The 144179-nt window shown below is 37.8% G+C and overlaps 2 protein-coding genes across 2 annotated transcripts; one reads left to right on the top strand and one right to left on the bottom strand.

Moving 5' to 3' along the window:
* Nucleotides 1–24548: 24548 nt before the first annotated feature.
* APIP (APAF1 interacting protein) lies at nt 24549–44222 on the bottom strand. The gene is made up of 7 exons (XM_033121822.1): nt 44028–44222; nt 35591–35691; nt 31365–31413; nt 30037–30154; nt 28499–28634; nt 25625–25792; nt 24549–25014 (listed from the first exon to the last, which is right to left on the bottom strand). Exons 1-7 carry the CDS (start codon nt 44082–44084, stop codon nt 24915–24917), a joined length of 729 nt encoding a protein of 242 aa, XP_032977713.1. The 5' UTR covers nt 44085–44222; the 3' UTR covers nt 24549–24914.
* A 193-nt stretch (nt 44223–44415) lies between these two features.
* On the top strand, nt 44416–106584 carry PDHX (pyruvate dehydrogenase complex component X). Its single transcript, XM_033121546.1, has 11 exons — nt 44416–44604; nt 60015–60095; nt 70418–70518; nt 78431–78630; nt 82321–82419; nt 84235–84409; nt 86636–86783; nt 93198–93256; nt 96201–96359; nt 101338–101402; nt 105108–106584. The coding sequence occupies exons 1-11, from the start codon at nt 44454–44456 to the stop codon at nt 105364–105366; spliced, it is 1497 nt and encodes a 498-aa protein (XP_032977437.1). The 5' UTR covers nt 44416–44453; the 3' UTR covers nt 105367–106584.
* The last annotated feature ends 37595 nt before the right edge of the window (nt 106585–144179 follow it).

Below are 144179 nucleotides of genomic sequence, written 5' to 3'. Positions count from 1 at the left end.
TAAAGAACCTACCACATATCCAGGCACACAGTCTGTGAGCATCTTAAACATGAGAAACTGGAAAATAATATTATTAATGGTCTCATTTATTGACCACTGCAGGCCTGAACTATGTTGTATGTTTTACGCTCAGATCTTTGCCCACATGCCACCTCCTCCAAGAGGCCTTTCCCGACTATCGTCTCTCAAATAGCCTCCCCGTCACTCTCCATACCCTCATCAAGCTTTATGCTTTATAGAATTTATCCCTGCCCAACATTATATTATTTTTCTTCTTATTGTTTCTCCAACTAGGATTTGAACTCCATGGGGACAGAGGTTTTGTGTATTTTAGTCCATGCTGTATCCCTAACATCGAGAACAGTGCTTGGAACAATAGAGACCCTCAATAAAGTATTCATACAGGGAAGGCAGAAATAAATGATCTCGTGGGATTCTAACCACAACCCTGTGAGCTGAGTACTATTATTACCTCCATTTGGTCATTGAGGAGACTGGGCCACAGAGAGGTCAAGCCACTTGCTTAAAGACATAGTAAGTGGCAGAGCCTGTATTCAGATCTAGGTGTGACTTAGAGCACGCACGGTGTCCCCTCTCAGAGGGTGGTAACTGGCCTCTGTGGGGACTCATTAAAATGTAGATTATGGGGATTTACTCTGATATATTGAAACGGAATGGGTGGAGAGAAGGCTGGGGAACAAGGGATAGAGAAAGGGATGAGGTGGAGAGAAAAGAATCTTATCTATCATAGACATCAGTTCCCAAACGGACCAGTTTGACCCCTTGGGACTCTTGTCTGAACCTTCCCAGGGAGAGGCAAGAAGGAGCTGTTTTCAGAAGCGCCTCTGTTTGAGACCTGGGACACTTTGATGCCCGGGTAAACAGATAGTACCAATGTGGTCCCTCTCAGGTTAGCAGCTCTGGCAGCACCATGGCCCAGATACCAGGATTGTCATGGAGACCACGGAGGGAACCTTGGGAACCACACATCATCAATACGGAACTAGAATAGAAAACAACAGGGCTGTATGCAAATGCTTATGGAAAATCACCTGGGGGCACCCAGAAAACCTTGGGAGGCGGGCAGAATTTTCTAGGGTCTGAGGTCCCTTGTTCAAGGAGGTGTGGGCAAGGGCTAGCTCCTGACATTTGAATTGCTATTGTAATAACAATTCCATTAGTACGTGCAAATATTATTTTTTCTCTTTCAAGATCTCTGTTTCCCTTGGTCTGATTGAGCCTGGGTGGTTCTTCTCCCTCAGGTCATGCTGGACTATTGGGCTTTTACCCTGATGTGAGCCAGAAGTCATGACAAAAGTGCAGCATTGATTTTTTTCCTCTCTGGGGCAATCTATAATTCTTGGTGGTTTTTCAAATAGGAAAAAATAATAATAAAGTTCAGAATAGAAACTACATGGAAGGATTCAGAATCAGCTCTGGAGTCCCACCTCCGGGCGTCCCACCTCTGTGGACATGGGTGAGCTCCTAAGAGAGAAAGGAGCCTTTTGTCCTCCCCTTGGTCCAGGACCAACTACCTTGTTCTGCCTAAATTCCACAGTGTCACAGGATTTGAGTGAAGTTGCCCTTGATTTCTAGTAGCTGAGCTTTCTTGAGAGGCCCCTCCAGTACTGAGCTGTTCACTCACCAGTCCTTTATTTATGTATTAGTTAGATGAAGTACACCCACTCAGATTGTGAAACACCATTCATTGTTTTTGGCGAGTTGCTCTTTAGCTGTAGTCAAGAAGTCTTATTCTTAGGGGTTCAAAAGTGTTTCATAGCAGTGTCAACTCTGTAGTTATGGCCCTGAGTTAAGTCCTTGACCCAAGAAATGAGAAAAACTCCCAATAGGTGAGGTAAGTAATTAAGCAATGGACCGCATTTTATTGTGTAAATTACACTACATTTACTGTAAAGCTAAACTTCCAATAACCCTTATAAAGTCCTCACAGGTAATGACTTCACCATGAAGAGCGAGTTCCAGGGCTGCAGAACAGAACACGTTTGTACTTTAAATGCTGTTGGGAAAGAAAAACTAGATTAAAATTGAAAAAAAGCAGTTTTCCCAGTCTCCAGTCATTGGCTGGGGTTCAGGGGTGGAATCATGGTTTTCCCCTCAAACCTCCCCAGCACTAGGTTATGCAAATCTTAGGTGTAGCATGAAGTGAGCATGGAATCGATTGCAGTTTGGAATGTTTGTAGCATACGTGCAACTTGGCAGAATGTTCTCTCTCTTCTCCTGGGCAATTTCGCTCTTCATTTCCCTAGAAATGAGAGGCATGTGACCATGGCTCTCAGGCCCACAAGGTTACATACAACTCCAGGAAGTAGGGTGACCGTATGTGAATGCTGCCCCCTAGAGCTGAGCAAAACACTGACCCCGATTCCTTTATAATGGGGTCATTCATAAACCCGCCTGCAAAAGCGATGCTCTGTCCAGCTGGATATTCCATTCCAGTATCCTTTCCCGACCACCTGGTTCAGGTTAAATGATATTTGATGTTTTTAGCCTCCATCGACTTTTACCTTTTCCTGTTCATCATGCAAAGATGGGACCTTTCATCCATGACGAAGGGTTGTGATATGTAACATCTGGCACAAGAGAAGCTGGGGAGTAAAAAGGAGAAAAGGTTCCAGGTGGCTCCAAGAAGCTGAAAAATGGGTGAGAATTTGTTCTGGAAAAGGTGTGAGAATTGGCTTTGTGATAGAAAATAGTATTTTAGGTCCCAGATCTTATGTCTGGTGTTGAGTGGTAATAGACTTGGAGATGAAATGAGGGCAGGCCAACTAATCCTCCACATAAATACTTGTCTTCAACAGAGAAAATAAGTTTGCCGTATTCAGCATAAAACTTGATTGCACTTGCCTCCTGGCCTTGAACACGCAAGGCTACTTTGTCCATTAGGCATTACAGGGATAGTGCCTAGGCAGGGGCCCAAGAACATTTCAAGAGCCGATTAAAATACCTGAGACCTGGGGAAGAAAAGAAAGGCAGGGCGGCAGGGAGGGAGAGAGGGAGAGAGGGGGAGACGGAGCGAAGAAGGGAGGAAAAAGAAGAAGAAAAGGAAGGAAGGAAGGAAGGAAGGAAGAAAGGAAGGAAGGAAGGAAAGAAGGAAGGAAAGAAGGGAGAAAGGGAGAGAAGAAATGTTTGGCTTCCAAATATGGAAATTGTGAAATCAGAATTTTAAAATGTTTAGTGACATAGCTGCAAATTATAGCATACGACAATTTCATCAATTATTAAATTCAGTATTTATAAGCATCTCATTATAATGAAAAATAATTTCTGGATTAGATTTTAATGTATCCAATGATTGCTGAGAAATCATAACCAAGTGTGAATCAAAGGAATTATTTGTAGAAAATAATTTTGGAAGCCAAATTAGAAAACACCTTTGAAATTTTTTTGCCCCTAAATTATGGTGGATGTGGGTATATTTAAATTTGATAAGATATAGGTGGACTTAAAAGGATCTTCAAGTGGCCCCGTGTGTAGATTATTTCCCCTCCCTGGGTTTAATTTCTCTACAATCCATGTTCTTTCTCTGATTTAAACCTTTAAAGGAAACTCTCCCCAAAACATTTCTTTGTTCTGCTCCACTGGTATCCTGGACTATTTCTTTAGCAATCACACATAGAAGGATTTTGTATTGGCTTGTGTTACAAACCACTTACATTCCTTTATTTATATTTTAACTGAAGTAAGAGCCTTGGAAGGGAAAGCATTGATTCATTCATTCATTTGTTTCACTTGACGATGCGATTAATACCATGTGTTGCGTGTTTGGGATACAAAGTTGAATGACACACTTGAAAGAAGATAGATAGGAAAGCAGATAAATTATTGCATGGCTGCCTCCTGGAGGTTTATTCTCTGTTGCTTCAACTGAACCTGGGTCCAGTAGGTTTTTATTTATTTCGTAAGTATTTTCTACGTATCAGGTACTATTCTCAACACAGGTGCTGTTTAAGACTTTTGCAAATATTAACCCATTTAATTCTCAAGACAGTCATGTGTACCATTGTTACTATCCCCATTTTACAGATGAGGACATTGAAGCACAAAGAAGTGAAGTGATTTGCTCATGGTCAGTTACACACCAGGCTACAATAAGTAGCAGAGCTAGGCTTTGAATCCAGACAGCCTGGCTCCAGTGTGCACGCCGCTGGTATCTAGGGTATGACCAGTACCAGAAGGGCGTGTAGAAAATGCTACATAACTAATTATGCACAGGTAAGATGAAACAGGCAGGGAAGGCTTCACACAGACGGTATTTGAATTGCTTTGTATGAAACACGATTTTGACCCACAGATAAATTTGGAGTACAGGATTGAAAATTGCATTTCAAGTAGAAAGAATAGTTTGTGCTATAGAGTATGTGTATGAACAAATAGATACGATGATTTGTTTTAGCAGATACAAATAGTCTATATGGCTTGGAGAGGATGTGTAAAGATAGGATCTCAAAGGGAAGCAAGAGAAACAAACCCTTGGTCATTTTGAGGAGTTTGACTTTTGGTCAGTTTTGACTCTGGTGGGTTAAATGTCTGTTGTTTCCCTTCAATTCCACTCCTTCAAACCCATGAAGGGAAACCTTAATAAATTCAATTAAGCAAAAGAAAAATTTTCATATGTGGAAGAAAATAGCACAAAGTCAAGAGTCAAACAATATCTTCGGATAAAATATTTGCACCACACAGCACAGTCAATTTTTCTTAATGTACTAAGGGTGTTTACAAATCAATAAGGGAACGGTGTGTGGTGATGGATGCTAACTAGACTTATTGTGGTGATCATTTCATGATATATACAAATATCGAATCATTACATCGTACACCTGAAACTAACACAATGTTACATGTCAATATATGTCAATAAAAAAAGTAAGGGGAAAAATGTCCAACACATCAAGAAACAAAGGACGTGAACAGACAGTTTAAAGAAAAGGCGTCTAAGCATTTGTAAAGGTGTTCTGCCTTCTTATAAGAAGAGAAATGCAAATGAAAACAACCATAAGGTATAATTGTCACTGTTGGTTTGGCAAAGATCAAAAGGTTTAATGATACACTGGCCCGGCCAAGGTTTGGAGAAACAGCCACTCTCGTACATTCCTGGTAGGAGTATAAACTGGCACAACCTCTATGAGGGCAACTGGACAGTATCTATCAAAATTATGCCTATGCATTGGTTAACCTGATAATTCCACTCCTAGGAATTTATTTTGCAGATATATGAACACATGGATATGATGTTGTAAATACAAGGATATGTAGGAAACAACATTTTTTGTAATAGCAAAGGATTGGGAGAAAAAAACCTAAATGTCCTTTGGTAAGGAACTGGTTAAGTCCATACCATGGAATTCTTTGATGTCTTTAAAAGAGCAAGTCTGTCCTATACATACCGAAGTGGCAGAATCTCCAATACGTAGTGAAAAAAGCAAGGCACACAATAGTGGGTTAAGTTTGTTACCATTTATGTGTGCATGTGTGATTAAGGAAATATATACACATGGGCTTGCATATGCATTAAACACTTCTAGAAAAAAATCAAAAGAAATTGAGAACACCAGTTGCTTCTAGGGAAGGAAACTAGGTAGCCGGGGAGAGAAAAATTATGAATGTCTACTTTTTATGGTATAATTTTGGTGTCTTTTGAGTTTCTTTCTTTTTTTTTTTTTTACCAAGTGTTTCTGTCTTTGATTTTTTTTGCCATGTGTTATCTTATTTTTGTTAACTTTTGAAACGTTGGTTGATATCCCCGCCCCTTATACCATTGCATTGTCATGCATTTGGTAGGAGGATCGATTGATATGTTTCATAGATTTAAGTTTTTATAAAACTCCAAACTCAGTTATCTTCTTGTGGGAAGGAGAGGAGGGAAAAGGTTGGCCAACCATAATCTGGAACTCCACATGGAATTCTGCCTGGGGAGGTGGCTGCTTCTGTCTGCCTCCTGGTGTGAGGTCCGACCCTCGGCCTCCCTGCGGGACTGGCAGGTGGGAGAGATCTGTGTCTAGGCGAAGTGTGCTGCAGAGCCCATTGGAGGACCTTTGTCTAAACACCTTCCCGAATGCTGGCTTTCTGGTTACTTAAGCCCAGAGATAAAGGTTGTGAAATCCTGTCTGGTCTCAGTTTTGGTTACAACGCCAGGTATGTGCTCACTGACGCATTCCAGCGTGCACATAATCTTCACTGCCCCTAACTAGAGCAAAGCTCAGTTCTGTTGAAAGGGAAACATTTATACATCTATTTTTAGTGATGTATCTGGGATCAGTCAGTTTTGTTTTAATGTGCTTATGTAACCTTTCGAAGGACTGATTTCCTCAGTTAAAAAGGGTGAGGGCAGAAGACCCAAGTGCCCATCTAAACAAGCTTGCGTTTAGACCTCCTGAGGATAATTAATAAAGAGAATAAAGGATCAACGATGATTTCAACTGACAAGGCCAGGCCCTTCTAATTAATGAAAAGTGCCCAGTTGCCCTGCAATATTTGTTTTGCCAGGAGACAACTCCTATACTAAATGTTTAAGCGACTTCTTGTTGAGCTGGTTTCGGAGGATTAAGCTCAGTGTAACTTCATCTTTCCCAGGTGTGAGACACTTGTGTGTGCAGTAATATGATTCTGTACTGTCAGGGAAAACAGTGTGTCTTTGTCAGCACTGTTTGACAGTGTCAAACCCCTGAAGCATGACCTCACTCCCAGCAGGCCTAAATCCTATGTGGTTACCACTTGCCCTTCTGCTGAGAGACGCAAAGGTTCAGCTGCTGGCATCCGGTCGCGCTGGTCAGCAGAGTGGAGATGATGTGTGCCAGCAACAAAGCTGGACCTCAGAAAGCATCTCCTGTCCCATTCCTATGGATTTGGCTTTTAAGTGCTGGGCAATATTACCTCTGTTTTCATCAAGGGTAAAACCAAAACGCTCAGTAATGAATCTGTGTTTGTTTTAGCTAGTCCTTAGGTCAATTCTTTCTCAGATTTTTTGGGTTGTGTCCTCCATAATGGTTTCCTGCCGAATGTTTGCTTTTTTTATATGTAATATGTACTCTAATATGTTAAGTATTAGCTACCATTTATTAATCATAATAGCTGATTTGTACTGAGTCCTAAGTAAATTTCATGTACTGCTCTATTACTTACATGGATTATTGCATTTGATGCTCACCTCTATGTCATGTGCATTTTACAGACTGGAATCTGAAATGCAGGGGTCATTGAGTAACCTGACCAAGGGCACATGGCTGGTCGATGGTAGATGTAGGATTTGAACCCAGAAGTCTGACGCTGGCACTTTTGCAAATAGCCGCAAAGTTGTCTACTTTCATTTGTTATACGACAAACATATGACCACCCTGAGAGGTAGTGATGGTCATCCCCATTTTATAGATGGGCAAGTAGAGTCTCAGAGAATTGAAATAAATTACCCAGATCACACAGGTAGTAAATGATCAATGCTAACTAGCTCAGATCCAAACGAGAGCTCTTAACTCACAAATAATCCAACTGAAGAAGGTGAATCAATCTCTATCTTGGTCCACATGGCACCTAGCACATGTGATGGGCAGACAGATACAGGCCATATTGCCACTTGTCTGCACATGTCCACATGAAGAAGCATCAGAAATGAGCTGGGGATTATAGAAACTTGTTACTCTAAGTCTTGCTGCAAGGAGTGAGAAAAGAGTCCTGAAGGGATGGAACCTTAAATATCACAGGTCAAACCCCCAAATTTCACAAATGAGGAACTATTGCTTCAGAGACAGAAAGCAACGTCCACAAAGTCCAGAGGAGATGTTAGTGACCTTGCTGGGGATAGAGCCAGAGTTTCCTGACACACAGTCTAGTGGCCTTTCTTTACACCATTTTGTGACTACAGAGTTTTTCTGACCCTCGTATTGCAAAAATGCCACTTGGGCGTTGTTCCTCAATGTATGGTTTTGATCAGTTCTCTTCTTCAATATGGCACTTTAAAGTTCTTTGTCTGAAGTCTTGAGGCAGTTAACCCAAAGCTTGTGAATTTGCTGATTTTATGGAACAAAAACATTGAATGTAATGAATGTCTTATATTTCTACCTGATAGTTTTGCATTTAGGAAGTAGCAACTACGTACCATAGCCTGCCTTGAATTTAGTAAATTAAGACATCAGAAATCATATTCTCTCATTGGATTACTTGTTCATCCAAATGTACTCCCTAAACCTATATGGATACTTTCTAGTCTTCCCTTCCCATTCAGACGGAAACATGGAACAACTCAAGAAGAGCAAACGAGGGACATCATAGCTAAGACTAAACCATAAGTTTTCCACATATGATGGGCTGTGACTATCCTCCGTGTTCTTAGCAATTAAACTTTGATATTCCTTAACTCCACCATCATGACCACCAAAACCAAGTCAAACTTCTTTATCACACGTTCTCATAGCACTCCATAGCTCTCTTGTGTAGCACTTACACTTTTCCAATTACTTATAAGATGATGGGACTAATTTCTTCTGGCTCCATTAGGGCAGGAACCTGACTGGTTTTCCTCGTACTGCTCCTCAGCACTTAGCACAGTGTCTAGCACATAGTAGGTGCTCAACAAATACATGCTGAATAAATGAATGAACAAAAATAAAAACATAATGCTTTGTTTTATTCCTGTCTTCACAATCCAGCAACCTAATGTCAGAATGTTTTATTCAAATTTAAATTGAGTAAGAGAAATCTATAGAAAGATTTCATGTTATCATTTTGAGAGATTCACCTGTCCCATGCTAGCCAATGACCTATATGAGGTATCAATGTACTTAGAAAGCAGCTCTAGCAAGGACTCCCCTTGAAATTTCTTTGTGTGGCCATGAGGCTGGTATACAGTTTAACTTAAAATTTGCATCTCAAGCTTTAGGAGGCTTTAAAACCCATCAGCCAGACATCAGCAACAGTTGGTCATTGTACTTTCTGACCATCGGGGTGAACATTCTCATAATTTCCATAACTACCCTGGCTAGCACATATGCACACATAGCAGTCCAAAGGCAGGCTCTGTGGTAAATCCAGCCCATGTCCACATGGAGCCACTTCAGCAAACAATGGCAGGCATGAGAAGGGAGAGGAGCATAAATGAAAGGTTCAGTCTCCTCCAGTTCACTCGGGTTAGAGATAGGACCAATTGGGGCAAAGCAGAAGAGGCTTTGGAATAGATTTGGGATGAGAAGGAGGTCTTAAGGATTTTGAACCAAATCATAGTCTTCATCCACCATCCCTGAGATAATGACCTGACCCTAAAGTTAATCCATAGTCCGTCAGTGATTTGGAAAGCCAAATCCACACAGATGACCTAGCTGTTGCCCTACCTGCAACCAGGAGTAGGACCTGACATGAAACCTGGTGTCACTACAGAGAATGGGATTTTAGTGTCTGCTTTGTTTGTTTCAGCTAAGGCAGTAGAAAGAATGATCTCTCCCCAGTTGCAATAAAGACAGTGTAACCTGGCACCTTAACTGCTATTAACTGCTTTGCAATCTTCCAGTCAAGATCATTATCTGTAGGCTGGGTGTACTAGAAAGTAGAGTCTTCTCTACTGACATCTCGGCGGGGATTATGATCCTTTCTCCTTACGGAACATGAGAAAGCCAGCCCTGGCAAATAGCTGAGACAGATTGCTTGCTTGAGAAACCAACTCATCAGACAGGCCTTCGTTTAAGTAATTGGTCTAACCTTGGGTCGACAGCAGCACAGCCAGAATTCCCTGCGTCTCTGTCTTTTCATACCAGACTTCTCCAGTCAGTGGTCTATGCCTGCTTCTCAAGGTCTTCCCCTTGATACTCTGATATCTGGCTTCCATTTTTCAGTCTTCCCCAAGATCAGCCATCTCCCTGTTTGGATCTGGTTTTGTCAGCATTGTCTACAGTTGACCCTGCTGTTTCTCTTAATGGTTCCCTACTGCCATACTTGCCTCCAAGGTCCAAACAGGGGCAAGAGGAAAATACTTTGTAGGCTTCTAACTTGAGGTGAGTCTGATGATTGATTTATTTATATGCTGCACTGCCTTTGGGAGACAGAGTCCAATTCAGCCCCAAGTTCTTCATTGTGAGATCCTGGGCATATGCTTTGCTTACATTTCCAGCTCTGTGACTGACCACATTCTTCAAGCCAAAAGGTTGAGGCATCTGGACACCAAATGGCAGCCCTAAATGATTATCAAAAATGTCCCATTTATTACCCTTCTCCTTACATCTTATCAGAGGGGTGCATAGCGGAAGACTGTTGGTCTGAGATGCATAGACCCTGTAAGGTTTTATGAAGAAGAACATGTTGAATTTTATTAAAGTTTAAAGACTTTAGGCAAATTTCCTAGAATTCACCAATTCTCCTTTTTGCAAATTCAAAGGTGCCAACAAAATTAAAAGCATAAAGAAACCAAACCTCTCTATATTAAGAAGTATACTTGACACTTTGCATACATGATCTCATTTACACAAACCCTTAGAGGAAGCATTTTCATCCCCACCAAAGTCACATCACCAATAAATGGTGGAGGCAGGACTCCACATGATGTTTTTCTGAAGCTGGAGTCCATATTGTTAACAAGACTATGCTACGCATATGTTTTCCTCAGTCTTACTCTTGATTTTTTAGCAGCAGGTATATGTTATCTTCTCTCTCCTTTTGAAACTCTCATATCTTAAACTAAACCTTACACTCTTCTGATTTTCCACCTATTTCTTCTTTCTCTATTTCCTTTGTTGGTTTCTCTTCTTTTATGCTCTAGAACATGCCCCAACACGTCGTGTTTCTTCACGCCATTGGAAAGATCATCTATCCTCATGGCTTTCATGAACACTTTTCCACAAGCCCACCAGATTCTAAATACCAGGACAAGGGAGACCAGATCTGTCTTATTCACTGGATGATCACGAACAGCTTGCAGGATGCCTGACATAGGGGCGGTCGATAAATATTGTCGAATAAATGAATGGATGAATGAATCACTGATTTGCTGAGATTTCTCAGATGCTGTTTTCCCGAAAGTCTAGACCTATAGTTTCCACGACCTGCAGGATGTTACCATCTTAGTCTCCTGCCATTGCTGTGAAATGAGTGGAATTGCTATGAAAAGAGTTTGGTGGAATCGGTGAGGGTTGCACCAATTTGCTTGGGCAGCCACACCTGTTGGACTCTCTCATGTTTTCCTTTGGGAGGCAGGTATACAACCAAAGTGGGATGTACACCTTCTACAGGGGAGAATAGGAGCCTGGTTCCATCCAGTGACATGGGTTTGAGCTCCTTTGGGAGGGTCCCAGTGCAGCTACTCCCTGGCATCCTTGCTAAGGAAACAGATGGAGAAGTATGGCTCCATCTGAAACAACTGGTAGCTCCTTTGAGGGTGACAGTATCACCACACTCATTGTGTAAATGCATTCTAGTGTTGAATACCCAGAGAGACTTAATTCCAAGTCAAGTCTGGGCATGGAAGAATAATGAGCTCATAGCTCTGAAGAGTCAGGATCCTATCAGGGCCTCCCAATCTGTCTCTTAGTTGTCTCCTCCTACTGTCAGTCCTCAAATGTGCCCATAAACTTGGCTCTGAATGCCATGTTGGTGGTGGTTCTTAGTTACTAGGGGTGTGGCCTATTGAGGATTTATTCAGTCTGAAATAATTAACCAACTGGCTTGTGGGAGGGATTACTTATCAGAGAGAGATTGAGAGACTGGATGTCATCTATTGGCTGAGTCATCCGGTCCATTTGTTTCATACCTATTGTATAGTATGTGCTCTCCGGTGGGCATTCACATGGGATTCAAGCATCTTCACACTTCGTGCCCACTGTCATATGGCTACCTTCGTGCTTCTATCCTAGGCCAATTCCATCCCAATTTGCCAGTCTTTGTCCTTCCAGGTACCTGATCAGACATTTAGACCGTTTGACCCTGCCGATGAGTCTGTGTGTATTTTAACACTGGGCCACTTCTTCTGTCCCTATGAAGTGTGTGACCAGATTCTCACAAGATACTCTGGCCACTGGGAGTATTTTCATGTCACCACTATCTTTCAAGGCCACCCTTGGGTGGAGATGTAGTACAGCTGCTGGCCATTTTGGGCTTGCACCCAGACTTCTCCCTTCTCTGTCAGCGGCCTGGAAGGCATCCACCACATGAATGCAGGTGTGAGCTAATGGAGAAGTGCTGGTGCAACAATTATAAGTGGCATGGAAGCCTGCGCTCTCTGCTATTGCAACTTGCTTGTGACCTCTGGCTCAGCTCATGCTTGATCCCAGGTGTACCACTGCCATCTCATGAATTATGGCTGGGCCTGTCTGAACTATGATTGGGGAGTGACAAAAACCCCAGCTCATTATGATGGGGGGGCCGGGGGCGGGGGACGGCGGGGAGAGGAGAAGGCGGCAGAGAAAGAGAACCAAGAAGAGAGAGAGAGAGAGCAGAGAGAGAGGAGAGAGGACAATAGACGAGAGGAAGGAGAGGGACAGCGAGAGAGAAGAGAAGAGGGAGAGGGAAGAGAGAGGAGAGAGAAGAGAAGAGAGAAGAGAGAAGAGACAAGAGAGAAGAGGAGAGAAGAGAGGAGAGAGACCATATATAAGATATATAATATAGTACATAGATATCATATATATAATTTTATATATATACAATTATATATAATATATATGTAACATATAGATAAATTATATATTGATATATTATATATAATAATTTATATACATATATATATTATATATATTATATATGTACATATATTAATTATAAATATAAATAATAAATAATATAAACAATATATTATATTATAATATATTATATATAATATATTATTATAATATATTATTATTTTTATATTATATAATATATATGATTTATATATTATATAATATATTATATATATATATATATATATGTATAGAGAGAGAGAGAGAGAGAGAGAGAGAGAGAGAGAGAGAGTTTATTTTAAAGAATTGGCTCACATGATTGTGGTGATGGCAAGTCCAAAATCTGCAGAGCAGGCCAGCAGGCTGGAGGCACAAGGAAAAGTTGCCATTGCCATCTTGAAACTGAAGGCAGCCTAGAGGAAGAATTTCTTCCTCCTCAGAACACCTCAATCTTTTCCCTTAAGGCCTTTAACTGATGAGAGAAGGCCCCCCCCCCATTATGGGGTGTAATCTGCTTTACTCAAAGTCTACTGATTTAAATGTTAATCCCATCTGAAAAATACCTTCAGAGAAACATCTAGGCTAATGTTTGACCAGACATCCAGACACCATAGCCTAACCAAGTTGACATGCAAAATTAACCACACCCTTGGTATCTCCTTGGCAAGTTCTGTCTCTAGCAGGGCCCAGGAGCACACCAGCATTTTTCAAAAGGCAAATTTTCTTCCATTGCAGAAGCCCAGGACCTGCACAGTGCTTGTCCCAATGGGACTGGCCATAAACTACACATTGACATCTTTCCCCACTATAAACTCTCAAATACTTGGTTAGTCTATGATGTCTAGATGTCTGGTCAAACATTAGCCTAGATGTTTCTCTGAAGGTATTTTTCAGATGGGATTAACATTTTAATCTGGGTCTTCTGGGTCACATGGCCCAAGCAGCTGGGGCTGCTTGCCCCACAGTCTGGAGCTGCTGCAGAATTCTTTTCTGCTTTGGGTCCCACTCAAAGCTGACAGCCCTTTAAGACACTCAGAATACACACTGGGAAATGCTGCCTCAAGCACATGAAGAGATCTACAAGGCATTGCGCCTCCTTTCTAGTGGGAAGTACAAAATGTAACAATTTGTCTTTCACTTTTGAACGGGATAACCTAACATGCCCCTAACCATTGGACCTTCAAATGTTCTCCTCATGTGTCAAACCCCAGAATCTTCAGAGGGTTTATCTCTCAACCACTGAGACAGTCCTAGCAACTTTCTGCTCTCAGCTCATTTAGCACGTCATCAATGTGGTGGATAAATACATGTTCCGTGAGATATACAGAAAGTTCAAATTTCTTTGGACTATATTATGAGAGTGTGAACTAACACAGCTCTGGGGAGAAACTGTAACTATTGCCTATTTCACATAAAGGCAAACTGTTTCTGATCCTCTGATATAGAAATTGATGTTCCATGTTATGTGTCTGAGGTCATGTTAACCTTCTCTAGCAAAGATACTGTACCTGGCATGGCAGCTGCTGTTAGGTTTGTGATAGTCTATTGTCGTCCTCCAGGACGTCTGTCTGATTCCTGCAGGCATCCATACTGGTGAGTTAAGTGGAGATAAACTGGGAATCACTACCCCTTCCTCTTTCAAATCATCAAGAGTAGCAATAATTTCTATCACCCCTTCAAGGAAGTAAATTTCTCTTTATTTAGTATCTTGGCTGGAAGCAGGATGAGAATAGGTGGCAATCAAAAGCCTTCTACTTTGCATTCTCTGCTCTGATAACTAGCCTTTACTTCACAGGCCAAGGATCCAATGTGGGGGTTCCACCATCTGCCAACTATATCTATTGTAATTATACATTTGGAAATGACCAATAGGTGGGTCCATGGACCTAGTGGGCCCACTGTGAGCCAGAACTTGGGCAATAATTCACTTATAACCTGGCCCTATCTGACCCCAGATGGGGTCATGGGCCATGATGACACGTTGGGTCTCCAACTGTCAATGTCACCTCCAACCCTTTGTCCTTGGGTATCCATCCCCCTTCTCCCTAAGGAAAAGAAATCAACTCTCCCATAATCAACCTACACCCCAGCTTTCTTGATTAAGCATCCTTGATTTGTTCCGCTAGAATTCCCCTGGCTCCTGCCGGTAGCTGTAGCTGGGTGCTGCAGCTACTCGGGTGTCCCTTTCCTCTCTTATCAAACCTAGCACAACACTTGCTGGGTTATTCTGTGACTGAACCCTAGTTATGGACCCAGTGGGCATGAAGGGTGTTGGGAACAGATCCTGGGCAATGCTGTCTTAAGGGAAAAGACACGGGAGGACTACTAGCTCCTAATAGGGTGGGGAGTTCACTTCTGCAGGCTCAGACAGTTCAGGGAATTTGGGAATGAAAGATTTTCAGGGACATCAATACTGATTTCTCCATCCAGTGTGTTAACATCCCATTGTTTCCCAACAAAAGCCTTGGCCTTGTTATGCAGACTGGCTTTAGTTGGGAGTTGAACATTCTTTGAATCTCAGATACTCTGGTAATGTAAACCCACCTTGTTCTTCAGCTTTCTTTGCTGTCCTACTGCAGGAGATGAGAGTCTCTTGGCTACCAAGGAAGCTCTCTGGCTTTCACTGTTGGCTTTCAATTACCTATTCCTCATTCTCAGCCTTTTGTTATCTTTTTCTAGAGGAACAATCACAGTAGCCATCCAATCTCACTGTCATTATAGTGACTATTTTCAAATAGTCCATAATTTTCAAATGCCTGATATACTGGGTACACTAGTGTATGCCCTTCCTTGGTATACTATCCCACTTCACCATGAGTGAAAGTTTTAACAATTGGACCACCACCTTGAGGCAGGGACTATCTGCTCCACTACCGCTAGATGGGATCCTCAATGCCAAGTTGGTGGTAAGAGATTCAGCTCCCAAACTCTATCTTATTCCTACTTGTTCTGACCACTCTTGCTACTGTCACAGGCTGAGTATCCCAGGAAGTAGACTCTGAGACCAAGCTTAGTGTACAGTATGTTTATTACATCACGGTGTCTTTGGGATCCACACACATGGATAGGGTGACCAATTCATCCTGGTTTTCCGGGGACACTTTTGGTTTTAGCACTGAAAATCCAGCATTCTGGGAACTCTCTCAGTCCTTGGAAAACCACGACAGTTAGTAACCCTACTTGTGGAAGGGAGAGGCAGAAGCAGGATTGAGCAGAGAGAGAAATCAAGCTGTATTACAGGCCTAATGGCCTCAGCTGACCCCATGGAGAAAGAATTCTAGAATTAAATTGGTCCATCAGACATGTCCAGCATCAGGCTGAAATGGCCTGGCCTTTATCCTCCTGCTTCCTCAGTCACTGGACACGGGCTGCCCCAGGGAGAGCATGGCCTTGGGTGAGAACAATCTCTGTTCTCTGCAGCTGAGACAATCTCTGAATGGGATTGACAGCTAAAGGCTGTTGACAGCACTCCAAGTCTTTCCATGAAAAGGGATCTGGCTGGTGCATTCCTCTGTCCACTGCAAATGTATATAGACATATTCTTATATGTGCACAGATTACCTGTGGAGGGAGGCACGAGACATTGGTAACAGTGGTTGCCTCCAAAGAGAGGAAGTAGGTGGCCAGGAGAATGGAGTGGGGAGAAGAATTATTCTAAGAATATGCTGCTTTGTACATTTTGAATTTTTCTATCATGTTAAATGTATATGTACATTACAAACATGAATTTGAGGTGAAAAATGTACTCAATACATAAATAAACATGGAAATAATTAAGAAATAATTCAGAAACTAAGGATATAAACTCTTTTTTTAAATACATTTTTTTGGCCAGATATTTATTGAGCACCTATTATGTGCCAGGATCCAGAAGATCTCAAAATGAAAAATATAAAAAACCCTTGTTCTTATGGATCTAAAAGTTTATCACATCCCTCATTAACCAAATAGGGTAAAAAACTTATATTCTACCACGTTTATGCTCTTATTTTTCAATTTAAACTAACACAGCCAGCTAGGTAGAATAAGATGAATAGTGATATTAATTAATGAGTTTGTTATAGGATTGCCTCCTGGTTTTAAACAAAATCTGTATAATATACCCTCCAACACAGGGCTAAAGAACATTCATATTGTTTTAGCTTTAACTTTACCCTTCAACATTAATGCCTATATTTCTTTTTCTTCCTTTCCCTCCTTGTTCCCCCCAACTCATCTTTTTATGTAAATTTTTATATGGTCCTTAATCCTTTACAGAATGAGTGTGGGTATATATAAATAAAATATAAATGCTATAACACCATATATATGTTCCTGAAGAATCCATGCTGTGCTAAAAATAATAAGGCACACGGGATCAACAAGGCCGAGGCAGACCAAAAAATTAATAGGACTATGTAACCAGGACACCAATAAAAACAACAATGTTACTAATAAAAATGTGAGTGCAGTTAGTTATCTTCCAGTGTTTGCATCTAGCATCATTGTTAATCATTGGCTTCTTTATAATTCCGAGGGTTGTGGTTCCTCCTTTAAGATGTAGGTCTTCGAGGGCATTTGTTTCTTAAAGACTCTATTTTCATCCAATTTAGAAATCTGATTCTGTCTGAAACCGTCTTCATTAATCCATTATTTGACATAGGGGGAAGTGTCTTCTTAGTGTCTTTATCCAGACCTGCCCCAGACAGGTTAACAAGAGTGAAAACACTGACGGCTTGTGAAGCTACTAAACCAGCTTTTGTTTTTTTCAATAAAGAATATATTTCTGGTACATGTTGAGTGCCAGATGGGCACTGGACTTATTAGGGAGATCACTTCATAGACTGTGTGGATGCCTGACCTCTGCGCTATACACCTGAAGCTGAAGTTGAATAATATTGAATGTCAACTATAATTAAATATATATGTATGTATTTCAATAAGTTAATTAAATAAACATATATAAATACATATTTATATAAAAATATATTTATATATTTAATTATACATATATGTATATGGTTATGGGATGTAAAGTACAGCATAGAGAAGATGGTCAATGGTATTATAACAACTATATACGATGTCAGAAGGGTAGTAGACTGGGGAGGTTATCACTTTGTGAGGGGTGTAAGTGTCTAACTATTACATTGCTTTGTACACCTGAAACTAAAAAAAAAAAAAAAAAAAAGAAACTTTTGCAGATTTTCAGCTTGCCACCCAAAGTTTTCATATTTTTTCAAGTTTTCTCAATTGTGAGAGCATGCCCTGATTGCTCTAACATAATGCGCTGAGAAAAATTGTGTATGAACCAACACAACTTCCAGTTATACCAATATACCAACATCATTTATCTATTCATCAATTCTGTATGAAGTAATGTGCCTAAAAGGCTGTGGTCTCACCAATCTTAATGTGAGTCAGCCTTTTATTTCATACAGTTGCATAGCTTCTACTTCAGGTATTGTTATCAGTTAAGACTGTTACTATGAAAGGACCCATCTCAAAATAATTTAAGTCAAAAAAGGAAAGTGTGTTCGTTCATCCCTTCCGACTCCGAAGGCTGAAGCTGAATCCAACAGCACTGCTGGATCCATGTACTGAAACTCCCTTTTTTCAGTAGACAATTATCTATTAGAATTCTCTATTTCTATAGCTGTTTTTTTCTGCTTCTTTTTGTACGTTGGTTTCATTCTCTTCAACCAGAGACAGGTTTTCTCTGTGTGGCCCAGAGTGGAAGAAGGGCCTTGACACTTCTGAGTCAGGAACCTCATACTTGTAAGCACCCCTGTGGGCAGGGGACTGGTATGCCATGATTGGCCAGCCTGGGTCATATGCTTATGATTGGAGCCAGAGGACAGGCAGCACACTGTGATTGACAGCATTCCAGAACTTCATGGAATGGGGGGCGTTGGGTGAAAGTGGGTCCAATGAATGAGGGGAGCTGGGCAGACTCCAACAATAGTTGATTACTACATGTCTACCAATACCCAAGTACTAAAGAAGTACTGAGTATAAAAGTAGCTGAAATCAGGAATTACAAGATCCTTAGGAAACAGCCAAAAAATGGAAGGAAGTTTAAGTGATTCTGTTCAAGGTCAGTGTCAAAATATTAAAAATGCTCACATGCTGAGAATATAGGCGTCAGGAGAGAAAGTATAAGTTGGGACAAAAGAGTAAAAGTATAAAACAAAAGACGTATGTTTAAAGAATAAAAAGGAAAACAAGGAAAAGAGAAAAGGGGAAAAAAAGTAATAGAGCAACTAAAATCTCCCTAATTAAGAATGGATGGACAGAAAGAATTGAAGTAAAAGGAAAACTAGTAGGAAAGCCTCAGTCCCCGAGTGTAAAAGCATTAAGAAAGATTATGAGTGATAATAGAAGCTTTAATATAATGGGAATTTGGTTTACGGTAAAATTTTCATTTCATATTGGAACTATAGGTGGTGATTTACTTCTTAAGTAAATAAGAAACATGCCTGAAGAATATGTGAATGGCATTGAATGATTGAAGATTAACAGCTAGAAGTAGTTAAGGCCTGGGTTAAAATCACTTTTTTGTAAGCTTCATGAGTCACAATCACTGTAAATGCTAAATGGTAATTCTTATGAAGTTACCTGGGGCAAAAATAATATCCTTCACAACGCCAGCTTTCACAACACAGCATGGTTTTAACAATGTCATTCTAGGCTCCGAAGGGAAATCAGCAACTTGAAGTGAGAGTTCAATTTTGCTTTCTGGATAAAAAGGGGCAAAAGAGAAAATTACAATAGGTTCTGAAACTCAGGAAAATGAGAGAAGGCGCCTTTTTCAGAAAATTTCTATAAAAAGGACTCACGGATTGCTGATAGAACATTGATAAATGTAGATCAAAATGAGTTAATTCATTCCATTGTGTGATAAAATCACTAGAGATGCCATGCAATTAAATTAACTGCAATAATTGCTAAAAACAAGGGAATTTAAAAGGCAGCATTATACCTGACATCCTGTAAAATGGCTTTAAAAGTGCTGTTGGAAAGTGTCACTTAGGTACAAAGCCCTTAGAGATATGAATTTAAAACAGAATCAACACATTTCTAAGTTACATGACACAGGTTATCAAGATCCCATATCCGTGAAAAACTACTTGAACAAAGTGGAAAGGCAGAAATATGCAGGTTTCTCAGTGTGTATAAGTTCATCTCAAGAATTGGAGAAGGAGATAGGGAAATAATTGCTTCTTTAATAATATCTTAATATTCTAACATTTTGATGTTAATCATCTCTATAAATAGTTACAATGTTTTATTAAACAGAGTTTTAGTAGTAAAATGTCAGAGAACATACTTGAAATTGACATAAGGAATGAAAACAGATAAATCAAGCTGAAAATGTCGCTATGTACATTATCATGAACAATGTAAAAACTTACCAATCCAATGCACAGACCTGCCTTTGCGGAGAGATATTTGCTCATCCAAGCTGGGCAAATGCCGCAGAATTTAGACCAAAGGCCTAAGACAAATTCCACCCTCTACCACTCAACGGCATTGTGCAGGGTAATCTTTCTGAACCTAGTATTTTCATTTGTAACATGGGTGCTTATTCAAAAAACAAACATTTCTGATAATCTAGTACTAAATGTGGGCTTGGGGCGATGGACATTGATAGGACATGGCCGTGGTTCTCTAGAAGCTTGTATTGTTTGGAAGATGATGATAACACTGCAATCACAGGATTGTTGAGAAGTTGACTAGAAGAGTGAAAGTGTTTGCTAAACTACAGATTTTATGCAATTATTATTAAATATAGTTAGTGAATAAAATGATTAAGCATGTTAATAGGAAGACTCATAAAAAAAAATTAAAGACATTCAACAGATACCAGATAAGCTTGCTCTTTCTTTCTCCTTTCTTCCTTCTTTCCTTCCTTCCTTCCTTCTTTCCTTCCTTCCTTCCTTCTTTCCTTTAATTTTATTTTTCCCAATCCCTTCGTGATGTAATATATTACTGATTTGTTTATTTGTAACTTCCCCTCCCACTTCGGTTCCAAAAAGGGATTTAAGACTTTTCCAGTCCTATTTCATTAACTACATAACCAATTATACCCATAATATAAAAGCTAACATGACATGCATTCTTCCCAGGTGCAATTCTCTCCCAGTGAAATTGGAGAAGAAAGTGAGGCTGACATTTCATTTTATTCCCAATACCTATGTGCTTTAACATTGCCGGGATGCCAAGAGTCATTCATTCAACATCTGTTGACATCTACTTGCTATCCTAGGTTTGCAGCAATATCATTTGAAGGGTAAAGATTGCTCACTGGGTGTTGGGCAGGAACAGTCAGTGCCCTGGGGATGCCGACTCCATTCTCTCACTGGTATCCTTCTTGTGGTGTCTTTCAGATCATTTATATCAAACGGATAAGCTTACAGGTGGTCATCACTGCTTCAACTAGGGAGCGTTACATTTGACACCAACACAATAAGTGCCAACAACACAAATAAGTGCCTGCTTCAAGAGTCTGTCACACTAACATATTGTATTTCTTTGGGATAGGGTATTTTGCTTTTCACCCAGTTTTTATAAAATAATACAAGCCTAAATGAACATAAGATTTTCACACAAACACACACACACACACACACACACACACACACACACACAACTTTTTATATTTAGAGTATGGGAAAGAAAAGTCTATTAATTGGAAGTTCAACCACACATGAGGAAAGAGAACAAATCTTAGCTAGCTAGTGAGTTCCAATCAGTGGTATTGAATGTTAAAGGTAATTAAAAGGGTGTACACCAGGTCAATATCCCTTTTCCTTATTTATATTAAAAGTGATAGATAAAATTAAACCTGAAATCAACACTGAATATTTGAGAGACCAATGTAAAAATCTGTGGGTGATTTTAAAACACATTGTTCTAGTAGTAAATAGATGATGGCTTGATGGATAGCCTCAAGAAAGGGAAAAAGTATGACTGAGAGCCATAGGTAAACACAATTGAAAGAATAAAGGAAACTAGGTTAAAGTCACAAATCACATGTGTAATACTGTACTTTATTTGTAATTTAAAGGGTTTTTTAAGGCCATTTTTGAGTTGGAGATTTCCACTTTACTCACTAGCTTTCAAATCTAAGATACAGCTGTACTATAAATTTAAAAAAAAAAAAGACTCCTTGGTTTCACTTGCAAAGATGTGGCCCTTATTGCAATAAAAAGTATCAGGTAGGAAAATAAAAGGTACTTAGAAAAATGGAGTGCAGAGGGTTTGCTGAGTGATCTGGGTACATTTTTTTCCTTGGGAAATTTTAACGTCTGAATTTCATTTTCGTCATTTGTAAAATGGGGATAATAATACCTTCAAGGGTTATTATAAGAACTGGATGTAATGTACTGTATTGACAGGTCCTTCTCATAGTGCATGGGTTCCTAAAAGTAGAGACTGCTATGATTACTACAATTACACCTGGCCTGCGATGGCGGCCATTCTAACGACATGAATACATTCCTTTTATCCTCATAACCTTTAATTACTTCTAAATCAGAAGTTTCAAGATCACAGAGGAGATTAATATAGCATTGATGATAAGAATTGGCTTGCTTATTCTCCAGCTTCTCAAGGCCAACAATGAAAAACTTGCAGAAGCTTATACAAGGAGGTAGTAAATGGAGGAAAACTGTATTTTTTCTTGTCAGGTTTAATTTAATTTTTGGGAAATATACTTTCAAACAATAAAGTAACACAATTAGAGATCTGTGAAAGATGAACACTGCTTATAACCGTAAAAGAATACCTATTTCAGTGATTATCCTCTAAAACGTGATGATTCGGCCTTTTTGACCTTTTGCTTGGGAGCCCGCTCTAAACCCTTTGGAATGTACTTTTTTCTCCTAATAATGCCACCTTTGGGCCTTTGTCCCCCTTTTGCCTTGCCTTTCCTTGGGGCTCACTACAAGCTCTTTGGAGTGTATTGTACCATTAATAATGGCCCTTGAGCCACTGCTTTCTGCCGGGACCTGCTTCTATTTCTTTGAAGTGTACTTTTTTCTTCTAATAATCTGCTCTTTCACTACTTAAAAAAAAAAAGTGATGATTCACTGATTATAGATTACAGATCGATGGAATGAAAACCAAATTCTTTCTCTTGTAGTCCTGCTTTAAAGCATCATGGTGGAAGCATTTGAATTGCTTCTTGAAAAGTGCTATCTTTGTTACCAGCCCCATATCTGACCACCTTGACTAGAATTGCTGATGAGACATGGTGGTTTTCTTTATCAAAAGCACTTAAGCAAATTGAAATATAAGATGAAACTTTCCTTCAGGTCATGACTGCCTTTCTGAATTGGGACACTCTGGGGAACTAGATTATTTTGAGGTACCTCTCAAAAAAGAGAGCTGGGTGGGACCAAATGGCTCTAATATCATTTGCGAAACAAATGACAGACTCTTGACTAAAATATGTTAATCCCTTATTTAATCTGAGAGTGAGTGGAATGTCCTGTACTTAATGAAATAAAAGTGTTTGATCTAGATCTCTTACCAGTTTAATTCTTCATTCATAACCAACCCTTCCCCTCTTATTTAAAGAAGGAATAATTGAGAGAACAACAGTCACGAGGGTGTGTGAAGAATGCCCACTGCCCCTTTCTACAAATATGCACTGAACAGCCATGAGCCAGACATGGAGAATAAGCCAGCCTTCCCAGAGCTGGATCTGCATTCACCTTTAGACCCCAGCTCCTAGCGATCACAGGGTAGGGATCATATTCTCCTTTACATAAAAAAAAAAAAAAAAAAATTAAGTAGTAGATAGACTTCCACCAGCTATTCCCCCACCTTGATTTCAGGCTTTGCAAATCTTTTCTGCATTTCCAGTGGTGAAGAAACATACAATCGGAGAAGTGCTGTAGTAGTTTATATGACTGACTTGTACGACAATTACCTTGCAGATAACGAAGTGAGGGGTGTTTAGGAAAGGAAGTTCAGAGTTGGACCTCATTCTTAGTATATGACACACTGTGGTGAGACCTTTACGTACTTTCTCTTAAATTCTACGTAGTACTTCTATCTGAGCCTTCAATTTCCTCATCGAAAAAAGTGAACTTATCTCATCTAAAATAGTACCTACCTCAAAACACTGTTAGGAGGATTAAATGAGACTTATAGAAAGGAGGGTAATTAATATTTATCAAAGATCTACTACAGGTCAAGTACTGTGGTTTATTCTTTCACATACTTTATCTCATTCATTATCTCCATTTTAAAAATGAGGTGAAGCAGAAATGACCCAAACTATTTTCCCTCTGTGGAAGAACCTCCACCAAGAACCCAGAAAACAGGTATTTATTGAGTGTTTACAATGTGTCAGGCATTTTTCTTGGTTGTAGTGAGAGATGTCTGTCTCAGGGAGGTTTTTGGCAGAAGCATCTAGAAAAGGTTTGGGAGTTGGGGGAGGGTAATGACTTATAGGGAAGAAAAATCAATAGCATTGTTTTGGGCATTAGTAGGTTTAAGATAGCAATTAGACATCCAAATGGTGATAGGAGGTGGGCGGATAAGCGTGGAATGTAGAAGAGGTCTGGGCTAGAGATAAAACACTGTGAGTCATCAGTATATAGATAATATTTAAACTATGGCACTGCATGAAAGTTCCTAGGAAAAAAGATGAAGAGCCTGGGTACCGACGGAGAGCCCTGAGGCCCTCCAACGTTTAGAAGTCTGATAGAGAAATATTCAAGAAAAGAACCATAAAAGTGAGCGATGAGGTAAGCAGAGAAGCACGAATCTGGTGTCACAGAAGCCTAGAGGAACATGTTTCAAGGAGTGAGTAATCACTACTAAGGCTCCTGTAAAGTCACATAAAATAGAGAGAATGGATCACTAGTTTTGGCAAGAACAAGGAAGTGCTCATTCCATAATTAAGCGGAAGTTTTTCAATGAATTCTCCTATCACCAGCAACTCTGAAGAGTGAGAGGAATTCCTCTGGGAGTGTGTGCTAGAAAGGGAATTCATTTAAAGGGAAATATGTTGCTGTTATGAATTTTTAAATACACATAAAAATATTCATTATAAAATTTTATTCCACTGCAGTGTCGTTTAAAATTATGAGAATTGAAGCAAATGTCAGGCAGCATCAGATGAGATGCACGGTGATCATCTGTAGAGCATTTAGTGGCAACTTAACTGGCATCACGGAAATTTTCAATTCATTTAAAAATACAGTCAAGTTTCATTTAAGTATAATAATAATTAAGATAAGCTTTGTCTCTGTATGTAAACTCCCATTTGGCTTATGCAATTCCATTTTCTCCAACTGGAAGCTGTGTAGGATCCAGTCCTACTTTCTTCATTGATACAGCAATATCAAACAAATAGTCGTAACACTCACACCTAAGAAGGAAAAAGCAAAAAGAACCAAAGGTGTTTAGTGAAACAGAGTTCTCCAATAATTACATTTCTCCTCCCCATTAAGTTACCCCTGTTCCTAGCACATTCTTTTTCTCAATTGTAGGCCAAAATTTCTTACTTCCCCCCCAACATTATTAAAACATGGAATGGAATCCTACTGAATCATGCAACCGTATTGTATATTTCTCAGGATATATATAGAGGGAGTTTAAAATATACTACTAACATAAATTTAAATTTTTACTACGTGTCACTTTTTGAAATAAATGTAACAAATCATTACATAACTTGGGTTAGCTTTATATTCCCTTCGGCCTTAACCTCCCAGAACTAGACCTGTATCTTTTTCTTTGTATCAAAGTACATAGAACCTTGCCAAATAATAGCTTATCCAATAAACGTTTCTTAATTACTGAATACCCAATACAAGTCAAATATCTAGCAATATTAATGACAAACCATTTAAATTTAAACCAATCTGACCAATAACACAAAAAAATCACACTTCATTAACAATCATAAGACATATTTCAATCATTTTTACATTTAGAGTGTGGTGACTTGTCCCAAATGTTCTCTGATTTAAACTTACATGGTTTTAGCCTTCTCCCATGTTTCTCCCCAGACATAGACTCCATGACGTCTGACCAGTACTGCACAGGAGTCTGGGTATTCATTCATTGCACGAGCCATTCGTTCTTTGAGGTCTTTCTCCTCTGGTGTATTCTCAATAATGGGTACCACCAACACGTCATCATACCTACAAGATAAACAAGCATTTTTTCCCCCCATGAAAACAAATAAAAGTATACATTTGTAAAATTTATAATTTTTTCAAGCAACCAGACATTTTCTTTATATCTGGAAAGCTACTCCAAATTGTGAACAAGATGTTGCATGTTATTCTGTGTATCTTGAATAAATATCTGTATCAAAAGACGCCTTGGGAATTTGGCAGGCATTATTCTAATCCTAAGTATAAGAGACAGAAATCTCTATAGGATACCAAAACTTAACAAAGAAATTATCAAGATCATACAAGTATTTCCTTGAAGCAGAGACAATCGTATTTTTAGCAGGAGATGGGAAATGATGTATCTCAGAATCACAACTGTAGGAAGGATTAACAATTGAACTACTAATTAAGAAGGAATTTTCCAATGATACAAAATCATTTTACTTTATCTCTGCAGGACCCCAAAGGTCAAGCAAATAAATACAGGGGTGATTTGTGGCACTGGGATAGCAAGAAACCTCTGGAGAAACTATTAAAGGTAAGATAATATTTTCAGAACATTCTTAAATCTGTGTCTTTAGAACTTCTTTAATTTCCAAACGTTTTAGTAAATATATGTGATAAAATCAGAATATGTGTGTTCCTTTTTGTTCATGTAATAACATTCAAGCAAAACACTTAATTACTGGTAAAGATTAAGTCTATCCCTGAGGTTATTTATAACCCGTCAAAATTCAGACATGTTTTCCTTTATACAGGACAATCTCTTGCCTCGGTAATATAATATCTGCTTTTTCACTCCCTCTGTAATAGCTAAACCAACACCCCAAAAATTCTAGCTGAAGTATTATCAGAAATTACTACTTTAGGGCAGGTACAGGCTAAGTAGCTGTCATGTGTAACTTGGCCAACCATTACCATTAACGTATGGAGCTGCTCATTATTTCACTTAAGTAAACTAGAGATAATTATAAAATAGTCTTAAATATGGAAGGAATGAATGGCTAATCCCAAATCTGTCCTAATATTGGCCAGGAGAACCACAAACTTATATTTTCCTTTAGCATATAATGACTAGTCAGACTTTTCACATGGCAAAATAATTTCACAGAAAAATAAGACCTGAAAGCTAATTCAATTCAAGCTACCCATTTCACAGATAGGACACTAATAAGTTAAATGAGGAACAGAGCCAGGATAGTCCTTTGGCCATCGAACAGCGTTCTTTTCACTCTACCATATGCATGTTGCTTCCAAAAGGGAGGACAATTATATTTAAACATGGTAACTTCCTCTGATAAGAATTAGCATTTGAAAGGTGTTTTTTTTCTGAAGATGGACTTAAAAAAATAAAAGAGAGACTATCAAAACACTCCTTTCTTACTTCATCCAGCCTTTACTATCCCTTCTTTTGAAAACTGGACTCAAGATTCTCCCCAAACTCTGATAAAACATCACTGCCCCTGAGCTATAATAATGACTCTATTACTGATTTCCCAGCCAGGCTCAAACAGAATCTCAAAGGACATCTCAAAATAGATTGTATTTTTCAAATTCTGAAACATTCAAAATAATACACCAAATGTGTAAGTTACAATGCATAAGACATGACATCTTTTCATTCATGTCCTTTTTATCTCACAAAATTCCAAAGCTCTCTACTGTGCTGTTTCTCTACCCGTCCTTTTACGTGTTCTTCTGAGCTATTTTTATTTTTTCACCAAAGCAATCAAATGCTGATGAAATTGGTATCATACATAATGCCTTTCCTTCAAGGCCCAGATGTGGAAAAGGCAATATGGGACTATACTTTCTTTACGATGTCCTCTTTCATAATATAAATATTTAACTTTTGTAAGTAGGTATTTCACAGGACTGAGGAATGCTTTAGGCACACAATAAATATTAACTATAATCAAATCAAATTAATTCTCAGCACGCTCGTTTAAACATGTCCATTCTATTACATGCAGTAAGACATTGCTGTAAGAACACTTTACAAAAACCGGCACCCTTTTCCTCTAAACAAGGCCCTTTAGGAAATCAGGAAGGGAGAAGACTCAGGAGTAAGAATGCCAATACATTCAAATGAAACGCTTCGCTTGCACCTGAGCACCGCGAACATGTTTCTTCACATCATTATTGTCTAGATTGATGAATAATTACCGCTTCTTTGTGGGCTGGTGGATTTATTTGATTTTATCCAGACCTTTGTTGTATATTATCTATGCCACTTGCCACAAAGAAAAAATTATAAAAATATAGATATCTACTTACATTGAAATAATGATAAAACTTTTACAAATATGAGAATATTCTAGAAATACTAACAAATCAAAATGAAGTAAAAAACTTTAGTCAGGTCTGAAACTTCCTTCAGACAAAGTAAAGGTGGGGAGCTCTTGTTCTTTGGGTGCTTTAATACAGGGACATAATCTTTCCATTGCTATAGATGTCTCAGCCAAGGTTTCTTCATTTTGCTCTGACAAACATTTCATTATTTATGTTGCTAATGATTTACCAAGGCTAGGGTGAAAGTCGGGGAGGAAGAGGGGAGGCATCTGAGTTGTGTCACTGAGAATAGATCGAAATATAAAATTAGGTGGGGTATTACTTAGCTTAGATCCCACAACAGTCCATTAAATTCATTTAAAAAACCAGTAGTCTGTTTATCAGAAGAAGGAAAAATACTTTTCAAATTATTTAAGCAAAAACAGAAAAAAACAATACCTATAATACCCTCCCGAGGTACATTTCCTTATTCCTTTTATCATCTCTTGATGTGTAATTTTAAACTCCCGTCCTGGAAAGAGAAGGGTGGCCATGACAGCAGCTTTGGAGTGAGTATGAATCACTGCGCCTGCTCCTGGAGGAGGAAGAAAAAAGCCACATGCTCAGTGAAAACTAAATAATACCTTTTAAAGGAAAAAAAAAATACACACACACACACACACACACATATTTATATATGGTTATGGACTTGTTTTTCTTGGCATGGAATAAGCAATTGGCAGTTGGTAGGAGGGAGGTATGAAGAGAGAAATACTAATAGAGTTGGAAAGCTAAAAAATGAAAACTTTATCCAGCATCAGGACACTTCACAATACTTTACATGTGCCCATGAAATATCTTTTAGATGGTCTGAAGTACAGCGATAATAATCATGGAGACCATAATCAAACTACTACGACCACTCACTTAGGGATTCCTATGTGCCAGCACTGGGCTAACCCCCTTTATGTATGTTATCTCTTTGCATCAGATCAGCAATCTTAGAGGTAATTCTACCTCCCCCATTTAATGGTCAATAGAAACTCAGAGATGTTAAATAACTTGTCCATGGTCCACAGACAGTAGAGGCAGAACCTGAATTTGAACCCAGGTCAGTCTGACCCTTAATTACCAAGTCAGGCTTCAGAGCGCAGACCATATCTTGGTAGCATGAGGGATGGTAGGGATTTTAAGGTATAGATGTAATGAGTTTACCTAAAAAGGATTTGTATGCTATAAAATTCAGTAATGGCTCTTTTTGCAATTGGAAGTTTATTTAGCTTTATGCTGGGAAAGGTCCTTCGTGCTATTAGAATCTGTTCCTGAAGTTTTATCATTTTCAGCAGTCACTGATAATTTCCTGGAACAGAACATAGCATGATTACTTACTCAATATTGATTTCATTTAGTGGCTATAATAAAGCATGCTGCTAATGACTTTATTGCTATGGCTGAGCCAGTACTTCAGTTATACTTTCTATTTTCACATTGCCTCCTAGGTTCAACCTTTCCAGGCTGGTTTTCTCCCACAATTTCTGGGAATTAAGACTCCTACTTTTTATCACACTGTCAATTTTTTAAAAAGAGAGGATCCCTCCCACTGAAGTGAAGAAAAGGCCATAATTCTCCCTCATCTGTAAACTGATTTACTTCTACTACAAGTGTCCAGAGGTATAACTCTACACTAAGAGCAGGAATCTGATTGTAAACATTTAGTCAGTCACTTTGGCAATCTTAATGGAGTCAGACTGACCTAGGTTGGAATTCTGGCCCATGTACTCACCAGCTTTTTAACTTGGGAGTATCTTCCCAGAGCTCTGTCCTCTCCTATGTAAAATGGACCTTCCACACAGGATGTGAGGACTCAATAGGTTAACATATTTAAAGTTCTTGTACATAGTAGGTATCCAAGAAATGTTAACAACAACAATAATTATTATTATTTAGGAGAGCCTACTATGCAAATATTCTTTATGTTGAATATATTTTCTACCTACCTCTCATTGTGTAAGCATTCATAAAAAGAGGAGTACACTGGCTTTTTTTTAACTTCTTAGAGGGTGGAGGTCCACTTATGTCCTGTTCATTGATGTCACAAACAAACATGTCTTCTGGCTATTTATAGAAGGCAGAAAAGAAAACAAGGCTTATACAATATCAATTAGAAATGTCCCCTTTTCATATATACGTATATATATACATATATATGTATATATATGAGTGATAATGTATATATATATTATAATATGAGTGATAATATATATGAGTGATAATATCCATGTACATATGTTCAACTCATATTTTAAATATTCATATCATTATAGTTTCTAAAAATTTTTTAGCCATTTTGAGAACAATAATGTTTTCTACTAATAAAAATATTTTCAAGAGGGCTAAAGTATTTTCCTTTACAATTTGAAGAAAAAATTGATATGGAAAATTTAACATGTATATAACAACACTGCTGTCATTTCATCAATTTAGCTTCTCAACTTTGCCCTGTAATTTCGTAACGCTATTTCAGAGAGACTATAGAAAGAAATCATCATTCTAAGATGGGTGTTACATTTTTTTTCACATTTCATAATATATAAGAGGAAAAATATAGAGCAAAATTTTCTTATCCCCTGAGAAAGTTAACTTGCACTCAGAAACCCTGGCAAATGAAATGTATAAGTCAGAAATATGCATGCATTACCGGGAAAAACCTGTGGATCTGGTTTTTCCCGGTAATGCATGCATATTTCTGACTTATACATTTCATTTGCCAGGGTTTCTTACAAACTACAAACCACAGGGTCTATTACCAATGTTTTATTAATGAAGCATTTTATCAATTAGATAGAAGTTAAGTATTATGTGTTTGTTTTAACTAGATTTTTAGTATTATTGTAGCATTAATACAGAACGAGTCTTCTCAAAATTTTGAAATAAATTGAAATAGATTTGCTATTATTAAATAGGAGTCAGTTTGGTCCATTTGAGACCAGAAGTCTGATTACCCTACTAGCCTGATAAAGATGGCGTTATAACACTGCAAAGTTATAATCCCCTTTTATTATGAATCAAAATTGCACTATTCAATTTTGTCCTCTAGAGGTTAAATGAGAGTTCAAAACATGCTGGATGCACAGAGGATACTTACTACCTTAAAAAAAAAATGTTGACAGTTACTCAAAAAATGTTTGTTGATTAGTTATTTAAATGGTCACAATATAACTACCCTTCAAAACTAGTATTTTTTTTTAATTAATTCCATTTCACAAAACAATAGTCAAGTAGAGAAGAAAGACATTTGGGTTTAAGAAGGATCTCTTTACCGTACCCGAATCCGTTCCTTTTGCACTCCTGAAGGAGCAATGTAGATTTCATTGCTGGGAACACAAAATACGGAAATTGGTATTTATTTCACTCTAATGTTCTGCTTCTGCACAAAGAAAAATATATCCTTGCAGTCCAATCATTAATGTTCTTTATAAATCAAGTCATACGAGGAGCTGCTTGATTTAATTACTGGTACCGACTATAGAAAGAATACCAAATACTTGAACGCCTTTGTAATACTGATGATACAGTACAATGTTGATAGTTGCTGTTGTCTTCTATGTTTTCATATATATTTCTTTATTTCTGTTTATGGGGCAAAAGCATTGATCACCACGCTTTTATCTGGTTAGGAGAAATAAAATCTGAAAACACAAGTCTTTAGCATGAATCGTTAAGCATGAGTAAGCAGTTTATCCTAGTCTATATGGAATACAGGTATTCCAATCGGGGGAATACGCTCACTAGAAGTATGTGTAGGTATCTGTCTTGCCAGGAATCAGGCGGGTTTAATTTTACTGTTTTCAGTGCTCTTATTAGAAAACATGAAGTTTAGAGACCTCTGCTGGACAGTTTATTAAATCATTACAGCATTAGCACTAGGCTACTTTTTGGGTGGAACGGTATGCTTCCTGTTTGAAAAAACCCATCTATCTTGTGAAAATATTGGTTAATAAACCTAAAAAAATTACAAAAAGTTAAAAATATAAAAAGAATGGCTACATCTGGAGATCTCCGTGCTACAGAATGTCGTGTTATACTCCACCGCAAGGTGCTCTGAAGTTTGATTTGGAAATCAATTTCAAAATCGTCTCTAAATTCTCTCCACCCTCAACAAAAGTCCTTTGGCTCTTTGATCAGTTTCAGTTGCTGCCAGAGGGTATTAAAGAGCTGCCCCATGTAGGTAAAGGAGGAAGTGCATGTGCACGCATGCTCCAGCTTCTGCCACTGAGGCACGGCCACAGGGCCACTGAGTAAATATTAACTACTTCATACTGAAAATGACGATGACAGCCTGCAGTGAACCAAGCTATCAAACTTGGGGTCACTAATAAACCTATAGACTTGGAACTGACAAAAATGTTAGGTGAAATAAAAGTTCCTTTAAGAGTGCAGTGGTAAATTAATGTCTAGAAAATAAATGCTGGACCTGATAATGGGAGTGAAATCCAAAGCACAGTAAGTAACATTCAAGCATTTGTTTTCACAAAGTAGCTAGCGCTTTTGAGTTCTGTTGCATAAGAAAACCATAGAGTGGCATTCCTCTAGAACCAGTGGGAATGGGTAGGGAATTATACTGTTAAAAAGGGTGTTTTTACCAATACCAGGGATCCAAATCTTTTGTCCTTGTGTAATATGGAAGAAACTCTAGAATCGTGTATGGTATGTAGTCCAATAACCTCCCCTGGTAAGTGGACTTGTAAGTCTTCTTATGTGGAAGAAATTTATGCAGTCCTGGGAACAGACCCAAATAAAGTACAAAACCGTCTGCTAGTAAATAAAATCCATCTACAAAGAAGGAAAATCCAGGGTATTTATTCAGTTTACTCAAGTAATTTGGTACTCCAAATCTGCTTTATTACTGCCTTTGTAAAATGGAAATTAGTTTAGACTTTGATCAACTTTGGGTAATTAAAAGATTAGGAAAATAGGTTTTGAAAAGATATATTTACACCTACAAAGAAGAAGGTCTCTGAAAAAAAATACAAAAATGACAGAGCTTTTATTCTAGGAGGGAAACGCGCCAAAGACTAAAAGTGAAGTATTGACTTGGTGCTGTAAGCCACAAACAAAAAGCATTTTGAATTTCAAGGTATTAAGTTTTGGAACTTATTTCTCTATTCTCCCTGCTCTTTCACTATGTGGTAAGCAGGGGACAAAACCCAAGAGTTCAGAATACATCTATTTTTATTTACTGTCTAGTCATTTAAAAAAAATTCATTTAAATCTTACTATGGCTTAATTACCTTGTCTATGGTATGGGTTTATTAACTTTAATTCTAATAGCATGCATCTCTAACACGTAAGAATATTACACTGTGAAAACAGGAAATGCTAAATGTAAATGGCAGGGACCTGCTAAGTATCCTACAATTGCCTTGATTACTGTCATCTTCTTGGTCCTCCATTTCCTCCTTCTGATTTAACTCTTCTATGTGACTTACGCTCTCTTTTATATACATCTTTCGGTACCACACATCAGTAACATAAGCTGAAATGGTATCAGCCAAACCTGGGACTCAGTAAATAATTTTATATTCCCAAAGAGTTTATTGTCACTATTACTCTGGAAACATAATTAATCTATGGGGTTTCTACTTCATTCCAAATTTATTTGCTCTAAGCATCAAAGAAAACCAAACTTTCACTAATAACATGAGAACAATATTGCTGATAAAGTAGCTGATGTGGGCTTATGAACTCATTTAAATATTAGAGAAAAAATTCAACATTTTACTACAAGTTACCCATTTTACTGTGTAAAACACCAATTTAATAAGATTCCAAATACAGTGCCATAAAATTGTGGCTGTTTCCACCCGTGACCTCCAGGAGGAGCTCCTTACCCATTAAGAACCTAAGGAAAAAGCATTTTACATGCACAATGCAACTGTCCTGTGAATTGATTCTAGTGCAGTACAAGCCATTTAATTTAAAAGGTGACAAGTGAGTGTTTTAGGGTGACCACACCCATTTCAGTATATAGATTAGTAAAATTCTTTTAGAAAGAACATAGTATTTTATGTCTTTATGATTAAAAAAAATTCCCTCTTGAGATGTGCAATGGCCCCTTATCTGCGTTCTATTTTTAGCTTTGCTGCTTTTTCTTTTCTTTTTTAAAGAGCCAGTTAAAAATGGTTATTAAAACTCAGTTTGGTAGGAAGTTATATTTTGTACATGCACAAACTATTTCTGCATGTGCATAAAAGTTAACTAAAGGCAATGTTTAGAATATGACTTACTCTAAATAAAACAGCGGAGAAACCGATATTGGGACTCAACTCTTAAATGGATTCAAAACAACAACAAATATTGTTTTCATAGGAGTTTACTGGAAACAGGTCAACTTAAAAATTTTGGCAAAATAATGTGAAATCCTGCAAAATGCTGAGTTGACACATTAGTACTGGGTTGATGGTAAGACAAGAGTGCCATGGATGGATGGACAAGGTACCACATAGAATGTGACCTTTCCAGACTCAGTGCATCCCTGTACACATAATTGTGACAGGTGTTGACTAAGGCCCCTCCTGTCATTTCCCACATTTCAATTAATATTTCCTGAGTTACTTGGTAATTTGAAGCAGATGAAATTAAAATGGCATTATCCTGCTGTATGCCCTAAAATTCCTTTTGTTCCAAATGTTGGTTTTTTTTTTTTTACATTCCATTTCCTTTTACACAATACTGCGTCCTTGGGGGCATCTATGTATATATATATATATACACACTCAATATTATATGAATATTGTAGTAACCCAATTTTTGTTAAAGAAAGTGAATTAGGATAAAGAAATAAATCAAGCCTCTCAGTTTACACTCAGCCTCCAGACAATAATATTCCAAAAACATTTCAAGAGGAAAAACACTTGAGAGAATGAAATTCCACAACCTCTGCTTTCATTGTAAGCTACTTATTTCTTCATCCTTTTGGAAGAAAGACACTGAATAAATCTAATAAACCAGTAAATACTATTCATTCCTTCTGTTTCAAGCCCAGTACCTATTGCTTTATTCTCTGAGCAACATGGACCAGCAGCTGCTATGTCCATTAATAATGACACACGTGCATAGAGAGTCATATTGCTTTTCCTTTGACTCAATACAATGTAATTTTCAGGATTTCTGATGGCTAGTAATGTGTAGTTAAGTGACTTTAAAATATGTATGTGAACCTTTGAAAGAAATCCTGTCTACCTACAGGGGACCCTTTACAATTCCAGACATAGGTATGAACATATTTGGCAGCATGTTATTTAACGTTAGTACTCCAAAGGCTGAGGACCAGGTTATTCTGATCAGAAACTGTGGCTCTTAAATCCTTAAGTTTTATTATTTCTGCAACTTCTATACACTTGTTCCACTCCGTTATGCAAACCTATTTCTCCAAGTAGAAATGAAAACCTTCAGTATCACATAAAACTGTGCATCAGTTGTTCTTTGGACATAATGCATGCTAGGCCCTGTGTGGAGAATTCCTGGAAATGAAACCAGCCAGAAACTTACCCGTGCTTCAAGCTAATGCCTCCTCCAGTCCCAGTGACCCAGCCCAAATGGTAGAACAGTTTGCAAAGCTCTGGAATCAGGTATCTTGGATGTTCCTTGTCCTTAAAAAAAAGGCAAGGGTTTTAAACACACATTTCATCAAGTGATTATTCTAGCTGACCTCTCTATGAAGCCAATTTGAGGAAGCTTAAGAAAATCTACCATAGAGAGAGTACTGTGAGGGAGGAAACTATTATAAAACATACTTTGTTTTTACGTTTAGAAAGTGGATCTACTGTGTTATTTGGCAACCTGGAATTATTCAGTATAGGGCCATTCAGTCCAACACAATCAAACAGGCTACAAGAACAAAGTGGGGGAATGCCTGGTATATGTTACACAGTCTCTACTGAAATGGCTGAAATAAAATAGAATCTGGTGCTTTATGGAACATGCTTGTCATCCAGTAAATTTACTTACACAAAAACATCTCATTCAATTAAGGCATGATATATATGATATACTATGATAGCTATTTGTTCATATTCTGTGTGATTCAAATTTTTTTTTATTCTAAAAATGTCTTTTTCTCAAAATGAATGTATCGTTTTCTCTTATTACAAAAGCAATATATAGTCATTATGGAATATAAAGTCAAGAAAATAACCTAGAAAGCACTCACTCAGAAACAATCAATTAATACTTCCTGGGCCATTTCTATAAAGATGTGTGTGGACAGGAACATATATATGGTGTATTAAACCACCATATATGGCGGTATAAACCTCAAGCCTTATTTATTTATTTTTATTGAGGTAAAAATGACATAGAACACTATTTTAGTTTGAGGTGTACAACATGATTCATTATTTATATATGTATATAGTGAAATGATCAAATTTATATATGTATATAGTGAAATGATCAAATATACAATAAGTATATTTAAAATAAGAGCCTTATTTTTATATAACTCTAAGTTACTTCTTTAGGAAAAAAAAGCTTTTCCCTTCTTTTTTAAAGTTAAAATTAATGAAAACAAAAACAATAAATACCATGAATTCCACTTTTGCCAGGATGGAAACAACTAAAAATGCTGAATAAATCTGCTGAGCTGTCAAGAAAGTAACATCTCACAGTGGCCATAAAAGTAATGAGAGTAAGGTACTTGGAAAGGAAGTGTGCTCCAAAGCCATCATGTCCCCGAAGGTATTTCCAAAACTCCGATAACCTAGAGCTTCAATTCTGATAGCTATGCAAGCCACTAGAAACACGAGATAAAACTAGGGTGTACTCAAAATGAGGCATGCGATAGCAAATCCCTACATAGCTTGAGACGCCAAAGGACTATACCCTCCAGGGGAAATATACTCAGTGGGCAGAAAAGCACAGCAAGGAAGCGTGCCCATATAAATCTTGGCACTGGGTAAAGGGGGAAAAAACATCTAAGTCCAAAGACGGATTATTATTGAACAGACTGAATTTTCAGCTACTTTTCTGGATTTCTGAAATTATGGTGTTTTCCCAAATTCACTGTTAATATCTGACATACACATTTTAAGTATTACAAATGATAATTTAATGGAGTAGACTTCAAAATATCAAATTAAGAACATGGGAACATGGAAATTTTTTAAAGTTCTGATTCAACACAGGCTTAGGAGTTAATGGACATAAAGTGAAATCTATTATACCTCATTTTTTGTTTACATGACTTTGGGTCTCAGTTTACTCACCTATAAAATGTGAACATTATGAGGATTAAAATGAGATATAATGGATATAAAGCAGCCAGCACAATGTGTGACACAATGTCGGTTTTCCTTCCCATTTTAAAGAGTAAAAATTCTTGAATTAAAGTTAATGGTAAAGCTATGGTGGTTTTTCTGATACCTGTTCTTACAAAATCCACCCAAGTTATCCGTACCCTGTATAATTTGCTATTTCCTTTCCTAGGGCTATAAATGATATTTAATTATATATTAAAGTACAGCTAATGAGAAGACTCCCGCAGTTTTCCAATCCTTAAAACCATCAATTTGCACAGCAAGTTGCAAGCATTATAGAAAATGGTCTGTTATTGTGGGTCTTCCTTTGCCCTTTCTGTCTTTCCCAGTACTGAGGTATTGTAGCAATTAGTCAGCTACAAGCTACAGAAATAACAGTGCTAAGGCGGCCGTTGCTAACAAAATTTCATTCAAACCCACAAAATTACAATTTCAAGAAAAATAAGCACTTAGCAGCGGGAACCAAATACAGACATATTTGGTAAAAATCCAGCCATTTACATTATCCAGAGTAAAAATCCGAATAGATATTTTTAACAAGAAAGTAAAGGTTTAGTTAGCATTTAGTTAGGAATGATAATTCCCGTGAATGTCAATAATATTACTTGTCTATTATTGTTACATCTTGTTTTCAATTAGAATAAGAATTTTGAAAGATGTTATCTAAAGATGGGTTACAATCAACTGCTTACTTACAGTTGAGATTCTACTACAAGTTAAGGGGTGGAGAAACGGTTAACAGTATACAGTATTTTGTACACAGTATATAATAAAAACATTAAAGTTTAAAAAGTTTTTGAAATGGTACTTTATTTTTCCAATTTTTCAATCTACTTTTTAAGGAAATCAGCCTCAATTGTCAGCTACCCACTCATGACCAACCATGGCTCTTCCTCTACCTTTTCTTTCAGTATAGGCATAATAGAGGCATGTATTGCTCAGACAGAGGTTTTCCTGGATTTTAATACAAATATAAAATTAACATGTGTCAAAGATATTATTTAACCCATCAATTAATGAGGGAACCAGAAATATGTTACAACTGGTTCCAAAGAGATTTCAAAACAAACACACACCCATATAAGTAATCAGGAATCCTGGATTTACAAATAATGTAAAACTGGACAATATCCACCAGGCAGCAATAGGTGAATCTCCATAACACAACTTGCATTTTTATGAACAATATTCATCTGCATTACTGTCAGTATTCCACAATTTACAGAGTTGTGAAATAGTTCAAAGATAGTCCCCAGACACCTAGTAGTTTTTTTTGCTCATTTCAGTCTTTCACAATATTTCCTGACACTGGCCTCAGGAACGGACTGGATGCAGACATAGCAAAGTCGTCAGCATTTAATCTTTCTTTGTTTCCTGTTTCTTTCTGTACATCCGTTTCACTCTCCTCTCTATGCATATTGCTTTTTTTTTTTTTGCAACTTCACCTCTACTCAAAGGCCTAATTCTCCTTTCTCCCTTCACCACACTTCATTATTAGTCAAGCACTACCTAGAAATCGGAAGATCCTAAGGAAAGTCAGTGACCCTTTCTGGGTATCAGTTTCCTTATATTAATCATCTGGATAAGTGATTCTCAGACTTTTGAATTTGATGACCAGAAGTTTTTGTAATTTTTTTTTTTTTTAAATTTTAGAGACTTACATAAGTTTGCCAAGTTACAACATTAATTATATTTAACAACTACTATTGCCTTCTTCAAAAAATAAAGTACATTTTTAACATAAAAAGAGTAGGAAGGATAATCTCAGAATAAAAGGTAATCTTTTGAAAGCAATCAACTTTGTAAAATTAACGTTTTCACTGTCCTTATTTTGTTATCTTGCAGAAGTTGAGTAAAAACTTTCAGAGACTGACGTTTGGGGGAGGGTTAACGTTATCTATTCTATTTGGTCTCCTTGCCTACAAATCCTCCTTCTTCTTCTCCATTCACCATTCACTCTATTAATACTAAAAAGATATACTTTGATCACTGACTCCATTGCTCACAACATCATATGCCCAAATACCACCTCCTTGGTCTGTTAAGTCCTGTTTTCTTGCCATAATTTAAGTTTTCAAATAGTTTTTTTCACGTTTTTACATAAGTCTTCCAATTCTACTCAACCTAGTAGTGGATGTCAACCACCAGGATGGCTCTTAACCATCCCCTGGTATTCACACCAGGGTATACAGTCCCTTCCCACACTGTACTGGGGTTGGTCTGTATGACCAACAGACTATTGTAGAAGTGACAGTAGGTCACTTTTGAGATTGGGCTACAAGACGAAAGCTTCCACCTTGGTTGTTCTCTCTCTCAGATCACTTGGTCCAGGGAAAGCCAGCTGCTCAAGATGTTCCGATAGCCAATGCAGAAGGCCATGAGGTGAAGAACTGAGCCTGTGGCCAACCATCAGTGAGGGATGGAGGCCTGCCAACAGCTCTGTGAGTGCACTGAAAGCTCACTCCAGCTACAGTCAAGCCTTGAGGTAAGTGTAGCTCCAGCTGACAGTTTGACTGCCAGATCATGAGACCCTGAGCCAGAACCTGGAGCTTAACTCTCCGGGATTCCTAACTCTCAGAAACTGTGTGAGACAATAAATATTTGTTTTAAGCTTAAGTTTCGGGATACTTGTTATGCAGCAATAGGTGACTAAGACATATTTTCTGGCCAGCCAAGAATACATTTTGTTTCTTTGCACGGCTATTGTTCATCTGCATGTCCAATGGTCCCAACTGTAGCTGTCAAACTCCTGCTTGTCAGCCTTTACACCAGGCTCTCTGCGCACTTCACCTGTGATTCCTTTTCTCAATCACAGGAGGAAGTGATCACTCTTTCCTTGAACTCTGTGCCACGGCATTTGCTCTACGTACCTTTCTTTTGGTATTTATTATAGAGCCCTCTCATTCATTCATTCATTCAGCAACTTATATTGAAGGCCCTGAAGAAATGAATAAAATCCTTATCCTGGAGGATCTCATAATCTAGTAAAGACGTTAACAGTTACGAAACGACAAAGCAATGTGTAATACAAGACAATCCAGGGCATTACAGGGGCAGAAGCTACAGGTGGGAGGGAGCAGGAGTTAAGAAAAACTTCATAGAGGAAGGGATGGCTGAGCTGTCTTAATGGGGACAGTGGTAATATGCCAGGTAGGTTCAGAGGACAAAGGGCATTTCAGAGAGAACTCTCAGTAGTTGGAACAGGTTTTACATTAGGTTCTTGGAGATGGAGGGGAAAGGGAGGCAGAGCATAGAGGCTCTTTCATGCCAGGCACAAGAGTTTGGACTTCATAGATGACCGAAAACCATTGAGCAGTTTTAAATAGAAGATGACATGATCAGATCTTGTTTCTGGAACATTTCTACAGTGGCAGTGGGGAGAAGAGGATGAAGGGTGGTGACCATGGAAGTAAAAGACCAGGCCAGTAAGAAGGCTGTGCAAAGAGTTTCAAAAGAAAATTGCAAGGGAGTGATGGTGGCGATGGATTCGAAAGGTATTTTAGAAGTTAAAAAAAAAGGATGAACCTTGGGTGAGAAAATGACGCGGAAGGCTTCAGGGACTTCCAAGTGTTAGGTTAGCTGGGTAGCTAAGTGGATAGTGATGCCATTCACTGGCATGTGAAGTCATCACTATTTACTGAGTACTTACTGTTGGCAAAGCACTTCCTGGAAATTCAGCCGTGAACAAGACCAAGTCCTTGCTCTAAAGGAATTTACACTGTAGGGGGTAATTTTTATAAAGTGAACAGAAGAATAAATATAAAATTAATTGTAATAAGTGGGGGAAAAAAACACCCAGCGGACTTAAGAGAAAAATAGCAGAGATCGACTTTGATTACGGTGGTTAAGGAAGGCCTCTCAGAGCAGGTGACCTTTAAAGCCTAACAGACGTGAAAAAAACAGTACGTAATGAATGAGTGTGTGTGCACAAGCAGTTGTGCTGGGGAGAGGCAAGCACTCCACGCAGAGGAAAGAGCAGCTGTGAAGTCCTGGGAGTGAGAAAGCGCTTGCGGAGCTTAAGGAATAAAGACCAGTTGGCTAGAGCAGTGATGAAGGGTTGAGTGGTAGCCTATGAGTAGGGGCCAGATAGGGGCTTGAAAGTCATGCTGATGAGAACAGTCCTGCCAGAAAGGGAATTGATTCACGGTAAGAGACAGGGAGAGGGAGAGAAACAACTTCGGAAGGTGAGGGGATGGATCCGGAGCACAGGAGGAAGGATTAGCTTCTTCCATTTTGTGAAGTCAGATGGGTTCAAGTTTAGGCAGATCTGCGGGTCTTGTGGTATGAAAGTGAGGAAGTTCATATGTAACGATTCCTATTCGCTTAAGTATAAATAAAGTCATCAGATGAGTCAGAGTGTGGGGACAGAGTATGAGAGCTTCGAAAAGATAATAAAAGGTATCAACTAGTCATCTCCGGGCGCAGGACAGTGAACTACGTACTAGGGAAACACAGGAGGGTTGTTGGGCAGTGTTAAGCGCCAATTTGAGGTTGCAATTTTGAATATGAAGTGAGGCCATGGAGCCCAGTTGTATAATTTTCTCTAGCAACGTTTAGCTGCACAGGGCAATTACAGAGAGGGTGGCTACTAGGGTTCACCTTGGGTGGGGGTTTTGCTAGGCCAACTATATTTGTAAATGAGCTCAACTATAACTTTAAGTAAAGCTGTCTCAAGAGATGGGGTACGGAAGCCAGATTGAAGTGGGTTAAGAAGTGAATGAAACTTAGAGGCCGAGCATTCTAAGGACTCTTTCAGTAGTGTTGTTATGAAGAGCTGGATAGGGAAATAAAAGGGAAAACTGGTTAATAGTTTTCTTTCACATGTCAGGAGGTACAATTAGGGAATAGGGAGATTAAAAGTATAGGAGAGCAAAGGCCTAACTAATAGGTCAGTCTTTGTGGAGACAGAAGCTGGAATTAGAAAAACAGGGGAAGTATTTTATTTACCTTAGACAGGAGGAAGAGTAAAGGTACAAGTAATATGTAACACAATTGATATCAAGAATAGCCATCATCTCTTGAGCGCTTACTTTGTGCCAGGCACTATTCTAAAGGCTTTCTACGGACTTTACTTAATCCTTAGTATTAAATGTATTATACTAAGAAAGGTTCATTTGTCCAAGACCACCCAGGTAGAGAAGCAAGATTTGAACCCAGGCAGTCTGATTCGAGAGATTTCTAGTCCTTAACCTTTTCCATTATGATGTAGGTGGGAAGAAGGAGTTGACACCTACCAGCTTCCATTTTCTTTGCTATTTTGGAGGCAAGGTCATCTGTGCAACAGGGCTGGGGTAGAGAATGAGGGAAGGCGGTCAGGTTTCAGGATAGCCACTTAGGGGAATGTGAACAGACGCTCCCCAGAGCACTGCTGTGAGATGCTCAGGGCCTAGCTGCAGAGGACATCAAAATACTTGAAGGGGGTCAGAGCAGGTCCCCCCAGCCCAAGATGTGCCACTTTGGCATGTTAATTATCTTGAGCTGAAGGCAACAGAGACCCTGTGGACGCAGGAGAAACTTTTACCTCTCCCTTAAAGAATTTACATTTGGAGTCTTGTCCATAAGAGTTGAGTTATTACCAGAAATAACTTTTCATGACCTATCTATAGGGCAAGGCACACTTCTAATTACTGAACGTGTGCTTTTCCTATCATCCTAAGAACGACCTTCCTCCCCAAGGCATTTTACCTCATCCTCGGCTCAGAATCTTCTACATAGCTCATTTCACCTTTCTGTCTCTGAACCTCTCATGCATGTGGTGGGGGGGGGGTCTCCCAATCTTTCATGCATGTGTGGTTCCCATACATACTTATGTAATTAAATTTGGTTATTTTCTCTTATTAATTTCTCATTATTAGACCAGCCAGAAAAAGAACCTGAAAAAAAACAAATTTCATCCTCTCGCACAACAAGTACGTCACAGTAAGAATCTCGTGCATTTTATTAATCAATTGGGACCTTCAGCCCCAAGAAAGAACAACGGGAGAGGAATAAGGGGGCTAATTTTTATCCCGGCCTCTTGAGCTGGGTTTCTCATACTGCATTACAATTGCTTGTCCAGTTTTCCTCTAGACTCTAGCCCATCTCCCTTAATCACCACTGTATCCAGGAGCAAGTAGATGTTCCATAAAGTGTTGGTAAAAGTGTAAGCAGCCTGAGGGTGGATTTTCCTTTGACTTAAGCTTCAGGAAGAATCGTTTCTATGAGCACCTCATAATCAATCTAAACTGCTCAGAGGAAAAGTGCTGGCTACTGAGGCACAGCTCCCGTCCAGGCGAACGTTTCCCGAGCGCCAACTGCGTACCAAACGTCCAGATGGTCAGGGCGTACAAACTACGAGGTATCAGGGCTCGCAGTCTCGGCTCCAGGTCCACTCTAGGGCTTCAGGTTGTCTTGTTTCACCTGCCTTCCTGCCTTGCTTTAAAACTCACACATCAAACGCTCTCCTCCTTATTTTTTCTTTTTTCAACGTTTGGTGCCCAGCTGTCGCCGTAGGGTATCCTAGTCCCGGGGACAAACCGCCCCGGGCCTTGGCCTCACGTCGGCACGCGGAGCGGAGGTGGCGGTGCGCAGGGATCGCGGGGGCACACGTCCGGTCTGGCCCCACCACGCTGCTGCGCCCCACGGGCGTCCAGCCTCCCCAGAATAAAGGGCGCCGGCCGCCCCGCCCCTACCTGTGCGCCGCATCGCCGCGAGCAACAGTCTCCGTCTGGAGTGGGACAGCCAGACATGGCCCGGACTAGGTGGACCCCGCGGCCTTCTATATTTGTACGGCTTTGCTCCCGGTGTTCCGCCTGGGCTAACGCAGCAAGGCCGCAAGTGCAATCAGGCGGCGCTGAGGGCAGCCCAGGGGCGGGGCGGACAAGGAGAAGGGCGGGTCTGGGAGGGCCTCGCTGACCAGAGAGCCAGCAGCGCAGCCGCTAGACCGGGAGGCGGGATCAACGAGGTTGGAGGCGGAGCTAGGGGGGCTTCGAGACTCGGAGACTCAAAGGCGCGGCTGGCGCTCATGGGGCGTGGCCAACCGGATGGAAGGCGGGGCTTGGGGGGTCTTGACAGAGAGATCAGGCTGTTCTGCTACAGCCGGTAAGAAGGCTGGGAAGATGGCCGCCTCCTGGAGGCTAGGCTGTGACCTGCCGATGCTGCGTTATCTCCTAGGCTTCGGCGGCGGGAGAGGCCTGGGGCTGGTTAAGGGGGCTCCTTTTGGCCGCGGAGCTAGTTGGAGATGGTTTCACAGCACGCAGTGGATGCGGGGTGAGTGACCGGGGTTCTCTCAGCTTCTCTCTGTAGCAGTGGGCCTGGGTCAGGGTCTTTCTATTGAGGTCCTGCATTTGGGTGAGGAGGTACTCGTTGCTCCCTGTTCCCTTGGCCTTTCCTCGGGAAGAAGTCCTCTGACTTGGTCGCCTGATAAGTGCATACCACCAAGGGCTTTCTTGGAAGCTGGGAGAATCTGACTCCGTCCCTGGCCCCCTGGTTGGTATGGCTTTTTTGACCTTGCCTTGGAATTTGGGATTTTTTTGTGAGGTGCGGGGATAGGTCCTTAACGCCCTTCTCTCAGGTACCTTCTTCGTCACGTCTCAGGTCCCTTTAAGGTTGTCAAGCATCCCTGTCGGGGAAAAGCTGCCCAAGGTTGCTGAGATTCAAAAGCCACTCTTAGCTGTCATTATTCATTCTCTTGGCCTGTCTCTATTGGAAGATCTCTTCTAGACCACTCTGTTTGCCCGACAACTAATAAAGGACTTAATTCGTAAATGCCTACCTCATCACAGACAGGTCTGGCAAAACATGAGCATGAAAGAAGGAAAATTTAGGAGGGGAATCATACCATGAAGTTTACTATAGAAAATTGGCCTTTAGTAATGATATTGACACAATTAACAATTCTTCCGGTATTTTATAGTAGGTAATACAATATTTTTCTTTACATGGGGTGGGGTTATTGGGCTAATATTTTTTAAAGTGATGCATTCATTACCTGCCATACATTGTCACTCCACAGAATGAATTTTAATCTAGAAAATTATGGGTAGTAAACATTGCCTACATATTCTGGGCTACCTGAGACTCAGAAAAAAATAAGGTACACAAAGTCACATGGTAAGACGAATGCACTGAGATTTCTAAAGATTTGGTGATAGGAACAATTTATTTCAGTTTTTTCAGATTAATGTTTCATAAAATACTACTTGGAACTAACAAATACTTCTTTAACTGTCTATAGCATTCTCTTTCCTCCGTCCCCAGTTTGTTAAATATTGAACTTTCCTACAGCTCCTAAGAGATTCTGTCTGGGGTGGGGCTCAGCAATCTGCATTTTACAGACAGCCATAGATGAGTTTTGATGTTTTATGTTGTTTTTTGATGGGCTGCTCTTTGAGACTCACTGCCTTAGAAAATCATGGAATAGTAAAAGTTCGGTGTTGGAAATAATCTAAGAAGAGTGTTCTAACCTTGTTTGTACAACAGATCCTTTTGAGATAATTTGAATGCTCTAGATCCTCTACATAGAAAGGGGCCTATGTGGTTACACACAAAAATGTTCATGCAGCTTCAGGTGTTTTCCTTAGACCCAGTTTAAGGACTCCTGTCTTTAGAAACTCACTTAAGCAATCCTTATCTGATGTATCATGACATTTTACCTACCCTCCCTGCCCCTGCCACACACAAGATGAATAATTTGTCCAACTCTGCTCGAACATCATCCGCGAGGGAGAGGACACTACATCCCCACGAAGCTGTGTTAGTTTCCTAGTGCCTTCCTCTTTCACATATAAAGACTACATAGGCCCCACCTGGATAGTACAGGATGCTCTCCCCATCTCAAGGTCAACTGTTTAGCAACCTTAATTGCCTCTTGCTATGTAACATAACATTCACAGGTTCTGGGTGTTAGGACCTAGACATCTTTTGGGGGTCGGGGGGTTGTGGACATTAATTCTGCCTACCACAGAAGCTGTGTGTTGTTAGGTAGCTCTAAATTATTTGGAAGTTTTGGAATTTTTTTCCTAATACTGAGCCAAAATTTGTCTCCTGACTTTCACCCACAAGTTTTTTATTTTGCGTTGCTGAATATATGTGGCTGTTCTTGGGCTATTTGTTGTACAAAGCATGACTTTACATGCTGTTTGTTAATTTTCCCCTGAGTTTGGTGGGAATTGTTTCATAAAACTAAGCCATTATTTGGTGATCTATGCATTATGTGAATTAAGTACGATTATTGAACTATTTCCTTTTTCTCCCCCACGTATCTATCCAGAACTTAAACATCTGTCAGATGGACGTACACCTGGAGTTTCGATTTCCATAAAAGATATTTATTGGCATCATTTTTATGAGCTATAGCATATGCCATGTGCTTAACACTTCCTATAACTCCTATTCTCTTCCCACAACAACCTAGTGAAGTTGGCATTAGCTGCATTTTACTGGACATTAGTACTAAAAAGCCCAGAGAATTTAAGTGGGTCTCCCAAAGCCACACAGCTGTAATGGTAATGAACTGAAGAGGATATAGGTATACCAGGGGTGCCACAAAATGTATTCACATTTTAAGAAAGGAAAAAACTATTAAAATTACACTGATGGTAACCACTTTGAGCACCTCTTGTAATTGCAGAAGTCAAACGTGACTTGTATTCATCTTTTGTCATTGGTATATATATATAAAATTTACAATTTTAATACAGTATTTTCCTTTCTTAAAATGTGTATACATTTTTTTGGCACCTCTGTTGGGTGTGTGTGTGTTGTGTGTGTGTGTGTGTGTATGATATATATATACATGTGTATATATATGATATATATACATATATATGGTATATACATATATATGATATATATAGTTTTTATCTGGTTTAACAAATTCCTAACTTGTTTTCATTCTTTCAACTGAGATGCTTATTGAGAAGGCAGAGACTTACTGTTTAGTCATCACTCTACTGACATTGAAGGAATGAACATTAGGCTACATGGTAGCCTGTTTGGAAATTAATTGGCCTACAGAATGAAACAGATTCTCTGTATTCTGACACATGGCCCATTTAATCATACGTAGCTTCTGGAAATGCAGCCCTAAGTTCTTATAGGTCTTCTCTTGAAGGTATAGATCGTCTGCTTAGGGAGATACGCAATGAGGGCATGATTTCAGCAGTGTTTGCAATGAGCTATGAGGAGTAAGTTCAGGTAAAGGCGTACAGAAGAGGGCTTCCAAGAGGTGGCAGCCCTTCCAGGCTAAAAGAGTAGCAGATACAAAGGCCTAGAGGCCAGGTGTGGCATTTACATAAGTGACAGCACATTTGTAAACGGTGTTTCGACCTAGTCTAGGCAATTAAATTTGAAGAGTTTCCATTGCTGCTCTTTCAGACAAAATGGCATGGTTGGGAATTTAATTAATTGATAACTAATAAGATGTTAATAATATTGGTTTTAAGTTGTCTCTGAGAAAGAATATATTGAATTTAAAATAATGTGAGTAGAAAAGTAAATGAGGTTCAACTTTGCTGTGCTCTGCCTAATATATAACTACAGACCTTGCATGTTATAGACAAATCTAGGAATGCTGAAAATCTAGGAAGTTATAAAAGGGCACAGAGGTCCACAGTAGGGTTGCATATTGGCAGCCAATCAGCTGACCTACATCATTTTAGAAGAACATTAAATTTATTGACAACATTTAGAAACTAGGAACTTTACCTAAAAATCTAGATTTTTGGCGTTTCTTGAAAATTCAAAGTTAGGGCGTATCTGGTGAAGTTGGTTGAGTCTGAGAAATGGTTGTTCTCCTTAGGGAGGGAATTGCTGTCTAGTTTACCGCTATCTCCTGCACTCTATTATACCTCTCAGCCAGCACGGCTGAGTGGGCCTTGGTATATGCCATCACCTCTAGGTGTCTTTTCTTGTATCTTTATCTGTATAGAAAGCACAATACAAAAGATAGACCAGGAAAATGGCAGAGAACAGATATTGTGTGTATGTAAAGGCAGAACATTCTTACAGATTTAATTTGAAAAGAAAGCATGCCTGGATCTAACGAAATAAAATCCTTGAGACGCTCTTAGCCCACTTCTCTCTGTGGGCATCTGGGCTTTCACAGTAGTTCTGTTACAAAGAGGCAACTTCTTTGATAAGAGCTGGTAGTATGGTTTTTCTGCCAAAACATGGATACTATTTTAGGCCTGGTCCTTAGTAAGTGCTTCTGTGCTGATACTGATGAGACCGATACTGTTGTTTGAGTTCTCTTTTAACTGTGGAAACAGAAGCACATAGACTAGCTGAAGTAAAAAGAGAATTTATTAGAAGGATACGCCACCACATGTGAAGCGCAGCTGTGCCATGGGGGAACTACGCTGATGCGTTCATCCATTTCTTCTAGGACTCCCATTGTCTTCTTTCTTTTTCTCACATTTACTTTGTTTTCCTCCCCAAACTTGCCAATCTGCTTACTCATAGCTTTTCTTGCTCTCTAATGTCAGCTTGTCTTGCATTAAGGCTGATTCAAGCCCTTCTACCCCATTCAATTTCAGCTTAGTTCAAGCGGGCACTATCATTTCTGTGATCTAATTCCAGATTCCCTGGAGAGAGAAGCTGATGGCCCCAAGGTAGGTCCGTTGTGTCGGACACAGGGCTGATTCTTACAAAGGCTGCAGTTTGGACATTTCTTTAGAAAGGAGGTATGAGTTGGGAATCAGTGATTGGCATGTCTGATACCATGACAGTCTGATTAAAGTAGGGCAGTGTTTTGTTTCTAGGGTGAGTAATGACTAAGCACAATGGAGGACTGATCACCTAAGCAAAGCAGATCTAGGCTACTCAGTAGTTGAGATGTGTGGCCACGCACGGGAAATAGGAAAGGGATAAATGAGATCCTAGTAGAAGCAGCAGCATGAGCAACTAATAAAATCTGGTTTATCAGGAAGTACTTAGTACATGTGTGCACTGCTTTAAAACATTTCACGCTGTATATGAAAGTGGGACATGCCAAGTAGCCATTACATAATTGAACAGTCACTATTTGCCAGGCCTCATGTTAGATTCTTTACTTGCATGACTTCTGATCATCGTGAGAACCCTGCAAGGGTTGCTTGTGTTTTACAGGTGAAGAAAGAAAGACTGAGTGAGGTTCAGCTGTTTACCCAAGGTTCGTGAGTCAGTGAATGACTACTCCGGAACTATGCGCTTGATGATATCCAGGTATCCTTGTTGGGTATCTTGGCATGGATTAACCTGTTGCTAATCGAGGGACCGCGTACTAGACTGAATATTTGTGTCCCCCTCAAACCCAAATGTTGAAATTGATGCCCAGTGTGATGGAATTAGGAGGCGGGGGCCTCTGGGAGGTACTTAGGCCATGAGGGGAGCCCCCATGAATGGGATTAGTGCCTTTATTAAAAAGACGCCACAGAGTTCCCTAGCCAGACCTTGCTGTGAGGCGAGACGGTGCCTTCTATGAAATAGGAAGTGGGCCCCTGTCAGTCATCACACCATATCTGCCAGCGTCGTGGTCTGGGACTTGTCAGCCTCCAGAACTATGAGAAATAAATGTTTGTAAGTCACCAGTCTGCAGTAGTTTTGTTACAGCAGCCCGAGCAGACTGAGACTCTGGTCGGCGGGGTCACTAACGCAGAGCACGTGTTCACAGGGAGCTTGTGCAGCTGAACAAAATCGGGTCTCTGCTGGCAAGAAGGAAGTCGGGGGAGTGGGTTTGGGAATGATAAGCATTTACTGAGAGCGCACTGCGTGCCAGGCGCCCTTCCCAGCACTTCCCATGAATTAACTCATTTAATACATTTAATACTCCCAGCCGCTCATGCTGCGCTCTGAGGATAGAGCTCCAGTTTCAACCCAGGTCTGCGTTAACACCAAAGCCCGTTTCCTTAAGCACAGTCCTGTTTAATGTCAGGTGATACCTCAGTTGTAACGACAGCAAAACAGTGTCCGCATGCTGAGGTTTTGTTCACCATGTGTATATTCTAAGTGAACACTTACGCCTTTTTTTTTTTTTTTAATGAAATGAGACGTTTTAGTACTACATTGTGAAACAGTATTTTAGTGACAGTCGTGGTATCATCATTTTAGAACAATTTAAGATACTAAAATTGTAGACTGTAGAAAGGGTGGCAGGACCATTTAAGAGAGTGAGAGTATATTTAATGTCCTCCTATCTGTACATTTCTAACATGATGTACTCTGACATATGCCTTATTGGTATTTTGAGTTTCATTTGCCTTTGATAAAATTGTTATGTTCCCAAACGTTCGCTAGACTCTTAAGTGGAGGGGGGATTTTTTTTTTTTTTTGCCTTTGTTCCAAGATGACAAAATAAACTGGGATTCATGTAGAATTTTAATTTCATAGTTTAATAACAGGAAGACTGGTATTGCAAGCAGAATCCTCTTCTGAAGCTCACTCCCCTCTCTCTTCAGCCTCCTGTTTGTGCTGCCCATTGGCAGAGCCGGGCCTGAGGCCAAACTGCAAGGAAGCCTACTTTTTTTGTTTTTTGAAAATCAAATTATTAGTACATGCGCATGGGGAATTCACATAAGCATGAAAATTCCAAAAACAGGGAGGCTTCACTGGGTATATATACCATTTTAGACAAAAGAGAAAAGTAGAGAACTGGGTGTTAGATTTCAGAAGTGAGAATGGGTTGTTTAGAGATTGTTGGGGAAGAACAGAACACACACGGCAGGAACATTCTCGCTGGGCACCTCAGAAACAGTGGGACACGTGGGGTATCTAGCTAACAGGCCCCTGCTTTACATCCTCCCGTCTACCACACTTAATTCAGAATTGGCTAAGGTGAATATATGAAGGTTTCTTTCCTGGAGCAGGTTTCTTCCATCTGAATCTTTCAGGCAGGAAGGGGGGCAGGGGGCATCAAAGGTTCTTTCTGAGTCTTATTTTTAAATAAGCAGCTTAAAATTAATGTCCTAAAGGCAGCTTTAAGTTGACAAAACTTTGGTCCCCTTCAAGTGCGTGCTCTGGTAAATAAGCATTATGACTTTATAAATCACTTTTTAAAAAAGGTTTTCTTGGTTTTTCACCAGCACTATTTGCCAATCCACGAGGTTTAGCAGATAGTAGGATGCTGACAAAATGGATTCAGAAAAGCAATGATTTTAGTCTTGTGCATTGCTCAGTAATGTGTGTTGAACCCTGAATGATGGGAGTATAACGGGTCATCTAGTCCAGTAAACCGTCGGATACTTGTACCTCCTTTAGACCCTTCCCTGCCCACTGATGGGCAAGGAAGCCTCCTGCGGTAGCCCGTACCGGAATGTGGGGAGGGTTGAGGAGAGACCTCCCATGCCCACCGGACTAACCCCCATCAGTCATTACACCTTATTGTCTCAATTTTAGTGCGAAAACCATTAAGTACCGTCATCCAGATGTCTCATGGTAAGGGAGGTAAGGGAGCGAGTATAATGACTCTGGCAAGACTCAAGTGTGGTTTTCCTGGATTGTATCTCTAGCTCAGTGTCTTGCACAAGAGTAAACACAGGGTTTTTATAATGGACCTGATTTTTAATCGGATTTTTTCTGTCTACATTAGAGTAGCTCAATAGGAATCTATGTAGTTTATAAGGCTCTTTGGGCACTTTTTATAGGGAGAAACATTTTCCTTTTGGTACTGTGGCATCTAGTTTTGATTTTTTTTTACTTGTACTCCTTAACTAGAATCATCCTTGACTCCTGACTTTCATATGCCACATCCAATCTATCAGAAATTCCTGTTAGCTGTACCTTTTCAATGTCATCTGACCACTCCTCACTATGTCTACCACTACCAACGAAACTGGTCCAAGCTACCACCATCTCTAATCTAGATTGTTGCGGGAGTGTCCCGTTAGATATTCCTGCTACCGCCCTCAGCCCTGAGCGGACTGTTTCCCACGCAGCTTTCAGTGCTTCGTGTAATTGTAAGTCAGATCATGTCACTGCTGAAAACCCTCCAAGAGTTTATTCTCATTAAACTCAGAATAAAGTCTGAAGTCCTTCCTGTGGGTCACAAGGCGCAATGTGATACGAATGCCGTCCACCTCTCTGGCCGCAGCCATCGCCTCGCCTCTTCTCACTCACTCCACTCCAGCATGCCGGCTCTTGGGTGTGTTTTGAACGTACCAAGCACACTCTACTCTTTGTTTTACAAGGCTCTTCCACCAGGTATTTCCATGGCGTCCTCCATTCAATTCCTTTTTTTTTCAGGGAAGGCTGTCTCTGATCAACTGATAAAATAGTTCCTGCACTGTCACTTTGTCCCCTTACTACCTTGCTTTCTTTTCTTAGTTCATATCATCACTAAACATTTATTTTCTGTCTCCCCACTTGGGAAGGTAAGCTCCATGAGAAGTGGGGGTTTTGTTTGTTTTGATTTACTTTTGGTATCTCCACCCCCTAGAAGATCACCTACCTAACACTTGCTAGGTACTGAATAAATATGTTGAATAAATGAACAAATAAACAAACAGTTCTTGTCTTTCTCCTCCTTCACTCTATTCCTGTGTCATGAAATGTCCTTTCAGAAATTCCCACAGCCCAGCTTAAAACCCTTCCATTCCTCTCTCAACACTGGTGGGATGAAGGCAGATGTTTACAAGGATCTGGGCCCTAGCTGCCTTTTCGGTCTCTTTGGACAAATGGTCTAATTGAAAACAGGAAACATATTCATGGGTATCGTTACTTTGTACTTAAAATCCCATTATTTTAGCTTTTCTGTGAGGTTTATAGTTGCAACCATGTCAAAGCATGTGAATTTTTTTGGGGGGTGGTGTGCAAAATAGACTTGTGAGTATTAACCGTATATGTGGAACTGCAAACAAGTTCTATTTTCTATTGTGGTTGTTTCTCTTACTTGCTCAAAAATGTTTTCATGGTTTTCCATTGCTATTGAACGTCAAACCCATTAACTAGGTATTAAAGTGTATTATCATAATACCACAGTATTATGAGGTACTGTGAGGTACTATAAACTACTGTAAGGTAGTATTTCCAACATGCTTGTTTTACTTCCGTGGGCCACTGAAACGCCTGCCAGTGATTTTTACAAGACTTTGGTTTTCAGATGTGAAATACAGTTAAACTAGAGGTTATGCGTTAGTGTCCTTTTGCTGTGAGAACAAGGCTGAATTAGCTAACGGAGAAGAGTAGGCTAAAAAGCTAAAAGGAACCTGTGAACCCATCTCATTACTGGAAGAAGGAATGGTAAGGAAGGATATTGTGATACCCCCAGCCAACTGTCTGCACGCCGTCAGAAGCCCACCCTCTTAACCGTATCTGCGCTGCCTGTCAATCAATAGCCAACATGTTTGAGTCAGACTTCCTTTTGCCAGGCCCCATGGTGAAGACTTTGTGTGTGTTACCTAATTTAATCCTCACAAAACGGTATTTTACAGAACAGGCAACTGAGGCACAGCATGATTAAGTAACTTGTAAGTCGGGGTCTATAATTTGAACCTAACCAGTTTGGCTCCAGTGCCTGTTATCTAAATCACTGTGATATGCTGCTGCTTGTTAAATTTTCTCTTTTAATTACTCATTTTATTAAACAATAAAATATTGTAACACAGTAATACATGCATGTGGTTTATGTAGTCAAATAGTACTAAGAGGCTTAGAACAGTGGGTCTGTGCCCCGTCTCTTCCTACTTCCCCAGTCGTCGTCTTCCTTAGAAGCGACAAGTTTTGTTTTTTCTGGTGGTTGCTCCTCTCTCTATTTCTGTTTTATTCAGTGCTACTCCCCATGTTTTCCCTCCCCCATTCTTCTAAAGTAGTTCTTTTATAATTCTTAGTTAAATCCAAATTCATTGTTGACGCTAAACAAATATTACAGAACTGAGGATTGTCATACATTGTCCCATATAATGATTGTTACCTTTATTTTTGCTTTTCCTGACATTGTTGTCTTTTAAATTTTTTCTTTGGTTTTCTGTGTAACTACTGCTAGTTCATCTCACACCATTTAATCGCTTTCAGCGCAATTTTCTGTATTGTCCATCACATCAGGTCATCTCTCAGTTAACCTATTTGGCACTGTCCATATGCCCCAGGTCTGTAGGCTGAACCTCCATTCCAAAGGTTATCTCTCTTATCCTCTCCAGAAAAAAAAATCTCCAGTCTTTCAGTCTTCTGTTGAATGAGCGGGGGTTGTTACCCAGCACTGGATTTGGTTTTCTAGAATCTTATTAATCAATTATTACTCATCTATTTACTTTCCTGTGTCCAAAATTCTATGCCGTTGTCCCTTCTTTACTCTGTGTGTCTAAAAATAACAAAAACAAAAGCACATTTTTACATAGTGTTAGATAAGTTTTGGAGAGGGAGTGAAATTGGGTAAATTTATTGTAGAAAATTAACATGTAGATTATAAGAAACAAAAGTAATGAAAAGCACTTACAACATCACCAACTAGAGATAACTACTATTGTCATTTTGGAGTATATCCTTTCAGTCTTTTTGTGTGTACAAGTTAAGCAAGTAGAAATTAGATTATGCCATATATACTGTTTGCGGGGCATCTTTTTACATGTTTGTACCATGCCAAGACTTACAAATGCTATTCTCACAGCCATGTATTGTGCATACATTTTCTGTTGTCATCCATTGATATTTTCAAAGTATTTTTACACCAGTACCACACCAAAATAACTGTTTGAACAAAGAAGACTTACATGACAAGCACCCATTAACAAAATTGCTTTAGCTGCTTGATTCAAAGCTGCATTGTTAATATTCTGTACCCTGGAGTTGATTTTTAAATGACATGTACTTCATTCCGCTTTACTTATTCGGCCAGCAGGTGGCAGGATTGTTTTATTTGAACAGAGTTTTTAAAGGTCCAATTTTATTTAATGAGTTCTTGCCTTGAAAAGAGAGGTGATTAAATGAGCAGTATCCCTTCCTATTGGAAAAGAAGCAAATTAATGTTAGGGGAGCCACATTAAGAAAGTACTGGGTAATTTCCTTCTTCATTTGATCTATCTTCATGAGTTTTGTGTTTGGATTATAGTCACGTAGGTGGCTGAGACCATGACGCTCAAGCTGTACCATATGTAAAACTGCTGAATTCCCTTAATTACTGTAGTCAGCTTAATGGAGTTGAGATCTGCTTCATATTAGCCACACAGCAATTTGTTCTGCATTTGTATGTTGCTTGCTTATATTAATCTTTTTTTAAATCTGGAGAACTTTCAGAACTTATGTATAGGTCATCAATTTAAAGCTTTGATATAATTGATTTTGCTGAAGTATAGGTGTTTTGCTCTTAGGATAAAAGAAATACTTTAGGGAACAAGAAACTAGAATTGGGTTAAGGTACTATATTTGATGTTGAAAACAGAATTATGCTGTAAAAAGATTGGAAGAGTAGATTTGAAGAAATGTAGGAATTGCTTAGAGAAACTGTTATAAAATTCAGTGATTGATAGATTGCTTGTGTGCCCAATATGGCAGGTAAAGCAGCAATGTGCTAAGCAAAAATTTTAATTTATTGTGTCATTCTTTTGAGGGAAAAAAAGATTATGACAGTTCAAATGATTTGTGAGACTCTACTTTAAAAACCAGTATGTTTAAATATAAACTGGAAATGTAATTACCTTAGTCATCTTAAATATTTTTTAAACTTCTCCAGAAGGACAGACTTTATAAGCCATTAGTATAGCTTGTTAGCTTGATAGAAAGGAGTAGAACACTAAAATGACTACAAAAGGGTTACATTCTAACTAAATTTGAGGTAATTTTTACTAAATGGGGTATTTTTACTAATTGAAATAAACTATATGACCAGTGGAGATAAAAAACACATTTTCTTTTTTCTTATCCATAGTTGTGCCCAGTTATTAGTAGGAAATATGATCGGTGCACATTCCGAGGCCGCCTCGATTTGACAGGAGAAAGGTAGAATGTACTGCTCACTGGAATGAAAAGGGAAAGTGTATTTAATTTGTAATGAAATTAAATAGTATTAGGTGTAGGTTAAAATTCCAAGGAGTCTAGAAAAACCCACGCTGTCTCAATAGAATTCATGGCAGCCGAAAAGGGCGGGTATTAATTATGTGCAGCCCTGTCACTCAAAGCTGATATTATGCTTGTATAATTAATTTTCCACTGGAAAAAATGCATTTGAAAAAGATGTGTATAATGTTCCAGTTAGAAGAGGACATACTGGAATGAAATATTAATAAATTAATGCTTATGTTTGATAGTTTGATATTATTTTCTTGCATGACAGTCTGAGGATAGATTGGTTCATCAGAAATACATTTCACATTTTACTTTCAATAGTAATCCAGTATAATCAATCAAGAGATAGTACTGAATAATGGAGATGTCCAAAATGTCTTTCTTTGTTTTTTGTCACCTTTGTTTTAGAGTAAGGATAGTGATCTATTACACAATTTTTATATATTATTGTCATTATTCAGAGAAGCAATTTCAGTTCATCCATGAAGAGTAGCTGTATGAGGAATGGTTATGTTCTTTTTATTTTTAAAATATGAAAAATTTTGAGGCTTTTGAGATGGTAATTTGGAGAATAATACCTAATAAATGCGAAAGTTTTATAATGTAGCCCTTATATCAAGAATAATGGAAATGTGAAGGTTTCATTGGTGAGAGATTATAATAGCAGATAGAATCATAAAATAAATATGAATTGTATCATGGCGACTAGAACCAAGATGCAAAAATATTGAAGACAGACTTTGTTTTGAGAGAATTGATTTAATGTTTGTCATGTATTGGATCTAGACATAGAATCATTGAAGTCCATTTATTTTGCTTCTTTGAAGTGGAATGCTATTTGATATAAATTTAATATGTATGTGATTATGAACTATTCTATCTCATAATGCCAACCTTGAACTTTATGATAGAAGCAGCATATTGGGACTTGTTGTAACCAGTGTTTTTCAAGAAGAGAAGAGGCTGGCCTCTTCTTACATGGTGCTATTAGATTGTAGGTTTTTTATTTGCTTGCTTTTCTTATGTTTGTTTTTTTTTTTTTGGTCACTATGAGCTTTAAAAAATTAAATGCGGAAGCTTAAGCTGGCTCTGCATTCATTAGGCAAATGTTTTTATTTGTCTTCTTAAACAAACCATGTGAAAAATGAAAAAGGTACTAGATACTAGATACATAAATAATATAGGGGATTAGAAAGCTCATTTTATTATTTCCAAACATATTGACTGTATCAAGCTTTGAGCACTTTTTAAGAATTCTTGCAGTTAAGCTTAGGCTTGTTATGGTTTGCAAAGATTTTGACATGCATCGCTAATGTCACCATTTAAGTTTGCCTGTGTGTGTGTTTTCCCTAAGCGCATTTCCCTAATTCTAATTCACTCCAGAATTTAGTGCTCCAGTGTTTATAGACAACAGTGTGCATTGTAGTCTGCATTATTTTCTACCATTCAACGTCTTATTGTGCCTCGTTTAGTCCATGGGGACTTATTTTGCTAAGGGAAAAAAAAAAGATTTTTTAAAGCTATAAGAATTCTAGTCATAATTTGCTTTTCAACTAGAGGGCGCTTGGACATGAAATGAAACTGTTTGAATAAAGGTTACTGAGAGACATAATAATGCCCAGGTTCTTCAGTCTCTTCTGAGCTAACTGTGCTTTAATAATAAATCAGGAGTTAGGAAACTCACTGTGGCTATTTTTTTTATCTCTCTTATTTCCAAGATATAATGCACTTAAAGGTTATCTGTCCTCTGCTACATTCAGGATATTCATTGTCAGTGGTAAGAGTGGTTTCTTAGTACAGGAATTCTTTATGCCCAAGGTAGAGAAAGGGATTATTAGGATACTTGATTGGACATCAGAAGAATGCACACATGTATTTGATCTGTCTGGTTTGCTATGTTGAACTTCTGGGTGAGTATGCTAAAAGTGACCAGTGATGAGTCGATGATCCTTATTGTAATTAATGATGGGAGGTGGTGGTGGTATAATGTAACAGAGGACAGCCTCATAGCCCTTATCTGGATTACAGTTTTCTCATCCATGAAATGGGCATGTTGACTTGGAGTTCGGTTTGGGCTCTATGATTTGTGGGGAATTAGGAATGATAATTCTCCTTTTCTCTCCTTAGAGTTTGGGGCCAATTGAGAGAGGCGAAAAAAAGCTCATAGAGATCAAAAGTAACAGTTGTAATGCTGAGGGTTTTATTGGATTGGAGAATGTGACTTAGATTTGTGGCCTTCTGTTGTTGAACTTGCCAGTACAAGTCCACGTTTAGACTTTGGGCTTTTGTTTGAGAGGGAGAGTTTGTGTATACAAAGCAAATACACATACCTGAGTTGCTTCCTCACCCAGTGGGTCCTGATGGACAGAGAGGTGGGCTTGTTATCTGCCTTTGAAAGGCAGGTCTGTTTACTCCTAGTACACGGAGGAGCTGAAAGGAAACTGCAGGTTACCTACAGTTTATGCAGTTCTTAAAGAAAGTGAGGAAAAGGCTGAGGCAGGTATATGCTCTGGTCCTTTTCACAGTCCTTTACAGAGGAGAGCATGAAAAAGAGAAAAAGGACAGAAGCCTCCTTCCAAATGCTTCAGAGATGGAACGCCTTTATCATGAAGCCATAGGAACTCTCCATTTGAAATTACAATATAATTAGTTCAGTTTCCCAAAGGAAATAGTTAACCTCATTTAATATTAGTGTTCAGTACCCTTGCTTTTAACCCTAAAATGTCAATGGGGAAAAAACCAAAACCATTCTGTCTTCTTCCACATTTAAAATACGTTAGATATACAGTGATGTTTTGCTTTTGGGGGTCAGATAGTTGAATAATTAATAGGTTAGAATAGGTTCTATGGAAGATTCCATGGAATGTAATTTGTTACCATGGTTACTCATAGAGCTGGAAGGTGCTATTAACTATTTTACTAGTGTGAACTTTATATAACTTGTAATCTAACACTGTGTGCTCCTTGAATATGGTCCTAGGGACAGTAGGTGACTATTGGAAGCACATCTGGCCAAATATATAGAGGATTGTCTTTTTTGATACCTAAGGAAAACGTAACTGCTTCATTGAGAGGTCACGCTGGTTTGAGTCTACCTTTTTGGATCCCCGGTTAAATTGTGGTATGGAACACGATCTGAGATTAATTTAACCACTTTGGTTCGCTTGCCTGATCACCCTTGAAAAGACAAACCTTTCCTTTCACGTTTACCAGCAAGAACCTTTGATTATAATATTAGAGGAAAATAAAAACACAACCAATTTCTTAACGTCTTAATTGTGATTACTCTGTTGTAGGCTATCACAACCCTAGTTTTTTCCTTTTTTTTCTTATTTGTCTCTTTCTTTGATCAATTTACTTGTAAATATATTTCTGCAGTGACAGAAAGGGGAGGAGAAGATGAAACATAAATCAACTTTTTTTTTTTTAATTTTGTAAACACCTGGCTTGAAAATTTGCACAGAGGACTGGGGAACTATGAAAAAGAAGTTGAAAGAATTCCAAAAAAAGCTTATTTTTATAAAGTTGAGAATTTTATGTTCCATACTATTTACTGGGCACTTAATTTGACCAATTGGGAGTTTTTTCGACTTTGAAAATATGATCTTTCTCAAATTGAATTTGGTATTAATTTACTTGAATTTTTTTATTGATGCCTTGTGAGTTGCTTTTTTTGTGTGGCTAATTTTTCCGTTTTTCAATTTCAGCTGATCCTATTAAGATACTAATGCCATCACTGTCTCCGACAATGGAAGTGGGGAACATTGTGAAATGGCTGAAAAAGGAAGGTGAGCGAGTACATTACTAATGTCTTGCGTTATTTGATCATTTTGGGTTTTTTCTAATCAGTTATATAATACATGATAAGTGAAATAAATTGGGTTCCTCTGCTAGTTAATCTAAGTTTGTTTAAATAAAACTTTCCCATGGTAATGTAGCAAAGGTTTTCTGCGTTCAGCCTGTAACTTTTCACAAGCAGAGAGTGGTACAATATTTCAAGGGTCTTTTTTCCAAGTTCTAGTCCTTATACTTAACTTTTAGTTTCAAAATCATGTCGATCCTCTTAAGTTCATTTATAGCTTTACGATGATTTTGTGTGTGTGTGTGTGTGTGTGTGTGTGTCTGTCTGTGTGTCTGTGTGTGTGTGTGTTTCCTAGAGTTAGGCAAGTTGATTATAAATTTCATTGGAAAGAACAAATAAGTAAGAATAATAAGGAAAACTCTTGAAAAAAGAACAGTGGAAGAAGGTTGTAGCTCTACTAGATATTGAAACATGCTTTTAAGCCCCATAATTAAAACTGTGGTATTGGTACTTAAGACAGAATAATAGAACCGAATAGAAAATGAGGAAAGAAATAGTTGTAAATGGGTATTTTGTGTACAATGAAGGAAGACAATATTAGATTTATTCTTTATACTATGCCAAGGAAAAATTGCAAATGAATCAGACACTTAATATACAAAAATGAAACCATCCATACAAGTCTTAGGGGGGAAAATGGTGAATTTCTCTGAACCTGAAAGTGAAATAAACACCTGAACTACAGCTCAAAATCCAAATGCAATAAGAGAAATGTTGGTAAACTTAATGATAAAAATAATAACTTTTGTATGGCTAAAAACACAATAAGTAAAGTGAGAAAACAAGTGACAAATTGGAAAAGAGTATTTGCAATTTTTATCACAAAGGATTAATAAAATTTAGAGAATAAGAAAACTATCAACTCTATAGGAAAATGGGAAAGATACACGTAACAAATGGTTTTCATAAAAGGAATTTCAAATTGCCTTTAAACATATGAAAAGATACTTAGTATTCCCACTAATAAGACATATGCAAACGAATACTACGATGAGATAGCATTTCTTACCAATCATATTGACAGACATTAGAAAGTTTGACAAGTTATTCAATTGACGAGGCTGTGGAGGGAATGAAGGGGAAGTGAACACTCTCAGACATTGCTGGAAGAAATGCAGAGTGCTGTAAATCCTGGGGAAGAGAATGTGTCAATATCTAGACAAATTGTATTTACCCTTTGGCCAGGTAGGTCTACTTCTAAGAATTTTATTTCAATCTTGTACTGGCAAAAGTCATTAGGTATAACAAGCAGCAGAACTAGACCTCCGAGAACTTCAGTTAGAATTACTAGCTACATAAAAATGTATGTTTGAAATGATTAAACGTGTAAGAGAAGGACTTGAAAATATGGAAAAAGACAAACACTGTCTAAAAAGTCTAGGCAGATTTGAAACGGACAGATACAATTTTTAAAATGAAAAACATTGTCTCTAAAAACTCAACGTTGAATTAAAGTGTGATTAAACATGAATGACCAAAGAACTTGTGAACTGAAGACCAACCTGAAAAAATTAGCTTGTATGCAGCACAGAGCGAGGATGTGGTAGAAAAGAATGAAAGGGAAGTTGAGACATGAAGAATAAAATAGGAATCAATCAATAATCCAATAAGAGGAATTCCAGAAGGAGGAAAAAAGGGGAATGAGGAAGAGGTATAATACTCAAAGAACAAATAGCAGAGAATTTTCTAGAATTTGAGAAAGACATAGGTCGTGTAAATGAAAGGGCCAGTGCTTCATTAGGAAGCACTTTGAGTAATTGGCTCTGTGTGGCTGTTGCCGTATTTTAAAATAATTATCAGTATCTAAGAAAGTTTCACCTTTATAAATAATGTAATCAATTGAAATCTATTTTTAAGTTTCTTTTTCCTGAAAAATTACAGAACTTTGGCTGTGTCCATATTCAGTCTGATAGAGTATTGGTGTCATTAAATAATAATTCAGACACAGAACACCCTTGCAGGGTTATTATAAAAAGATTAAATTTCTCCGCACTTTGAGAACTGATAGGCAAGTAGATAAGAGGATTTTTTTGGACCACATTTATCTCTCAGAATTCGAGCATACTGGCAATCTGATAAGTTATTCACACCCCTCAGAATATGGAGAGTAGGTGTGATAAAGAGCCAGGAGACAAATGGTCTCATCATTCTGTTCATTTTTCCTTTTGATTATAATGTGCTATTTCTATATAAGACAAGCTAGGAATGTACTTTAAGCCCATGAAGCATGTTTCCCTGAAGGTTGCTTGTAAAATTCTGTGTTCTGTCAGCTAAGGGGGAATGTTTGTTTGCCAACACGCTATAAATGAGAGCAATCTTAATCCTTGGTTCTCAGTAATTCACTGGCTTCTTTCCTAAATTCATCCCCTTTGTGATTTAATTGAGCATAATTCACTTCTTTTTATTAACATTTATGTACTGTGCACATGGTTATGACTAAGTATGTTTGGTACTTGATTATTTATAATAACTTGGTTCAGTCATTCTATATTAAAATCGTTTATATTCTGGCTGAAAACTTTTTGTGTATATTTTGATCTTATTAGCTATGTTTTTAAAATGTTTTATCTTGAGATCTTTATGAATGTATGGTCATCAAAGAGTTTAGACCTTCGAACATTAAGAGGATTGATAGTTTTTTCGTGAAAAAGAATAGTGTTGTATCTAATTATGAATCTAGTTTGTTTTTAAGCAAAGGCTAATCTGATAATCTTTAATGGATAGCAGATTGGTCTTCAAGTTTTCGTGAAAGTCTGAGACTCTGTAATTCACAACTACTATTACTAAGTCGTGTGTGTGTGTGTGTTAACCCAAGGCAGTAAGGGTGCAATGAAAAGAACTCTGGCCTAGCAATCACAGTTGGTCCTTTGGGGTTTTCATTCTACTTTGAAATATCTGGGAATGAGTTGAACTAGATGCGATCTAGGGTATATATACCCTGGCTTTAGAATTCATTTTCTTTTTTAAGTCACGGAAACATGCGTAATATAGCATATAAAGTATCCCCATCTTTGTTGATCTAATGAATGTTAGAAAAGTAGTTTTGTAATGGGTATCAGAATACTTAATTTCAGTCTGAGGATTAAGTAAAGAATATGTATCATAAAATAGTAGAGAACACACTTGAAAAGTGCTAGGTGACACGTACAACATCTTTTGAAAGGTGAATTGAGCTATATATAATTCCACATCTTTATTGCAAGTTTGTTATTTGGGGGGAAAGTGTGCTTCAGATATTTTCAGTTGAATTAAAGTGGGTATAGTGTATTTTTTCATCGTTTGGAAGGTCAAATTTGTTAAAATAGCAAAAAGGAAGAAAATATTCTTGTTGCCCCTTTTGTGAGAGAAGAATGAAAAACATTGTTTTCTTTCTTGAGATACTTAAGAGCCTATCACAAAACATTGGAACCGAACGAGGCTGATATAGTCATGTGAGGTACTTAGCCACACACAGAGTGGGTTCACATCAGTGATGTTTGCTGCTGCTACCCGTGGTGTTACTGCCACTGTCATTTTATGTAGTATTCCTTCTGTCATGTGACTGGGAATTTTGAATATTTTGAATAGTTTTGTGTAAGTCTTAGACTGTAATAGAGTGTACAAAATTCTGGAGTAAAACTGTCTGAAGGAGTGTTATCACTGAGGTGTTATCACTAGGTGCACTAGAGGTACATGGGTCTGTGGCATCTACTGTAGAAGAGGCTTTGGTGTCTGCTATTTTGGGGGATTTGTATAACATGGTAATGGTGCTGAAAGGGAAAAGTTTTGAAATGGGCATTTCACAAATACCAACTTTTTTCAGTATATTATTTTGACATCTTCATTGAGGTATAATTTATATAACATTTACCTATTTTAAGTGCACAATTCAGTGACTTAGTAAGTGTATAGTATTTTGCCACCATCACCACAATCGACTTTTAGACTGTTTCTATCACCCCACCATATACCTGGGACCTGGTTGCAGTCACGTTCTTCTCTCATCACTAGCCCTAAACAGCCCTGATCTGCTTTTTGTCTCTGGATGTTTCATATAAATAGAATCATATGATCTGTAGTCTTTGTGATTGGTGGCCTCCATTGAGCATGGTTTGGAGGTCTTCCGTGCTGTAGCATGTATCAGCAGTTCATTCCTCTTACTGCTAGCTAGCATTCCATCATTACGCTTTCTTTACATTTATTGTTAGTATTTCTGTTATGTCAGAATTTTGGAATTGGTGAGTGGAATTCTAGATTTCACTGTTATTCCACAGAACTTTCCGTGGTGATAGAAATGTTCTGTGTTTGCACTGTCCAGTCCAGTCACCACTTGCCACGTGTGTCGAGTACTGGCAACGGACAACGCAATAAAATGTAAGGTCAGAAGGATGTAGGGAGCTTAGCTTTCCTAGCAGTCTCCTTCTCAAGCTATTCCTCCTGCCTTCAGCGCCCAAGGTAGATCCTCAGATGGGCTGGGAGCCAGGGGTCCTGGACCATGCAAATAATATCCTTTTTCCCATGTGTGGTAGAGTTGGCAAGTGCTGACTAGGGCCCTTCTGACTTCCCAGACTGCGGTGGGCACTGGGTGGATGGAATTGGCGGTGCTGCTTGTTTGTACTCTCCTTCAGTCAGGTTAGGGACTTCTTTTAGCAGGTCTGTCTTATTATTTTACTTATTTATTGTTTTTTGCCGTAGCGTCTCACACACTGTCATTCACATAGGGGCAGCTAATAAATATTTGTTGAATAAACAATTGAATTATTTTTATCTCTAATCATCGTTGTCATTATGGTTCGACATAGCACTAAAAGGAGATTTTTTTCTTTAATGACCATTAAAGTAGGTCTGATTCGGTTGATCTTACAGATCAAAACTAGCTCTCCCTGCCGCCACTACCACCACACACACCTTTTTGTTTTTGTTTTTTCTTCCAAAGACGGAGAATGTATTCAGATAACATTTGACACATATCTTTTAAAATAAGACTTCTATTCTTAATTTTTGGCAGAACAAAATTATTTTGTGAAAGCCACAGGATGTGTTTAGTTACTAACATAAACATCACCATTCACTGTGTTTCATCAAGACTGTACTTCATACCCAGAATTTCAAAAGACAAAGTGAAGCTTCTCTATACCCAGCCCTCAGCTCTGGCAGCTGCCAATCGGGACAAAGGAACAGGACCATGATGCTGGCTTCGGTGCTGGGGAGCGGCCCCCGGGCGGGCCTCTGCTCTGGCCCCTCCTGGGGCCCGCACTCTCGCTCCAGGCCCGCTCCACCCCGGCTGCACCACAAGGAGATGGCACAGGGACACTGCAAGGTTGCCATCTCTTTCTACAACCAGTCAGCCATCAGTGTGGCAGCTGAGGAGCCGTCTGTCACGTCATGCCGACCGTGATGCTCATTCCCAACTTCTCATTCTTCTTCTCTAGACTATGCCCTCGTTGCGGACAGAACCATATCTTGTTGTTTTTATACCCAGCCCTTAGTACAGTGCCTTTTACGCTAATATTGATTGAATGATCTGTTTGAAATAACAGAGTATGGACTAGGGAGCTAGAATGAGTGTTGGTTTTTAATCAGTAACATACTTAACATTTTATTTTTATCTAAAGATACTGTAAAGTGTTATGTGAAGATGTATGTGAAGGGTTAACCTAACTGCTCCAGTTCCTGAGTTATTTTGTTAATATCACTGAACATTCAGAACCTTCCTGAGGATCAGAGAGATTAAGTCACTTGGTCAGGATTACTAGTAAGTGTCAGAGCTTGGACTCAAACCTGTGTCTGAATTGGAAGAGTTCCTTGTAACTACTCTGCTTTGCAGCTTTTCTAAATTATAGTGCTCAGTTGTTGATCAAGGCTGAAACAGTGTATTGCAATCTTCATGGCTCATTATTTATTCTCAAAACTTTTTGGCATTCACATTATGTTTGATTAATTGACAGATAGAACCGGAGTTTTGGGATAAATAAAGGGTAATGTACCCTTATATAATAATACGGTGTTTTAAACTTGGCTGTGGTTCCTTGGGAAAGCTCACCACACAATAGATCCTACCCTGTTTTTCTTTCCATTCTCTCTCTGTCTCTGTGTTCTCATATAGGTAATATATATGTCTGTTATGTGAATAGATTATGCACATAAAATTAAAATAAAGAGGAAATAGTCTAAGTTTTTAAATGGTAGAAGCAAAAGGACAGTTTGATGTATACCTTATGAGGAGATGAGGATTATGAAATTATTGCAGTTTTTTTCTGAGGGGTTTTAATCTCAAACTCATTATGTGTGAGGTACTAGCTGGAATCCTGAGTAATGAGGTAGAGTATAAAACACTTAAGATGTCCTCTTCCTATTGTGGAGAAGCTCATATTCTTGTAAATAGAGGAAAACCCAATTTTAAAAACGTAATTAATAATGGCAACATAACATCTAATAATGCAATTCTGATTCATTGCAAATAAATTACAACTACTGTAGGAATTCAGGAATAGGAACAGAATGATCTGCATTGATCTGTGGCTGAAGTAGACTTTGTGGGTGGTTCTTACAGGATATTTGGAATTTGAAGTAGGCGAGCACAAGTGATAAAACATTTTCTGTTTTCCTATGGCCAGAATTTCTTTTCTAGATGTCTGGAAGAAGTATTTGATGGCTAGGTTGCCTAGTTCAATTGTTTTTTTTCCCATGGTTACAGCAGAAACATATAAGGGTGTGATTTTTTTTTTCCTTTTTGAAATACAATCTATTTCAACTACTAAAACATCTGTCATATAAAGAAATATGTAAGCTTATGTAACCTGGCACTGTAGCTTTCTCTGGATGACATACAACGGTCCTGTTTGGTCTGATCTCATCATCCTAATCTCTCAGCCCTTCTCTCAGCGAGACCCTCCAAAGTTTCCTGTTCTCTTTGGCCCCTAGGGCTTTGGGTATGTTGTACCTTCTGCCTGGATCACTGCCCCTTCACTTCATTGTTTCCTCCTCATCTTTTCAGGATCAGATTCTATGTCATTTGTTTTTAGGAAGCCTTCTTTCACCTTCCCAAAACTGAATTAGATGCCCCTCTGAATATTTCCATAGCGTCCTGACTTCTCCTAATCCTCCTGCAATTTCCAATTGTCACCAGAAAGTAAGCAAGCTTCCTGAGGTCAGAAATCTTAACTACCGCACCCCTCTCCCCCGCCTTCCCCCCCCACACACACACTTGTATATCATCAGTGTCCTAATTCGTTTTCAAATAAATATTTGTTGACTAGAAAAATCTCTTCGGGTTAGACTAACCACCTTTTTAGACGTTCACTAGATACCATCTAACAGGTAAGTTTGTTTATTTCATTAAAACAGTGTATATTGGTGGTTGTGAAGTGTTTTAACTAAAAATACACTACAACCATCTATGTGAAAGTCTTGGTATACAATGAAGTAGTTTCTGTTCAGTGAACTTTCGGAACATACTTGTTATCTTAGTATTATAGATTTTCCTTTACATTCTTTTGTTGAATGTGCCTATTAATATTGCTGTCCCAGCTATTTTTGGTGTGTGGGGTGGAGTGGGGAGTGTATCTGTATGTTGCATATTTTCCTAGCCCTTACTTTTAGCTCTGTTTTTGTTTTAGGTAAGCCATGTTTGCCCAGGTTTTATTTATTTTTTTAATTCATTTTGATAATCTCTGCTTTTAGTAGGTGATTTTAATTCATTTATATTTATTGAAGTTACTGATATATTTGGACTTACATCAACCATTTTTTCTGTTTTTATTTGTTATTTTTTTCTATTCATGTGTCTGCCTTCAACTGAACAATCGTTTTTGTTATTTTCTATGTTTCCTCAGCTTTTTTGATCACTGTAGATTATATTTCTATTATATTTTTTGTGTATACCATTATGTTTTTAAGACACATATTTAATTAAATTTTGCCAGTGAAGCCTAGAGTTATTCAGTATTTTTTCCTCCTATTATATCAAATTCTTAGCATTCTTTAACTATTACCTAAACATTCCCTTATTCATATTCTTTCTTACAGTTTGAGTTTCACACCTTTTTAAACACTCAGAAATGACCTTGCAAATGATTAATAGTTAACATTTTTATCAATTTCTGTGGTAACTTGTTTCCTGTAGCCCAGGGGTTGCCTCTCTGTTCACTTTTCTTCTTGATGAACTGCATTTTGTAATAATTCATCAATAGGTGGTAAATTTCTTAGCCTTTATATGTCTAAATAATACTTTTCCTTCATTCTTAACTGATGGTTTGGCTACATACAAAATTCTAACAGTTCTTTTTTTCTCAGCTTTTTGAAGATAGTACTCCATTGTCTTCTGACCTCTTTGCAGCTGCTAGGAAGTGTGCTGTCAGTCTGTCATTCCATTGAGTACTCTGTTTTTTCCCTCTGATAACTTTTATGATTGTTTTTATTGTAGATAGTATGCAGTTTCTCTGCAGTGTATCTCAAGTGGATTCATGTTTATACAGTCTAATACAATACTCTCTTTTTCTGTTTAAATTTTTTTATCAAGGTATTACTTGCACAAAGGGTAAGATCAGTTAATTTTTACATATACGTATAATCCAGGTTACCACCACTGAGATCAAGATATAGAATGATTCCAACAAGGTACCAGGGTCCCTGTGCCCCCTCCCAGTCAATACACCATAGATGGCCATTGCTCTAAACTCATTCAGAACTCTTCCATTTCGAGGGTATATAGATTTCTTTTCAGTTCTGGGAAATTCTCAGCAATTATCTTTCCATGCATTGCTTCTCTGCCATTCCCTCCAGTCTTCTTCCCTTGGAACTCCATTGGGCAAATGTTGAAGCCTCAGTCTGTGTCTGCCTCCTCTTTTCTATGTTTTATCTTTTTGTCTGCCTGTTTTAAGTTCCAGGTAGTTCCTTAATGCTATCTATAATTTACCAAGTCACTTCTTGATGTTTACCTAGAATATATCCCGTTGATTGTTTTTATTTCACTGATTTTATTTTTTATTTCCTAGAGTCTTATGTAGTTTTTTCTTTCTACATACTATTTTGTTTTATTTCTGTATATTATTTTTTTTCTATCATTTTTGTGATGAATCTTTTATTTTCATTTATATTTCTGAACATCCTTGAGATACTTATTTTAAAATCTTTGGCAGATTGCACTAAATGAATTGCATCTGAAATAACTTTCTGTTTCAGTTATTGATTTTTGCAGTTTCTTAGCATTAAATTTCTTCATGTGTTTTGAAAGTTTGCTTTGCAGTTTACTTTTTAGTGGAAGGTTTTTGTTTGCGTTTCAGTGTCTTCCCACCTGTCCCCTACTCTCCCCCTTCCTTACCCCCCAAGTCAGGGATTTTGCTATTGATGTTGGCACTCTTAGCAGATGGAGTAATGGAGTAATGGAGCCAGAGTGCCTTGGCTCTGTCTTTGGTATCGAGGACTATTTTTGTTTTCCACCTTCCTAGACCCACAGTTCTCATTAAAGCCTCAGTCTAGTCACTAGGTGTTGCTTGCCCATTTTATCAGCCTCCTGTTATGAGCAGTCCTTTTATGACCCAGTCCTGGCTTTAAGTGGAGACTCTGATTTGAGTCCTCTGACTTCATGAGGTCACTTTTAGTTCCCTTTACTTCAAAAGAAACCAGGACACTTTACCCTCACCCAACCCCACTGCCCCCCTAACCTGCTTCTAGGTCTAGAAAACAACAAGTGCGATTCTGCTCAACATTTTTGAGTTTCTATACTGTTTCTGTTGCACAAAAATGTTTCTTTGACCTCAGTTGTGTCTTTGATTATCTCTCCTCCTGCTTATTACGCTTTATTCATTTATGCTCTATGATGCTGACAAGTTTTCTGAACCCAACTTACAATGTTAACACAGAAGTGCTATTGATTGTAAAACTTTGCTCTTCATGGAATAAGTCAAAATATATTAAAATATATGGGGTCTGGAGTTGATTTGCTCATAGGAGGCTATGGATTCATTGCTGTTGTCTCTAAAATGTGATTTCGTTTTTAATATTTGTGCAATAATCTTTGTAATTTTTTTATTATCACGTATATAATTTATGTCCATTATAGAGCTTTTGGAAAATACAGCAAAGCATACATATATACACACATGCAAACACACACGCACAATGAGAATTACTGGTAATTCCACAGCCCAGAAATAGCTACTGAATATTTTGGTATCTATTATTGATGTTTTACATATACACACACACCGACCCACATACTAATATTCATACTGTAAAACACAAAACAAACTCAGTCTTGTTTTGTAGGTGAAGCTGTGAGTGCTGGAGATGCCTTATGTGAAATAGAGACCGACAAAGCTGTGGTTACCTTAGACTCCAGTGAAGATGGCATCCTGGCCAAAATAGTGGTGAGTTTTTATTTTGATTGTTTTCAACAGGATAAAGATTTCTTAAATGTAAAGTTACTTGAAATAAAGTTATCTTTTATTTTTACCTTTAATTTATACTGTTGTAATATCTGCTACATAATACATTTTGAATTCAGATCTTAAAATATTTTAGTGTTAAGGTTTAATAATAGCCAACGATGGTCAAACATGGAACTATTTCAGCCTTAACAGTCATTCTCAGTGTGTTAAGTACCAATTTCCAAGTTTCAAGTTGGTAAAAGAAAAAAGAAGGAATGTTTTACTCTTACCACATGAACATTAGAAATCCTCTCTTCACTGATCCCCAGGTTCCCCAGGACTCCCAGTTATCGTCTGCTCAGCCCCTCTGTCTGGACAAGTTGTCCTGTGCAGTCTTGTCTGTAGATTTCATAACCGCATCCAGTGGCTTGGTTGAATTCTTACTCATCCTTACAATTTGGACATTTTTATAATTTAAAGTATTTATTTATATAAAAAGTTGTGTGTATAGAATATTTCACATATTGGAATGTAGTGGACAGCCTTGTCTGTTGATAGTATATTTTCTGTTCCATGAACGTTTTTATGGAGAATAGGCTTGTGGATCTAGCAAGACCAGTCATTTCCTTTTAGATCTGAATTTAATTACATGCAATTGTTAACCAAAAGCTTTCCCAGCCTAATGCTTTTCTAAAAGAAAGGGTTAATGAGCCAGTTACGAGCCAGGAAAAGGACCAGGTCCTGGGGCACTAAGTGTGAACCACTGGGCAGCAAAAGGATAGGTGGAGAAGGCAACAGGGCAGTCAGCTGTCCTGCAGTTGAGGGGCTTTTAGGCCAACAGTTTGGGGAAGAAACATGCAAAGTTGTTTGGAAAGAATATGCATTGGCTATGTGGATGAAAGGGGTGGGCAACAGTGCAGAAAGGTCATGCACAAGCAAGAAGAGGAGGCGCCTGGTGATAGGCAACTTGGCGTTCTCTGTCGATAATTCTGGAAATAGCTGCCTGGACGGTAATTCGGTGTCAGTATGCACTCAGGAATGGAAGCAGTCTTTTGTCGGTTTTGCCCAGTAGTTTGATTAACGGCTCTCGTCTCTTCCTTCTACCCTCTCGCCGGCTGTAATTTAATTTAGGAGTTCTCAGAATTTTCTCCTGGCAGTCATTTTGAGTGCTCTTCCCTGGGCGGTCTTTACTTTATAACTCATTTAAAATATGGAGCTACAACTTGGATACTCTAGTGAGTATACTAGAAGCTGAAGTTAGTACAGCCCTTCAACCGAAATGTCCAGCAATAGAAGAGGGGTTACTTAAATGGCAGGAGTAAATATGCAGTACCGTGTAGCCATTAAATATTGTTTCTAGAAGAAAATGTGGTTTCTTTACATACGTTCTACATTAATAAAAATTCAAGATACAAACTTTTGGAAAAATACTTTTAAAATTATGTGTGGACAGACAGTGGTTACAATCTTGTAGGATTTTAAGGAAAAAACGTAAGTATAGAAAAGATTAGAATAAAATGTTATAAAAATGTTGAGTGAGTGTCTTTGCGAAGTGGAACCAAGTGATCTTTCTTCCCTATTTTTTTCTGTATTTTCTAAATTTTCTATCATAGGCGTATTGTTTTTGAAATGGAGTATTAGAGTTTATGTGAAAATTTAAAAATTTAAAGCTTGACTGTTTAGGGTTGCCTGGTATATTCACTGATGGTTCATGTTTGTTTCTTAACTTCCAGAACATTTGATAGATAGTGTGTTGGAGCAGCTAAGATTATAGGCTCTGGAGTCACACCACTGCCTGACTTACATAGCTATTAATAGTAAGTTCTGCCAGTTATTTATTACGTAATAATTGGCAAACTCTTTGGACTTCTCTCTGCCTTTTTCTTCATAGGGAAGTGGAGATAACGATAATACCTATGTAATAGGGTAGTAATGGAGAGTGAGTGAGATAATACATATCCACTCATCACAAGACCTGTCACCCACCAAGTGTCAATAAATGTTGCTATTTCCATTATTATTATAATTATTCATTCAGCTCTTGGTGACGTTTATATCCCACACCTTTCTCTGTGTTTGTTTATTCATTTGTATTGGTTGTTTGTGACTAGACAGTAAGTATCAATTCATGCATGCTTCTGTAGTTTGATTTGTACAGATAATCTGCCTATCTATTAGTAGTCCTTTGTTGATGTGTTTTTAATTCTGAAACTCCAGCTCACCTCTGCTTTGAGCATGGATATAATACCGTCCTTTGGATAGTCTACCCAAAGACCACACTTTGGAATGTTATACTCTCATTAGATGGAGATCTGTATGTCGTTTTTATTTGCATTTCTTACTAGAAAATCCCCTTTCCCTTTTTTCTAGTCTCTTATATTTTATCTTTTGCATTCCAATTTGTCAAACTTCTTTTGCTTGTCATCTACAATATTAACGGCTATGTAAAACACATTGTTGAAGATACTTCCTTGGAGGAAATGTGAATGGAGGGCTAAAATTTCTGTACTTTTATAACTAAACATAAATATATGTTTATATATTTATATATATATTTATATATATATATTTATATATAATTTATATATATTTATATTTATAAATATATATAACTAAACATAAATATGATATAGCAGCTAAAATTGTAGGCTTGGAAAATCCACATATTCATACCAAAAATAGTTTCTTTGACTAATTTATGCAACATTTCAAAAAAGAAAAAGGTTGTTCGAATTACCATATGTAATAAACCCAGCTACATTTTATTGTGTGTGCTTTTGGCAAGCTGTATTCCTGGCCCTAGATTGTCTGGGTTGTTTAGCTATGAAAATCTTCCAGAATTGATAGCATTTTCCACTTAGCTGCTTAGCAATGCATTTCAGATTGCTTACAATGTCATACGTCAGCAGTGCCTATTCATCTGGCCCCCTAAATACCCTGGAAAGGGGTGGGGGATGTGATTGATAGCACAAATAGCTATTTCCTTGCCAAAGAAAAGATTGCATGTATATTTTAGGGCTTCATGGCTTTGTTATTATTCCACATGCTTTTTGGATAATAGGAATGGGAGTATATTAATGTCACAATGTATGCAATTTTATGGGGGGAAATGGAGAAAAGGTTGAGATGGTATTACTGGTTTGTTTGGGTGTTTTGTTTTTTTTTTTTTTTTTTTTTTCTCACCCCACTCCATTCCCAATCCCCAACCCCCACTATAAGTTACACCTTTGTCTTTCATTGTGGAATAATTCTCGTATTAGCATACATAATAAAATGATTTTTTTATAGGAATCTGTGAAAGAGATTTTACTTTGAGAATCAAGGAATTGGATAAGGAGCTTATTAAAGCCAAGTGATGGTATAAAACTCTGGTTTTTAGTTTTCCCACATTTCTGAAAGGATTCGAAATTACAGCCTTTTTTGCTACTCACAGGGATTTATTTCCACAGTCTTTGACAGTTTTTGCTTTCTTTTTCTCCCTCACAATTTTATTCATTTCTTTGTATTGAGTCTTATAACTTTTGCATCTGAATTCCATTTTAAATATAAAATAATACTTATTCTATTTCAGTTAGAACCAGAAAAGAAACTTAGAAGCTCTTAATAATGTTAAAGAATATTTGCTCTCAGTGTAGATAATTTTATGGTTTATTTCCAATTTAGTTCAGTTAATGGGAAAGTTAAATTCTCATTTAATCACTAGTAAATTACTGAGTAGAAAATCTTAAATTATTACACGCATAGCAGTTCATAAGCTCAAATTTATTACTCAGAAAATTGGACAACAGGTGTTTTTACATGATAAATTAATAAAATAGAATATTAAGATGACATATTTAGAGAGTTTATTAGAGATTGTCTTCAATTTCTTAGCTGTATCTCACTCTAATACTGTGTCAATGGTGTTTTCTAAAGAATGGCATTTTTCAATATGGTTTTATTTTATTGTTAGGTACCCCCCCGCCTTATTTTTATTAAATTGCCCACAGTTGCCTGCAAAGTGGTATTTTATAGTTTGAAAGTTTATGGATGAAATTTGAAGTTGTGAGACTTTTAATTGATTCTTCTTGGTGGGCTGATATTTTTAATTGAGAAAATACGTCCTCAAAGCTCAGAGCAAATTCTATTAAATGGAAGATATTCTCAGTTTTAATTTTTTCCTATTGAAATTGGTAAATGACATTTTGAAATGGTAAATGAGTCTCTGTTCCCCAAGAATTAAAAGCTAAATCAATTATAGTCCACTTTATATCTTCTCTTTTGAGCTTGTTTTTACAAATGGTAGCGCTGTCCTGAGGTGCTCGATGGTAATTTTGATCAGGTGACTGTAATCCCCAGGTTTGGTACTGATCCATCATACTGCATGCGGTCTCCAATGTCAGCATTTGACTCCTGGCTCTGATACCTAATAACCCTGTCATCTTGAGCAAGTTATTTAACATTTTTGTGCCTCAGTTTCGTCATCTATAAATGGGAATAATAATATCACTTAACCTCAGAAGATTATTAGGAGAATTAAATGAGTTAATACTGCGCTAGGACAGAGCCTGACACTTGAATGCCAGACAAACTGTTATTCAAGGACTTGGCTTATCTTGTCATTGCTTTGTTTTCAGCTTCAGTGTTTCTTATGTATATTCCTCTTAAACCCAAGTTTACTGTGCGTGTAAGTTAATCAGTATATATTAAAGAATAAGAACAATTTAAAACTGTGTAATGGTTCAAACCATGATGGAAAGTCTTTACCCGGTCAGGCAGTCCACTGTGCGTGCTCCTTCAGGACTCACTCCACAACTCTCAGGCTGTTCTATTTTTTAAAAGAAAAATATTTAAATAATTGCTTAACTTACTGATTGTTTTTTAATGTCAGAATCAGAACACTGGGTTGACCAGCACCCCTGCTGGAACGAACCCCCTCACACAGTTTCTCTGTCGGGAAATACTGACCTAGTTCTTGTGTCTCTTGACTTCATCTCCTGCCCTTTGGTGCACTGATGAGCTTAGGTGGCTGTAGTTAGCACATTCGCAGGTGATTTGTCAGCCTCTGGAGATGTCTCTGGTAAAGAGGCCCCATACGAGGGCCTCCTGCTTAGGGATGGAATTCGGCCTCTGGAGAGTATTACGGGAAAATAGTTTGTCACAGGCCTTACCACCTGTTGGCTCATATGTTGCTATTTACTCTCAAGTGCTGCCCGCCTTAGACCCAACCTTGAAACATGAATTTCCAATCCTTACCAAGGGGGCACTCCTCTGTAATCCAGTGTATTGTTTTGTTTTAAAGTCAGTCATTTGAAGGAAAACGTCATCATCTTCATCATCATAACTTTCACATTTATGTAAGTACTAGATGTCTGGTACTGTTTAAGTGTCTTATATCTAACTCATTTATTCCGCATAACAACTCTGTGAAGTAGCGACTATTATTATTTCCATTTCACAAATGAAGAAACAGTCATGATGCCATAAACTTGACTAAGGTCACCTGACTAGTAAGTAGCAGGGCCAGTATTTAAACCCAGGAAGTCTGTAGAAAACCGAGAGGGTAGGCCAGTACTTTGAAGGACAGATTCCAGATCCGATCCTTCCGCATTAATCAGCAGTTGTAACAGGACGTAAGTATAAAAATCCTGCATTTGATAGTAGGAGACCAGTGGCACAAGAGTAGGAGAGGATTTTGATCAATAAGCCAGATGCCCGGGAGAACAGCTGGGCGATTGAGGTGTCCTCTCACCCCGCGCGCTCTCCTGGAGTCCAGCACATTCACTGTGCTAACGCAGAGGGAGCAGGAACACAGCCTCGCTCGTTGGTTTCTAAACACAATTTGGAAAGAGTGTTACTTACTCTTCTGTTACTAAATCTGCGCCAATTGTAAATATTTGCTGACTACAACATAAGCAAACTAGTCTACAGGAAACTAGCACACCTCTGAAAGATCTCTTATTTCTAAGGGAATTAAGAAAATCGGAGAAATTGTCTTTACTTCATTTAGTGAGTTTAATGATTTTAAATGGAATTATAATAGACATTATTTTCTTTTAGCTTCTTTTATACATTTAAGTTGTGTGGTAGTATACACTTGTCCTAGTCTATTATTATGGTTGGGTATCAGGCTTCATGGTGTCATTTTTTTAATGGGAAAAATATGAATAGTTAAAAATAAGATTTATTTGATACTTAGATATGATAAAAATGGAAATGATGTTATTTTAAATGCTCACGATTGCTTACTTGTGAAGCATTCAGTTGGTAGAATATATATGGAATTGTTTATATGATTTATTTTAGGAAATGAAACAGGTGAGGTGTCAGTTTCTGATTTAATATGTGTCTGATTCAGGGTTCAAAAATCTATTCATTTTTTTAAAATAAAACTTTCCCCCTTTTTAAAAGAATGCTTTGCACGGGAGTGATGTTCTTTGTGCTTGGATGTTGATCCTATTTCATGTTCAATTTTGATAGGAATTAACATCAAGTAAATGTTATACCACAGTGCTTTTTTTCTATCAATTTTTTTAGATTATTAATTACTTTACATTGCGATTTTGAGTTAGCAGTTCATAAGCAGATAGACATTTTTAGAAGAAGAAACAATGTTAACTTAATAAATAATCTTAACTCATCTTTTGATTCAATAAAGACAAATGAGCAGTCCACAGAAGTAAGACTTTTTAGTAGGTGACAAACAACTAAGCAGATTGTTTTGGGGTTGTTTATTGTTTTACCACAGGTTGCAATTCCTTAAACGTCTTTAGTTTTATATATCCATGTCTTACATACATATATTTCTTCATCAAAGCATTGTACCTGTTCTTCTCTGTCAGTAATTAGGAAACTTAGGAAGCTTCCTAACTCCAGAACTCATGCTTTATTATTTTAGGAATAGTGCACATACTAAGCATCAAAATTCGTGTTACTCAGAAATGTCAAACTCATTCTACGAGTTATGCTTTTACTTATAATTACTGTATTAGTGAACGTCCTGCAGCCTATCATTCAATTAGTCGTTAAATTACATCTGTAATAAATCTTATTTAAAGTAATTGAAAGAGAATAATAGGAAATTTTAAAGAAATGGCATTTTCTTCAGTATTTGAGTTATAAAATATTGTCATCTGAAGGTTCTCTAGGGACTTTTTAAAATAACTAAATAAGAATCAGTCCTTTATAAATTAATGCTGTTGAAACGCTTTAAATATGTTTATCTTAAGTATTATCTTTTTTATGCTTTTAATTGGCATTATCTATGAAAAAGTGTTTGGTTACTTGAGACACCACCATGTTTCTGATATATACACTTATGAAAAATTCATGAGGTTTTATACAGAGAAAAAGTTAAACATAGAGAAAGACGGAAATTACACTTCACATTAACCAGAGTAGTTAACCAATTCTGTCTATACAATGGGATGTTCTTTCTTCCAGACTAAGTTTCCTGAAAAGATTTTTCTTTAAATTAATTTCAGTAAGTAGGATTAGTTTGGGGGAATTAATCCCTTATGGGCTCCTGGAATTCCTAAGCCATTGTTTAGAAACTGTGAAAGACAAGCAGTTGAGCTGTGTGACCACAGTCTCTGTTTTGGATTTGTTCTGACTGACATCATTGGAAGATGGTATGAATAGCTCTTATGTATTTAAAGGCAGACAGAAAGGGGAGAGATTCTGTTTGTTTTCCTATTTCAGGAGATAGCATTAGTAACTGGGAGGGAGAGTGCGGTTAAGGAAGGTGTAAGTGGGAGAAGGTAGGAAAGGAAGGTAGAGAGAAGGTGGAGGAGGCAGGATGTCTTGGAAGCAGAATTTAGCTCAAATTAAGAGATCTTTCTAACCAGTACAGGATTATCCAACAAAGGAATAAACTACTTCCTGAGGTCATGAGCCTTTGCATCTCTGTAGTTATTCTCTTTTTAAAATACAGGTTGAAGAAGGATCTAAAAATATACGGCTGGGTTCGCTAATTGGTTTGCTGGTTGAAGAAGGAGGAGATTGGAAACATGTTGAAATTCCCAAAGATGTAGGTCCTCCACCAGCCACTTCACAACCATCCGTGCCTCAGCCCTCGCGAGAACCACAGATTTCTGCCCCTGTCAAAAAGGAACACACACCGGGAAAAATGCAGTGAGTGTGTTTATTTGAATGATGATGTAAAAAAAATGTTATGGCAACTTTCAGGGTATTTTAATCTTGACAGTTAAAACATCTTTTTGTATGTTAAGTAAGAAGTTACTGGTCTTCTCTTTTTTCCCTTAGGAATGAGTATTATACCATCATTGGTCATTCAACAAAGTTATTGCATACCTACCGAGTTCCAGGTACTGCAAAGCCCCGCGCACGAACTAGAGAACAAAATAATTCATGTCCCTGTTGAGCTTGAATTAGGTTTTAGGATTCCAGATGCAATTCAATATATAAAACTTCATATTGTGTTTCCATTTTTAGATTCTAATTACTGCACTGTGAATTCCAGTTTCAACTATATAATTGTTATCAAATGGAATTTGCATTTTAACATGCATTTCTTCTCCAGCTATTCTGCATTTGAGTTTGACACAGATTAGAGCTCAATTTTGTCCAGTTCTGAAACAACACAGATACTTAGTAAACATCGTTTTACTTTAGCTTTACATACCTTTCATTTATGGACTCCAAAAATTCTAACAAGTTTCATTTGTTTATTTTAATAGTCTCTGTAATTCAAAATTATAGGAAAAAGTTATCTGTGAAGAAACAGTCCTAAAAACCACTTTGAACTTACATAAAAATGCAGACCCTTTCATTTTTAAATATTTTGTTTCCTTTAGTTTACCACTGTCAGTTCTTGTCAGAAAAAATTCACAGTGTTTTTGAAGTACTGAGTTTTAAATTCTCATTGTCACACAGTATTTCTGACTCCATTGCTTTAAGCCTTTATTTTCTCTTTGTTTTGCCATGAGAATCAGACGGTGGGCTCACGGATGTTTTGTACTTACTGCTCTTCTTCCCTTGCAAAGATAATAGCGTGTGTATCTGTCATTCTGTCATTAGAGACGTGCATAGGTCTGATGCCCCATGGTGTGGATCAAAAACCAGCTGAGCTGTCACCCTGCACGATGTTGGCCCACATAGTGACTTTCTTTTTTAAAAACATTTTTGAATTGGCTGGTGACAAGTTAATCTTCCACAAAAATGTGACATTTACATTTCTCTTGAAAAACCTGAAGATTTGGTAGCCCTGAGCCCATTATCAGCTAGAGCAGTTTCCCTGAATGCAGCATGTGCCACACTTGTTCCTCTTCGTTTCTTAGCTATAAACTTATGGACCCAGCTCATTTTATAGTTTTCTTTATCTGACCACGTAGTCATTTGTGTTTGCTGCTATGCTTAAAAGTCTCAATGGAAGAATGAACACTAGTCATGTGATCTTTCAGTGTGTCTCAGTTTACTTGTCTGTAGAATCAACATAATTGTTTTTGCCTCTTACTCTTCTGGAGTGTGCGTAAAGTGAAAATGGGTTCATGTAAATACTAAGGACTTGAGCAAATATGTAAAGGATGCTATTCAGTGCCAACAAAACAAACAACCTAATTAAAATAGGCAAAGGATTCAAATATGCATTTCTTCCAAAGAAGATGTACAGGTGACCAATAAGCACATGAAAAGATGTTCAACATCACTAATTATTAGGGAATAGCACATCAGAACTGCAATGAGATACCACTTCACACTCATCAGAATGGTTATTATAAATAACAACAACAAAAACAAAAAAACTGGCGTCCAGATGGCTCAGTTGGTTAGAGCGCAAGCTCTGAACAACAGGGTCCCTAGTTCGATTCCCACATGGGCCAGTGAGCTGTGCCGAAGGCAATGTGCTGCCGCTGAGCTTCCAGAAGGGCTGCTGGATGTCTCAGTTGGTTAGAGTGTGAGCTCTCAACAACAACGTTGCCAGTTCAATTCCCGCATGGGATGGTGGGCTGCGCCCCCTGCAACTAAAGATTGAAAACAGCAACTGGACTTGGAGCTGAGCTGCACCCTACCCAAGTAGATTGAAGGACAACGACTTGGAGCTGATGGGCCCTGGAGAGACACACTGTTCCCCAATAAAAATTAAACAAAACAAAACAAAACAAAAAACCCTGAGAAAAAAACAAGTGTTGACAAGAATGTAGAGAGATTAAAGAACTGTTATGCACTGTAGGTGGGAGTGTAAAATGGTTCACTCGTTGTGAGAAACAGTGTGACAGTTTCTCAAAAAATTAAAAATAGAATCACCCTATATAATATAACAGTTCCTTTTCTGGGTATATACTTAAAAGGGTTGAAAGCAGGGACTCAAAGGGATATTTGTACAACCATGTTCATGAAAGCATTATTCACACTAGCCAAAAGGTGGAAACAACCCATTTGTCTGAAATGTGCTATATACATATACTGGAATATTATTCAGCCTTAAAAAGGAAGGAAATGCTGACATACACTACAACATAGATGAACCTTGAAGATATTATGCTAAGTAAAAGAAGCCAGGCACAAAATGACAAATGCCATATGATTTTCACTTAACATGCATTGGTTACCTAGAGTAGTTAGATTGGTAAAGACAGAGAATCAAAGGATGGTTGCCAGGAGTTAGGGGGGAAAAAGGGGGATTACTGTTTAATGAGTGCAGAGTTTCACTTTGGGAAGATGAAAAAGTTCTGGATATGATGGTGATGGTTGCATAACTGTGTGATTGTATTTAATGCCACTCAATTGTACATCTAAAATGGTTAAAATGGTAAGTTATATATATTACCACAAAATAAAATGAAGGAACAATATATAGTTAATTCCTTATTGATGAGTGTGAAGAGCCACGTGAAAAGTTATAGACGCTCTCTCCTTATGTATATTTACTCTTTTTAAAAGAATATTTTGAAATAGTAACTAGTTAAATTTTTTAAAACATTTATGTGACCCTTTTTTATTTTACTTTTTTATCAATTGCAGTTGACATTCAATATTGTATTAGTTTCAGATGTACAGCATAGGAGTTAGACATCTATATGATTTACAAAGCGATCCCTCATAAGTCTAGTACCCCCCAACACCATCCATAGTATATTATTGACTATATTCCCTGTGACTATTTTGTAACTACCAATTTGTACTTCTAAATCCCTTCACCTTTTTTACCTAACCCTCTTAACCCCCTTCCGTATGGCAACCATAAGTTTGTTCTCTGTATTTATGAGTCTGTTTCTGTTTGGTTTGTTCATTTATTTTGTTTTTTAGACTCCACATTTAAGTGAGATCATATGGTATTTGTCTTTCTCTGTCTGACTTATTCACTTAGCATAATATCCTCTAGGTCCATCCATGTTGCAAATGGTAAGATTTCGTTCTTTTTTTATGTCCAAGTAATATTCATTGTATATATACACCACATCTTCTTTATCCGGTCATCTATTGATGGACACTTAAGTTGCTTCCATATCTTGGCCATTGTAAATTATGTGGCAATGAACGTAGAGATGCATATATCTTTTCAAATTAGTGCTTTTGATTTCTTCAGATAATTACCCAGAAGTGGAATTACTGGGTCATAAGTTAGTTGTATTTTAAATTTTTTGAGGACCTCTATAATGAGTGAAATTTATATGAAAATATTTTGATAGTAAAATAAACCAAATTAGGACAGATTATTCATCTGTGACTGTCCATGGGAGTCATTTTAGCTTTCGTATGTTTTTATTTTTCTGATTATCAGCAGAACTGTTGACATTTCGATATATTTGAATCAAATGTAAGTGTTAATTGGTTCCACTAATCTTTATATTTCCTTCTTAGGTTTCGTTTAAGTCCAGCTGCCCGTAATATTCTGGAAAAACATGCACTGGATGCTAGCCAGGGCACAGCCACTGGCCCTCGGGGGATCTTCACTAAAGAGTATGTGTGTGCTTTCTGTAATAACCAATTCCATTATTTATTATGATAACTTTTTCTGAAAGTATTTAAAGAAGAGCTTATTTAATATTAAGATTTAAAAGGAAGTACACTATTGTTTTTATATTTTTTATTGCTTTTGTCAGTGTGAAAATTGTATTCTATGCAAGGGTTGCTTACTGAATAATTGCAGCATTACTGAAGAATAGTTCTAATTTGGTAACTAAGCCAGATCCTTAGAAATGGTGATGAATGTAGAAAATTAGAGTGCAGAGTGATGAAACTTTATATTGTTTTAAGTTTTAAGTATCATATCATCATACAATCATTTAAATTTCTAAAACATGGAAATAATACTTTAAAAAATGATTTTGTTCTTACTTGTTTGAATTTTATTCACTTGTATGGTCAAAGTAATTTCCATATACAATTGGGTCTCTTTTTGGATTTTCTACTCTGTTGATCCGTTGGCCCATGACACAGTACCAGGTTTTTTTTTTTTTTGTACTACACTCTTAATTATAAATATTTTATAATATGCTTTAAAATCTGAGAGGGCTATCCTTGCTCTCCCCCCCCCAAATAAATCAGTTTTCTTGTCATTCTTATTTTATTATTTTTCCAAATGTATTTTGAACAGTTTAATCCCACTGGCAGAGTTGGGCCGGAGAGCTATGGCATTTTTATTGGGATTGTGTCACATTTTAAATTAACTTAGAAAGAACTGGCATCTTTATGATGTTGAATCTTCCTGGTGAAGAACACTGATAGGTCTTTCCATTTGTTTAAACTTAGTGTCTTGATTTCAAGAGTGTATTAAAATAGACGGACCCTGCTGTATTGAAAGTTAGGCTAGTGGGGAAGACAAAGATGAATTAAATAGGCATATGAACTAATGTAAAGTTGTTGTAGCGGTAGGTGCCATGTTTCTATTGGCAGTAATCTTAAATTTTTGAAATTGAGTTAATGTTTTCAAGCAATATGCTTTTTCCCTCTTTGACTGATTGGTAAGAATTGAGGGCTTGACATATTTAGTAGTCTGACTATGTGCTTTTAAAAAACAGATACATTTGTCTTACAGAGTAATGCAAAGGCAAGTTTATTACTAGTTTAGTTATTTTTCATTCTAAATGGTGTTGTGGGTTAGGTTTATTACGTTAGGTTGTACTGATAACATATTGAGCAAAATTAACAATGGTGTGATTTCCTGGCCATAAACAAGCTAATTTGCACTAAAATAAACAATGATTTAGTAAGTATCCAAATGATAGTCATTGGTACAATGAAGTTGTCACTTTCTGAATGCCATGTGAGAATTATTTCACAAGTACAAAGAATGGTTAGTTTATGAATTGCTCATCTGCCAAATGACACTCTCCCCCAGAAAAGACTAATTTCTTTTTTAAAAGTAACTATCTAAACCTAATACTTTGATAAATTTCTAATTGTTTGGTTTTTGAAAATGTACAAATATTGTAGCCATTGGACAAATAATATGAATCAGCAGACCAGGTAAGACATAAGATATACTTGACTGCCTCAAATAATTTATTTTGCATCACAGCCTTGATATCTATATACAGAGGGTGCCAAAAAAAAAAAAAGTATACACGTTTTAAGAAAGGAAAAAACTGTATTAAAATTGTTAACACTCCACGTATACCCATAACAAAAGAGGAATACAAGTCATATGTATACATTTTTTTGGCAACCCCGGTATTTTTTGTATCTTCCCTCCACGTGTCATCTCCATTTTCTGAAAGTTCTCTTATAGTTCGTGTTGCTAATCATAGTTATCTAATTCCCTCTTGTTTCCAGGGATGCTCTCAAGCTTGTCCAGTTGAAGCAGGTGGGCAAGATCACCGAAAGCAGACCAGCCCCAGCCCCTCCAATAGCTCCCACCGCACCTTTGCCCTCACAGGCCGCAGCTGGGCCGTCTTATCCCCGGCCAATGATCCCACCGGTGTCAACTCCTGGACAGCCTAACGCAGCGGTAATGTCAGCTCAGGAGATTTTTATTTTTCAGATTTAAGTGAGAGAGAATAAGAACTATTACTGTATGTTTTACAAGTACCTTTAGCAATCTGTTTTAGTAGTACCGTATTTTGCTGTGTATAATGTGCACATTTTTTGCCCAAATTTGTGAGGGAAAATAAGGCGGTGCATTATACATGGGTAGTACTAATTCTGTATCGATATAAATGTTTCTCATTCTTTTATTTTTGCTTATGAGTTAAAAGTGTAACTCTAGAAATCAGTAATGATATCTGTGTGCAAAATAATACCCTGGAATAAGATAATTAATTTTGTTGAATTTAGAATGAACTTGCAATGATAAAGAGTTCTTGGCCTTCTAAGATGTGTAAATATCATAAATTCGTTACCAATACCTAAAATTTCTGGTACTTTGTATCTGTTCTTGTGTTTTGTAATTATTTGTTACCTAAAATTTCTTGTAGCATAATATGTTAAAAAATAAATGCTAAAATTCCTTTATAATAAAAAAATAAGTACCTAAATGTAAACAAATAAAAATTTGAATTAAAAAATTAAAAGATTTTTTTTCCCTGAAAGTTTGGGCCAAAAATGTGGGTGCGCATTATACACGGGACCGCACTATACATGGCAAAATACTGTATGTAAAAGTGATAATGACAGAATACTGCAGATGCTTTGTTTTGCTTATTTTCTAGCACAAACCAGATTTGTTTGTGCAGTGCTAACTTCCGAAAGGAATGTTAAAATTATGATTCAATTTAAATTTAGTACAAATTCCACAACTTCAGTACCATATGTATGCTCGATAATCATACTTTTCATGTCTTTTTTTCTTGGGTATGGTACCGGTAATTGGTAGCTGGCACTAGCTCCCTTTTGTGGACGTGTTTTATTTTTTGACTAAGGGAATTGATAGTCTCATTGTGAAGAACTATAGAGAACATATAGCTAATCTTTTCTTCTCAGGTATATGCAGTCTTGGCAGTCCTTTTTTGTTTTCAAATCGCTCCGTTTTGTCTTTCTGTCTTTCTTTTGTAATACCTTTCATGTCATTTCCTTCCCATCAGAAGAAATGTAGGATAATCAGGTTTATTTAAAATTGAATGGACACTTAAAAAATAAAAAATAAATAGACAGAGACAAACTATGCTGCTCTTTCTAATGGGGAAATATCAATACAATATTTTAAAATAATTGAAAACAGTACAAATTTCATAGCAAACAGGTTTTTAAAATGTATATTAAAAATTCATGACTACATAGACGAAAAGTTTATGTGTAATCAAATCTTGTTTTTTAAAAAGTAAGTTATTCACATTAGAAAGATAAACCTTCAAATTTGTATGGTATGTAGAGAGCATTTATTCCATTTGATCAAGTACTTTGCTAACAAAATGAGTAATTCCATAAGAGATCATTTGTAAAAACTAAATCAGCTGTACTTTCTGCCTCTGTATTACCCTGAAATGATTGTAATCCAGACCCAGAATGGAATGAAGAGCAGGATGGGATTAGATGTAATTTAAGGTCCATCATGGTTTTGTTAGAGGTTCAAGGAACAGAATGGAAAAACTACTGTCAAGTTACAGGAAGATTTTATAATCTCATTCAAACTTTATATTATGAATTTCTAGGAAATAAGGTACTCATGTGATTTTGTTTTTTAATGACAAACCAAAATAGAAATAATTTGATAGGTTATCTAGTATTTTGGATTATCTTTTTCTATTTTATGTCATTTTTCTAAGTAAGAATTGCTTTTAGTTGGTTTATTGATTTATTACTGCTTTGAGTTTTATTAAGTAAGAAATGATGTTTATAACAAAAGTTGCTTACAGGTGGTATCTCGTGTGTGTGTGTGCACATGCACACATACCTGTGGAAAATGATTATTTGTTAGATTTCTTTTTAATTACCTTACACATAGTGCCATAAGATGTCCCATTTACAACGGAAACCAATGAATTTTTCCACTTTTTTCTACAGTCATATACTATAAAGTTTTCTCTACAGTCTTAAACTATAAAGTTAAAACTCAAATTTTTTACATTTCTCCTTATACGAAGACTTTTTAATTAATTTAATTAATTTTTAATTAATACCGTTCCTGTATTAATCTATAATTATTATCATAGTTAACTGAGACTGTGTTTCTGGTATGAAGTTGTTTTTTTCCCCCTTCCTGTTATGGTTTAATGGACAGATTGCTATTTCTTTGCAGGGCACATTCACTGAAATCCCAGCTAGCAATATTCGGAGAGTTATTGCCAAGAGATTAACTGAGTCTAAAAGTACTGTACCTCACGCATATGCTACTGCTGATTGTGACGTTGGAGCTGTTTTAAAAGTTAGACAAAATTTGGTCAAAGGTTAGTAAAGTTGAATTTATTTAATGCAATACACATGCTAATATCATGAAATAAATATATAAAATACACATTTTGTAGCTTTTTATTTTAATTTCATCATCTATTTTAATTTCATCATCTGGGCATATTTTAGTGCTAGAGAAAAAATTGGTTCTTTTTTTCTATAAGAAATAAATTGATTCCACAGTATTGAATAAATCATAGTTTTGATAATTGAGCAAAGCAATCCTTAACATGTTAGAAGGTATAAAATCCAAAACTGGTTTAAGAATATTTTACATTATAAATATGTCTTATATATCATTCTTCTTGATACAAGTTTTAATTTTTTAAATTCTTCAAAATGCATTTTAGGTTATTAAATTTGGAGTGTTCCTTCCCCAAATCAATTAAAACTAAGGTTGCATAGAAACATAAAACTTTAGCGTGAACTGATGTATCATTTCTTTCTTTCCAATCTGTATTGCTTTTATTTCATTTTCTTGCCTTCTTACACTGTCGAGGACCTCTGATACAGTGATGAATATAAGTGGTAAAAGCAGACATTCTTGCTTTGTTCTTGATCTAGTATCAAAGCATTCAGTCTTTAACATTAGCTATAGGTTTTTGTAGATTTCTTTTTTCAGGTTGAGGAAACTCGCATTTCTAATTTGCTGAAAGTTTTAAGCAAGAATGGATGTTGAATTTTGTCAGATGCTTTTTATGCATCTTTTGAGATAATCTTGCCTTTTCCCCTATGTTAATATGGTGGATTTTATTGGTTGATTTCCAAATGTTAAATCAACCTTCTTTATATGAATGATTCCTCATTAATAAGTGAATAAAATTAATTTAATCATTAATTTTGTCATAATTGCTTGATTCCATTTTCTAAAATTTTGCTAAGGATCTTTACTCCAGTGCACATGAGAAATACTGACCTGTAGTTTTCTGTTAACTGAGATTTTTTTTCTGTTATCAGCTCTCACAGTATGAATTGGGAAACATTTCCTGCGCCTTTCTTTTCTGGAAGAGTTTGGGTTTAATAGGTTTTATTTCTAATTGTTTGATAGAATTTAGCAGTGAAGCTGTTGAGACTTCTGGTTTTGTTTATGGGAAGATTTTTAACTATGAATTTAATTTTTAAATAGACAAGTTGTCTATTCTTAAATGAGCTTTGGTAGTTTCTGTGTTTCAAAGAATTTGCTTATGTCATCTAAGGTGTCAATTTATTGACATAAAGTTGTTCATAATATTACCTTATTATATTTCTAACATCTATGTAATCTGAAGTGATGTCCCGATTTTCAATATTAGTAATTTTTGTCATTTAACTCTCTTGATCAGTCTGGCTAGAGGTTTTATCAATATTATTGACCTGTTCAAAGAGCCAGCATTTGATTTTATTAATTTTATTATTTCTGTAATTTTGTTTTCATTGATTTCTGCTCTTTATTATTTTCTTCTATTTGCTTTTATTTGTTCCTCTTTTTCCAGTTTCTTTTTCTAGTTTCTTAAGGTGAAAACAGAGATCAATATAATAAACTTTGTTTTATTCCTAATATAAGCATATTATGCATTTACGTTCCCTTTAAGCGGTTCTGAACTATATTCCATAAATATTAATGTTTTTATTTTCCTTTTCATTTAATTCAGGATGTTTTCTAATTTTGTGATTTCTTTTTTTGATCCATGAATTATTTAGAAGTGTAAGTTTAATTTTCAAATACTTGAGGACTTTTTTGTTATCTTCGTTTTATGATTTCTAGTTTAATTCTGTTGTATTTAGAGAACATACTTTGTATGATTTAAATCTTCTTAAATTTGAGATTTATTTTGTAATCATAATAGGGTCAAGCTTATTGAATGTTTCATGAGTATTTGAAAGAATTTATGTTCTACTTTTGTTTTGAGAAGTGTTCTATGCATGATGGTTGAAGTTGGTTTCAGTGTTGTGCATGTTTTCTGTGCCTTTACTGATTTCCTATCTATTTGTTCTATCAATTCTTGAAAGAAAAATGTTTAAAATCCCCAATTATAATTGTGGATTTGCCTGTTTTTTTCTTTTAGTTCTATCAGTTTTTGGTTCATGTATTTTGAAGGTCTGGTTTTAGGCACGAACACATTTAGGATTTTATTTGTTCTTAATGACGAGGCCTGTCATTACATGTCTCTGTTCCTGGTATAATATTTTTTATCCTGAAACCTTTATCTGATATTGATATGGCCACTCGAGCTTTCTTTGATTAGTGTTTTTTTTGTTGTTGTTTTTCCCCTTCTTCAGCCAACCCCCACCCAATCCAATTCAAGCCATTGTTTCTCAGTCTAGTTGTGTAGGACACAGCTCCCTGGCCCATGCTGGTACTGTGAGCCTTGCGTTCCCCCCGGCTGAGGCAGTCGGTCACCAGTTGGTCACCGGTTGTCATTTGGCCCCTCACAGCAGCTCACGGCTATTCACGATAGCTGCCGGCCACTCATGCTGGCCACCAGCCACTCCTGGCAGCCCGCAGCAGCCCGCAGCAGCCCACACCGACCTCTAGCTCATGGCAGCCCTGCTTTAGGGAGAGCCATTGTTCACAGTCTTAGCTGTAGAGGGTGCAGCTCACTGGCCCATGTGGGAATTGAACCTGAGACCTCGGCGTTAAGGAGTACGGCGCTTCAACCCCCTGAGCCACCAGTCCATCTATCTATTTGATAGAACAAATACATAGGAAATCAATAAGGGCACAAAAGATGAATGTTTTTATATTAGATCTTCTTACATTTCTTTACTTTTAATATGTCTGTGTCTTTTTATATTCAAACTGGTTTCTTGGAGACAGCATACAGTTGGTTCTTGCTTTATTATCCAATCCTACAGTCTCTGTCTTTTATTTAAGGTGTTTAAACCATTCCTATTTAATGAATTTGTCCTTTGTACAATTTGTGGTCCTTTGTACCATTTTGGCCTTTTTTATTTGTCCCATTCTCTTCCTATTTTTCCTATGTTCTTGCCTCCTTTTAGATTAGTTATTTTTAATTTATCCCATTTTATTTTTTCAATTTTATCTCTCTCTCTCTCTCTCTCTCTCTCTCGCTCTCGCTCTCGCTCTCTCTCCCCATAGTTCCAATAGGAAGGATTTATAATATAATTATTTAACTTACCACGTTCTACCTTCTACCTTCAACTTTTTATTGCACTACTTCATATATAATGTAAGAACCTTACAGCAATTTGCCTACATTTCCTCCCTCTTGTCCTTTATGCTATTATTCTCATGTTTTACTTCTACATATGATATTAGCCCCAGAATATATTCATAATATATTTTGCTTTAGCAAATCAACCTAGCTTCAGTTTCACTGATTCTTTTCTCTGCTGTGTTAAGTCTATGAATCTTGGCTAAAAAAAAAAAAAAAAAAAAAAAATTCTTTATCTTTTATAGCATGGTTCCCCTCCTAGATTTCCATTGGAGTGTTTTTAGTCTCCATCTCTCTGCTGCTGTTTCCCTGTCTGTTCGAGCACATTGTCCCGTACTCTGTCCCGTACTTTCCGGTACTCTGACAGTGGGGATCTCTTATGTGCTTGTCTCTCCTCTCATTGTCACCCTTGGACATTCAGTTCACCTATTTTCTTGGCAACCGTAGTTCCCTAATGGGTTCTAGAAAGTTACCATTTTGTAGTTTATCCTGCATTTTCTCTCACCCTGTTAGGATGGGAGCAACATTCCCTTGTAGCATTCCACATCCTAAGTGAAAACAGGATTAATAAATCAGTTTAGATACAGTCTTTCAAGATTACATATGAAGATAATCTGACAGCTTTTAAAAGTTCAAGGAACCAAATGGAAAGCTATTCAAAGCAAGTGATGAATATTTAAAAGGTTAACCATGAAAGCTCCCTCATAGGTCTCAAATCATACTGGTTTAGTTACAATGTAGAGGTTATTATGGGAATAATTTTCCTGGTTTCTTCCTCTCATGAGGCAGAAAACAGTACTATTTCAGTGGAGCTATAGATTAATGTAATATCCTTGCATGATCCAGGTTTTATATGTCCTTGCAATTAGGAATTTTTCTGGTGAGTCTTCAAAGAGCGTACATTATCTGTGTATCCTATGTATCTCCACTCTTTCTTATATAAGTTTACAATATATAATATTCTATAAGTATGTTCCACGCTTTGTTTTATAACAATATGCAAATGAGAATGTCCGATATTCCTCTACAAATTATTTTTTACTCTCTTCTCAATAAATGCCACCAGCAGTCTCCTTGCTGTATGTGTGAAAATGTCTGTAATAAAGAGTTAAAATAAAGAAACTTGAAAAAATATCCTTTGCACGTTAGATTTCAGATGCCTGTTAGACATGTAAGTGGAAATGTCATGTAAGAAATTGGATATGTAAGTCTGAAGCTCCAGATACATCAGAATTAGAGGTAGAATTTGGAGGAATCATCATCATATAAATGGTATCAAAACCATGGAACTGAAAGTTCTCACCTGGGGACATGCCAACATTCAGAGTTACAAACTAAAAATACGTGAGGGACAGAGAGCAGAGGGAAACCAGAAGAGTATAGTGACAAAGAAGCCAGTAAGAGAAAATGTTTCAAGGTGGAAAAAGTGACCCACCAAAGAATACTTAATGTTGGAGTATGATTGGGGCAGAGAATTTTAGGTGAGGACTGTGGTTTGGGCGGTAGGTGGTTTGGGAAGTGTTCACTGTGGATACCTCTGTATAGTAGATACAGTGAGAAGGAAGCTGAGGGAGCCGCGAGAGGTATGCATAATGAGTTCATAAAAGATTATGTCCACATATTTGAATTTGTGCACACCAAGTCTTTTATATGGCTTATCATTAAAAGTCTCTAAGCACTAGAAATCCATTCACATGTCTATTTCTAAAGGGGTTTTAAACAAACAAAAAATGTGTGTGTTTGTGGAACTCTGAATTAGAACAGCTATGACTTAAAACGAGCAGCCGACAGTTACCATGACAGTTTGTCAGTATTTATGTTTATGGTAGTTCATCTAATCTCCTTCTGAAATCTCCATCATACCTTTGGTATGAGCGGCTGGCTGTTCACGCAGAATTCCATGGTACTATAATAACAGGGTCTGTGATTCCTGCCACATACCGTTGACTAGATCTTGATCTTAAAGTCTGTTTCTAGAAGTTCTTGCAATAAAGAATCCATTGTAGTCTACATTTTCCAGTGCTTTCATCCCCACTGGGAAAAGCAAAAGTATAAATCAAATTTTCTAGTTATGATCAGCTATAGTTATGATCAGCCCTACAGAGAAGGAGGGGACCTCGGCTTTATCTTAAAATCATTATGTATACTGGAAGGTAATTGATTCAAATGGATTCACCATGAAACTAGACAGAGAACCTCATTTTACTCATAACCCTAGGACCTACGCCAACATTGCTTCATCAGCATTTGCTATATCCTGTTTTGTTAAGTTAAAAAGCAGCTCTTATTTAATGCAGTGGTCTTAAAATTTGTTGTAGTACAACACTCCAATAGTACAAAGAAATTTTTTATCTCCCGCCATATATATTTGTTTCCTTAAAGTGACTACATGTATGACTGTTCTAATATATCCAGTGTATCATAAAGCATACACAGAATAAGGACATTTGAAAAGGATGACAAAAAAATGAATCATCTTGTAAATTTCCTGGTTAAACCTTGTTTCCCCGAAAATAAGACCTAGCCGGACAATCAGCTCTAATGCATCTTTTGGAGCAAACATTAATATAAGACCTGGTCTTATTTTACTATAAGACCGGGTATAGTATAACATCACGTCACGTCACGTCACACCACGCCACGCCATGCCATGCCATGTCTTATTTTACTATAATATAAGAACAGGTATGATATGACATGATATGATATACGATAGGATATGATATAATATAAGACTGGGTCTTACATTAATTTTTGCTTCAAAATACGCATTAGAGCTGATTGTCCAACTAGGTCTTATTTTCGGGGAAACATGGTATACACCACAGAGACCATTTGTCTCTTTAGAGACATAGGAGTTGATTCTTTTCTGATTGTGGTTATAATGTATCCTTCAAGTTCTTGTGTATGATATCTGAGCAATTTAAAATAAGGTAATCAAGACCCAGAAGTAAACTTTTACATTCACGGTTAATATTATCAGGTTGGTGCAAAAGTAATTGCAGTTTTTGCAATTATGTTTAACCTTTTAAACTACAATTACTTTTGCACCAACCTAATATTTATCCCAGGACCTCATATAATGCAAGTTTTTCTAATCAGGGAATCTCACTGACTAAGCAAGCCAACAAAAACCTGTAATGTTTCTCCCGATTGTTTGTCAGTATAGTCCATAATTTACAATTTTGAAATCATAATGGTCAATGTTAAAGTTTATTATGAACACTAATTTTAATATGCTTGTTTTTCTTTCAGATGACATTAAAGTATCAGTAAATGATTTTATCATCAAAGCAGCAGCTGTTACCCTTAAAGTAAGTAGCAAACCCCAATCATTTTGGCTTACAAGGTAGTCTCACGTCTTTGGATTGTATAGTAAATATAACTCTTATTTTTAAATCACAAACATTTCATAATTGTATTGTTAAAAGCATTGTATCATTTAATCTTACTCTCTAAGTTTTACCGATGAATAAACAGAATAAAAAGGCTTAAAACTAATTATAGTAGAATAAAGACCACTTGTTCAACAAATACTAATTGTGCTAAAAGGCATTAGAAGTATGGTAGTGAACAAAAGCCTACATATTTTCTACTCTCTACGTATATTCTAGTTAGGAGAGACAAATGTACATTTGATAATGAAAGTGCTGAGGAGAAAAAGCAGGGTAAGGTGTCAATAAGTAGGGGTATTATTTTCAAAAAGGAAGGCTTCTCCAGCAAGGTGAAAATTGAGACAAGGCCTGCAAATGGAGAAGGAGGGAGCCAAGTGGATATCTGCTAGAAGATTGTTTCAGATGGGAACAGCAACCACAAAGTCTATGAGGATAAAGTGTGCCAGGAGTGGAACTGGCAAGGGCAGAGGGTAGGAGATGGGAGTCAAAATGTTAAAAAGACGATGGAGTTGAGTGTGGCCTGACGTACCCAAGGCCTTGGTGGCCATGGTGAAAACCAGGGATTTGATTAGGAATGAGAAGGAAGTCTTGGGAGGGTTTTGAGCAAAGAACTAATGTGATCCGACTTACACTTAGAAACAGGAGAGACTGCTGTGGTTGTGTGGAGTACAGCTCGTGGAGAGAAAGGGCTGAAGCAGCGAACTGTCCTACAGAAGATGACAGTGGTTTGCACTAGAGTGGTAGGAATGACGCTGGGGTGAAGTGGAGCTTCGGTTACATTTCAAAAGCAGAGCCAACAGGATTTGCTGATGGATTGGAGATGGGATGTGAGAGAAAGGACGAACATTTGGGCCCAAAGCAATGGGAGGCATGGAGTTTTCCATGAACTGAGATTGGGAAAATGGGAGAGGAGTAGGTTTGAGGCAGGGAATCTAGAGTTTGGTTTTGAACATACGTATTAAGATTGAGAAGCCTCATGGTCTCCCAATATAGTGGAGGTGGCAGGAAGACCAGTGAACAGTGCAGGCGTCTGACTAGAGATGTCAGTCTAACAGCCCGGGCTGGCTGACTTCCTGCTCATGCCTTCTTTCTATAACTAGGCTACTTTTCTGGATCACTGCGTAGTAAGTGCTTTCTGTAAAGTACATTTGTGAGGAATTTTTTTATGTCTTGAACAATACAGTAATAGACTTTTAAAGGCATGCCTTTTCAGCTGTTCATATCTACATGTTCATATAGCTTTTGTCTTCTGACCAAATAATGCTGTGAATTACATTAATGATTTTCTAATTAGGAATTATTCTTGCCCTACTTAAATGAATCTCTAGTGGCCATTAACTGGTTGGTATTTGTTAATATTTCATTTCATAATTTTGTAATTATAATTTAAATTTTATGCTAGCTTTGTCAGGCTTTTTTTTCAATGGCTTCATCAAAATGAATTTGGATACTTTTTTGCTTTTCTTTCTCTGTGCTTATTTCAGTATTATCAAGATGTTCATTTCTTGAAGTTTTATAGAATTCACCAGTAAAAATATCTGAGCCTAGTTCTACTAAGAGGAGGAAGCCTTGGCAACTTTCTCATTTTTCTCCCCACAATTATTAAGCTGTTTAATTTTCAGCTTTTTCTTGAGTCAGTCTTTGAAACATATATTCCCAGAAAAATCATTCATTTCATTTGTATTCCCAAACTCACTAGCCTAGAGTCATTTAAATTTGTTTCTTATAATTATTTTAATGTTCTCAGTGCCTGAGGATTTTCTGAACTCTGTCTTGCTTTCATTATTGCATATTTATATTCTGACTCCTTTTATATTGTTTCATTATGTATTTCTTCATTTCCTTGGGTCTATCTTGATTAGAGGTATCTTGTTAGAAAACTTGAATATGTAATTCAGTATAATTATTTTTTATTAATAGAATATAAGATTATCAATTTTCCTTTGAGTACAACTTAAGCTACGTACCATATGGTTTTGTTACGTAGCTTTCTAATTAAATTTATTTGCCAAATATTCTTCATTTGTGAGGGTTATTTACCTTAGGGGAGTGGTCAGAAGTTAGATAAGTAGTTAGAACCAAATTGTGGATTGCCCTGTTTACATGACATGCAGGGAGACGTGGATTTTACTCTATAGAAAGCAAAGAATTTTTGAGAAGAGAGTTTGTTTTTTATTTCTATTTTTCAGCATCATTTTCTCCTATGATATTTGGCAACATTATCAGTGTACATTGTTTCCAGGCATTTAGTCATTACATCTGTTTTTTTTTTCATCCTCAGTGTAGAGATATATATATATATATATACATATATTCACATGTAGGATATATCCCATGATTATGAAGCTAGGAAATCTCTCCTAAACAGGGAATTTATTTATTTGTTAAGGGCCTGCTGATACCTCCCAGGGCTGTGCTAGACAGTCAGGCTTCCTTCGTGCCATAGGAATAAGGGGGATGAATGTCACTGTCCTCCTTCTCTCTCCTCTTCTCCTCAAGGTCATGTTGGTCAAATGTTGTTGAGGCAGGAGGTATAACAAATGTTAAATACTTTCTAGCAATCAAGTGAAACAAAGGGAGCCCTTTTTTTAACCATGACGTAAAGAGATCAAAATATGTACCTCATCAGAATTTCCTTGAGCTTGTTTGAAAAAAGATGGCATGTTTAGTTATTCTTCCCAAACGTAAAAGACATTTAGCACAGAGATCCAAACCAATTTTTCAAACCGAATTTTTATTTATTTCCTTCTGTCTAGCTGTATTCACTTTCAGCATGCATAATAATATTAGTTATTTTTCTGTAACTGCCTTGGTCTAGCACTGTTTCTTTAGTAACGTGTTTTTTTCCATTTCTGTTTTCTAGCAAATGCCAAGTGTTAATGTAAGCTGGGATGGAGAAGGCCCAAAACAACTGCCCTTTATTGACATTTCAGTGGCTGTGGCAACAGATAAAGGTTTAATTACACCGATCATAAAAGATGCTGCTGCCAAGGGTATACAAGAAATTGCTGACTCTGTAAAGGTATGCCTTAAGAAATACTGTTGTTTCAAAATGTTAGTTGAGCATTTACTTTCTGATAATGTCTTGTTGTGATCTGGTTACCCTATGATTAATATACATTTATCTATACATAATTACCTATCTATCTGTATGTAATTCCACTATGCACTTACATGGTGGAGAGTTCACGAACTAATTGTCCGACCTCGTATATTTATATATACAGGTGTGTGTATATAAGTATGTGTGTATATTTCCAAGTGATTGTCAGTTGTGTTTATGGAGTTTTAAGTTTTTATCCAGGTATAACCCATTTTAAGAACATTTAACCTTCAGAAATTTAGAAATAACACAGACAATTCAGGGTCACTAGTATTCAAGTTCCAGATGAGTGCTATACTTCCCAAAGTCTAGATGACATTTTAGAATGATTTTAAAGTTAAGGCTTAAAATATACTTTTGTGAAATTGGTAATGGATAGACCTCACTGTTAACATCATTTTATTCTTAAAAGCTTATTCATTCGTTTCTAGAATTGAGACCACTAAAAGTACTGAGTATTCCAGAAGCAAAAGTCCTTTTTTTCCCTCCAGTTTCTAGAAAAGCATTTTTGTAGCTCCAATATGGAGAAATCTGATTTCACTAAAAACAGCACGTTGATTAGGCAGGAAGACAGGCAATAGGCAGCTTTGCTATCCTTCAGCTTTGATAATAATTTCTAAAGGTGTTTTTGGGAAGAAATATCACAAGTCTTGAAGTGTTAGCATTGAAAATTTCAGATTCATTTAGGTAAGTGATTGTTTTCTTTTTTCATTTCGCAAGGACCGGTTGTATATACTATAGTGGCAGAACAAGTTATAAGGGGGATAAAAAGTAGAAGGTAAGACTTCTTTGGGGAGCTGACAATATATAAACGTATAGACTTACTTGCCCCAAATAAATAAATGAATGCAAGGAAACCTAGTTTAAAAAACATACCCTTGGGATCTTAGAGTTAGATGTGACCTTAGTGGAATTGACATTGTAAAGCCTTTCTTCACTCCTCTTTAAAAAGATTTGCGGAGTGTGTTTTTAGTAGATAAAAATGCAACTTTTTCCTAATTGAGAGGTAGCATTAATTTGACCAATTTAAAAGTCATAGTAATAGAGGGGGGTTTACTAGGATAGTGCATGCCTTTATTCATGAAGGGTTTTCAGCAACAGTGAGAATACATGTATTTTAATATTTTTGTGAAGTTCAAAAGAAATCTAATTTAACTGGAGCGTTCCAATTTCGTTATCTTTATACATGTTAAATTTTTAAAATTAACCATTATATGAAGGTTTCTTTGATTTTGACCAATTGACCGATTTTACTACTGTAATGAATAGTTCTTAAGCTTTGTGAGCATTGTCTCTCTTTTGCATCCTGAAAGAACTGAAGGTGAGGTGCTAAAGAAGCCGTGTTAGTAGCCCCCCGACAGTGGGAAGGGCAGTCTTAACCCGGCGGAGTGACCCAGGGCCTCTGGGAGTCCTTGGGCCTTTCCTGTAATTCCTAGCAGCTCTTAAGGTTTGCTGTGCCCAGGCTGCTCCTCGTCCTGCCTGCGTCCCTCTCCGACCCTGCTGCGTATCTACGACCAGCACTCCGCTCTCTTCTTGTGATACACCAGACACTAGGCTCAGCATTTCATATACTGGATTTTGCCATGTATACTGCACTCCCGTGTATAAATGAGCACCCGCGTTTTTGGCCCAATCTTTCAGGAAAAAAAACTTTTAAAAATTTTTTAATTCAAATTTTTATTTGTTTACATTTAGGTACTTATTTTTTGTATTATAAATGAATTTTAGCATTTATTTTTTAACATATTATGGTACAAGAAATTTTAGGTAACTAATTACAAAACACAAGAACATATACAAGGTACAAGAAATGTTATGTACCGGTAACAAATTAACAATATTTATGCATCACAATCACAGAAGACCAAGAACTCTTCGTAGTTGATCATAAGTTCAACAAAACCGATTATCATATTCCAGGATATTATTTTGCATATGGATATTGTGACTGATTTCTAGAGTTAAACTTTTAACTCATAAGCATAAATAAAAGAATTACAAACATTTATAGAGAAACGGAATTAGTACTACCCATGTATAATGCACAGCCTTATTTTCCCCCCACAAATTTGGGCAAAAAGTGCGTATAATACGTGGCAAAAGACGGTAATCCTATTAGCCCAATAGTATAGTTGGAAGCTAAACTTCCCCATTTTAAAATTGAGGAAACTGAGTTGAACTCTTTTAAGAAATTTGCCCAAGATGATGCATTTAGAAAGCAGTGGAAGTGAGGATTTATTTAAACGCAGGCATTTTTCACTTCAGATGCCACTTTCTTAGGCGTTCTGTGACTTCCACAGCAAAAATACCTTTCTGACATTTTCCCTGTTTTATTGACTTCGTATGGTTTATACTTTATTTGTTGATCCTTCTATGTTCCCTACTGTCTCACATTGACTGTCGTGTTCATTGCCATATATCCAATTCTAGAAGAGTGCTTGGAAGATAGTAGTTGCTCAATTAATTAAAAAAAATTTTTTTTCAATAAAATTTTTTACCGAAATTAATTTTCCAAGGAGTTTGCAGGTCCCTGGAAATTTATCTGTGGACCCCAGCTTAAAAACACCTGCACTAAGTATTTACTTCTTGACCCTCAGTAATCCCAAGGATGTCAATGTGTGGTGCTAATGGCATATCTCAGCGAAGTTCAAGTTTGTATTTCTTAAATAAAGTAATATAGTGACAAACCTTACATCCCACACTATTCTTAATTCTTCATTAATTATAGTAGTTTTAAAAGGCAGGGAAAAGTGTATCACATTAGTACTCAGTAATTTTTTTGAATGAATTTGTGAGACGTGATATATTTTAGAAATGCTTGCTAGTCGTATTACATCCTTCCAGATAGATGTGTCAGGTAAAACCTGCTTTGACTTTTAGTTCACATTTCACATTACCAGGAAAGCCCGGTGAGAATTAGGATTTTTCAGAACCAGCGATTCTCCTCAGAATCTATTTTTACTCCAGGCTCTTAGAGTTCACTGATAGGAATATCCTGCTAGTGTATTTAAGGTCTACAGAGGTTTTTTAAAGTGTATCATGTGCGCTTGCAATCAAGTTTTTCAAATGAATATGCTTTTTATTTGTTTTTATGTGGTGGCTCATCAGGATGTGTGGAGGTCATCTGCCTTGAAAGAAGTGCCTTTCAGAGTCCACATGATATGTGCCTGTTCAAATCATGTGAACAGTTATATTGCTTAAGGCAGGAAAAATGCATTTGTAGATTGTTCTCTCTACTTCTGATACTCTGTGGACTATAGAAATCTAAGTTTGTTCTCTCTACTTCTGATACTCTGTGGACTATATAAATCTAAGTCCATCTCTTCATTTTTCATTTTGGATCCAAATAGTTTCATAAGTAACTATATCCAAATAGTATAAATCTGTAGTTGTTTCAGTTGCAGTAAGTCACAGTGATACATTGAGATCATTTTTAGATTTATAAAGAATGTTTTCTTTTTTAAAATTTAACTAATCTATGGTTAAAATTAAATAGCTATTAACAGTGGTTGTAATTGTACTTACGTTAGCTATATAATCCAGAATATTAAGTAAGCCATAGATTTATTTCATCTACGCAAATGACAGTAGCTTTATTTTTCCTCTTCTCTTCTCATAAAGTAATTCATTATTAATTTTATATATATACATAATGATTCAATCTCTATTCTCTTTTGAAGAATTGAAAAATAAAGATTAACAGAAGTGTGGTTAATTGCAAGTGCAAATAAATGAAAAATTAATGACAATTCTTCTTTTTCTCTTTTTTTTACTGGGGAATATTGGGGAACAGTGTGTTTCTCCAGGGCCCATCAGCTCCAAGTCATTGTCCTTCAGTCTAGTTGTGGAGGGCACAACTAGTGGACTTGGCTCAACTCCAAGTCCAGTCGCTGTTTTTTTTCAATCTTTAGTTGGAGGGGGCACAGCCCACCATCCCATGTGGGAATTGAACCGGCAACCTTGTTGTTCAGAGCTCGTGCTCTAACCAGCTGAGCCATCAAGCCACCCCAATGACTTCTTAAAGTCACTCTCGGGGTGTCATCCGTCTCTCTGAAAGTTTTTAGAAATCAATATTGTCAAGAGTGATATGAAATTACTACATTTTTGTAGCAATGTAAACTGGACTAGCTCATTCAGGAAATGCTTCAACTATAAGATCAAGAATCAAAATAATGTCCATTTTCTGGGACTTAGTAATTCCACTTCTGAGAATAATATGAAATCATTGAAAAGAAACCAATGAACCAAAGTATCACACTGGGGAAATGACTAAGTAAATTCTGGCAGATGCAGTTCTTAGGTTATTAAGCAGACATTAAAAAAGTCGTTTATAAAATGACTTAACACAAAAGATGTTTAGAATATTGAAAAGTAAAATATAAAGTTCTGTTTGTTTTTTTTTTTTTTTACAACTGTCTGAAATTATATATATGTTATGGGTAAAAAAGAGCCAAAAACTGAAAGATGAACACTGATATGTTGGTTGTGGGTTTGTTGTGAGTACATAATATATTTAAAATACTAGATCGACAAGAATGGCTTCTTCTAATATTTTACCTTACAAGAAAAAATTGATGCACAACATAGAAAACACTGAGGCATTCTGCATAGTAGTGGTGCACAAGCTAATTCCAACATTTGAAGAATTTTTAAAGGAAAGTGATGTTTCTAGATTTTTGATTCTCATCTTTAGCTTGCTAGGTTATCTGTGCTCTAACTTGTTCATTTTTTAAAATTGTTTTAGAGAAAATTATATATCTTTTAAAACATCTTATGAAGTCAAATCAAAGCATATCAGGAATGAGTGTGTCCCTTGTATAAATACTTCAAGTGACAAATGGCCTTTGCTGTGCATGCCATAGTATTGGTTGACACACTTTGTTTGTATTTTTCCCAGGCTTTATCAAAGAAAGCAAGAGATGGAAAATTGTTACCTGAAGAATACCAAGGAGGATCTTTTAGGTAAAATTTAAACTCTTAATTATCAATAGCATCAACAGATATGAAACTTATAAAGTCCATATTAACTGGTTTTATTTTCTGAAACAGTTTTTAAATTTAAGTTAAATATCACATACTTTATTTAGATAACAGAATATGTGAAAATATATAATCAGGCTTTTGTATCAAAGCGAGTAGGAACCCATTAGGGTTAGTTATTTAACCCATTCAAAGGTTCATAGAATGGCATTCAGAGTCTGAAATGTAAAGAAATATACATAAATACAATAGGTTTATAAATCTCAATTTTTTTTCTTGCGGTTTGGACCCTTCAGTTGTTACCGGCTCTAATAATATATATAAATACAATGGATTTATAAATCTCAATTTTTTTTCTTGCGGTCTGGACCCTTCAGTTGTTACCGGCTCTATTCTTGTTAAAGTGTAACTTACACACAGTCAAGTACACTGCACGTAGCTTGAATGTTTTACAAAGTAAAGAAGCCTATGTAACTAACCAAAGGAAGATACACTCTCTTTACCCTTCCTCATCATCACCCCCTTTAAGATAACCACTGTTCTGAAAATGATAACCATAGGCTTGTATTGCTAGCTTTCATCTTTATATAAATCCATATTCTTGGTGTCTGACTTCTTTTACTCAACATTGTGAGATTACTCCCATATTGCTGTGTGAAGCAGCCATTTTTCTGATACGGCAGTGTATTCTGTTCTGTAGTATGCTGTATAAATATGCCAGTATTCATTTTGTTGTTGGGCATTTGTGTTGTTTACAGTTTGGTGCTATTACAAATAATGGTGCTATGAACATTTTCTTAGTGTCTTATGGTGACTAAATATATGTATTTTTGTTGTGTAGACCTGAAAGTATAATTGCTGGGTTAAACATTTTAATAGATTCTGCGAACAATTTAACAAAATGGTTATACAAATTTATACTTACATCAACAGCGTATGAGAATTCCCATTAGTAATGTTAGTTTTTAAATTTTAACAATTCTTAGGGTATATAGTGGTACTGTTTGTGGTCAGGGAAATGCAAATTAATGATGTTGAAAATTGTTTTCATTTACCTGTCAGCCATTTGAGTATATGGTAACTCACCAGACCAAGTACCTGTTGAAGTCTTGTGTCTATTTTTAAAAATGATTTGTAGAAGTTCTTATTTCCAGATACACAGACTTTTGTAGGATATATATTATTTCAAACACGATTTCCCACTCTGTGTCTTGCCTTTAGAACTTTCTTGATGGTATTTTTTAATAAACAGAATTTCTGAATTTTAATGAGGTCCTATTTATCAGTATTTTCCCTCATAGTCGGTGCTATATGTTTTCTGTTAGGAATTATCTCCTGAAGAGTCACAAAGTAATTCACCTGTGTTGTCTTCTAGAAGCTTTATAACTTTTCACATGTACATCATAATCCATCTAAAACTAGATTTTTTTTTATGGTGTAAAGATAAAAGTCAAGATTCTCTTTTTTTCCTTATGTGGATATTAATTTGATCCAATGTCGTATATTTAAAAAATGATTCCTTCTCCATAGTATTGAGAAGGTGACCGTTTATGTGTTCGGTCTGTTTCCGTGTTCTTTCTTCTTTTCAGTCGTGTATTTGTGTATCCCTTTCTCACCACCACCGAGCTATAACTTTTGATGTCGGTAATGAAAGTCTGTCTGTTTTGTTCACCCTCGAGATTGTCTTTCCTGGCTCTGTGTATTTCCAAAGAAATCTTCGAAATTTTTCTTACCCACACATACACACATACATACACACCTTTCTGGGATTTTGATTGGGATTGCATTGAATCTTTTGATGAGTTAAAGGAGAATTGATCTTTGCAGCATTGAGTCTTCCAGTCAGTGAACATGGTGTAAACCATTGTTTATTCAGTTCTTTGATTTCCTTCAGTTATGTCTTAAAATTTTTTATATAGTGGCCTTACATAGGTTTCATTAGATTTCTTCCTTGATATTTTTTGATACTATTGTAAATGGTATTGTTCTTCAATTTTATTTTATAATTACAACGACTTGTATATAAATATAAAATGAATTTTTATATTGACCTTTTGTCTAGTGACTTAGCTAAATTCACTTACTAATCTGACTGGTTTATCTGTAGTCTTTTTTTTAACTTTTTTTATTAGTTTCAGGTGCACAAAATAATGTAATAGTTAGACATTTATCATTTATATCCCTCACACAGTGGTAACCCCCCTCCCCCATCCACTACCCCTCTGACATCGCACACAGCCATTACATTTCCACCGTCTCTATTCCTAATGCTGTACTCCGCTTCTTGGAAATATATATATATATATATATATATATATATATATATATATCAAATTGTAGGTGACATTCATTATTGTTCAGCTTCAGCTTCAGGTGTACAGTGCTGTGATCAGGCATCTACATCATCCCTGAGGTCGTCTCCCTAATGAGACAAGTGTCCACCCTATACAATCTTTATAACATTATTGATTACATTCCCCAAATTGTCTTTCGTATCCCTGTGGCAATCTTGTGGTTACCGACTGTGCTTTCTAATCCCCTCACCTTCCCCCTTATTCCCACCCCCCCCCATTTAGCAATCCTCAGTTTTTCCTCTATGTCTCTGAGACTGTTTCTGATTAGTTCATTCATTCATTATTTTCTTTAGATTCCACATATAAGTGAGATCATATGGTATTTGTCTTTGTCTGACTTATTTCACTTAGCATAATGTTCTCTAGGTCCATCCGTATTGTTGCAAATGGTAAGATTTCATTCTTTATGGCTGTGTAAAATTCCATTGTATAAATGTACCACAGTTTCTTAATCCAGTCGTCTACCGATGGGCATTTCGGTTGTTTCCATGTCTTGGATATTGTGTATCCGATAAGAGATTAATATCCCAAATTTTTAAAAAGCTCACTCAACTCCAAAAAAATAAATAACCCAATTAAAAAGTGGGCGGAGGACATGAAAAGACATTTTTCTAAAGAGGACATAGGACATACAGATGGCAGACAGACAAATGAAAAAATGCTCAACCTCATTAACCATTAGAGAAATACAAATAAAAACTACAATGAGATACCACCTCACCCCAGTCAAAATGGCTATCATCAACAAATCAACAAACAACACGTGCTGGTGAGGATGTGGAGAAAAGGGAACCCTTGTGCACTGTTGGTGGGACTGCAGATTGGTGCTGCCACTATGGAAAACAGTATAGAGGTATCTCAAAAATCTGAAAATGGAACTACCTTATGTATGACCCAGCAGTTCCACTCCTAAGTATCTATCCGGAGAAATCCAAAACTCTAATTTGAAAAAAATGTATGCACCTCTATGTTTATTGCAGCACTATACACAATATCTGTAGAGTCTTCGATTTTCTGTGTATACAATCAGTTCATCTGTGAATAATGAAGTTTTAATTTGTTTCAGTCCTTACACCTTACATTTCTTTTTCTTGCCGCATGCCACTGCCTAGGACGTCTGGTTCAATGCTGAATAGATGTTTATATTAGATATAATATTTGTATGTGCATCAATATTTGTTTTTTGATACTATTGTCAATAATGTTGTTTGTCATTGATCTTTGACTTGATATAAGATCTGTAACACAATTTTTTAGTAAAGAGAAAAATGTATGCTTGGGGAAAGGGTTTTTTGAGGACATGCCACTTTCAGAGCTTTTTGTTTCCCCCTAGTATTTCCAACTTGGGGATGTTTGGCATCGATGAATTTACTGCAGTGATCAACCCTCCTCAGGCCTGCATTTTGGCTGTTGGGAGATTCCGACCTGTGCTGAAGCTCACTCAGGATGAAGAAGGAAATGACAAACTACAGCAGCACCAGCTCATCACGGTCACGATGTCCAGTGATGGCCGAGTGGTAGATGATGAGCTAGCCACCAGGTTTCTTGAAAGTTTTAAAGCAAACCTAGAGAATCCTATTCTACTTGCCTAGCCCTCACGGATAAAGCCATTACCCACAAACATAAACTATACGGAAAAACAATTATGTATTTAAGTGTGAAGTGGATGAAATGTTTATTTATTTAAGGTGAAAAAGTTGGACCTGAGTTGTCTGCATTTTCAGTTTGGGTTTAATGTTGTAGTAATAAATGATAACAAACTGTTACTGATGAGAAAGAACATTTAGTTAGATCCATTTTTAATATTTGGTGCTGTGCAACGGCGGTGTTAAACTAGATGTAAATTAAATTATGTTTTTGATTCCTTGCAACATTTTAGAGTATTTGAAAATGTATGATAAATTGTAAACTCAAAACAATTGTTAACATTTCTACTTAATTGTATTGAAATTAGGAGTAGTCTTCAAAGAGATGCCCATTAATTTAGCAGTGGGACCTCACTTTGACAAGCACTGCTCTAGATATACTTGAACCATTTAATATGTACAGAAGTTTATTCTGGATAATGGTAAATAAATAAGGATCACATTGTATTAGGGGTTGTGGCAACATTATTGAACTTTTTATGTATATATAGCCATATGTTTTAGAGTGCTTTCTATAATATCAGTCATATTTTTTACTACTGTAACACTGTGAACTTCTAAAGAGAAAGAATAAAAATAATCAAAACTGGAGAGAGACCAAAATATTTGTTTGTTTCAATGATAAACTATAGTTTAAATATCTAAACCCTCAGAAATAAGTGCTCGCCTTCATACTAAGTTGGAATATATTAAATTATGCTATTTCCTATCAAACATTTTAAGTTAGTGTTGATTTAAACACACAATGTTTCAAGTTAGTATTGTGCAATAAGATGTGAGAAAATACAAAAATTTCTGTTGTGTTTTAAGTGTTTCCGGCACAGATGTTTAGGGAAAACTTGAAGTAGATTAGTAATTTCCCTGGAACAGCTTGAAAGGGACTCCACAGAAGGAAAGAAGGAATTTAAAATTAATATGACATTGGGAAAATAACAGATAAGGAATGTAAAACTTTGGAAAGAGAGTAGAAGAGAAGGCTTATGAAGCAGGTGAGAACTATCTTTTAGTGAAATTTTCACTAATTATTGTAAAGGTTAGAAGAGCTTATTTCTCTCTTTTAACAACTCTGCTACAACTGGCAAGATAGCTGTACCGAAATTGGATGGTAATTTAATTAATCAGTCACAGAAAGGCTCGTGTTAGTAGCTGCCGGCGTTAGTATCTGCTGGCGTTAGTATCTGCCGGCATGAATCACCAGAAGAAAGACTACATGATACAGGTTGTATGCTGTGATTTGATTGGACTACTTATCCTCTAAGAAAAGAGCCTTCTAAAATAGAGCTCCTATCAATCGTTAGGAAAATGCGTAGTTCCAATCATTCAGTTTTTACAAGCTGTTTCTTAAAAATAGTCTTCAAAACTTTTGTCATATTAACAGTTGTACTGAAAGTGATAACCAAATGCCTCTTTCAAAACAACTTTTGTAAGTTACATTATTTGCAGTCAGTTTTTAACTGAAATTGTGTTTTCCCCTAATTTGTGTATGTGAGGGGCAGAGCATGAGCCAGCCATAAATAATCCTTGCCTTGGAGCTCTGTTTTCCACGGCCCGAGGTGCATAAACTATAATGCATCTGTTTCCCTGTAGGTGAACGGGCGTTGACCCCACCCCAGGGTGCCATACAGCGTTGTGAACTGCCAGGAGAAATGCTGTGTAAACTGAAGACATTTTAATTCTTCATGGCATCACAACCAGGCTTTTCATGTAATGAGTTGCTTCTCATAGATTGACTTTTCATGGTGTGGCTTCTCAGCTGTGGGTACAAGTGCTCATTCATGCTGACTCCAAGTATTTTCTCTAGTATCTCTATTCTGCTTAGGTTTAGGTTTATGTAAGGAGATTGTCATTTCATTTCTCAAAAGAATTGTGTTGCACTGTGAGGTCAAAGACTAACACTGATTTGGGAAAGAAGTATGGTATCCTTGGTTTGCATCATTATAGAGAACGAACTATGTGCTGCATGAGCCGGCTCTGTATGTGTGTGTGTGTGTATATATATATATTTGTAGTACTGATAGGTTTCACACTGAGAGGATGTAAAAATGAAATTTTCTCCCTGGCCATCTTTTTCCTCATTTAAACAGGGAGAATGACTATAATATTGGGAAGACTTCTATGGAAAAGGTAATGCCCATTCTAGTTAACACTTAGGCATGAAAATGACAATGAACATTAGAATTTATAAGTCAAAATGGCCCTGGTTGTCCCTGGTTGCAACTTGTAGTTAACATTTACAGGTACAGTTTGTTTGCTCACTATTTTGTAGCAGATGAAAATCATCAGTATACTGCTGGTGAGACTCCTTTGTTTGGAACATTACTAATAAATTTATATATACTGGTATAAGTACTTTATCTATAGTGTCAGATGGAACTTATATTTTCTTTTTTGCATTTTGGACGTAATTTAAGACTATGTTGTATAGGCCAGCCATTTGGGCATTATGCTACAAGTAAACCTAGTTTCCTAACCTTTTGTTGAAAGGTAGGTGGTGCTATGAGTTAATATATTATATGCTGAGTGTGGGAGAAAAATAAAAATGGCATTTAAATCTTCGTTTTCAAGGAAATCTGTCCTTATTGCACATTGCATGATGATGGATTTTGTCTCAGGTGAAGTGAATGAATGAATGAACCAAGTGTGTGGCATGTAAGAATTAACCATTAATTTAAATGTGACATTATTAATGGGAAACTCTGTTTGGTCTCTGAAGAACGAAGTAACAATGCAGAATTACTTTCAGACTCGTCTGGCCACACTCTGCAAAGTCGGTTAAAAAGGAACCAGCTAGAAACTTCTGCTATAATGAAAGCATGAGTTGTTTAGATTCTGCACTAGTTCAAGTGGCTGTAAAGAAAGGAGAACATGAAGAATATTGAACATGTTAGTTTGCTGTGGTGTATTGTGAACTTATGGGGCGGGTGTGTGCAGCCACAGTGATGCAGTTTCCCAGCCTCTAACACAGGGGCCCCCTGGTCCCCGTCACCAGTATACAGAAGGTTAAGGTTCTGATAAGTTATATACAGCAAATGGTGTATTTCAGAAGACATTCAACCTTTTTATAAATGGAAGAAGCAATACTCTGCCAATGACATTATTTTAAATAGTTTTGTGGATTTAAAAATTTTATTTTCTAGTGTCTCTATTGGTTTAAAGAGATGGGGACAGATAGGGTTGGTGGGAATGTATGATTTGTCTAGACTTGTAATACTGAAGACGTTATTTAATTGAAATGATAAGGTATAAAGATGTACTTTGAAAAATTCTGATTTGCCTCAGTTAATGGCTACCTTATTTCTTTGATCATATAAAATTTACTTACACATTTTACCACTTGTTTATATTTTTTGCAACAAAGCCAAGCAGCCTTCCTAGCAAAGTAGCTATTTTTTTAACTTCTACTTTATATGCTACGCACAACTAAGGGAACCTTGGGCTTTTATTAAAAGAAAAACTATTAGCAAAATCATTAATTAGTCAGGATTTTCCTTTATTCATACCTAAAATAATTTATTTTTCTGAAATGTATTAGTTTATGAAATTCTTTATTGGTCTTATTACTACAAAGTAGGTCTGTTAAAAAATAAGGCTATTGCGATCAAATTAATTATTCATAGCACTTTATAAAGCATAATGTATTATATAAATCTAAGATGTTAAATTTTTAATCACATAAATTGCACTTATTCTACACTTTTTATCAGTGGCTCATCAAATGTCTGATAGGGAATGGCATTTATCAGGAAGCTTATAGGATGTTACCTAAGGAACTACCATCCTTCCCAGTGAACTACTGGCCTTTAGCACATACTTTGTTTCTCAAGTCTGCATACTTGCATCAACAGTATTTTAAGCCTTTAGTATTTTAATTTCAATTTTGTCTGTAAATTACCGTACTCTCAGTAAAAACCTTATTTCTGTGCTTCAGTATTTTTTAACCTATAAAATGAAACAGGAGGAAAAATTAATCACAGGGGTGTTTGCTTATATTGTTTAACCTCAATTCTATAAGGTAGGTATATTCTACTTTATAATCATCATTGCAGGCAGGATAAGGAAACTCAGAGATTATGTAATGTGGTCAAAAGCACACAGCTCCAAAGTCCCAGTCCTGGGATTTGAACCTTGGAGGTCTGTGCAGCACCAAAATTCGAGCTCACTACTTTGTAGAGTACAGCTTTCTACGTTGTGGTGCTGCTGCTGAGATAATTCTTGTTAACAGGTAGCTTTTTCCACTTGCAATAACTGCAGGGCCTATTCTTCGGTAATGACTCTAATGTGTTTCCTACCTGCTGACCACTCTTAATTCCTATGTTCTCTGTAGTGGATTTCTTTGTGCCTTTATGGTACTTGTGTGCAGAAAGTGCTGAGGGATTTTTGTTTTCATTATGAACAACTATTAATCTGAAATGCTGAGGTAAAATTTTACAACTTCTATCTCTGAATGGAAGGCTTAGAAAAATACAAATTTAAAAACTTAGAGACTTAGTTCCTCTAAGGGTAAAAAGGTGGTGTAGAACATGTTACTTTCAATAAATATCTGCATCTGGTCCAGACTCAGAATCCAGAGCAGTTACCGCAGTTTTTATTTTGGAGGCTTTCGGCTTCTGTACTAACAGCTGTATCAGTGAGGGTCCACTCTTGTATGTTGACAACCCCATCAGCCAGGGTCCAGTGCTTGCAGCCCACTGGATGGCAGAGACGTTCATTGCATTGCCCAGGCCGGATCTGTGTGCAGTTGTCAGGGAAATATGAAACCACCCTCCAGGGTACAGGTCAGACTCAGTTGCTGGGCTGGTGCATTTAGGGCGATCAGGGTGCCACTACGGGTGGGAAGCACTTGGGGTCTGTGGTGGGAGGGCCGTGGGGAGGTGGTCACCAGGCCACACTGGGGCTGTCATTCTGGGCACATGGCAGGGGCAAAGCACCACTGATGTGCACACCTGCTGACCAGCCATGCAGCAGCCGGAACTAGCAATGTCCCTCGGGCGCCGTCTACTGAGAAAACATTGTGCTTGGTGTAAAGGAGAAATGCTTCAAAGAATCACTGGTTATCGTGGAAAAGGTATTGAAGGCTACATCTGCATCTGAGAGACAATATACTTGTAACTGGCGCAACTGCCCAACCAGAGGCTGGGAAGTAAAATGTGATCTCATAACCTGGAATAACGCCCCACAAGCCACCTTATAAAGGGATAGCCGTCTATATTAGACCTACTTTGTGGGTAGAAATCTACCGAGGCTAGAGGTGATACTGAAAATATTGTCACTTGATTTCAAATAAATTCCCCTCTTTTCTAGGTGAGGCATTTATTGAAGTGTGAAACCAAAGAAAGTGTTGAAATACATTGTTCATTCACCAGTGGCGATTCACCAATGGTGAGCATCTGTGCGTGGGCGCTGAGGATTCATAGCTGACAGCCCTTAATCTTCAGTCAACTAAACCTGGTAAAATAAAGCAGTTGTTTAGATTATCATTTGGGAAATTCTCTACAGAACTTCTGTTTTCCAGGTGGATATTTCAACACAATTTTTCTTGTTATATATAATTATGTAGTTCCCATTAAGTAGATGCAGCTCTCTCTCTCTCTCTCTGTCTGTCTCTTCTATGTATATATACACACACACACACACACATACATACATACATATACATATGTGTGTATATATGTGTGTGTATGTATATATATATATATATATATATATATATATATATATATGCTAACCATGAAAATATTGTAATGCAGTAATAACAGGTAACTTACTGGGTCCCAGACATTCTGCAAGTTTTCTGTGTATTATTAACTCATTAAGCCTTCACCACAACCCCATCAGGTAGTTACCAGTATTTCACAAAAGACACGTTAAGTAACTTGTCTAAGATTACACAGCTGGCAGTGACAGGATTCCAGGCAGGTAGTCTGGCCCCAGAGCCTCACAAGACATTGCTCTGTTGAAGGCATCAATTTATTAGGAAATTCTGGAATTTAGCACGTTGAAAAGATATGAGTGGGGGAAATGCCTCTCTGTTGACATAGTGAAAACAGCCTTTTGAACTCAGTAGTGCCTCTGAAATAGAAAGAAGTCTGTAGCTAAAGCCGCAGTAATCTAACATTTAGTGTCCTCTAGAGTTTAGTATGAATGAATGATGTATCCCTTTAACCTTCTGATTCATGAAGAGGTGGTAGCTGGTGTGGATTAAGAACATCTAAATGTTCTTATTTAGAGGGCAAATTATTGGGTGATGACCAGAGAGTTCTTTACTTTTGCTCTGGGATAACAAGGTATGGAAAAAGAAATGTCTGATAATGTTTCTTTTAAGTTAATAAATGTCTTTGTGGTTGAAAGTACATGTTCTTTCTATTCAGATAGCAGAGCTTGGTAAGTAGAAATATCTCCTAGATTTTCCCCAGATTGTAAATTTCTTGAATATGTTTTGTTTCAAATATATCACTTCTCCACCCCTCATTCTTACTATCACCAACACAATTAGGAATTTATAAAATACAACACAAGGCTCATACCTTGTAGGATGCCAGACTGGGTTTCTCCCACTCTTTCCCCTTTTGCAGTCCCCTAAACGTGTCAGTCTGACCTTCACCCAGCACATTCTTTTTTTAAGGGCCTGAGGAATCATGTTGGAGCAATTAGGTGCCTCGGTTTCAAAAATAATACCGATTAAGTAAAAGTGTTACCATTTGTCAAGACGAGCCCATAACGTGCTTTCTGTAAGATGTTCTGAGGCCAGTTTCCCTTTTGTGGTGAGTAGATATGTGAACATTTTATGATGGTAGCATTGACTCCTCTTTTATTTGGAGGTCAGAGAAGTCTCTTTGTGCATTTACGTTTGCAACATTATAAATAAGACATCAAAACAGCTTACCTGACAATGCCTCCTTTTCTCATCTGCATCAATTGTGCTTTTTCATTAATGAAAAATTGCACTCTCTTTAATTGGAGGATAACTGTTCAGCAAAGGTTTGTACCTCATGGTGCTCAGATCCTAATAACAGCTATTTGGTGGGCTTTTGCTTCTTCAGTTTTTTAAGAGAAAAATCATGGAGTAGGTGCGAGGTGGGGGGACTAGATAATTTGTAGCAAATGGAAAAATGCTTAGAGTATTGAATAGCTGCATGGACAAGACAGGAGTAACAAGCAGTCAGAAACCTGATTTGATCGGAGACAGGTCTGACTTCTGTTTTAAGAAAACTAGTTTTGTTGTAATTTTTTTTCAGTACTGAAGGAAACTCCCTTCGTGGTTAGTATTGGCTATTGAAATTGGCCTAAAGTTACCACACAAGTCTACCAAGTAACAGAATTTTTAAAATTTCTGTACATCTTGGTTTGGTAACTTTTGTTTCACCTTTAGAAAGACATTCTACAATCACAAGCAATTACAATTTAAAGATAAATGTGTAAGAAACCCTGATGTTCATGTACACGTTCTGCTTGGTGATCCTTTGTTATGTATCCCAAACATGTTCCAAAGTTGACAAGAAGATTCGGCTTTGTTGCCTACTTTGATGCCTCTGCCCGCCCAAGGAGCCATGTATATGGATTCAAGGGGAGGACATTGATTAGGGTATGGTGCCAAGACTGCCATCTATTAGGATTCTCGCATTTTTACCACATGGCAGATGTGATCAAATCAGTCTAAAGCTTTCTTCTTGGAGGGCAGCCTTCTTACGAAGGGCTGAGTTAGACAGATTAAGTTATCTGCCTTGAGTCTTTAGGAAAATCTATTTTCCTTTTGATTTGTGTTCTTGTACAAGTCTTTGTAATATTCTTCACAGGGGAATGGTAAACTAAAGAACTGGGATAAGGGTGTGGACCTCTCTATAGAATAGAAGAAGCCAAGGAAGCTGTTCAACCTGTTTTGTTCTTCGTTTAGACAGTGGTGTGCTGGTAAATGTGTAACAACCAGCTCTCTGAGAAAGAAATGTCTATGCATATATAATCAAATGTAAGTCCATTAGAAAGTTTACTGACATACAAATAATAAAATATTCAATTCATAAATTTAATAAAATATACAATATTAAATGGAATGTGTAATGCAGTAATAATTCAATAAAATATACAATTCACAAATAATAATAGAACATACAATACTCTATTGTAAATTTTATTTATAGCTCACTGATTCTTACAGAATACATTCATTGATTTTATGGAACTCTTGTGTCTATAGCCAAACTATTATTGATGAATAAGTTTGGTTCCGAATGTTGGTTGATATTTTTCTTTACAATGAAAGAGTAAGATGAAAGTTAAAGCAACAAAGACATGTGTTGAAATTTTACTTCTTTGTCAGTGAAGAGAATAATGTCTTTACTGAAATCAGACAATTTTCAAATACTGCAAAAAGAATTCCTCAAATACTGTGCTATTCATAATATACCAGCTACAGACATGACATATTTTTTTTTAAGTTTATTGGGGTGACAATTGTTAGTAAAATTACATAGATTTCAGGTGTACAATTCTGTGTTACATCATCTATAAATCCCATTGTGTGTTCACCACCCAGAGGCAGTTCTCCTTCCATCACCATATATTTGATCCCCTTTACCCTCATCTACCACCCCCCGCCTCTCTTACCCTCTGGTAACTACTAAACTATTGTCTGTGTCTATGAGTTTTTGTTTCTCATTTGTTTGTCTTGTTCTTTTGTTGTTTTTGGTTTATATACCACATATCAGTGAAATCATATGGTTCTCTACTTTTTCTGTCTGACTTATTTCACTTAGCATTATACTCCCAAGATCCATCCATGTTGTCACAAATGGTCCTATTTCACCTTTTCTTACTGCCGAGTAGTATTCCATTGTGTATATATACCACAACTTCTTTATCCATTCATCTATCGAAGGACATTTTGGTTGTTTCCATGTCTTGGCCACTGTAAATAAAGCTGCAATGGACATTGGAGCACACATGTCTTTATGTATAAATGTTTTCAGATTTTTTGGGTAGATACCCAGGAGAGGGATTGCTGGGTCATATGGTAATTCTATTCGTAATTTTTTGAGGCACCTCCACACTGCCTTCCATAGTGGCTGCACCAGTCTACATTCCCACCAACAGTGTATGAGGGTTCCTTTTTCTCCACAGCCTTTCCAACACTTGTTACTATTTGTCTTGTTGATGTAACCGTTCTGACTGGGGTGAGGTGATATCTCACTGTGGTTTTTATTTGCATTTCTCTGATGATTAGTGATGTTGAGCATTTTTTCATATGTCTATTTGCTATTTGTATGTCCTCTTTGGAGAAATGTCTCTTCAGGTCGTCTGCCCATTTTTCAATTGGGTTGTTTGTTTTTTTTTTTGTTGAGTTGCATGAGTGTCTTGTATACTTTGGATATTAGCCCTTTATCGGAGGCACTGTTTGCAAAAATTTTCTCCCATTCAGTTGTGTGTTTTTTTTGTTTTGTTTTGTTTTTTAATTAACTTTTTTTTTTTAAGGTTTTATTGGGAGAACAGTGTGTACTTCCAGGACTTTTTCCAAGTCAAGTTGTTGTCCTTTCAATCTTAGTTGTGGAGGGCGTACCTCAGCTCTAGGTCCAGTTGCCTGTTGTTAGTTGCAGGGGGTATAGCCCACCATCCCTTGCGGAAGTCGAACCAGCAACCTTGTGGTTGAGAGCCCACAGACGTGACATATTTTTAAGTTTAATCTGCATTATTGACATTTGTCCATCACTTTCCTTAAATTTTTTTACTATTACAGTTGACATTCAATATTATATTAGTTTCAGATGTACAGGATTAGACATTTATGTAACTTACAAAGTGGTATCCCCAGTAAGTCCCATACTCATCTGACAACATACATAGTTATTACAGTATTGTTGACTGTATTCCCTCTGCTGCACTTTACATCTTTGTGACTTTTGTAACTGCTAATTTGTATTTCTTAATCCCTTCACCTTTTTATCCAGCCACCCAACGCCCCTCCCATTTGGCAGTTATAAGTCTGTTCTCTGTGTCTCTGAGCCTGTTTGTTTGTTTTTAGGTTCTACTTATAAATGAGGTCATATGGTATTTGTCTTTCTCTCTCTGACTTATCCCACTTAGTATAATACCCTTTAGGTCCATCCATGTTGTCATAAATGATAAGATTTCATTCTTTTTTATGGAAGAGTAATAATTCCATTGTATGTACAAGGTGTGATCATAAAATATGGTGAATGTTTAAGAAAATTGTATTCTAGTACAAGACACATTGCCATTAATTCCCCTCAAAATACTCCCCCTCACTTTGAACACACTTATCCCATTGTTCTTGCCACTTTCTGAAGCAGTTCTGGAAGTCCTCTTTCCTGAGTGTCTTTAGTAGCTCTGTCATGGCTGCCTTGATGTCTTGAATGGATTCAAAATGTTTACCTTTCATGGTCATTTTGACTTTGGGGAAGAGCGAGAAGTCACATGGTGCCAGATCCAGTGAATAAGGTGGATGAGGACACACCGTAATGTTTATTTGACAGAAATTGCCGTACCAGAAGCGATGTGTGACACAGAGCCCTTCCGTTGTGATCACAAAATACGGTGAATGCTGCTGCCGAGTGCCATCCAGCGGAACGGCAGGGATCTTCAATACGGGAAGCAGCACATCAAACTTTAGTAACAGTGTGTGACAAGTTTCAACTTGTTTGGTGCAGTCAGGATGTGTTGTAGTGTGCATTAACTCATCCTCCATCATGACAACGCTCCATGTCACACATCATTCTGGTGTATGGCAGTTTCTGTCCAATAAAAATACAATGGTGTGTCCTTACCCACCTTATTCACTGGATCTGGCACTGTGTGACTTCTGGCTTTTCCCAAACTCAAAATGATTCCAGACTTTGAGGCAGCCACGACAGCGCAGCTAAAGACACTCACAAAAGAGGACTTCCAGAACTGCTTTAGAAAGTGGCAAGAATGATGGGATAAGTGTGTTTGAAACGTGGGGCAGTATTTTGAGGGAAATTAATGGGAATGTGTCTTTTACTGTAATAAATTTTTTTATTTAAACATTCACTGTATTGTTTGATCAAACCTCATATGTACCGCATCTTCTTTAACCATTCATCTTCTGATTGGGTCATTTAATCCATTTACATGTAAAGTAATTATTGTTAGATATACATTAGGTTGGTGCAAAAGTAACTGGGGTTATTGCAATTATTTTTAACCTTTCAAACCGCAGTTACTTTTGTGCCAACCTAATAGTTATTGCCATTTTATTAATTGTTTTCTGATTGTTTTTGTAGTTTTCTGTCCCTTGTTCTCTTTTTTTTTTGTCTCTTGTATGTTGATGACTTTCTGTAGTGTTGTATTTGGATTTTTTCCTTGTAGATTTTTGGTTTGTAATTACCATGTGCTCCATATATACCAACCTATGTTTATAGCATTCTATTTTAAGTTGATGGTCGCTTAAGTCTGAACACATATTAGAATCATTACCTCTTTTTAACTCACCCCCTCCACACTTACGTTTTTGTCATTATTTTTTACTTCTTGTGTGTGTGTGTGTATTTGTGTATATCCCTTAGTTTGCTGTTGTAATTATACATGATCTTTCTACTTTTGCCTTGTAACCTTTGTACTAGCTCAGTTGTTGTTGATCCACTGCTTTTATTGTGTTTGCCTTTTGTCAGTGAGAATTTTTTTCCTTTGTGATATTTTTCTTATTCATGTTTTTTTCCGTTTTCTTCTTAAAGAAGTTCCTTTAACATTTCTTGTAATACTGATTTGGTGGTGGTGAACTCCTTAAGCTTTTTCTTGTTGGGAAGCTCTTTGTCTGCCCTTCCAGTCTAAATGATAGCCTTACTGGGTAGAGTAATCTTGGTTATAGGCCGTTGTTGCTTTCCATCACTTTGACTATTTCGTGCCACTCCCTTCTGGCCTGCAAAGTTTCTGTTGAAAAATCAGCTGACAGTCTTATGGGAGCTCCCTTGTAGGTAACTGCATTTTCCCCTCACTTTCTTAAGTCCAGAGACTTAAGAAATCAACAGTAAATCAAACCCTGATTTTTAGCAGTTGCTGATTTCCATGGTATAAATGCTCTGATCTCAAGTTACCAATGCGATGTTACTGAATGCAGAGTTGGGAAGACGCGCAGCCATGTACCAAAATATAGCATTTACCACCATTACATAACAATAGATGTACATAACCCCAAGAACATAGGTAATAGTAAAATGTTGTAAATGATTGACAAGTGATGAGTTTTAGGTATTTTTTTAAATATAATTTATTTAATAAGATTATATAATTTAACGTTTAATAAGGGCTTGCAAAACTTAACATTGGGCTCTCACGAGCTGGTACAAACCAGCTTTTGCACTTTTCTTAGTGCTGGTCTTATGCCTTCCATCTCAGGTTAGAGGTTCTCTAATGGTAGTGGGGGCAGGGAGAGACATAAGCCAATATACCATGCTTGTTTAAATACGGAATCCAGGGCTCCGCCCCTGGAGATAAGTCAGGTGAGACTTGGAATTATAGATCAAAACAAAACCAGACCTCCCCAGGTGATTGTGATGTGTGAGTAGATTTAGGAACTATATTCCTCTGGCAAGAGTGCTAGTAGTCCAACCAGCTCTTTAGGATCCACTGGATTTGAGGCAGGAATCCTGTTAAAAATATGTCTTTCTTTGTCTGGCCTTGTTCTCTGCTCATTGATTGTATCCCTTTGGAACCTCAAGGGGGAGAGGCTGGAATGGGGCTGAGGAAAAAGTTCCCATGTTTGAGATCCTGGGATTTGGCCACTATTTCTACCACTGTTAACCTAGCAATATCTTGACTAGCACCACTACTATCCTGTGGAAGTAGAAATCAACCCAGTTTCTCAGTTCCTAACCAGAAATTAGACTCTTAGAGACCACTGAAAAAGCAGAACTGGATACGAAAGGCTGTGGGCTAGTTAGCTGGAACCATGAGCTCTTTTGCCTGGCTTCACTACTGATTCACAGGGAAGTTTTCTATTCAGTAGCCACATTTTCAAATATCATTGCTTATTTAGTAAAGCTTAACAGCAAAGCATAATTGGCTCTTGGGTTGGTTTGGGGCTTAGTCTACAAATGAAAAGGAATGGTGGCCTCCATCATTTTTTGAAATTCATTCATGAAAACCTGAAATTAGAACACGTGAAGTGGAGAGACATTTTTTCAAAAGGGCTTTTGCTTTATGAAAATAGCCACAGAAAGCTACCTAGAAAATGTTCTTTGGATCGTTTAAAATGGTGCTTACAAAAAACTTCGTTTATGTATATGTTTGTCACAATACACCGATGACATTAAACATATTGAACCTACATCCATTGTACAGTATCCAGAACCTGTCTTTTTATATCTGTGAAATAGGAAATGTGACCCAAATTGGGGGACATTGGGGGTTACATGCTAGCATAAGGGTATGTCTGAGAATAGTAGCGACACAAAAACCTTTTTCTTTGCTAGGCCGAGAGTCACTGCAGGCAACGTGACTGAGCCAGCAATTTTGAAACTGCTTTTGTCTCTGTAACATATCCTGGGCAGTGAAATTGCTAATGAAAATTGAGGAACTTTGCCTTGAGTGAAAGTTTAAATTTTTATATTTTTATTATTAAATTTATTGGGATGACCTTGGTTAGTAAAATTACATAGTTGTTTTACATGCACATTTCTATAATACATCACCATATAGTTGGTGTCCTTTTCCCTCTTCTATCACCCGTTCTGCCCCCTCACCCTCTGGTTTAAACTTTTAAATTCCATCATGAAACATATATATATATGAGAGGAAAATAAATATGGGTTTTGGAGCAGAGGCCAGTGTGCATGAAATCAGATAAAGCTAAGTTCCATGCACTCATAAAATCCTGATATTAATTAGCTTCACCCAAACTTTCTCATGGAAAATTTCAAAAATCAGTGTCCAGAGGAAAAGAATAAAGAATTGTCCAGGGGTCGTTAGGAGTCAAATTGTTTTCCTGAGCAGTTTCCAAGTCATCTGATGAGACTTAAGTCCATTGGTGAGTGGGAGCTATGCTGCAGAGGTGACAATAGAAGATGATTAGGGTGTTAACTTGAGCCTTTTTTTTTTTTTTTTTTTTTTAAGAAATGACATTTCCATCTAAAAGCTTTCTTAAGCTCTGCATGATTTCAAAGGGAGAAGTTCTAACTTGATATGACAGGCAGGCGGCTCTTGGGCATTGAGAACAGAGGTTGGAAACAGAAGCAATGAAATCCATGTGATTTGTTTTATCGATTGGTTATTGCCTCACATTTGTGCTGAGACAGTTTCCTCTGTTTCTTCCTACCTTAGCTTCTCCAACTCGGAAACATATAATCTGTGCCACAGTGTTCTCATGAAACAAAGGGAATCCACAGACCTTCTGATCCCTTTCACGACCTTCCCACCTCTTTCCCGGCCCCTCTGTATTTGACATGTCACACATGAGCTTGCTGAGTTGTGTCTCTGCCCCTGTGTGAACACTCTTTCCATGTACAAGTGTCCTTTACACTGCTCGCCACCATCTGAATCCCTCATTTCATGACCTTATGCAAAGAGATCCTGTTCTAGGAAGGCTTCCAGGATGATCACCATCTTGTAACCTTCTGCAGGCCACAGTAGACAATAAGCACATCTCTCTGTGACAGCTTGAAGATGGTCATTGCTGTGAATCTCCTGAGGAGGTAAACTGGCGCCGTGAATTGACACTAAGCTCTGACTAGTCTACCCATGCTCTGTGGGCTGTCACTGGGGCCAAGTAGCAATGTCAGATGAAGCAAATGGGGACACAGACTCTTACTAATGTTTCTGAAGAGAGATTTTGTCGTTTCATCCATGATACTATTCTGTATTAACAATTCTTCCCCTCCTGTCTACTTTAAGATAAAATTCACATTTCTTAGCCCAAGGGACAAAGCCCGTCATGCTCTGGCCATGACTTTCCAGTCTCTCCCTTTATTGTGTCCCTCTGCTGCATCCACATCTATCCATCTGTTGTTTGGACTCCCCTGAAATGACTGCTACCTGCCTTTTAATATAAAGTTCAGGTCAAGCATCACTTCTCGGCTTTTGGATGGATTGTTTTGGGATCTCCCAGGTTGGGTCAGGCACTTGGCACACCTATAAATGCCTGGCGATCTCTCCTTAGAGCACTTCCTGCTTTGTCTGGTCCTGGCCTTTCCTGTCTCATTCACCATATTGGGTGCTTCCTCATAGCAGACCATGTTTCTTCAATTCTCCCCAGCACCCAGCAAAGTGCCCAACACATGGTAATTCCTTAACTAGTGTTTAAATGAATAAATGATAGGTTGCGTTTCCTGGAAATTAAAATAATGGATATGAAGAGAGGAAAGAAAAAAAAAAAAAAGATTGTCTCTGAGCTCAACTGCTAGGAAAACCAGAATTTTAACCTGTTCAGTGACTCATGTGACGGAAAAGAGACAAGAAAATATGTGTCCCTGCCTATGATTGATGAATGCTGGAAGGCTGACAATATGTGACTCAGGTATTCCTAGGAATATAAAGCCTTGAGAAAAGGCAAGCATTAGGAAGAGCTTGAAATAAGAACTTATCACTAAACAAACACAGAGGGAGAGCTGTCCTCAAGAAGAAATAATGCCCTAAAAATGCATCAGGATTCAGAGCAAATAAATCTAGAAAGAAGAGATTGCATCAAAAGGAACCTGTTTTGTTAGCTGAAAAGTTAAGAGGAATGATTCATAGCTCTCCTGGGTTACCAAGTACAGTAGGTAAATCAATGATACGGTAGCAAAGAATGTACAGCTTCTTCTTATGGGGTGTTTTTAGCTCAAGGGAAAGAAAGAAATTTCATTCTGTGTGACAGCACATGTGCCACGTAGCCATTTGGTTGGTAGAGTCAACGAAAGTGTCAATATAGAGAACTCTCTACATTAGCACACTGAAGCTGCATCAAAGAGCACGGTTGTGTTGGTCTCCTCAAAGGCAGCTGTTAACTTGTGGGGTGCTGGGTTGCATAAGGACGACTGTAACCGGAGTTGTGTTGTTCCTCGCTCAGCCCCACCCAACTTCCAGGATTAATGATGGAAAAAACCCGAAGGGCATAGAACTAAACAGCAGTCAATGTTTCAGTGAAACTTTTCTATAGCAAATGAGCGGTGCCAAGAGGCCCCATTCAGAATCTTAGGCCCTGGTGCAATGAGCTTAGAATCAAGATAACATTATACGTTCTCATCACTGCCTTTCTGCGGTGAACTGGCAACAACTTTCCTGGTAGGGAGTCTTGCTGGGCTTGAGAGTTTTTAATGGACCTATTTGCGGAATGAACAAGCGTGTTCTCTTTTTCCTTTGCAAAGATTTTGCTGGGGTACGGCCGGGCTCAGGGAAAGGCACTTGATTTTGAGGAGGCTGATGCTGGGAGATCAGAAGAGGGCAGTTGGGACCTCCGAGTGACTTGCTTTGAAGACCTTGGAGACACGGCTTCTTTCTTTCAACTAGTCTTGACCGTGGCTCTCTGCCTGGCCACTTCTCTCATCCAGTAGCATGTTGAACATTTGCCACCCCAAACCCCGTAATACACTGACAGGTCAGTAGGTGGCAAATCTCTGGGAGTGTGTAACCCCAAACTGGCGTTTTATCTTTCAGTGATCCTAGGCTTTGCTGCCAGAATCCTCCAAATTTACCCCATGGCCGTGAAGTCCCTGTGTTTGCCTGTGGTGATGAGTGTGCTGAATACCCGGGAGAACCCAGCCGGTGGTAAAGGACCCTGTGGCTCTCGTCTGGGTTCTTTGTAAATGCTGTTGACTGGCAGGTAAACTGATTCTCACAGTCCCGCTTTCACCTTCTGCGTGTGCAAACGTCAAAGAGGCCCACCTCCCAGATCTGCCTGTGGTTCTGAGTACTCACCTCAGAGCCAGCCTGCCTACGTTCGTTCATACCCCTGCGTCACCCCTTCTGTATGACACAGGTCAAGCTGTTCAACCTCTCTGGCTTCTTCCTCACCTGAAAAATAGGGGTTATAATTATAATACTTACCTCATAGAGTTCTAGGGCGGATTAAATGAGTTAATCCATGTGAAGTGCTGAAGTGTCAGCACTATTATTTTGAAACCCTTTGGCATGCACAGATTCTCCAATCTTCAACCTTGGAGTTGCAAAGCACAGAACATATGGCTGAAAGAGATGTGACTCTCTAGCCAGCTTCTCGTTTTTAAATCAATGATACACAGCTAAAATCCAGACAAAAGACAGGTCTGTTCCCAAAGTCCAATGGCTGTTAGGGACAGAGCAAACACCCGCATTCGAGCTCCCTGCCATTGGAACCAACTTTGGCGCCATCCATGGTTATTGGGCAATGAGAGGATCAGATTTCCACAGAGGAAATTGGCCGTTTCCTAGTCTTGCTTGCTTAGGCCTTCTGAATGGGCATAACCTGGAGGACTTTATAGTTTGAGAATATATTATCAGCTTTCTGAGTGTGTGAACTCAGGAGGAGATGTGAGGATTTCAGAAGGCAAAATGACAACTAGCCAGTGGTGAGAGCTCCCATACTTCAAGGGCCATGCAGCTTTGCTTTGCTGGTGGCTGCATAGTGATGGACGGGCTGCATAGGAGGAGATAGATGTGGATTCTCCAACTGGAGCTAAAAATGAAAAACAAAGACCTGTGGCTCACATGCACATTCAGTATGGCAGCCTGGTAATGGAATTGGCTTCCCCAGCCAGGCAGTAAAATGGGCGTCTTTATTTTATAACCATGTCTCACGTGTTCCCACCATCCCTCCCCCAAGGTCATGACTGTTCTGGGCAGTCAGACCATGGCCCCTCGTTACTACCTCTTCCTTCTTTCCCCATTGGCTCCTTACCGACCCTCAAAGTTCATTTTAGAGTGATTAAAGCTCGATAGAAAGATTGGGATGAAGCACAGCATGAACTGATAAAAAATTAATGAAAAGAATTAAACATTACCCGTATAGACTAAAACCAGTCCGTAGGCCCAACTTGTAAGTAAATCAAATGTTATGCTTTTTTGTGAGCAACTGTCAACCTTGCTGGTCGGGTGGTCTCCTAGACACGGGGATACAGGGGTACCCACAGGAGAGAAAGAGAGTCCCTCTCCACATCGGCAGAGTGCATCCTTTCTTTGTTTCTGTTGTATCAAGATAGTCTCTTCATCCCCGGAAGGTTGAGGATTCCTCTTACTGTTTTTCTCTTGGGATCTCAGGAACTGGCAGTTATCAGATTTCATCGCTTAATTTAATTTATTCTTTATACCTCACTGAGTCCTGGCAGGTTGAGAAGTGGTGTTTGTTTCTAGGATTGAGCCTGCTGAGGTTTTTGAAATGGCCTAGAGCAGCCCTAGTGTTGGTTCCCTGGAAGAGAGAGGCACCTAGGAATTCTCTCTCTCTGTGAGGTCAGGACAATCTCCAGTTGACCTCTCTCACCCTTTCTTTCAAACTAGGATGTCGCAGCTGAAGAGGCTTGATATGAAAATGAATAGCCTGAGAAAGCATCGCCGGATGTGAGTAAATTAAAGAATTGGGTTTTTTCCCTTGGGTAGGCAGAGGGAAACCTAGCTTTTCTTAAAACTTAAATAAAAAGTACCAGTATGAGTGAATGTAGGGGCAAGTCCAAAGCCGAGATACCATTTTTGCTCTAAGTAAATTCACTGAGGGGATTTCCTCCCTTAAAGAAAATGAATGATTAGAAACCACGACTTTCACCATCCTCTCTGCCTGATTTCCCACTTTCTTCTAAGGGAGGCTGTTGGAGGTTCATCAAAGAGAATAGCATCCTGTCACTGGGTCGGATGGTTGTGGAAACCAGTGATTTGATACTCATTGGAACCTTTGTTGAAAAGTGCAGCAATTGACATTGGCCAAGGCACCTGAATGCAAGGCAAAGGTGACAAAACTGAGATGAGGTTGCAGTGAGGGGAATATACCACTGTCCCTTGTGGTACTATTAATGTTTCCCCGAAAATAAGACTGGTTCTTATTATTAAGGTTTGCTCCAAAAGACACATTAGGGCTTATGTTCAGGGGATGTCATCCTGAAAAATCCTGCTAGGGCTTATTTTCCGGTTAGGTCTTATTATCGGGGAAACATGGTAATAAGCATGGCGGCCCTGGTTTCTCAGAGGGAGAGGGATCTAGCTTTGGAGTTGCCTGCTTCACGCACTAGAAAACCCCAGCCATCCTGGGCATTTTCCCTGCTGACTGAGTCCTGAGGGATGGAACTTGCTAAATATCTCAGTAGCCCAAATTCCAGATCCTGGTTCCTTGACAATAAGTCAGCCAGCATTCTAACCCTACTCAGGTTCCTGATTACTTTGAATTAAGTGACTTGGAAAGTCCCAGAGATGTCTGATTTCTGGAAGTCAATTGAAAGTGAAACTTAGCAACCGGATCTCCAAAGAACAAATAAAAGTTAGCACCTTCTAAGTGTAGCTTCTTGGTCACCGGGGTTGGTGTCTATAGATAGTCAGCCCCGTTAGATGCCATGCCCCTTGGTTTGGGGAAAGGTGCAGGGCACCATCTCACAGAGAACAGTATACCTTTTATGTTCCCTCCAAGTTTGGCCTGCCTGAGAGAGATGTTGCTTCTCTTATTATCGTTGCTTTCAAACACATTTGTCTTTTGTTTTGCTCTTGCCATGGAAACGCATAAAAAGAAGTGTGATTTCTTAATGATCTCCATCTTCAGATGCATTTGTCTGCCAGAATACCCGAGAGCATACAGCTACTGAGAATGAGGAAGGGGGAGAGGGAAGCACACTGGTCGGTACTGGTCTGAGCTTCATGTCTGGAAAACAATGTACTCTCTTACCAGTTTGACATTTGGTTGGTTTTGTTTGCAAAAGGATACAACGTGTGCACTATGCTATTTTTTATGTTTTTCGAACACCGAGTTAAATCCAGTCGCGGGTTTTTGTGTGTGTTTTGGCTGTCTTTCATGTAGCTTTTTGTCGGGTGGGTTGTTGACAATTACTTCTGCATGGTATCACACAGACTCATTCTGCTGGAATCCAGTTAAGTGGTCCTAATGCTTTTGCTCCAGCTGTGGACATGTGTTTTGATTTACATTGTGTTTGGATGGACCATGTGTATGCTTCATCCTATGGAAGACATAATTTGCAACAGAAGACTTGGAATAGTAGCATCCTGCCTGCAAAATTATTGGTGAAAAAAAAAAAAAGCCTTCCTGGTCAACTCCAAAATCTTCAAACTGCAGTTCAGATTGGTACCATCTCAAGTAGTTAACCCAGTGTAATTTTCAACCCTGGGTTTATAACAGCCTCTCCTGGGGGGAACATTAACCCTTCCCACCCTCATCCTTTCTACCCCATCACTCCCAGTCCCTGAGATTCGCAAGATGCCTTGGGTCGGGGCAATGGGGTCCATGATAGGTAGGTAGGTAGGTAGGTAGGTAGGTAGGTAGGTAGGTAGGTAGGTAGATAGATAGATAGATAGATAGATAGATAAATGATAAATAGATCGATCGATTGATAGATAGTTTTAAAACACAGGTGAGTTGGAAGCTCAGCCATAGTTGAGAAGTACTGAGACAAACAATGTAATCTTTTAAAGGCAATTTGCCCAAATGATAAATCGTAGATAAACCTAAGGATAGGAAGAAAAGGAGATAGAGAAATAGCCAAATAATGCCCGTGGGCTTGCTTCGTGGTTATAAATAACTGTTCCCTTGTATCATGGGCTAATTTAACTTTACATAAAGTTAAGTGCTACAAAACTCTATAAAGTTTCATCATGTTTTTAAAATCAGCAGTATGGGAAAAAGTCACCTCCAGCTGTTAAAAAAAAAAAAAAAAAACGAAGATCGCTGCTTTACTGGGCTAAATCTGGCCTGACATACAAAGGTGGCATGTATTAGTGAGTCCACAAATAAGGCATTGTTCGTTATCTGGACAGTGGTTGGCCGGATCCTGGTAAATACAGCTTCAGTTGGAGAGGGACTCAAGCTTTTGAGGGCTGTTTGGCTCATACGATAGATACACAAGCTGATAATTACCACTTACTGTGTTCTAGGTTCTCATATAACACTTGACTTACACATCTCTACAAGGTAGATATTCTTGTTCCCATTTTATAAATGAGAAACTAGGCATAGTTTGCCCATATTCACTCAGCTAGTCGGCAGGGATTGGAACTCAGATCTGTGTGGTCCCAAAGCCATGCTGCTGTCACCACACCACTTGGTCTCATCCTCTGTGCAATGGGCCATATTGGAACAATAAAGACCATGTAGCTGACAGCCACGCAACCACTTCAGAGAAATATGTTGGAGACTTACATACAAGGATACGTTTATAAGACATGGTACAGCAAAGGGCCAAACACTCTTGTAAATATGGCAGTGATGACCGAAGAACTGGATTAAAAATATTTAAGCATGTACAGTGGAGTGTTAACCTCTGTGAAATGGGGTGGTTTTATTTACCTCTCTATTTTTCTGTATGTTTGAAACATTTCATTGCTAATCATTCTCAGGCAAAGGAACATGGAAGAAAGTTGATAAGCTCTTCTGCATTATGAATTATTCAGGTAGTTTCGCATACGCTGAAGGGCAGGGAATTGCTGATAGGACCTCAACAAAGAGATAAGGTGGAGAAAGGAATGTTTGCCAATTAACTACAAAGGAAAAAGAAATGTGAGAAATGACTAAATTGCCTGCCTCTGTGCTCTGTTGCTATGTGCTCATCCGAGTACTGTATGACTCTTCCAGCTAATGGCTGAGAGGAATTGGCTCACAATAAACTCTAGTAGAGACCTTGTTAGTTATGTGTACGATGCCCGTTGTGGGTGCATTGATTTTCACAAATTATGTTAGTTAGTGCACGTGAGCTGGAATTGCTATACTGAAACATTCAAAATGCTGAGACCAGCTGTTCCCAGAAGTTACTTGGTTTTTTGCACTGAACCTCAAAGACGATCCTTGGCTAGGAAAAGATTCTTCCAGATTCCAGCAGCTTTTCTTCAAAACAGGGCATATCTGATTTACACTTCCTTCCAAGTTCAATGTGACACAGAAGGTTGTGCTTTGATTTTGACTTTTGGTTCGTGGAAATTGTAAATGAAGTCTAATTTTCTAGTCTTGCACTTCAGAGCAGCTGACTCATCTCAGCCAATGTTTGTTGTCTGTGGAGGAACTGTTTATCTCTTAATGTGTATGTCTCGCTAGTGGGAGGCATTGATTTTAAGAAATCTACTAATATAAATAAGCTGTGACAGAGGGAGTTCATCCAAGTTTTAATGAGACATCTCAATTCTTCCTCTGAGTTAAAAAAATCTACTTTCATCTCCAGGAAAAGTGAAAATAGAAAGGGCAGTTTAAGAAACATGTCTTGTATACGCTCACAATATTAACATTTAAGAAATCAAAGCCATATGTACAATATAATTCCACTTTTGTCTGAAAAAAGGTATATAAATGCAACTAAGTAACACTAAAAGAATATACAAACTAGCATATTCACACTGCTTCGCTTTCTCTTGAAGGTGGTATTTTAGATTATTTTTATTTGATTTTATTTTTTTACTGTTCTGTGTTTTCAAACTTCTCTTTATCAAGCCCTATAAGTAGTTTAACAGGAGAAAATTACAATAAATGTTTAAGGTTCAAGAAAAAGAAATGAATACGCACTTACATGCTACAACTAGACCATTTCTAGTGATGGGATGTCTCAGGCTTCATTGCTTACTTTGTAAATAAAGAACACAGTACAACCTGCGAGACTAGCCACTGCGGTGGGCTGGAGTGACATTTATCCCTTGTGCAGCTTTTGCAGTGGAAAGAGTCTGGATAAACCTTTCTCCCCCAAGAAGGCTTCCATGAGTGGAAGCTTCATGAGGAAAGGGGAGGAGTCTACAGGCAAGTCTGATAAGACTATCTCATCACATCACCGAGCAGCGTGAGGGCAGGATGGTGTAATCGGTGTCGTGTCTCACGCAGAGCAGATGCTCAGTAGTGTTGCCTGACAGAGATGTCCTGATTCTCCCAAGACACCCTAGAGCAGACAGTTATGCATTCACAGAAAGTCATTCAACAAGATGTAGTTAGTTGTCAGCAGGGGCAGCAGGTGCAATCTTGGCTGCCCAGCAGAATCTCCAGGGAGCTTTCAGAAATGCGTTTCTGGGTGTCCTTCTCAGAGACTGGGGCTCAGTGTATGTTCAAAGTGCTCCAAGTGATTCCCATAGACTGGCTTGTGGGACCGACTTTAGGACAAACTCTCCTTTGACAAACAAGGGAACTGAGTCAGTGGAACTGACTTTATTTTTTTGCATCATGCTGGGAACTCTGCATGAGTGTCATCCTTTTTCAAGTGTATTCCTTTAGAAACACGTGGTTACTCACTGCCTTTGCTCAAAACATTGCTAGGACTCCCGTTTTCCAACTGCTTTCAGGGCACACAGGAGTCTTCTAACTGCCCTCAAAAATGACAGCACACTTTTAAGAGGAGAAAAAATGCTAAAATAATTTTTCTATTTTTGAAATAGTTGTTGACTAAGCAAGTTTTTGTTATATTAGTCTTGTTTTATGCAAAATTCTTTTCAAAAGTTATTTCTAATAAACAGAAAATAACATTCATGTACATTAATGCAAATGATTTTAAACGTCATTTGATTATATTGACCACTATTATAACATACTTAGAATAAATATTCTTGGTACATATTCTTGTTCTTTGATCAGTTTCTTAGCCATTTTAAAAATATTTATTATTTGTAAAATGTAATGTGGGTAATTGTGATACATAGTAACAAAGTAAACCTAGAAAAATTATTTTGGTGTCAAAATGTAAAAAAATAATATTTTATTCGTGTGATATCTTGATCATAAATTTTTTCTGACTTGAAGACATTAATTTATTAAGTCATACTTTTAGCAGCTTCATTTTTTAATGCTTAAATTGTTTTGATACATTTTATTTTTTTAGAGCAGGTTCACAGCAAAACTGAGCAGAAGGTACAGATTTCCCATACACCCCCTGTCCCCACAAATGCACAGCCTCCCCCATTATCAACATCTCTCACCAGAGTGGGACCTGTATTGCCATCGCTGAACCTACGTTGACACGCTATTACCACCCCAAACTGTAGTTTACATTAGGCTTCACTCTTGGTCGTGTACATTCTATGGGTTTGGACAAACTGAGGATGGTGGGGAAAAATCAGCTTTTGTTGCCTCTGGGCAGCGAGGGCAGGGGTAATTGAGAAGAGGCTTGAGGGAAATTTCTGGGGTAATGGTAAAGTGCTATAGGTTGGTAGGTTTGGATTAAACAGCTTTTGTCAAACTCAGTGAGTGCATACTTAAGGTTTGTGCATTTCGTTGTATGTAAATTTTATATCAAAAAACCCTTACCATTAATATGCATGATCAAGTATTTACGGTGATATGTGTTGATACCTGCAATTTACTTTGAAATGCATCAAAAAAAATAAGATGGCTTGATAGATGGAGAGAAGAATAGATATATATGTGATAATATAAGCATAATAAAATATTAATGGTAGAACATAGGTGATAGATGTACAGTGTTCACTCTGAAGTTATTTCTAACTACTGAAAATGTTCATAATAAAAATGTTGGGGGACAAAGTGACTTTCGTGTGCAATGTAGTCCACAAGGTAGAAAGGACCAACTTCGTCATTTCAGCCTAGTCAGTACCCCCAGATAACAATTTTCATTGGTAATATTACCTTTTAATATGTGTAGACAGCAGTATAAAAGTAGGTTAATATCCCATATCTGTAACTACCAATAGAGTGGCAGGACCAGTGGAGACAGAAAAGAACCTGTGATATCTTTTCATTTTGTAAATGAATTTCTTCTGCGGTAAATCAAATTTTTGTTATCTGAGTGTCTGTATAACACATATAAATATATATATATTTACACATGTACATATGGATGTGATATATATTTACATGATCTCCATATACATATATAAATACACACACATGTAATATATTTAAAGGATATACATCAAAAAGTTAGCCACAGTTATCTCTCGATGGCGATATCAAAGATAATTTTTTATACATTTTTTTGGTTTTGGTTGTATTTTTTACATTTTCTACAATGAATATTTATTTCTTGTGCCATGTTGTAAATCTCCAATGGTGTTCTTTGTTAAATGCTTTTTAATAAAAGCAAACTTTTTATTATATATATATATTTATGTAGAAATACTTTGACCTTTTGGTTTAATCTCCACCTCTTGAATTATTTTTCTGCGGAACATACTTATTTTTGTTTTTAATTGTGGTCAAATATACATAACAGAATTTACCATCTTAACCATTTTTACATGTACAGTTCAGTCGTATTAAATACTTCACATTGTTGTGCAATCATCACCACCATCCATCTCCAGAATTCTTTTCATCATGTAAAACTAACACTACCCACTACACAACTCCCTGTTCTCTCCTCCGCCCAGCCCCTGACTACCACCATTCTACTCCAGGTGCCTCATGTAGGTGGAATCATAAAGTATTTACTTTTTGTGTGACTGGCTTATTTCACTTGGCATAGTGTCCTCAAGGTTCATCCATGTGGTAGTATGTGTCAGAATTTCATTCATTTTTAAGGCTCAATAATATTCCATTGTTTATTTTGTTGATCAATTCATCTGTCCATGAGCACGTTGTTTGTACCGTTTGACTATTATGAATAATGTTGCTATAAATATTGGTGTACAAATTCCCTTGACTCTCAGCTTTCAATTATTTTGGGTATATACCCATAAGTGAAAGTGCTAGATCATGGGTCGTTCTATTTTGAATTTTGGAGGAACTGCAGTACGGTTTTCCATAGCGGTTGCACCATATTACAGTCCCACCAACATACGCAAGGGTATGTGTCCACATCCTTATCCTTGACAACACTCATTTTCTATTTTGTCATTTTCTATTTTGTTTTGTTTTCTGTACTAGTGTCCTAATGCATATGATGTGGTCTCTCATTGTGGCTTGATTTGCATATTCGTAATGATTAGTGATGCTGAGCATAATTTTATGTGCTGATTGGCCATCGTACGCGTCTTTAGAGAACTGTCTACTCAAGACCGCTGCCTATCTTTTAAGTGGATTGTTTCTTTGCTGTTGTGTTTTAGTGTTTTTCTGTATTCTGCATATTAACCCTTTATGAGACATATGACTAGCAAATGTTTTGTCCCATTCTGTGGGTTGCTTTTTCACTCTGTTGATTGTGTCCTTTGATGCACACAAGTTTTAAATTTTGATATAGTCCAATCTATCTATTTTTTTTGTTGTCTCTCCCTTTAGTGTCATACCCAAGAAATTATTGCTAAATCTAATGTCATGAAGCTTTTCCCTATGTATTGTTCTAAGAGTTTTATAGGTTTTGATCTTATGTTTAGATCTTTGATCTATTTGAAGTTAATTTTTATAAGATGGTGTTAAGATAAGGTTCCTACTCTATTCTTCTGCATGTGGATATCTAGTTTTACACCATTCATTGAAAAGACTGTCCTTTCCCCATTGAATGGTCTGGACACCCTTGTCAAAATCATCTGATCATATATGTATATGAGTGTTTGTTTCTGAGCTCTCTATTCTTTTCCATTGGTCTATATGTCTGTCTTTATGACTGCACTACACTGTTTTAATTACTATAGCTTTGTAATAAGTTTTGAAATCAGTTAAGTGTGAGATCTCCAGCATTGTTCTTCTTTTTCAAGATTGTTTTGGCTCTTCGGGGTCCCTTGAAATTCCCTATGAATTTTAGGATGGATTTTTCTATTTCTGGGGGGAGAAAACCATTGGCATTTTAAGAGGGATTGCATAAATCTGTAGAGCACTTTGGGTAGTATTGACATCTGAACAATATTAAACCTTCCAATCTATGAACATTGGATATCTTTCTGTTTATTGTTGTCTTCTTTATTTTCCTTCAGCAACGTTTTGTAGTTTTTCATGTATAAGTTTTTTGCTTCCTCGGTTAAGTTTATTTCTAAGTATTTTATTCTTTTTGATGCTATTGTAAATGGAATTATTTTCTTAATTTCCCTTTCAGGTTGTTCATTATTAGTATATAGAAATGGAACTGATTTTTGTGTTGATTTTGTGTTCTGCAACTTTCCTGAATTTGTTTATTAGTTCTGTGTGTCTCTGTATGTAATCTTTAGGATTTATACATACAAGATCATGTCATCTGTGAACAGACATAATTTTATGTCTTCCTTTCCAATTAAATGCCTTTTATTTCTTTTTCTTATCTAATTGCTCTAAGTAGGTCTTCTATTATTATGTTAATCTATGTGACTAAAGTGGGCATTCTTGTCTTGTTCCTGACCTTAGAGAATAACTTCCAGTCTTTCACCATTTAGTATGATGTTAGCTGTAGGATTTACACATATGCCCTTAATTATGTTAAGGTAGTTTTCTTCTGTTCCTACTTTGTCGAGAGGTTTTTCTTTATCATGAAATGGTGTTGGATTTTGTCAAAGTCTTTTTCTATGTCATGTGAGATGATCGTGTGTGTGTTTTTTCCCTTTATTCTATTAATGTGATGAAATACATTGATTGTTTTTTGTATGTTTAACCCTCCTTGCATTTCAGAAGTAAACCCCACTTGGTCATAGTATATAATCCTTATAATGTGCTATTGAATTTTTTTCCCAAGTATTTTGTTGAGGACTTTTGCATCAATATTCATCAGGGATATTGGTCTATAGTTTTCTTTTCTTGAGTATTTTGTCTAGCTTTGGTATCTGGATAATGCTTACCTCATAGACTGAATATGGAAATGTTCCCTACTTTTCAATTTTTTGGAAGAATTTGAGGAGAATTGGTGTTAATTCTGTTTTCAATGTGTGGTAGAATTCACCAATGAAGACATCTGGTCCTGGGCTTTTCTTTGTTGGAAGGTTTTTGGTTATTTATTCAGTCTCCTTTCTAGTTATAGGTCTGTTCAGATTTTCTGTATCTTTGTGATTCAGTTTTGGTAGGTTGTATGTTTCTAGGAATTTGCCCGTTAAACAGGAATTTTAAAGGGATAATTAGTAATATAATCAGTGAGAAGTTTTACTCTCATTGCTATCCTCATCCGCTCAATTCCCCCCTTCCTCTACAGGTAACCAATTATATTCATTCTTTGTGGACTCTTCTAGTATTTTACGTACAATTTCTATAAATTGAATATATATACTTATTTACCCACTTTCCTAACACAAAAGTACCTTTTTTTCACTTAAGAATGTATTATGATGTCCTCTCCAAGGTGAGCTTCCATTGTGTGAATGAAACATACTTTACTGAATGAAAGAAAATGTATCTAAGTTTAGAATTTTTAAGTGACAGAACTGTTGCCTCAGCACTTTGAAGATATAATTTCATTGTTTTCTGGCATGCATTTGTTGCTGATAGAAAGTCTTCTGTCATTTTGGTTGCTCGTTGCTTTTCTTTTTTATTTCTGTTTTTCTTTTTTTCATATTTTTCATTGTCTTTGAAATTTTTTTCATTTTCATCAGAAATTGTTTAAATGTGTGTTTATTTTTACTTATTCTGATCTAGACTTGTGTACCCTTTTCTGTCTGAGAACTGAGAACTTGAGTCTTTTTTCAGTTTTGGAATTTTTAAAATCTATTATCTTTGTTTAAAGTGGGCATCACTTTATCCCCATCTTCTATATTTTTGCCTTCTGGAATTCTTATTAAATAAAGGCTGACATGTTGTAAAACTCCTAGAAACACCATTTATATTGTATTCCTTGTGAATAGTAGCCTTAGAATTGTGTAGCATGGCAGCCCTATTTTATATCTGCTGGATTTTCTCAATTTAGCCTCCATATTTTCTATCTGTTCATTTGCATTTGCCATCTGTTCTCTGTGATATAGTCTAGATAGTTTTCTGAATTTTGTCTTCCAGCTCACTAATTTTCTTAGCAGCTGTATCTCCTCTTATTGTATATCCTCTTATTTCTTTGTTTGTTTGTCGGTATGTCCTTTTGGTCTTTTTCAAATCTCTCTTTTCTTTGTTGCACTGTCATCTTCTTTACCCTGGATCTTATTTCCTCCTCTCTCCTTTCTTAAAACTCTTTAATTGTTTGAAACATCGTACTTATTTTGTCTCTTAGATTGTTCTACTAGATCCAGCTCCTAGGGTACTAACTCTCTTATTTATGGTGCCTGACAACTCTTTCTTATAGTAGCTTATTTTCTGTCATAATTTCATAATTTGTCGTAGTACAACTTTTGATGGTGTAGGAGGCCCATGTACTCTGGATTTTGGAAGTATGTAATGAAATGTTTTATTTTCGTTTCTACTTCTAGGACTTTCAATGGTTCTACACCAATTTTATGTTAATTCCTTGGATAGGATTTCCATACAACACAGGTAGTATAAGTTCAATAGCCACACCTGTGTTTTCTACAAGCTTGAGGTGTTTCTATCTCAGGTGCAACTTTTTTCTTCACCTATGACTTTGGTAAATAGCAGGCTTCCTTTATCTTCTTTTGTACTCTTATAATGAATAAATTCTTGAAAACTTTCATGAAAATCAAAGTCATACTCTGTATGCCATGGTAGATGTTTTCAATAACGACGTAATCACCTCTAAATTGCCTAACAAGTTGGGTGTTATTTTAAATTTAATTTTGTATTTCCCATTTACTTACGAGGGGAAGTGTTGGACCATCTTGCTGTATCCACCTCACCCTGGATCCCTACAACACCCCCATAGAAATCCGCAAGTTCACAGAAGTTGAAATGTTGTCCAGTGATTCTCAGCTGTCATTGAATACGGTGGATAGATGTTTACTGAAAAAAAATGAACCAAGATCTTGGGTTTGCATATGAATTCAGAGGTGGCTTAGAAGTTTGGGGTTTTCTAACTGTGGGTTCCCCAAGCCCTCCTTTTGGTGGTACTGACAGCAACTTATGAAAAGTCAAGATGCCTCCATGTTGGGCACGGCTCCGGAATTTGCTTTGGTAAGTGACTCATTTATAGAGCTGAATATAAAGTGGTGGGAAGTGAGCTACTTACCAGGAGAAAAATATAGTACTTTGGGGGTTTCTAATGGCCTTCCTGAAAGAAGGTGTCTACTGAACTGAAACAGCATTAACAATTTGAAGGGCGTGTTCTGTGTCTGACAGAAGACCTGGAGCTCACACCATCTGAGGACTAGTAGGAAGGGAGGAAACTGACACTGATTGAATACCCATCGTGCGTAGGATCTTGAGCCTAGTGCTTTGCATACATTATTGTTTTTAATCCTCATAAAAAATCCCATCTTATAAATAAGGGGACTAAGGTTTAGAAAGTAGGACAGTTTCATTCACGGTCATACAGCCGGTAAGTAGGTAATGGAGCTTGGATTTTTCAGCTCATGTTGTTTCTGAACCCACCAGGCCTAAAAGGATGTACAATAAAGTCATGAATTCAGTTCACTGCTGGGAAAGTATGTGAAGGACTTAAATTAGCAACTACAACACCTTAAAATTAAAGAGAAATTGTGTGCCGTGAAGGGAATTTTTTCTCTAGCGAAAATTTTTTTATCACTTTGTACTTCCTGTGTCTGACATTCTGTCTTCGTGGGGAGGCCGGGCCCGGCATGAATATCCTTATGCTCCATGAATCTTCCTCATCTCTAATATATTCCTTCAGTATCTGTGTAAGACGGAATTCTGATGTCCAGGATGAGACTCAGTAGACGTCAAAATGCTGTCATTTCATGAGTGAGAGCTTCTGAGCTAACTCCCATGAGCTGTGACTCACTGCGGCTCTAATTATAAGTTGTCCTGGCTTCTCAGATAATGGGCTGGTCTCAATGGTTTCCAGGGAAAGATGAGATCAGTCCTGTATTTTGTGGGTCTTGGGTGTTCAGCGAACGCATGTTGTTCTTTGTGGAAATGGCGAAAAGACTGGCAGGCAATCAAGAATTTGAGTGGTGCCTCTAAAGTTTTCACAGTAATTTGACAGTGCCTTTTAGCAAGTGCTCTCAGGGTTCAGAGGTCAGCAGTGGAGTTTAGCAGTCCTGCTTCAGGTTTCAACACTAGAGTGAACAAATCCTAAAGGAGCTTTGGCACCATGAGGACAGTTGTACCCCATGGCTGTGATGGTGGTGAGGGGTCGGAGACTTTAGACTCCACAGAACCAGCAACTCAGGGAATACCGCAGGGAAGAGCAGTGGGCGAAACAGGCAGAGCCAGAGCAGGATAGAGAGCTAAGATGTCACCTGACCTGTGGAAACAGCACTCCTGTGAGTGCACATGAGGCACTTGGTAGAACCTCTGAAACACACTGATACAGAATGCTGGGCCTGAAAGGGGCCTGGGAGGTCTTACGTTTAATCAGCGTACTTTACAGACCAATCACAGCCCTGAGAGGCTAAAGGATTTTCCAGCAGGACACAGGTAGTGAGATCCCACCTCTTTTCAATCCCCCAATTAGCGTCTTCAATGCACAACAAACACCTAAGGTTTTCCTCCAAAATTGAAAGATTTCCTTGTGTTTACCATTCAGTTGACTAAAATTGAGGGGCTTTAGAGGGGTCACTTTAAAAGATAGGGACAGCATAATTCAGTTGTAAGTCTCCAACTGTAGGATCTTCAGAACGTGTTACCACATCTAAAGCTCTGTGTCAATACTGTTCACACAAATTTTTATAGAGGGCTCGGAGCTCGGGATTCCGAGGGTGAATCTGCACTGAGACTCCTCCTTTTCTGTCCTGCCTGTCTCCCCTTCCTCACCTCTGCACCTTAGATGCTTCATCAACACTGACCGAATCACTCACTGAGACAACTCATGATGGAGTAGAGAGGAGAAGGAACCAGGAAAAGGGCACAGGGATCTGGGAGCAGGTCTTAGCCTGAGTTAAATTTGAAAGAGACCAAGACCATCTACTGAGTGTAGAGGGTCAGAGTCAAAAGTAGACCCAAACTTGGGAGCCAGGCAGAGACAAGTTTTAAGGAGAAATGGAACAAGCAAGGGAGGAAGGTCTAAGGAAGGAAAAGCAGAGAGATTTCCTTTTTTAATGCCAGCACTTGTCAGCTGATGGGAGCTCCCAGAGCAATGGGTTAGGGATCAAGCTTGATGGGTTTGTTCTCTCACTGACCAGTGGCGTCTGCTCTGGACGACACAGGGAAGGAAAATGCACTGTGTGTGTGCAGTGTATGGCAGTATTGCCAAATGGTTCAAGATATAAGCTCTGCAGACTATATCTTCACCCCTTACGGGTCATCTCTTATCTCTTCAGTGTCTCATGTTCTCAGTTTGTAAAATCCCATAAAGATTTTGTGAACAGTAAATCCAATAATGAAGGCACATTGCCCAGAACAATGGCTGGAACACAGTCAGCACTCAGTAAATGTTCACTCTTATTACAGTGCTAGCTAGTCCTGATCTTGGACAGTCGCCACGAACAGCTTTGGGGGCATCCACAACATGAAAGCATGAGGATCAGATTTAAAAGGCCATAGCAAACATGGGGTTCGCTGGACAATTTCTCTTTTTCTGACAATACCTATAAGGTGTTTTGAGTCTAGAGTATTTAAAACAAAACCGAAAGGTATGTTTTGAACCTGAACGCTGGGGAAGGAGGGATGCTCTCAAAAACAATGTGGATTTCATAAAAACAGTCAAAACCTAATCCACACTGGCGCTAAGTATGGGCTTTTGTTTAAACCACTCATGCCACTTAATTGTTCTATGGTTATTTTTAGTCGGTAAATTTTTGAAAATCCTCCCTCTACACTGGGAGTGGGGAATGGAGATGATGGGAAAGAAGAGGCTTTGACCGAGCAGGTTTGGACTTCATGTTGTGTAACAGACTTTGCTGTGTGCAGAGGGGGGTTGAAGGTGGCAGGTGGCACGACCTCTTCTCTGAACTACATCTTGTTGCCCTGCTAGGACCTGGCAGCCTGTGAGTCCACTAGTCACTTCCCAGTCTCTGAACCAGAGGCTCTTTATTCACTCATACACTTAGTACTTCAGGTTCAGGAAAGGAGGAAGTAGCCTATTGTTCCCTCCTGTCCTTTAAGATGTATGCTCTCTTGCTAATCTCTCTGTCTCTCTGTCTCTCTCTCTGTCTCTCTCTCAGTATCTCTCTCTCTCTCTTTCTCTCTCTCTCTCCCTCCCTCCCTCCTTCCCTTTCTCCCTCCCTCCCTCCCTCTCTCTCTCCCTCTCTTTCTCCATACCCCATTCTCTGGGGGCTTAAACTTCTGCTTTTCTCTCTAAGTCAAATCCCGTTGTCATTCCCAGTGACTCAGCTTTCAGGTGGACAGTTGTCCAGCTTCTTAATTCCTTGGTTCCTTGTTCCTCTCACGTCTGATGACAACCCCTCCACTCCACCTCCGCCACCCACTTGTCTATTCATACCCTGCACACAGCCACAACCAGAACGTACACTACTTTTGAAATCCGGATGTCAATACCTTTCTCTCGCCATCACCTTCGACCTTCCTCTCACCTCCTCTATCATTCTACTTTAACTCAGAGACAAATTTGGCCCCCACCACTCTCCCCCACACATCAGCTCCTGTCTTTACTCAAATCTCGTCTTACCCCAGCGTAGATTTCATGGCCTACCGTTATAATCACTCTCTTGCAAATACTCTTAACTCCTTTGCCTCATCTTCTGTCCTAAACACGTGGCAAAACTCCAGCTCCTTAACGAATCCAGTGTTCTACTTTTACCTTCTCTACACTTATATCTGAACAACTGCACATTGCAGGAGAAATTGAAAGACCGAAATTCACTGGTTTCACTTAAAATTCATAATCACAAGTCTCAAAGGATGTCTAGCAATCATACCACTTTTCTCTAGAAGTCTAGCTTTCCTAGCTTCCAAGGTGGCTATTTTGTACTCAAAACACACTCTCTTCTATTTATCTCTGGGTGTGCCTTCCCCCGTGCTTCACTGAGGAAATCAAAGTGACCAAACATAGCTTCATTTCCTTACTTTCATTTCCCTAAAACAAAAACTGCAAAATTGTCTAGGTGATATCCAGCTTCTACTAGCCTTCTGTTTCGAAGCACGAAGTGTTTCTCCTCTAACCAAAGGTCCTCTCATTCTCTCCGATATTTTACCTATCTCCTTTCCCTCCTGTGTCTCTAATGTTTCCCTCTCTACCATGTTATTCCCATCAGTATATAAATAAAATGTAATAAGATTTATCTTAAAAGACGAAGAGAAAAAAGTCGCCATCCCTCACTAACTGAACACTCCTTTGCCAGTTCCGCTGTCCTCAGCCAATCCTCTGTCCCATAACTTCTTCCACTGAATCTTCAGCTCATTCCAGACTGGCCTCCGTCCCACGTCTTCACGGAAGTTGTTTTTATCAAAGTCCCCAGTGACCTTGAAAGTTAAGAGATACTTTTCTCTCCTCTTCTGAATCAATCCAATTGAGCGTCCTCTTCTTTAAATGGTTCCCTTTTTTGACTTCTTCTTACATCACCCTCTGGCCCTTCTCAGTCTCCATGACTGGTTTCTTCTCATTTCCTCAATATCCTACCAATAGAGTCTCCAAGGTTCAATCCCGGACATTTTCTCTGTCTGTCTACACACTCATCTCAAAGATTTAAATGCCGTCTATGTTGGCATCTCTATGCTGAGGGTCCCAAATTCATGTGTTTCACCTTGATAGCTCTCATGAGGTTCAGACTCTGATAATAATAAAAATATTAGCAGCAATAACAACAACAAAAGTGACTAACACTTAAGTGTTCACCACATGCCAGGCCTGTTTGAAGCATTTTACATGACTGAATCACTGACCCTCATCACATGTCTTTGAAGTAGGTGTACTGTCACCCCATTGTATAGATGGGAATATTGAGTCCCGAAATGCTTGCGTATCTTTCAACTCACAATTGGTAAATAGTAAATACGGAATTTTAAGCTAAGCAATTGAGTCTATCTGCTAGACAGAAAATTTGATACCTATCCATTTAACATGTTTTCATGACATGTTACTCAAGAAAGAAATCTGAAAGCCATTTTGTGTTACTTTTTTCTCTCACTCTCCACATTTCATCTCTGGAATTCCTGGTCATTTTAGCTTAAAAAAATGCATCTCGAATCTAATTACTTTCCATTTCTGCCACTACCTAGTCCAGGGTTTGTCTACTTTGGCACTATTGACATTTTGGGCTGGATTATTCTTTGTTGTGTGGGGCTGTGGTGTGCAGTTTTAGGATGTCTATTAAAAGCTCTGGCCTCTACCCACTACATGCCAGCAAAAATGTCTCCAAACATTGCTAAGTGCCCCCTAAAGGACAGAGAACCCCTAACTTAGTCCAAGCTCTCACCATCTCTTGACTGAACTATAATAGTCTCCTACTTGACCTTCTTGCTTCAAATGTTATTCCTATTTTTATTTTGTTGTCTACAAAGCAAGCAAAATAGAAATAAGATTGTTATTCCTATGTCTGAAATGCTTTAATGTTTTCCTATTGAATTTAGAAAGAAAAAAAAAAGATTAAGAAAAAATAGCAAATTTTTAAAAGGCTTTCAATGATCTGGCCTCTGCCAAATTTACCAGTCTCATTTCGTATCTTTTCCCTTTGCTTCACCCAAATGGGACTTCTTTCAGTTCCTAGAATCAATTGAGCTTTCTACTGACTTACTCTCCCCTCTGCCAATAAAGCTACTGCTTCTCCCTCTCTTCGATGTGTGTGTGCCTGTGCACACACACGACACACACGTGCACACCACACACCCTGCACGCACACACACCCCCCACCGCACACAAACATCCCACACATACACCTATACCACAGACAAACACACCCACTGCACAGCCCACATCCATACACACACAGTATGCACCACACGTCACACACACGTAGATATCATACAGGTTACACCAACCTGTCCTTGCATTTCAGGAAATTGGCTGCTTGTCATCCCTTAGGCCACCGCTTTAACGTCACCTTCACGGAGAGACCTTCTCTTATCACTCTGCAAATATGTTCCCCTTTGCTCCCTCCCATGATGCCCCACGACCACACTGCACTCCGTTTCCTGTTTTAGATCCCTCCTGGTAGTTGTATATTGATTTGTATATTTTCCATCCCCCACATCAGGCCGTAAGTCCCATGAGAGCACAGATCATGGTAGTCGTGTTTACTATGGTGTTCCCAGCACGTGGCACAGAAAGACGCTCAATTCATCACTAGTGGAGAGGCTGATAAATTCGTATCAGTTAGAATGGTTGAATAATTTCAAAGACTCCCACAAAACCCTTGCTGGTGGAATGCAATGCAACCTTGGGAATAATGATATGAGTCATGAAGGGAATTTAAGTCATAACCAGGAGTATAATCAGAGTCCACATGGTTTGTCTTGGAAAAAGGAAAATCCTAGCTGGGCTGTACATGCCTGAGCTGTGAACTGCTCTGTCCCAGGTCAGGCTTGTCTTTCTGGCGCCGGTTGCCCACTCCTGGCCAGGTCTTTGGGTGGCATAGTTTCCCCCTCTCAGTGTGTGGTTTGTAACTTGGGGGAAGAACCCGGTTATCAGTTCTGCTGGGCCCCACGGTCAGGATGTTAGGACAGAAAAGTTAGGTGTAACTCTTGGGGCTGTTTCAACAGCTGTGGTATTTGAGGGAGAGAGCCAGCTTCAGGGGAGGGCAGATGGATGGCAAAGACAGTGTTCTGTGACTTGCTTCTTGGAGAACACGTGCAGCGTCACCCTGGGTGTGTGTGTGTGTGTGTGTGTGTATGTAGTTTCCTGGTGTGTGTGTGTGTGTGTGTGTGTGTGTTTGGGTGTGTGTGCATGCACATGTGCATGTGCATACACTTGAGCCCTTGAAGTGGACTTGTCATATCTGAAGCTGAAAGAGTCTTTGGGCAATATTAAGCCCAACCCTCTCCTTTGATAGAAGGAAGTTGACGCCCTGAGAAATTTCACTTACCTAGTGTCACACAGCTAGTTCATGGAAAGAACTGGATTCAGACAAAAGTCAGACCTATTTCTACCATATCTCACTGTCTGGAAGATTTAATTCAAAGCAAAACATTTGATGTTTTTTTCTGACTAAAGAATAATATGTAGATAAAGATTCAGAACTGCCATCCTGGGTGCTCTGGTTTCGCTTAGTCCTGAGAAAGATGGCTTCCAGCTTCCCTTCTAAGAGCAGCACTCGGCAGAGGCCACTGTCAGCCAAAAGCCATCTCTAGGTAAGATCCCAGCCTTGTCCGAGGACCTCAGTCCAGCCCTTGCATCCCTATCCTAGGACAAAAGGGTCCCAGCCATGACTTATTAACCACTAGCTGGCCTGCTTGGGTTCCCTCTCCAGCCCCTCATCCGTGGTCCTGCCTTAGCCCACTGGCCAATCCCCTCCATGACTCCAGCCCCCTTTACTGGCCTAGTTCTTGCTTGTCCTGAACCCATATTAGCTGCACTGAATATCTGCAGACCCAACGAACCCGTGAGTCCTTTTCCTAAAACCTCGCCTATTGGCCCCGAGCACCACCCTTGACCGCCAAGAGATTACAAGAGCCCAGGCTGACCCCACCTTTCTTGTTAGCCTCTCACTTCTCTGCAAGTACTGAGAAAAGGGGCCACTACACAGAGTGCAACGTCATTTCCTGTAGGTACAAAACCGCTTTCTTTCCATTTTTCACTGAACTATTTATTAAAAGGAGACCATAGCTATGCCACTGGCAGTGTCCACAGCGTGTCTTCAACTTCGGTTCTTCCGAAGACGTGACCTTGATGGTGCTTACGTTTCCCTGTATCCCTGGAGCTGTTTTGGTCTTTGCATTTCTTCCCAAGCCTTACTCTCCTGCCTTCCTGGTCTATTCTGTGAACTTCCCCAAACCTTTCCAATAAACTCGTATTCTGTGTCAGTTAACCCAGGATTGATTTCCCTTCCTTGTGCTTATGGACTTTGGATCATGCCACGTAGGTGAGATAAAGTAACCCTCCCCAGAAGTCTTCTAAATGGGACAGAGAAATTCTCAATAACACACTTAATTAAGTCCCTGGTTTTAGGGAAAAAAAAACAAACAGCTACCGAGGAGCTTATATAATCTATGCTCTCCAAGGAAATAAGAGAAGCTGTGGGCATCAGTGACTGTTTAGCTTCAGATCTGCATGACTACATAAATAACAGCAACTGAACGAATGAATAAAATCTTTCTTTAGAGAAAATTTAGCTCAGCGTTGAGTTGCCTGCCCAGGTGGAGAACATGAATTGGAAATGACTGTACCTGCTGCTCTATATGGTTATGGTACCATTTAGCTAAGGGCCTCAGAGTCTTACGTAGCAGCAGGAACACTCTTTATCTGATGAACGTCTGGAGATGCGGAAGACAATCAGATCCTGGAAGTCTTGATTCCTTATGTTCTGCTTCCTTTGTATGTTCTGGAAGGAAGACGCAGACAAGGGATCGAGTTGCCTGTGGTCACGTGAATCATTGTAATTGTCTAGCACTGGACTTATGTCATGTTCATGGGTCAACCCTGAAACAGGTTTCTGTACTACTGTAAAGCGTCCCGAGTTGGCAGCTAATTCCCAAATATGATGGAACATGTTGCAAAAAAATACATTAGATGATCTGCAAGGCACCGTGGAAGCCACAGGCCATGCAAGTTCGTCTTTGAAACCTGAAGACTAGGGAAGCGGACTTTCTCCAGGAGCTCTGTCCCAACAGTAGTGCCACCGGCATCATTTCAAGTGAAACGTCTCTCCGTTTTATTCACAGGGGACGGTTTCACACACCCTCTCTTTTTGTTTGGTTTGTTTTATGTCAGTGGTCTTGTAATAGACAGGCATGGGAATCCCTTCTAAATGCTATACGTAGCATTTTCTCTAAA

The sequence above is a fragment of the Rhinolophus ferrumequinum genome, chromosome 11, assembly GCF_004115265.2.
Source record: "Rhinolophus ferrumequinum isolate MPI-CBG mRhiFer1 chromosome 11, mRhiFer1_v1.p, whole genome shotgun sequence".
Taxonomy (NCBI): Eukaryota; Metazoa; Chordata; class Mammalia; order Chiroptera; family Rhinolophidae; genus Rhinolophus; species Rhinolophus ferrumequinum.
This window is presented reverse-complemented; position numbering and strand designations above follow the sequence as displayed.

What these genes read in the sequence shown, in the direction of transcription:
- PDHX (XM_033121546.1), top strand. Translation starts at nt 44,454, where the DNA reads ATGGCCGCCTCCTGGAGGCTAGGCTGTGACCTGCCGATGCTGCGTTAT. An exon ending in CACACACCGGGAAAAATGCA is followed by an intron (nt 78,631 to 82,320) that starts GTGAGTGTGTTT and finishes TTTCCTTCTTAG; the next exon opens with GTTTCGTTTAAGTCCAGCTG. An exon ending in AAATTGCTGACTCTGTAAAG is followed by an intron (nt 96,360 to 101,337) that starts GTATGCCTTAAG and finishes TATTTTTCCCAG; the next exon opens with GCTTTATCAAAGAAAGCAAG.
- APIP (XM_033121822.1), bottom strand. Translation starts at nt 44,084, where the DNA reads ATGTCTGGCTGTCCCACTCCAGACGGAGACTGTTGCTCGCGGCGATGC. An exon ending in TGCAAAAGGAACGGATTCGG is followed by an intron (nt 30,155 to 31,364) that starts GTACGGTAAAGA and finishes TTCTATAAATAG; the next exon opens with CCAGAAGACATGTTTGTTTG. An exon ending in GAATGCTTACACAATGAGAG is followed by an intron (nt 28,635 to 30,036) that starts GTAGGTAGAAAA and finishes TTCCTCCTCCAG; the next exon opens with GAGCAGGCGCAGTGATTCAT.